The sequence below is a fragment of the Muntiacus reevesi genome, chromosome 10 (assembly GCF_963930625.1).
Source record: "Muntiacus reevesi chromosome 10, mMunRee1.1, whole genome shotgun sequence".
NCBI lineage: Eukaryota > Metazoa > Chordata > Mammalia > Artiodactyla > Cervidae > Muntiacus > Muntiacus reevesi.
The window spans coordinates 40,404,502-40,545,253 of record NC_089258.1 but is presented as its reverse complement, the minus strand read 5'-3'; the positions used below and the strand labels follow the sequence as shown (position 1 = coordinate 40,545,253).

The window sequence follows — 140,752 nt, the reverse complement described above, 5'->3', positions numbered from 1 at the left end:
GGAGCTGCAGCAGACCCTGGCCCAGAAGGACCAGGCCTTGGGCAAGCTGGAGCAGAGTCTGCGCCTGATGGAGGAGGCCTCCTACGACGGCACCTTCCTGTGGAAGATCACCAACGTCTCCCGGCGTTGTCATGAGTCGGCCTGCGGCAGGACTGTCAGCCTCTTCTCCCCAGGTAACTCCCCCGGGACGGCAAGCGGGGTGGGGAGGGGTACAGGCCCCTGCGGGGGAGGCAGGCCCCACGGGGCCCAGGAGGCAAGCAGAGGTACGGGGCGGTCCGCTCTGACAGCCGTGCTGCGTCCAGTTAGGCCCGAGTCCGTTCAGATGCCCGGCCCCGGCAGGCCCGTGGAGGTGGTAGGCTCCCCCCGCCCCGCAGTGTGGAGCAGGGGCTGTTACCAGGCTGGCCTTCTGCCTCCCTGAACGTCAGGTACATTCTTCAGCTAGGAACAAGTCATCTCAGTTGTTTGTGTGGATGTCGGTTGGGAAAGCGAGTGCGCTATGAACCCGTCTGTGCAGACTCGAGGCAAGTGGAGGATGGCTTTCATAGGAGACCCAGTGACCTGGAATCAGACAAGGAGAGTTCTAGATAAAAGCACAGGCATCTGTGTACAGTTGCGGGGAGCATGTGAGTGAGTATTGTGTAAATCAGGGCAGGTCTCACTCATTCCTGGGATCCCGGGGCCTGGCACAATGTCTTGGGTTAAGGGGGCAGTTACTCGGTTGACGTCTCGCTTCCTTAGCTGAGACCTGCTTCTGTAACGCTCTGCATGTTTGTCCTCAGACCTCTGCTTTTCCCCTTGCCTCCCTCGTGTGCATCTAAATTAAATGGGTGGGTTGTTAAGGAGGATTTCTGCAGAAGGCAGTTTTAACCCCCACTCACGTCTGCTCCAACCTCATGCCTTTCTTGTCTGTCAGCTCCTCTGACTCACCCACGGCCAACAGTGCTAGGATTAAGAGGGGACATGAGAGTCTGCCCCATCCCACAGGGCACGTGGGCCCCCAAGCCAGGCCCCTTGCCTCAGGAACCGGGGCAGCTCCTTCAAGGGGTGGCCTTGCCCTCTACACGCAAGTTTTGTATCCTGGCTGCTTTCCAAAGAGGGAAAAAGCAAGCAGTGTCTCTGGCTTCCGGTTCTACCAGAGCACAGAGGGCAGAGATGAGTCAGACCGTCAGCCTGTCCCTGCTCCACGCCTTCCTGCCCTGCACACCCTGTCCCTGCTCTGCCCCTCCCAGACGGCCCCCCATGGGGACAGCCGCTGGAGCCCACACTCAGACGGCCCTTTCAGCTGCCCAGGGCGAGAGCCCACAGGCCCTGCACCTAACCACCACCAGGGGATGGTTCACCCCAGGGGCCTGGGCCAGGGGTGGCCGGCAGAACTGTGAGCCGCCCCGCTCCCTCCCAGCCCCCAGGAGACCCCAGTCGCTTAGCCTGGGGCCGCAGGAAGAGCCGCGTGTTGGGACTTAGGAGGCCGGGCCCTTCACTCTGGCCCTGACCCCAGCTCGCTGTGACTGTGTGGGCCGGCCACTTCCCCTTGCTGGGCTCTGGCTCCTGACTGCAAGACACAGATCGGTTAAATCGGGAGTGGTGGGGCCAGCAGCGCCTCTGTCCCCTGTCAGAAACGTGAATTCTCAGTCCTCACCTGGCACTGCTGAGTCAGAAGCTCCAGGCCTGGGGCCTGGCAGTCTGCGATCCTGATGGCCCTTGACATCCAGCGGACCAGGTGTTCTCCAAGGTTTAATGCTGTATGTTCTCGTTTATTGTCGAGTTGCTAAGTCATGTCCAATTCTTTTGCAACCCCATGGACTGTAGCCCTCCAGGCTCCTCTGTCGGTAGGATTTCCCAGGCAAGAACACTGGAGAAGGCTGCCACGTCCTTCCCCAGGGGATCCCCCGACCCAGGGTTTGAAGCCAGTCTCCTGCCTTGCAGGCAGACTTTAGCACTGAGCCACCGGGGACGCCCCCTGATGCTCTGTGGTGGAGAAGCAGCTCCAATCCCAGATGTCACGGTCTGGGGCCACGACCCAGGCCAGCCCCAGTTCCCTCATCTGCAAAGTCTAGCACTTGCCAGCTGCCCTCGTGATGACTGTGGCTTCCCCGTTTCAGCTTTCTACACCGCCAAGTACGGATACAAGTTGTGCCTGCGGCTCTACCTGAACGGGGATGGGACGGGGAAGAGGACCCACCTGTCCCTCTTCATCGTGATCATGAGAGGGGAGTATGATGCTCTGCTGTCGTGGCCTTTCAGGAACAAGGTACGGGCGGGCCCGGGCAATGAGGGGCTGCTTCGGGTGGAGGAGACCTGGGTTTAGCAATGAACTCACCCGTGTGACCTCAGAGAGCCCTTCACCCTCTGTGTTATCAGTTTCCCCGCTTGTGAAACAAGAGCCTGAGTTCCCCTCTAGTAGCCAAGGCTGCTGCCTGCTTGAGTCCAGGAGCTGAAATGCCTGGGCCAGCAGCCCTGGGAGACGTGTAGAGATGGAGTTCACACAGCGGGTTGAATAAAGAAAACTTCCTATGGGAGGCACTATGGGTCTAGCCTGCAACAGCAGCACCTTCAGAAAAGGGGAGGGAGGCAGATACCACCGTATCCCTTTGAGAATGGCCGAAATCCTCAATGCTGACAGCACCAAGTGTCGGCAAGGATGTGGAGCAACAGGGGCCCTCGTGCGTTGCTGGTGGGAATATGAAACAGTGCGGCCACTTTGGATGAAGGTTTGTCAGTTTCTCACAAAACTAAACATACTCTTACCACGTGACCCAGAGATCACACTCCTTGGCATTTACTCAAATGAGCTGAAAACTTAAGTCCCCCCAAAACCCTGCAGACAGATATTGGTAGCACCTTTATTCATAACTGCCAAAACTCGGAAGCAGCCAAGATGTCCTTCAAGGTGAATGCATAGATAAACTGTGGTCCATCTAGACAATAGAGTACTATTTAGCACTCCAAAGAAATAAGCTAGGAAGCCATGAAAAGATACGGAGGAACCTTAAATGCATGTTTAAGTGAAAGAAGCCAATCTGAAGAAGCTACATACTGTATGATTCCAGTTACATGATTTTCTGCAAAAGGCAAACTGCGAAGACAGAAAATCAAAGGTTGCCAGAGGTTTCATGGATGAATAGGTAGAACGCAGAGGATTTAGGGCAGTGTAAATACCCGAGGGGCTTCCCTGTAGCTCAGATGGTCGAGAATCCACCTGCAATTCAGGAGACCCGGGTTCAGTTCCTGGGTTGGGAAGATCCCCTGGAGAAGGGCATGGCAACCCACTCCAGTATTCTTGCCTGGAGAATCCCATGGACGGAGGTACCTGAAGGGCCCCAGTCCGTGAGATCGCAAAGAGCTGGGCACGACTGAGCGACTAACACGACACTCCTAAATCCTCTGATATGATAATGACAGATTCCTGTCCTTATACATCTGTCCAGACCTATAGAATGTACAAAACCAGGCATGAACCTTAAAGTAAACTGGGGACTTTGGGTGAATATGATGCGTCAGCATAGGCTCATCAGTTGTAGACAATGTTCCTCTCGGGTGGAGGACGTTGATAGTATAGGAGGCAGTGTGGCGACACTTGGAAATCTCTGTAATTCTCCATTCAATTTTGCTGTGCACCTAAAACTGCTCTAAAAAATAACATTTGTTAAAAGTGTTTCTAAGGGCAGCCGGAGGTGGGGGTATGCAGGCATTCCCCGCAGGTGAACAGCAGCAGCGAGGGGCAGGGGGAGAGTGTGGACTCCAGGCCTGAGCTGGGGTGAAGGGTGGGGAGAGAGAGCTCGTGGGTGGGGGCGGGGCGCCACGGGGTCTGGGTATGAGTCAGTAGGTCGAAACCGGTTCCCATACGTTCAGGGGGAGTTTTAAAAATGTTAATGACTGGGCCTCACTACCGTAAATGCTGCGCCCTGGGCGCTGGGAATTTTCAGACCTTCCCAGGGAATTCTAAAGTGCAGCCGTGTTTGAGAACCATGGCGGCGGGTGTGATGGGTATTTCAGTGGTGTGGGCCGGAGCGGGGATTATATGTCACTTCAAGATCACCGGCTTCCTGGGGACAGACAGGGCCCCTGTGCAGAACAGAAGCTGGGTTCGTGTTTCAGGATGTGATGGACACCCGCTCAGTGGAAGGCCTGGCTGCTCTTACCCCTCTGCCTGTTGCAGAGGATCCAGCTGCGGTTGAAGGGTCAGACCTCTCCAAACAGGAAGGGGCACCTTGGCTTAAGGGGTCCAGCCTCCTTGTCAGGACTCATTCTTGCCTTTAGCCCCTAACAGCCAACCACAATTGACGGTGGCATCTGAACTCCCCCTTCCTGTCGGGTAGAACCTCTGAGCCCTGATCACAGAGCCCCCTGGAGCCTGCTCCCCACACCAGGTGCTTCTCCTTTCGGCTCTCCCCAGGAGCCACAAAAGCCAGGCTCTTGTTTCTTTCTCTGGCTCCTGCTCAGAGTGAGCTCAGGCTTTCCCAGTGGCACAGTGGTAAAGAATCCACCTTCAGTGCAGGAGATGTGGGTTCGATCCCTGGGTGGGGAAGATACGCTAGAAGGGAATGGCTCCCCACTCCAGTATTCTGGCCCAGAAAATCCCGTGGACCGAGGAGCCTGGCTGGCTGTCGTCCATGGAGTTGCAAAAGAGTCGGACACGACTGAGGAACTAAATAAAAGCCACAGCAGTGTGACCTCCGGGTCAGAGGGACCGCCTGGGTCAGACCCGGGCCTGAACTCCCCCCACGCTGCCCGCAGGTCACCTTCATGCTGCTGGACCAGAACAACCGTGAGCACGCCATCGACGCCTTCCGGCCCGACCTGAACTCAGCTTCCTTCCAGCGGCCCCAGAGTGAAACCAACGTGGCCAGCGGCTGCCCGCTCTTCTTCCCCCTCAACAAGCTGCAGTCGCCCAAGCACGCCTACGTGAAGGACGACACCATGTTCCTCAAGTGCATCGTGGAGACGAGCACTTAGGGCTGGCGGGGCCCAGCCGTCCACGCCCGGGTCCTCGGGGAGACCAGCTCGGAAGGGGGGTCAGCACGATGACCGCGGTCCTAGCTGCTTGTGCCCAGGACCCCAGGACACGATGATGGGCCGGGGCTGGCATCCCCTGAGCCTGGCTGACAGATTGGCCTTCAACTTAGCGGTGGGACCTTGGAGCGGACCCACAGAGGCGGAAGGTGCAGAGGGAGGTGGTGCACTCACCACGCAGAACTGGAGGCCGGAGAACCACCCAGCCCCGAACGTGGGATGGACTCTGGCCCAGAGAGGGAGGGTGTGGGGGCCCGGCTGGGGCGTGGACGCTGAGCTGGAGATGCGGGACCTCAGCCAAGGGCTCCGGAGATGAGGAGGCCTCTGCGGGTCACCATGGAGACCGTGCTTGCTGTCTTCCTGCTCGGGGGTCAGAACCGCAACCAGGGGTGGAAGGGACGGAGCCCAGTGCAATTCAGTCTGTCCCGGCCTGGACTGAGTTCCCCGGCACTGGAGGTGAACAAGCAACCTCAGAGGGCTACGCTTTGGGGAGGGCATCAAACGGGGGGTGGATTTGAAGACCTTCGCGGTTTCTTCCAAGCCCAGAGCGTCTCTAACGCTCGGCCCCCAGGCCGCTGAGGCCAAGGGCTGCAGCGTTCAGGAGCCCCCTGCCCTCCAGCGTCCTGACTCGCCTTCAGCGCCTTGAAGTGGGCGAGCTGGCCTGCATGGCTCTGTCCCCACTGGGCCTGGCAGCTGGCTTCCCCCCTATGCAGAGCCACACACAGGCCCTGCGTCCTGCGCCTCCCCCAGCCAAAGGCCCCTCCGCCTCCTCCCCGGGGAGGAGGTCTCTGAGCTCCCAGGAGCAGCCGCAAGGAGCGTGGAGAAGGATAGGGACCCACACTCCCCGTGCTGCCTGCCCGGGGGCCCCCCTCAGCCATGTTCAGAACCCCGTGTCACCCGCTGAACCAAAGTAACCACATCTCTATTTGACGGGCCAGGACCTCTGAGCCCCCCCGCAGACGCTGTCCTTTTGTGTGTATAAAGCCAAAGAAAGAACTGTTCTTTCATCTCTTTTGCAGTTTTCATGAAGGGTTGTGGGAGCTGGTGGTGACTTCTGAGGTCTGGGTGGGCCGGCTAGTTTTGCAGACAGCACCCAAGCTTCTCCTGCTTGGTCTTCTGTCTGTAATGGGGGAGCCGCCCCGCCTGCCTCACTCAGCATTCACTGACCTCAGAGGAGATGCTACACAGGAGAGGCTGGCAAGAGGCGGGGGCACCGCCGCCCGCCTGGTCGGGCCAGGGCTCACTTGTCTTCCCACCTTGGAGGTCGCTACACGACCTGCTACAGGACCCTGGCCCATCTTCCCAGAGCCCTGAGGCTTCACGTTGCCACGCAGAGCTCCAAGGCAGCCCGCCTCACCTCTCCCCACCAGCCTGGCCTGCAGCTTACTCTCCTGCTGAGGCTGAGTCACTCCTCAGACCCTCAGCGTTCTCATCTGTGAAATGGGTTAGCAGCCCCGCCTGCCGTCTCCAGCCCGGCGTTCCTGAGGCTGGCCCTCCCACGGGAGGTGAGTGGGCAGCACGGCCCAGTGGGCCGAGTGTGTCAGAACACCAAGACCCCAGCCCCCAGGGCGGACCTGGTATCCCATCTTGCCTCAGCCTCTTCACTTACAGGCACGAGAAGCACCCTGCCTGGCCCTGACCTGCCCACAGGGTTTTCACAAGGCTGAAATACGATGCCAGGGCTCTAGCGCTTCGCAGGCTAGCGGCATCTCGCCAGACACGACAGGCCACCAACACGTCAGGACTTCTTTTTCTCGTCCCCGCCGCTGACAACCTGTCATGAGGCTGACCTGCTTCCTTGATGTGTGTGGAAACAGGAGCGAGTGTTGGGAACACTTGTCTCAAGGCTGGTGTTCTGGCAGAGGAATAACCATCCCCACTCGCTCAGCTAATAAGGGCTTTGTGGGACAAGCACTCCTAGAGACAGCTATCACTCTGTCCCTTTCACCACTTGTGTCTGATGGGAGGAGACACACAGTCTCTTCAGACAGTGTGAGCCGCAGCCATTCTTTCGGCCGAGCTTTATTGAGACCTACTGTGCTGGACCCTGGCGGGTGGAGAAAGGTAAGGGATGCACTCTATCCTCACAGAACTCTTAGCTCTGTGGGCAAAACAGGTCCATAAGTAACTCATTGAAAGTGATACATAAGAGAAGCTCAGAGAAAGCGTGGGACGTCCAGACCCATTGGTTGAAGCAGGGAGGGCTTCCTGGAAGAGGTGGCATGTAAACTCAGCCTTTAAATATTTTGAGATGCAGAGGATAGGGATGTGGGGAAGAGTAAATGCCCAGAGATGGGATGCTGTCTTGCTTTCAGGTAATGTCTGGAAGGCAGAACCACAGAGGGAAAGGCAGGAAGGTGGGATGGGCTGGAGTGCAGAAGGCATCCAAGGTGGTCCCAACTGCCTGAAAGCATCAGCGCTGGGTGGGAGGGTCTCAAATCCCCTGCGTGGGACCCTTCAGGCTGTAGATGGCAGGACGAGACGATGATTTTAAACCTTTACTAATTTATCTTCCACCAAAGCCCTACATTAAATGCCCAAACACCTGAGGTCCTACCATTTACCGGTGGTTCAGGGGGAGGGGAGGCAAGACACAGGCGGATCCACTCTTTCATTGGCTCCTCATAAACCCCTGTGAGGCAGGCAGAGTTGAATATCCTTTTAGAAACTGGGAAACTGAGTCTGGAGAGACCAGGTGGCCTCCCTAAGGTCAGGTGGGAGCAAGGGAGGCCGTGGAATTAGGAAGAAGGAGTTTTTCCTTCTTCTAGACTGATGAGGAATTTCCGTTTCTTTTGTGTCTTCGGCCAAGATGAGGTCACATCTTCACGGGGAGCCTTGGGAGGTGACGGGTCCCTCTGCTCCCAGCCTGTGGGAACCACTCTGTCACCCCCACAGTGCCCGTGAGGAGGGGCGTGTGAGTACAACCGAGGGGACCTCACTCTCACGGGCAGCTCACAGGCCACCTCGGTGGCGTCTGCAGGGGATCTCGGACCACCCCGAGCCATAGGGACAGCCAATATCTCTGCCCTTAATTGTCCATTTCTAATGGCAAGAGACATGTACTCTGGTAGAAACACTGGATAACTACAAAAGTGATGTGCAAAAGGAAGTAAAAATAAAATCCGCCGTGAGCCCAGCGTCCAGAGAGTGCTACTGGGAACATTTTAGTAAGTGTCCTTTGTCGTTTTGAAACGGTACGTACACAGACACAGAGAGAGAGAGAGACTTATAAAAAGTGCGTTTAAACCATTCTAACTACAGCTTTACTCTCATTTTTCACTTTTCACCCCCTTATCACACCCATTCGTTGGCTCCTGTTTGTAGGCAAAGACACGGAAGCTAAGAAAAGGGAAGTGATGTGTTGAAGCCCCATCCGGGTCAGCGGTGGGGTCAGGATTCACTCTTCCGGTGTGAGTCACACTCAGATGGAGAAACCCAGGCCCCAAGAGGAGGAGGTCACGCAAGGTCACGTGACCGTGGGGCTCCTGGACCCTTCTCTGCCCGCCCAGGGAAGTCTCAGGAGGGGATCTGCCCTCTGGGTCTGGAGGGCTGGTGTGTCCAGGAGCCAGAGGGTGGGATGCTGGGCCCACCCGGGCAGCAGGAGAGAGAGACATCCTCTGCCTTCCAGCAGCTGTACCCCAGGAGAGCAGACAGGCCCCGCGCTGCCCCTCACTGGCCCCCGCTCCCTGCTGACCTCCAGAGCCGAGACCTGCTGAGCCTCGGTTTCCTCCTGCATGGAGGTGAAAATCCTGGCCTCGCAGGGTTGCTCTGAGGGTGCCGGGGTCCAGGAAGCCATTCACCTTGTATCCTGTGGGGTCCCAGTCTAGTAATAACAGAAACCGGAATCCCGGACAGTGATGGAGTGCCTGGCCGACTGATAGACCCCGAGCTGAGCACTCACAGGCGTCATTTCATGACACTTGCGTCAAAAACCCCACGAGGAGGTGGCATTATGATCATGCCTCTTCTATAGAGGAGGAAACCCAGGCTCTGGGGGGTAAAAATCACTCCCCCAAGGTCACATGAGGGCCGGAAGCCAGGACTTAGACCGAAATGCTAGATTCAGACCCTTAATCCCCTGATGCCATCAGCATAATATTGTGGAAACAGTACAGAAAGATGAGATGGCCTTTAATTCTGCACAGACTGAGGCTCATTTTTAAAGAACCGTGAAATGATGAGAACGCCCATTCACTGAGCACCTCCTTCACTTGCTCTACTTGCGAGCACCACCCTCATGTTGATAACTGGCCTGGGAGGAAGGCAGGCTTTCCTGAGCTGAGAGAGGTCAGGCGGCTTCCCCAAGGTCACACAACTAACAGGCAGACCTCTGTTTTATCCATGACTGACAGTCAGAGGTTTTATCTGTGACGGGGTCCTCTCCGGTGCCTTGGGAGCAGGAGAAGGTCAAATGGATGTGATGTCCCTTCTGGACCGACTGTCAGCCCTTCTCCTCTGGGGGAGATGCCCCTGCCTGCCGCGCCCAGCCTGGCAGGACCCCTTTGTGTGGGATTGACACAGACCACGGGGATGAAGGATGAAGTTAAGGGAGCCACTGGTGGGCCAGCGAGCCATTGCCAGCAGCTGGATCTCCTTTGCTGCCTCGGCGTCCGGGACTTGTGTGTTCATTTTGACCAAAGCCCATTTAGGTGGCACAGAGTTAGGGGACCCTTCCAGAGGGGCCGGGGTGTTACAGTCATCTGGGGTGATGACAGCTCTTCCTTTTCTGGCCCTTTCCTCAAGCGCTACCCACCTCAAGGCATTTTCCTCCTTAGAAAACCTGGGGTGTCTGGTGCTAAAGTCATCATCACCGTCCCAGCTGATCCTGGTAAGACCGGGAGGTCAAGGTCACCCAGTGGGTCAGGGGCTCAGCTGTGGTGGCCTGTGATTCCTCTCTGGTGCGAGGAGATCAGCTGAGCCATCATCCCTCCCTGTCCATTGTGCTCTCCTTCCTGCCAGTTTCTGGGTGGCCAGATCCATTCTTTTGGCAGTAGGGCTCCGGCTACCTTTGTGCAGATGAAAAGAAGTCGCTCAGAGAAGAGGGATTCCCTTGGGACAGCCCAAGCCCAGCCCCGGCGTCTTCTGCCACACACACCCCCACCTCTGCTGCACCCACTAACGTGTTGATGTCAATACTGCAGTCTCATTTTGGGGACAGCTGGCTTCTGTCCCTCACGAGCCCCATCGGTGCAGGAAGCCCAGGACCAGCGTTGGAGGGGAATCCACGTGGGACATGGGAATCTGGGACTGGACTGGGTGAGAAAAGCTTGTCTCCGCTGCTGCTGTGCCTCCTGGAGGGTGGCCTATCCCGTGGACATCTCCGGGGGCTGGCGTGGGGTTCTGAGAACACTCCCAACCCCCTAGACCATCGAGTGCCCAGTGTCCCGCCTGCCGGGGACTCCATACTCTGGCTGTGGGACCTCGGGCCAGTCACCTGCCGTCTCTGAGCTCACGTTCCCGTCCACACAGTGGATGGGTGGGTGCGGAAAGATACAAGGCTGACCGTGCGGGATCCTGGGACAAATAGACCGAAGCGGTCCTCCTCCCCCGGCGCAGGAGAAGCATGCACATGCCCAGGTCAGGGCGTGCAGGTCACTTCAGATCGCACCCCCAGCCTCACACCTGCGTGTGTTCGGTCAGGAGCAGGTGTTGGAGTCCAGCAGGCCAGTTCAAGTCCTGGCTCTGTCCCGTAGTAGCTGTGTGTCCTTGGGCAAGTCACTTAACTTCTCTGTGCCTCCATCCCCCCAAGGGTAAAAAGGAGATAAGAAATTCCTACCTCGTGGGGGTGTGGTGGGGATGGACGGAGCCCCGAGTGTGAGTAGCACCTAGCATGCCTGCTACAGCCACCGTCAAGGTCCTGACCCGCGGGCCCCAGGAGTCAAGGCTGGTATCTCTCCTCCCACCAGCCCTGGCTGTCTCCGGATCGCTGACGGACCTGGGGCCAGCCCCTTCCCCTCGTGGGGCCTGGGTGACCCCGCCTAGAAAATGACGCTCGGACTGTAAGAGGGCGGGAGCCACAGTGTCTTCACTCTGGGTCACAAGACGCAGAGCAGAGCTGGCACTGAGACAGCGGTGAACAGACCTTCCGCCGGCCAGGCGCCCTGCACCTCGGGGGCTGTTTCTGCAAAGTCCGGGGTCTCCAGCCCCCCAGGGGAGCGGGGAATGTTCACCCGCTACTGCCTCCAGCGAGGAACTTCACTAACCAGCGAGATGGGTTGCTGATATCTGGAGAGGTCGGTTCTCAGCTGCAGTCAGGAGTTTTCTTTTTCTTTCTTTATTTTTAAATGAAACAAAGATGAATATTCTTAATGATGAAAGGTACGATTCACAAAGAAACTAGACATTATAAACCATTAGACATCTAACAATAAAGAAACAAAGATACATGTAGCAAAAATCAGAAAAAACAAAAGGGAAAAGAAAAAAATACACACATATATATAATCATAGTGAGACATATTAACATTTCTCTGATAATTTAAATACAACACATTTATAATTATAGTAACTTATAGTAATCTTATATTCTACACAAATATATTTAAAATTGTGTAGCTCATACGTTGTTATTAGATTTCCATAGGACAGTTAGAAAAACTGGCAGAAAGATAAACGTTACCAAATTTCAAAAAGCAGAATTCTCGTTTTGTGTGACTCAGTTGTGCATATACACACATATTATTTTTGAAATTATTTCCCGTTACAGGTCATTACAAGATACTGACCACAGTCCCTGTGTCATGCGTAACCCCCTGTTGCTTGTTGCTTATCTGTTTTCATAAATTAGAAATCTAGCATTCTGTTCACTAGTCAGGCTTTTTCAGACCTCACCACTGATGCCGACACCCACTCCTCCTGACGCAGAGGCCTCCCTGCGGCTCCGCAGGACAGCCCTGCCCGCTGCCCGGCCCCCGGTTCAGGTTGGAGCCGGAAGGCTGGTGGGAGGAGAGAGCGGGCCGCAGATGGAGGCCCCCGCGTCCCTGCTTCACTCTGCCTCTCGCCAGCCCTGCCCACCTGTGCAGCTGGGAGCTGGAAGCGGGAATAGGTTGTCTTTCGGCTCCTGTGAAGACGGTGAAGGGAACCCCGGAATCCTCGGCTCAGGGGGCTGTGGGCATCTCGGGCCCTCCCACCCTCTGTGCAAGTGGACACGGGGGTGCCAAGAACGTGCAAAGGCTGCTCGGCCAGCAGGGGAGTGGGGCTCCTCCATCCCGTCCTGGGAGGGGGCTCCTTCATCCTGGCCCGGGAGGGGGCTCGCCCGGCCCCCTGCCCCAACCAGCGCACAGCACCCCCCCCTCCCGCCCCCGGAGGAGCAGAGCTTAGGGAGGGCCATGCCCGCAGGTGGTCACTTCTCGGGAGAGGGCTGTGGGCCCTTGTCAGCCAGCGGAAGGCCTGCCTCCTGCTTCTCTGAGGCTGGCTTCTAGAAGTGAGAACCGGGACGGACAAGCAGGACTGACGCCCTCCGAGGTGCCCAGAGCCTTGCAGGCCGGATAGGTAGAGGGAGCAGCCAGCCCAGCCCTGGAGGGAGACCATAAGCCCTGTGCCCAGGGGGCATCGTGACCTTCCTTTCCACAACCCTCTAGCTGCTCCCCGAGCATTTCACACCTGAGAGTGCCCTTCATCTTCACAAAGCCTGAAAACATGTCATTACTATTTGCATCTTATAGTTGAGGAAACTCAGATGGGGGCTGGGCAGAGAGCAATGTCCCACGGGATCTCCTCCCTGGCTCAGCTGCCAAATCATGGGGCGCTCTGGCAATCCTCCTCTCCACTCTGGGCCTCAGTTTTCCCATCTGCGAAATGAGACAGCTGAACCCAATGGCCTCTGAGGACCCTCCTAGTATTCAATTCTCCCACCACAGGGCAACAACCCCCAACAACCTGTCAAGTGAACGGCCCCCCTCACCTTTTACAGTTAAACAAGCACCTATGTCCCTCCCAGCTTGTTGCATTTTCCCAGGCACAGGTTATTATCAACCCCATTTTACATACAAGGAAAGTACACGCAACCAGGGACAGGAGGAGACTTGCCTGAGATCCCAGCAGGAGTTAGTGGCTAAAATGGAGTGTGAAGCTAAGAGGTCTAACTAGATTTCCCCCCGACTTCCCTAGAATTGTGCTGTCTAGCCTGGCAGCCACTGACACATGTGGCTGTAAAGTGTGTGTGGCTGGCTGAATAACGCCCTCCAAAGGTGCCACATCCTAATCCTTGGATCTGTGAGTATACCACTTTACATGGCAAAAGGGACTTTGCAGGTGTGATTAAGGATCTTGAGCTGAGATAGAGAAGGTTATTCTGGATTTTTGAGTGGGCTCAGTATCATCCCAAGGGTCCTCATGAGAAAGAGTTCAGAGGTTTAGAGTTGGAGAAGGCAAAGAGACAACTAAAGCAAAGAGAAACATGATGTGACAACAGAAGCAGAGTTTGGATTATAGATTTTGAAGATGGAGGAAGGGATGGATGGATGGGTGGGTGGGTGGATGGGTGGATGGATGGATGGATGGATGGATGGATGGATGGACAGATGGGTGGGTGGAAGGATGGACGGATGGGTGGGTGGAAGGAAGGAAGAATGGGTGGGTGGGTGGATGGGTGGATGGATGGATGGATGGGTAGATGGATGGATGGGTGGGTGAATAGATGATGGATGGATGGATGGGTGGGTGGGTGGATGGGTGGATGGATGGATGAATGGATGGATGGGTGGATGGACAGATGGGTGGGTGGATGGATGAATGGATGGATGGGTGGATGGACAGATGGGTGGGTGGAAGGATGGATGGATGGGTGGGTGGAAGGATGGATGAATGGGTGGGTGGAAGGAAGGAAGAATGGGTGGGTGGGTGGATGGATGGATGGATGGGTGGGTGGAAGGATGGATGAATGGGTGGGTGGAAGGAAGGAAGAATGGGTGGGTGGGTGGATGGGTGGATGGATGGATGGGTGGGTGGTTGGATGGATGGATGGGTGGGTGAATAGATGATGGATGGACGGATAGATGGATGGATGGGTGGGTGGGTGGATGGATGGATGGATGGGTAGATGGATGGATGGGTGGGTGGTTGGATGGATGGATGGGTGGGTGAATAGATGATGGATGGACGGATAGATGGATGGATGGGTGGGTGGGTGGATGGATGGATGGATGGATGGGTAGATGGATGGATGGGTGGGTGAATAGATGATGGATGGATGGATGGGTGGGTGGGTGGATGGGTGGATGGATGGATGAATGGATGGATGGGTGGATGGACAGATGGGTGGGTGGAAGGATGGATGGATGGGTGGGTGGAAGGATGGATGAATGGGTGGGTGGAAGGAAGGAAGAATGGGTGGGTGGGTGGATGGATGGGTGGATAGATGGATAGGTGAATGGGTGGGTGGGTGGATGGATGGGTAGGTGAATAGATGATGGATGGACAGATAGATGGATGGATGGGTGGGTGGGTGGATGGACGGATGGGTGGGTGGGTAGATGGATAGATGGATAGGTGAGTGGATGGGTGGATGGGTGAATGGGTGGGTGGGTGGATGGATGGATGGATGGATGGATGGGTGGGTGAATGGGTGGGTGAATGGGTGGGTGGATGGATGGATGGATGGATGGATGGGTGGGTGAATGGGTGGGTGGATGGATGGATGGATGGATGGATGGGTGGGTGAATGGGTGGGTGGATGGGTGAATGGGTGGGTGGGTGGGTGGGTGAAAGGCAGTCTGGAGAAGAAAAGGAACCAATTCTCCCCTGGACTCTCAGGAGGAAATAAAGCCCTTGACAACATCTTAGCTTTAGTCCCGCGAGACTCATTTCCAAACTTTTCTAACCTCCTGAACTGTAAGATAATGACTTTGTGCTGTTTCAAAGCATTAAGTGTTAATGTGTTACAACAGCAGTTGAAAACTAATATGGCACTTGACGAATGACAACTCCAAATTGAGACAAGACATGAGTCTAAAATACACACCATATTTCAAAGACTTGGTATGATAAAGACGATTTCATTGATTCCCTTAATATTTTTTATGTTGATGACATGTTGAAATGATCAACATTTCATTATATTAGATTAAATAAAATTTATTAAAATTAATTTCTCCTGTTCTTTGTTCAGTGTGGATATTAAGAAATTATACGTGCAGCTCACATGATACGTCTACTGAACATCCTACAAGACTTCACCTTGCCCTGGTGAAGGGGCAGGTCCTACTCCCCTGTTGCAGCTGGGGATGGGGCCTCACGCTGGGTAAGGGAATCACGCCCACCCACACACACCCACACTGCAGACTGAGGACCTTGGTGGTGGGCGTGAGTCCTGGCCCCCTCCCCACTCCTGTCTGCCTGGGCTGAGCCCGGCCTCTGGGCCAGCCCGTGTCCCTGCTTCCCTGCTAGACGTGACTTCTATTTTTAGCAGCTGTACTAGCTGCCTCTGCACAGCTGGCTCCAAGGCCTGCTGGGTGGGGGCCAGCCCCAGGCCTGCCCTCTCCCCGCCAATGGGGGTCTCAGGAGAAACCGACTCCCTGGCGCGGGGGCCTCTCAGAGCGCAGAAGCCAGCCTTGCAACATCTCCGGCACATAAATCCTATCTTCCTCTGCGTGTTTTCTGTGATGAGGCTGGGCTCAGCGGTCTCCCCGGGCTGGGAGAGGTCAGGGCAAGTCTGAGTGTTCCTCCCCAAGGCCAGAGCTGCCCAGGGAGGCGGGCAGTCACCAGCTCTCAGGGGGCCTTTCTCTGGAGTGTTTTCTACCTTGGAAAGTATTTTAAGCCAAGGAAAAGGAGAGGGAGGGAAGAAGGGAGGAAGCTGGATGAAGCTTAGCTCCAGGGTGTGCAGTTGACCTCTCCTGACGCAGCCGGTCCTGAGAGTGAAGGGACCAGCAGCCAGGGAAGGCAGCACGGCTGGAGACCCAGGCTGCCCTGCGGCTGGAGCTCGGCCCCCGGCCCCCAGAGCAGCCGGGCTCCCGTCTGCCTGTCTGCCCACCGCCCCCACTGCACCATCGGCTGCAGGGGCGTCAGAGGGCCATGGGCATAAGTGCCCAGCGCTGGGTCAGGCGCCAGGAGCCCTCCACGGTAAACACTTGCTACGGTTACTATTTCCCCAGGGCTCAGTGTCCAAACATCCCACAGCTCGTGAGGTCACTGCTCATCATCCCCATTCAACAGATGAAGAGACCGAGGCTGAGGGAGGTGAGGTCAGTCTTCAAAGTCACGGCTGGTGAGGGGCAGAACTAGGAAGCTTTTGGTAACAGCCTTAGCAAGGTGTAATTAAGATATCACTCATAATATACGGAATTTAGATAGATGGTGGCGATAACCCTATATGCAAAACAGAAAAAGAGACACAGAAGTACAGAACAGACTTTTGAACTCTGGGGGAGAACGTGAGGGTGGGATGTTTTGAAAGAACAGCATGTATACTATCTATGGTGAAACGGACCACCAGCCCAGGTGGGATGCATGAGTCAGGTGCTCGGGCCTGGTGCACTGGGAGGACCCTGAGGAGTCGGGTGGGGAGGGAGGTGGGAGGGGGAATCGGGATGGGGAATACGTGTAACTATATGGCTGATTCATGTCAATGTATGACAAAACCCACTGAAATGTTGTAAAGTGATTGGCCTCCAACTAATAAAATAATATTTAAAAAAAAAAAAAAAAAAAAAGATATCACTCATATAGCCTACCGGAGAAGGCAATGGCAACCCACTCCAGTGTTCTTGCCTGGAGAACCCCAGGGATGGGGGAGCCAGGAGGGCTGCGGTCTGTGGGGTCGCACAGAGTCAGATACGATCGAAGCGACTTAGCAGCAGCAGCGGCATATAGCATACAGTTCACCCATTTAAGCGTGCAATTCAATGGCATATCTTTTTTCTGTTTCTTTGGTTGAACCCTAACTGATACAGTTACACTCTAGAAGACTTGTTTTTAGTTTTAAATAATGTTCTATTCTCTAAACATAAATTTGTTTTTAAATGGACAAAATACATGATCCTTTAAAATAATATAAAGGTAGGGTGCATTTTATGAGAAATAAGTTATACTTCAATAAAACTATTCAAAATAATAATATAAATGTGATAGCTGCTCATTATTTTTATTCATTTTTTTCTCACTATTTTTAAATGGGAGAGACAAATAGAGAAAAGTGTCTCACTACTCAGAGGTAAATACTATTAACTTAATGGTGCATTTCTTGCCAGATACAGATAGATAAATATATACCAAATACACACACACACATGCACACACATCCACTCACAATCTTCACATTGGTAACTGCAGAAAATTCTGAAAGAGATAGGAACACCAGACCACCTGACCTGCCTCTTGAGAAACCTGTATGCAGGTCAGGAAGCAACAGTTAGAACTGGACATGGAACAACAGACTGGTTCCAAATAGGAAAAGGAGTACGTCAAAGCTGTATATTGTCACCCTGCTTATTTTACTTCTATGCAGAGTACATCATGAGAAACGCTGGGCTGGAGGAAGCATAAGCTGGAATCAAGATTGCCGGGAGAAATATCAATAACCTCAGATATGCAGATGACACTACCCTTATGACAGAAAATGAAGAACTAAAGAGCCTCTTGATGAAAGTAAAAGAGGAGAGTGAAAAAGTTGGCTTAAAGCTCAACATTCAGAAAATTAAGATCATGGCATCTGATCTCATCACTTCATGGGAAATAGATGGGGAAACAGTGGAAACAGTGTCAGACTTTATTTTGGGGGGGGCTCCAAAATCACTGCAGATGGTGATTGCAGCCATGAAATTAAAAGATGCTTACTCCTTGCAAGGAAAGTTATGACCAACCTAGATAGCATATTAAAAAGTAGAGACATTACTTTGCCAACAAAGGTCCATCTAGTAAAGGCTATGGTTTTTCCAGTGGTCATGTACGGATGTGAGAGTTGGACTATAAAGAAAGCTGAGTGCCAAAGAATTGATGCTTTTGAACTGTGGTATTGGAGAAGACTCTTGAGAGTCCCTTGGACTGCAAGGAGATCCAACCAGTCCATCCTAAAGGAGATCAGTCCTGGGTGTTCATTGGAAGGACTGATGCTGAAACTCAAAGTCCAATACTTGGGCCACCTGATGCGAAGAGTTGACTCATTTGAAAAGACCCTGACGCTGGGAAAGATTGAGCACAGGAGGAGAAGGGGAAGACAGAGGACGAGATGGTTGGATGGTAACACCGACTCAATGGACATGAGTTTGGGTAAACTCCGCAAGTTGGTGATGGACAGGGAGGCCTGGCGTGCTGCAGTTCTTGCGGTCACAAAGAGTTGGACACGACTGAGCGGCTGAACTGAACTGAAAGTGAAAGTTGCTCAGTCGTGTGCGACCCCATGGACTATACAGTCCATGGAATTCTCTAGGCAAGAATACTGGAGTGGGTAGCCTTTTCCTTCTCCAGCAGATCTTCCTGACTCAGGAATCAAACCGGAGTCTCCTGCATTGCAGGTAGATTCTTTACCAATTGAACTATCAGGGATCGCTTCTCAGCCTTTTGGCTAAGATCAAGTATGAACTATCAGGGAAGCAGCCATCTCCTAAGTGTCAGATAATTCAGCTTTTCCCCACTGTTATAAACAATCTCGACAACTCATTAATGATACCTCTGATTATAACCAGATGCTTTGAAGTGCTATACCTGGATCAAAGATGTGAATACTTTTAGGGTTCTAGATATACACTGAAAATTGTTTTCCAGAAATGATATGCTAATTTAAATTTTCCCAAGTAGTATATTGTATTGAGGTATATATATATCTCATCAAAGTGTTGCTATATGTGTTAATTTGCTAGATGCAAAATGACATTTTAAATTTAACACAATTGCCTTTGTATCTGGGAGGATAAACCTGTTTCATATGGTCAGTAACTATCTACATTTCATGTGAATTGTTCTATACATGCCTTGTTTCCAAATTTCTATGTACATGTTAGTATTTTTCTTATTAACTTATCACAAACATGGTAATAACTGTCATACTTATTGAATTTTTCTCACTTTGCCATTTGCTTTTCTGATTTCTTTCATGATTTGTAACACACTAAAGATTTTACTTTTTTAAATAGAGTTGTATTTCTTATTGTTTAAAATGTTCCCGTCCAAATAAGGTATATAGTTGGTTAACAATGTCACACTGCCTTCAATTCCTTTGTTTTGAAAGTGCATTATGGTTATGTAAGAGGTTATGATTAGGGAAAACTATGTGATGACATATATAAGAATTCTGTACTATTTTTGCAACATTATGTGAGGCTTAAATTTTTTTTTTTGGCTACCCCATGCAGCATATGAGATCTTAGTTCCCAGACCAGAAATGGAACCTTCACTCCTTGCAGTGGGAGTGCAGAGGCTTAACCACTGAGTCATCAGGAAAGTCCCTATGTGAGTCTTAAATTATTTCCAAACACAAGGTTAAAAATAATTAAGTTAAAAAAATGTTCATTTGGATTTTCATTTAAGGTTTATGGACTCATATTTTAACTCTTTCCTCCATCAGTAATTTATTTGGTATTAAGTGAGAAGTGAGACTGACTGAATTCTTTCCCAGAATTAAGAAATTGGCTGGCCAATTGTCTCAGCCTTGAGGTCGAATCATTCCTGCTTTACCTGGTGATTTGGGCACCCCCTTTGTTATACACTGAAGCCTGTAAATGATAAGGACTGTTTCTGGACCATTTTTGTTCTGATCCATTACCAGACCCATTGATAATGGATTCTGATGCATTATCCATTCCTTATAGCCTTACCATGCTGTTTTGATTATTACAGCTTCACAGTATATTTTAAAATGTGACATGATAGGTGTTAGTTTCCTTCACACTTCAAAGTAACCCTTTTTTATTACTCATATTTTTCAACATTTTAAAATTCTTATTCTTCCAGTTGGAACAAACACAATAAAAAAATATTTCAGAGATTTTTATGGGAGTCTCATGAAACTTGCAAATTACCCTGAGGAAAGCTGGCATCTTTACAACGTCCAGTTTCCATCCAAGACCACAGCAGGAATGGAGCTCCGTTTATTTATTTATTTATTTATTTATTTTTCTCAGAGAAGATTTGTGGCTGTCTTCTTATCAGCTTTTCACATTTCTTGTTAAGGTTAGTTATTTATGTGTTATGACTGACAGTTTTTTAAAATTATGTTTTCCAATTGGTAATGTTGGTATGTAGATGGTATAGATATACAGGACAGTGACTGTCTTTTATACCCAATCATCTTGCTGAATTTTCTTATTTATTCTAGTAGCTTTTTCAGTGAATTCTCTTGGTTTTCAAGATGGACAAAGATCCTCTTTAAATCAGCATAATTTGTCTCCTTTATAATGGCAGTAACACTCTATAGCCACACGGATCATTTGGTGGGTAAATATAAGAAAGTTACTGATTATCTTACTTCAGTTCCTTTATAAGGAAAAAAATGGAAATAATGCTAATATATAAAATAACTATCTATCTTGCTAAAGTGCTATGAGTTTTCAGTAAAATAAGATATTTACTCCAATTTCAGAGTCCTTAAGAAGTGGTAATCTTTTTCCTAAATCCTTGCTTCACATCTTACTGCAATGGCCAAAACTTTCAGATCAATGCTGAATAATGGTATTGGGTTTTATTCACTATCAAGTTCCTAATTTTGACTGGAGAGCTTCCAGGGTTTTAACCAAAGAGCCTGTTAATCAAGCACTCATGCCTCTAAAGCTGTTACATAAATGCAACACGAAAACCACAGACTCCTCTTCAAGGCAACCTTAAATCTGAAAGCTCAAAACCTCTAACAAGTCTGTTATTTATACATCAATAAAGTTGAAACAAGAAAAAATTTGTTAAGGTTGCTGGAGGTTTCTGTGCCTTGTTTTCTTAAGGCGTTAGTTCCTTCCTTCAGGGGTCTCAGGATCTGAGTGAAGACAAACCCCAGGAGGTCAGAGAGCCTTAAACCTGCAGAGGCGTTTCGCTCCCTCTGGAGGCGGGACAGAAAGGGCCCCTGGACCTGTAATTCTTCCACTGGCTTGCGGATCCTGACCAGCTCCTCGCTGGCTGTGAGACCCCGGCAAGTCCCATCACCAGCCCTGAGCGCCACCGTCCTCATGGGCAAAGCTGGGCCGCACAGTCCCCGCCAGCGGGGCCACGAGGGGCATCGGGGATGACACTTGGAAGTCCAGGCACACGGCAGAGTCCCCGAATCTTGGCTGAAGCTGAGTGTGCTGGGGGATTGTGTGCTGGGTTTACCGAAGAGGAAGAATCCCGCCAGCCCTCTGCCACGAGGCTGTTTATTAGGTGTTCACTCATCAGATCCTCCCAGCGTCTATGTTCCTGGCTCCGGGCTAGGCTCTGTGATCAGGGCCCCACACCCCGTGCAGGGCGGAGGGGAGACAGTACCTGAGCACCAATAAACGTGCCTCCCGCAGGCCGGGGCTGGCGAGGGCCTAAGGGGGAGCCGCTGATTGCCGAGGGCCGGCCGCCCGCACCCGCAACCGTATGGAAGGTATCGAGCGGCCGGAGCATTCCAGACGCGCGGTTCTGCTCTCCCAGGCGCCTTTCCCGGGACCTCACCAGGCCTTCTGCAGGCAGCCAGGGCCTCAGCGGCGGATAAGAGCGCCTCCCGCGTCTGCCTTCCGCGGGAGCTGCCAAGGCCGGCGGGGGAGGTGGAGCCGGGCGGGGCCGGGGTGTCCTTGATGCTCCATCTAGTCTCCTCCACAGCCCCGCCGGGGACTGGGGGGCGGCTGGAGGGAAGGGGCCGCTGGAGCCACAAGCCCTGGGTTGCTTTGTTGTAGAACTGAGTCGCCCCTACGAGCTGTAGCCCGCCGGGCTCCTCGGTCCGCGGGAGTCCCAGAATACTGGAGTGGGTTGCCATTTCCTTCTCTAGGGGATCTGCCCGCCCCAGGGATCGAACCCGAGTCTCCCGCATTGGCAGGTAGATTCTTTACCATCAGAGCCACCTGGGAAGCCCAGAAAAGTAATAGAAACATATCAAATAAAAGTTCCAGGGTAGTGCACAGGGAACTCTATTCAATATCCTGTGATAAACCCTAATGGAAAAGAATATCCAGATTTTCCTTTCATCTTCTTTTTCGTATTTCATATTTATATATATATATGTCACTTTATATGTCTGTAAGTGAGTCACTTTGCAGACATGTAACTGAGTTTCTTTGCTGCCCAGCAGTAATTAACACAACATTTTAAATCAACTATACTTCAGTTTTTAAAAATGAAATAAAAAAAAATCATAAAGTGGACATGTAGGGTGCCCCCAAGCTTTCTAAGCAGGTCTCCCTTAACTTGGTCTCCCTCCCCATCCTCGATAGAGTCAGGACTCTAGGGGTCCGGGACTGATTCTGGGCCTGTCACAGAACAGGGTCAGCTCATCCTTGGCCCTTGGGGCTTGGTTTAATGAATGACTGGGTGAGGGATGGCTGAGCGCCAGCTATGTCTGGCCTTGAGTCCCGGGCTCATCTCATTTCCCGGACAGATGGCCCCTGCTTTCAGCATGGTCCCTGTTTACAGAGGAGACACCTGAGGCTCAGAACTGGAATCCAGGCTCCACCCTCGCCTCCGCTCCAGAGGTCAGCAAGCTGCCCTGCGTCCGGACCAGGTTGAGGGCTTGTTAAAACAGGGTGCTCAGGGACCTCCTGGCAGTCCAGAGATTAGGACTCCATGCTTTCACTACCAGAGCTGAAGTTCGATCCCTGGTTGGGGAACTGAGGTCCCACAAGTCATTTAGCTGGGCCAAAACAAGGAAAAGGAGTGCTGGTCCACCCGGATTTTTTGTTGTTGTTGTTCAGTATTTCCGGAGTGGGGCCAGAGAATTCACATTTGTCACATGTTCCCTGTCAATGCCGATCCCCTTGGTCCAGGACACACCTTGGGAACCCCGCCTACACTGTGGCACCCCCTCTGAATAAACGTCTAATGATTAGGGAGACCTGACGCTCACCACTGGACTGTGTGGTGGGCGGCCACCCCTATACCGATCTTAGCAAGTTCTGTTCTGTCCCACCCTCGGGGGAATGCTCCCCAACACAGTGCTACATGCTGTCCTCTAAGTGGTCCTCCTGGACACCCGGGGACACAGACTTTCTAAAGGGAGGGTGCACCCACCAAGCAATTGTGATTGTTGATGATGAATTTTCTTCTGTAACTGAGCCCCGGGGGAGGGGATAGTCAGAGCCAAAAAGAGCTAGAAGGCTTGGAGGAAACTGCCCAAGGCTTTCAAAAAAAAGGATATACAGGAGTGGGGCGGGGGAGTTGAGTGATGGGGAAGGCAGGCCAGGGGCTGGGCATTCTAGGAAGAGGTGATGGGGCAGCTGCCGACTCGGAAAGGAAGCTACTGCGTCACCACTGAAACCAGGGATACCCTGGTCAGCAGAGAGCTGGGACAGAGAGTTGAGGAAATGGAGGGTTTCTCGGAAACTCCATTCTATTTCTCCATTTTATTTCCCCAGTGGATACTTGTGGCTTATTGTTCAGAGTCTGGCGGACTTGAGCAGGGCGGGAGTACCCCCACCCATGCTGCACACCTTTTTAATTAGGCTATTAAATAAAGACACAGGTACATGTAGGGGGGTATAATTAATCATCACAACTGCCATTTAGGGTGTCTACTATGTACCAGGCACTTTATATCCAAAACCTCAATCAGTCCTCCTAACGACTCCCAGAACGTGGGTGCTGAGATTGTCCCCTTTTTTCAGACAAGGAAACTGAGGCCGAGAGAGCTGAAAGAACTTAACCGAGGCCCTAGTCGCTGGGAAATGACAGGGCTCCCGTCTCACCACCTCCAAACCGTTGCTTTGCTCTCTGCTATCCTGCCCCGCATTTCCTGAACACCTGCTCCGGGCCGGGCCCTGGGTGGGACCGTAGATGAATCATTCAAGTAGTTATCAATTCAACAAGCTCTTTTTTTTTTTTTCTTGTGGAGCACCTACTCTTCTGTAAGGGCTTCTTTATTCATAGCATGCCTTATTCCAGAAAGCACTTAACATAACTTCTTGATATACAAGGGAATAAAGTTTTAGAGGCATGGTCATGAGATAAGGAACAAATGAAAACAGAAGCTGGGAAGGTCTGCGGAATCCAGGAGTGAGACAGGCGGACAAAGGGCAGCGCACGGGTCCTCTGCATGACCGGGGGGGTGGGGGGGGGACAGGCCCCAAATTGTCCTGAGCTTTCAAGCAGTCAAAATCAGATCCACGAGGTTCGGTGCTTGTGAGGCACCCAGGACTCAGGCGCTACGGTGAAGCCAGACCTTCCTGGGGCCCTGAGACCAGAGAGGCCTTCTCCTCGGGCGCTGGCCTGCGAAGCACACCGTGGACCCTCAGGATCCACGTCCCCAGACGGCGTCCTTGCTGCCCGCACAGTGCAGGCCCCGGGCGCTGTTTCCTCTGCCCGCCACCCCGGCCCGGGTCCCAGAGCACAGCGCAGGGCCGGATGGCGCCCTCCACCCTCCAGGTTAACCCCCGCGCAGCCTTTGTGGGAAACATTTGGAACACACTGGATGCCACTGGCTGCCCGCAGTCCTCAGGTAAGCGCCAATTTGGCCTGAGAAGTATACTTAAAAGATTTGGATTCGTTGTCCGCTTCAAATGGTTAGGAAAATTCACCTAAAAAGCCAGACTGGAGCAGTCTATTTAAAAAAAGGAGGGCGGGAATTTGGCTGCCCGGGGCCCACGTTCCCCACGGGTAAGAACTGGCTCAGGCTGAGTCTTCCAAGGAGCCCGGCTCGGTTCCCTGCAGGCCCTTTTCTTTGCAACGAGCCTGCCTGCTTTGCAAGTCTTCAGGAGCTTGCAGCCTGGTTTGGGGTGTGCTGAGTCGTGTTGGAAGCAGTCAGTAACGGGTTTACAGTGGGGGGTCCCAGGCCCGGCTTCTGGGACCTGAGTGCATGCAAGGGGCAGGCTCAGACACTCGGGCAGGCTCAGACACTCGGACAGGCGTCGAGGCACAGGGGTCTCTCCTGAGAAGCCGGAAGCCCGGGGGGCACGCCAGGGTGGTGTTGAGCGCCACCAATCCAGATAAAGTAATGAGTACTGTTCTTTCCAACACAACTTCTGGCAAGTACACTGGGGCGGGGAGTTCACGACCATGAACTTGGCAGGTGCCCAGAGCATAGCTCCTCCGGGTCGCCGGGGTTGGTCCTGAGGCAGGTGCTCTGGGTCACAGTGGTGCTGGCCAGGTGTCAGGGGCATGGCTCAAAGAGGAGCACTTCCCCGGGCCAGCCCTGGTGCCGGCTGGAGAGACGCTGAGGCAAGGAAGACGCCCGGGACAGAGAAGAGGGCGGAGGCAAGCCAGTGGATCGTCAGGGAAAGTGCGACATGTACTCTGGGACCCCCCAGATCATCCGGGGAAGTGCAGCATGTACTCTGGGACCCCCCAGATCATCCGGAGAAGTGCAGCATGTACTCTGGGACCCCCCAGAGGCCCCCTAAGCCAGTCTGGGGAGCTCAAACTCTCCACCACCCCATCCTCCAGAGGAGAGGCCTGGGCTGAGTTTGGGGAATAAATACCATCCAGCCACATAAAGAAGAAGGAGGAACATCACAGCCAGAGTGAGGGTACAATCCAAGGCTCTGAGAGGCCCCAGAGGGAGGCTGGGAGGAGACAGAGGGAAGGCGGTCTGGCACAGCCCAGACAAGCGTAGGAAGGATATGAGACAAGACCACGGTGGTGGGAAGAGGCCAGATCACAAAAGGCCTTGCACGCCAAGCTAAGAAGGGGGAACTTGGCCCCGAGGCTCGGAGGAACTTCTGCAGGGTTTTAAGTTCAGGCGACGTATGGATGAACAAATCCATAACGGACTGGGGTTATCAAGGAGGGCTTCCTGGAGGAGGTCAGACTTGAACTGAGGGAGGGGGAGGATTTAGAAAGCTGGCAGGGAAGGAGAGGTGTGCGTATTCTGATCAGCTTGTTACAGTTAAAAGCTTCAAAACCCTCCCTCCCCCATGGCCTTTGAAACCGTTTGAATCACAAGCTGCCTGTGTTTAAAGATGTGTTTGTCGGTTATTTGAAAGCTGTGGTTTCTCTTTAGCTGATTCTGGGCCCCATCCTTTGACTAGGAACCAGGAAGGAATGAAGAACGCATCCTCTTGCCCAGAGAGCTAGTTATTGAAATGCTATGGGCCTCACCAGGGTTTATGGCGTCACTGAGCTATATCCTCCGACAGCTCCTAATTTCTAACTGGTCAAAGTTTTCAGTACATTTTTATGGGCCGTCCCAAAGCCAGCTGGAAGCTTTTTTTCCATAAACTCTCCCTGAGACAAGTAGCCAGGTTTCACATATTAAAATTAAAACGTCAAAAGGTTGTTTAAAAAAATAAAATGCAGCTCAGCTCACACAACCCACATTGGAATCCAACAGCATCTGGCTGGTTTTTTCTGCAAAGCCGAGACTCAGGTCAGAAGATGATGTTAATCCCTCCATCACTTTATCCATTCACTTAACAAGCACTGGGGGTATTTATTGGGTACCAGGCTTGAGCAGGGCCCCAAGATCAGAAGATGTCTCAGGCACAATAACTCCATCCCTGGTGCCCGCTGGAGCTCAAAACACTCTGTCATTTACAAAGTGTTTTCATGTGTAATTTTGTACTGTTATTATTCCCCTTTTTTCAGAGGACGACATTGAGGCTTGTAGATGTTAGGTAACCTGCCCAGAGTCACAGTAATAGTAAGGGGTAGAACTTGACCTTGGGTCACGCACTGCAGGCTTCCCTGGAAACTCAGACGCCTGCCATGCGGGAGACCTGGGTTCAGTCCCTGGGTTGGAAGATCTCCTGGAGTAGGGCCAGGCAACCCACTCCAGTATTCTGGCCTGGAGCATCCGCACGGACAGAGAGCGACCGAGTGACTGAGCACAGCACATCCAGATTCAGAACCTACGCTCTGGCCACTCCACCCTGCCCCTTTTCAAGCAGCAACATCTAACAGTTGTTGGCTTAGGCTGAACGACAGCTCTAAGAGGTTTAGCTGCCACTTATAATCTGTCCAATATCTGCCCTCTTTTTAGAACCAGATTTCTCCTCTGAGGGAATTCCCCCATTGTGAGGACAGAAGAAGCTAGCACCCACCTCCCACTGCACCATCACGATATAAGCCTAGTGAAGTCCAGTGCCTCCCCACCATCTCCTGCCTGGACAGTGGATGTGAAATACACAACCTCTGCCAATCAAACATTCACTCCTGGGACTGACTCTTGAGTGAGTGATGCAATGACCCGTGGACGTCACAATCACCCTCAGTAAGGACCCCAGATCAGACTGTCTGCAGTATTCCCTTGGATGACTTTCTGCGGCTCTCAGACCTCTCAGCCCTTCAAGCTGACACCAAGCTTGCTCTTCCATGGGATTCCATTCCCATCTGGGTCCTTCTAGCCTGTTAAGGATCAAGAGTGTAAAGAAAGAGGCTAAGGGAAAACCCGTGGGAATGAAATGCTGAAGGTACGAGGGGCTGGAATACACAGAAGGGCAGAAGAGAGAGGAATAAGGGGACCCGAGTATGTGCCAGGAGACGCTCAGGAGATGGCCTGGGAGGGCCTGATCAGTGACCTGTTCTCAAGGCTCTGAAAGAGGGTTCATCAGTCAGGTTCTCCAGAAAAACAGAACTGCTGGGGGTAAATAGATATTGATGCACAGATGCATGGATATACATAGACACATGGTGTGCTGTGCTTAAACGCTCAGTCATGTCTGACTCTTTGTGATCTCATGGACTGCAGCCCACCAGGCTCCTCTGTCCATGGGCATTGTCCAGGCCAGAATACTGGAGTGGATTGCCATGCCCTCCTCCAGGGGATCTTCCCAACCCGTGGACTGAACCCAGGTCTCCTGCATTACAGGCAGATTTTCTTACCATCTGAGCCACGAGGGAAGCCCAAGAATACTGGAGTGGGTAGCCTATTCCCTCTCCAGCAGATCTTCCTGACTGAGGAATCAAACTGGGGTCTCCTGCATTGCAGGCGAATTCTTTACCAGCTGAGCCACCAGGGAAGCCCATATAGATACATACATATGTAGATACAAAGATAGATTCATAGATAGGCGATTGATCGATACATCTTGTTGTTTAGTCGCTAAGTTGTATCCGACTCTTATGTGACCCCATGGACCTGCCAGGCTCCTCTGTGCATGGGATTTTCCAGGCAAGAATACTGGAGTGGGTTGTCATGTCTTCCTCCAGGGGAATCTTCCCAACTCAGGGATCAAAACTGCATCTCCTGCATTGGCAGGCGGGTTATTTACCCCTGAGCCACCAGGGAAGCACAGATAGATACAGTGATAGATATAAAATAAATACGTATATACGATTTTTAAAATACCTTAACTTTAAGAAACTGGCTCACGGGATAGTGGGCCTGCCAAGCCTAGAATCCATCAGGCAGGCTGACAGACTCAAACGTAGGCAAGAGTTGATGCTGTGGTCTTGACACAGTATTCTTCTGCGGAAAACCCGTGTTTGCTCTTCAGGCCTCCAAAGGGTTAGATGAGGCCCCCCACACACTGTTAGGGTCATTTCCACTGACTTTTTTTTTTTTTAATGTATGAACACTTTGTAAAGTCTTTATTGAATTTGTTATAATATTGCTTTGATAAGCAATTTTTACAATTGCTTACAATATTGTTTTGGGTTTTCAGTCATGAAGCATGTCGAATCTTCACTTCCTGATCAGGGATTGAACCCACACCCGCTGCATTGGAAGGTGAAGCCTTAAGCACTGGATCACCAGGGAAGTGCCTTCCCTGACTTTGATGTTAACTGCACCTGCAAAACCCCTTTCCAGCCGCACCTTGACTCAAGTTTGATCACCTAATTGTGTGACAGAATTAACCCTCCTGTAAGGGTCATCCCAGGTTGGTACCTCCTGGGACTGTCAGAGAGGGATGACTGTGGACGGGACGGACCAGCAGTTGGAGTGAGAGACACTCAGGTTGGCATCGGGTCATCTGCTGGGTGCAGAAGAGGCCACGGCTCCTCGGACTTGCCAAGGGTTCCTTGCCAAAGCCGAGCCGGTGGTGAAGGGTTTATGCACAGGTGACTCCTGGCTCGAGCCTGTGTTCTCTCTGCTTCCCCTTCAGCCCACACAGACAGAGCCCCTCGCTGCAGAGTCCTGGCCCTGCGACTCCCTCTCCTGTCCCCCTGCCGCCCCCTACCCCCCGCCACTGGGCCACTTTATGTCCGGCTGCCTCAGCATCTCTGTTTCAGCTGCCTGTTCAAACAACCTGTGCCTGCCATTCCCACCAACCTAGGTGCCAGGGCCTCTTTCCTGGATGCCCTCTGCTCTGGATTCCCTCCCCCCTTTCTCTAGCTGCCCCCGCACCCCGGCCCCCAAAACACACCCCGGGCCTTTTGAAGCATCACAGGTGGGATCCAGACCCCAGTAGTCTGAACCGCATCAGAAATGAACAGCTCTTGGGCTTTGCTGGCGACTCAGTGGTAAAGAATCCACCCGCCATTGAAGGAGACACGAGTTTGAGCCCTGATCCGGGAAGATCCGATGTGCTGCGGAGCAACTAAGCCCGTGCTCTGGAGCCTGGGAGCCGCAACTACTGAGCCCAGAGCTACTGAAGCCTGTAAGCCGAGAGCCTCTGCTCCCCAGCGAGGGAGGGCACCTCAGTGAGAAGCCTGACCACGGCAACTGGAGAGCAGCCCGCACAGCAACGGAGACCCAGTACAGCCAAAAATAAAATAAATAAATACATTTTAAAGAGTCAGGTTTCTTTAAAAATTAAAGTGAAATGAACAGCTCTTGGCTCACAGGCTCCTTGCTGAGGGCGGCTCCCACACAAATTGGGCTCCATCCATGCGGCTCTGGCCCAGGTGTTTCCTGTCCATGGCAGGAGGTATCGGGATCTTGAACTGTAATCTTGAAAGGGGCAGCTGTAGAACACAGATCCAGGTGGTCCCCGCTTAGGCCCAAAGACTGGGGAGCAGAACAGATCGCAGAGTGAATGAGAGCTTCTTCCGAGAGCAGCAAAAGAGCAAAGATGCTCTTTAAACCACAGTAGACACACAGCCTCTCCAAGCTGACTGTCACCTAGACATGCCCCCACCCAGGCAGGGACGCCCTCAAAAATTTACAAGAATGTCGCATATCACAGAACACTCAACCAGAAGGGTTTGAAAATAAATTTTGGCAGTAGGAAAACTCGAGAAGACCGCTGGAGATCTGACAAAAGCAACAAGACATAAATCTCTTCAGCAGGGAGGCAGAAACTTTGACCAAATTATGGCTCATTGACTGATTTACCGCTTGACCCTAAACAAGTCTTTTCCTGGATGACCTTGAGCAAGCCTCACCTGCTCTCCCCATACCAATCTGCCTATCTGAACATGAGGAGTTGGGAACATGACTTGGAAAGTCCTTTCCAATTGTTGTGGAAAAAATAATTTTAAATTGTAAAACATTAATTTAGAAACTACAAAGTTACTAAAGTAACATCAAGGCAAAATTTACCCCTTCACAAGACTAATATTTAAGGAGTTATTTTGTTTTAGGCAATTATTTAAATATCACCCAAATGTCTATGAAATGGAGACTAGTTAAACTATAATAATCCATACAGTGGACTATAATCAGACAAATTTAACAGTATATACAGTGAAATGCATTGCAATAGTTTTAGTTCCTTTTTGCTTTTTGTTAATGATGCAGCTATCAACAAACTGATATAGAGACAGTGCCAAAATGTTTCTATAAAATGTTTCTATAAATTACAAAGTGAATAAAGGTGGGAGTAGAATAGTTTGCTATTACATTTGTAGTCACAAAAGCAAGTGTTTTTTTTAGATATATAGTTGACATAAAATTGTATTAGTTTCATGTGTACAATGTAATGGTTTGGCATTTGTATATATTGTGAAATGATCGACACAGTAAGTCTAGCTAACATCCATCTGCATGTGCGGTGCTCAGTCATGTCTGATCCTTTGGGACCCCATCAACTGCAGCCCGCCAGGCTCCTCTGTCCATGGAGATTCTCCAGGCAAGAGTACTGGAGTGGGTTGCCATGCCCTCCTCCAGGGGATCTTCCCAACCCAGGGATTGAACCCAGGTCTCCTGCATTGCAGGTGGATTCTTTACTGTCTGAGCCACCAGCGAACCCCAAGAATACTGTAGTGGGTAGCCTATCCCTTCTTCAGGGGAACTTCCCGACCCAGGAATCGAATCAGGATTTCCTGTATCGCAGGCAGATTTTTTACCTGCTGAGTTACCAGGGAAGCCCTATCCATCTGCATATATAGTTACAATTGTTTTTTTCAATACACAAAAAATCAGTTTTATTCCTATACATTAACAATAAACTATCCAAGCAGGAAATCAAGGAAACAATCCCAATTATGGCATCAAAAAGAATAAAATATTTTAAATCAAACTGTACCAGAGAAGTAAAATACTGGTATGTGGAAAACTACAAAATATTGCTGAGTGGAATGAAAGACGCATATGTATGGAAAGTCGTCCTGTGTTTATGTACTGGAAGAATTAATATTATCTAAATGTCTATACTACTCAAGGTGGTTATATTTTGCCTCCTTCATGAAATGCCCAGCAAGGGATTTGACTTCTGGGGACCGGGTCTTGTCTGTTTCCCATCTGCTCTTCCTGGAGCTGGGCGCTCAGCCACCGAGTTGATAGATTCACGGATTGCTTGATTCCAGAACAGATGCCTTGTAAATATTGGAATTCACTAATAAATGCACATCTGTGTTTTAATGTTCGATAATTTGAAAGATATCTTTACTCCCCCCACAGAAGGATCTGCTGTATAATGGCATAGATTAACAAGAGAACCGGCACCTAGCTTCGGACTAGAATTCTATGTGCTTGTCTATTTAGTTCTCTTTTATAATCACATTATTTGCATCACACGAATCAAAAGCTCAGACTGAATGTGATGTGCTATGCTACACGGCTTCAGTTGTGTCCGGCTCTTTGCGAGCCTACGGGCAATAGTCTGCCAGGTGCCTCCGTCTGTGGTAGTAATAGATGGACCTAATTCATAAAAAGAGAAGGAAATGGCAACCCACTCCAGTATTCTTGCCTGGGAAGTCCCACGGACACAGGCGTCTGGTGGGCTACAGCCCACGGGATTGCAAAGGGCTGGACACAGCTGAGTGGCTAAGCCAATTCGTGAAAAAAAAAAAAAAGACCAAACAACTCTTAAATAATAAATGCGGTGTTTCGTGGATCAAATCTTTATATAAGATCATTTGCAGAGAAAGAGTAGAAACTCTTTCTTCTAAACATTATGTTTTGACCAGTGAGAAACTCTAAAGCAGAAATTGGAGAAGTAACTTACTCAGGGTGAAGGAGAAACAAAGCTTAGAGTAAGTTCATAAAATCAAACACCTTTGTAGTCAGAGGCATCTTAGAGATCATTGGTATTTACTCAGGACTGACAGCTCCTTGTCCTTGTCAAGAGCCCATTTTGGTCTTTTTTTTTTCCTTTATTTTTATTAGTTGGAGGCTAATTACTTTACAATATTGTAGTGGTTTTGCCATACATTGATAGGAATCAGCCATGGATTTACGTGTGTTCCCCTTTTTAATTCAGCCTTATTGAGGTATATATCACCGAACCCCCTGAACCCCCCTCTCACCTCCCTCCCCATCTGTCCTTTTTTTATAATTTTTATATGAAAACATTCGTTTTAACAGTATTTTTATAGAAATAAAAATGAAAACACAATAAGAAGTAAAAATATAATGTTTTTATTGGAAAAAAAAAATTTCTGACAATACTAAGTGTCGGTTGGTTAGATATATTCACTGGAAGGACTGGTGCTAAAGTTCCAATACTTTGACCATCTGTTGAGAAGAGCCATCTCATTGGAAAAGGCCCTGATGCAGGGAAAGATTGAGGGCAGGGGGAGGAGAAGGGGTTGACTGAGGATGAGACGGTTGGATGGCATCACCGACTCAATGGACATGGGTCTGAGCAAGCTCTGGGAGGCAGTGAAGGATGGGAAGCCTGGCGTGCTGCAGACCACGGGGTCACAAAGAGTCGGACAGGCCTGAGCCACTGGACACCAACCAAGACTGCCGCAGTGGCCTGTCGATGTGTCTGTGCACCAGCCCCGTGGCTGGGTCTGGGCTTCCGAAAGCCAAAGACTGGGACTCATCCATCTTTACAGCACATCTCCCTCTGCCCCTGGGAATACTTGGCATGCTTGCCCCTCATGGGCTGCTGAACGTTGCAAATGTGAATAAAGCTGTTCTGGAACAGATAGGGAGACCAATCCAGAGAAGAGAAGGGACCCACCCCTGGTTCCACCACAAGCTTGGGAGGCGCGGGGTGGGGCCCCCAGGATCTGCTGCACCCCGGCCGAGGTGCTCCTGGGCTCACGGAGAGGACAGACCCTTGATGTCTCGTTGCCCCCACAAAGGCCCCAGGTAAAGCTGTTTCTGGCCTGGAGGCCAACTGAGGCCACCAGCACTTCCACAGGCCACAGTCTAGCCCTGTCAACTCTTTCTTTTTTTAAAAAAAAGAATTTAAATGGTGTTAACAATCATCCTTTCTACCATAATTTGAAAGCTCTCAGCACCTCCCTGCCGAGGCCATTATAAACTGACCCCCAAATTCAAGCAATAAAACTCAAACCCACCCTGCCGCCCACCCACTTCCAATGATGGAAACACCTGTATCTTAATTACTTCCAAAACTTTTATTAGAATCATAATTATTCAAATTCATGAAAAGCATTTTTCTTCTTTGTAAGGGCACTTCCATGCATGCTGAGTGGGCTAGTACTCAAATATTTCCAAACCAATCACGTCCTCTAGAATGAAGAGACTGTTGCACATCTAAAGTAGGTGAATTTATTTTATGTGAATTATTTGTTGTTGCTGTTCCGTCGTGTCTGACTCTTCGTGACCCCATGGACTGCAGCACGCCAGGCTTTCCTGTCCTTTCACCATCTCCTGGAGCTTGTTCAAACTCAAGTCCATTGAGTCGGTGATGTATACCTCAATAAGGCTGAATTAAAAAGTAAGACAGTGCAGGGACCTGACTGGTGATCCAGTGGTAAAGAATCTACCTACCAATGCAGGGGACGGGGTTCAATCCCTGATCCGAGAGCCGAGATCCCACAAGCCTTGGGGCATCTAAGCCTACGTGCCCCAAGCCCACACACCGCAACACAGGCTCAACGTAGCCAAAAGCGATAAATAAACTTAAAAATAAGACAGTGAACGGCACAAGTCACTTTCATTTTCTCCCTCGTCCTTTTTTTATATTTTCCGAGGTGTCCTTAATTGGAAGTGAAAACAGAAATGGCCAGCAGTTGGAAGAAGATTAATTTCCGCAAGGTGGGAGCCCTCTCCCTGACATTCTCGGCCTTGGCTGGTCTCCCCTGAGACACAGCCGAGGGTAAGAGGACGCCTCCCTGCGTGTGTGGCCTTGGGGCAGTCACCCCATCTCTCCAAGCCTCTGTTCCCTCCCCGGGGGACAGATCCAGGGCCTGCCATGCCTGCATCACCAAACTCATGTCAGGACTCTGGGAGCTCTGATGGCCCAGCACACGTGACAGGTTAGTGCTGAGACCAAACCTCCTTTGCTGTAATCTCTCTGCACATCCCGTCCTTAAAATTACCAAATATTCCAAGCACACAGAAAATAGAGGAAAAAAGTTTTGGAGTTGAGAAGAAGGATCAGTGCAAAGTACTACAGACAAGCCACCCAACTTTGCCACATCTTGACACCTTCCCATATATGTTGCAGATTTTTTTTTTCCCCTGAAAAATAGAACAGTACAGATTAAATCCTCTGTGTTCCTCTTTTTGATTTCATTCCCATCCCTCCCTACCCAGAGGTAACTGCTGTTCTAAATTTAGTATCTTTGATTTCCCATGCATGTTTTAACACTTACTATCTGACTGTATCCCTAAAAATACATATGTAGCATAGTTTTGAATTTTAAAAAAAAACTTTGTATCACACTATTCTACCACTTTTCCAGACTGTGTATCTATGTTGAGGCTATAGCCTGAGTTTCTTTTCCCTCCCAGTATATTATTCCATTGCACAAATAGATCACATCTATCTATCTGTTGATGGACAATTAATCAATTCCTCAGTTTTTACAACAACATGCTGAGTGAGGGGAGGGAAGTCACTGAATGGTAGATAAGAGCATCTTCAACTTTATTAGAATTTGCCAAACTTCTCCAGAGAAGCTGTACACTTTCGCTTCTCCATCAAGATGGTACAGGGTTCCCAGGGAGCCACATCCTCACCCCTTTTGTCCCTTTCCCCACACTGAGACTGCTGACCGCTTGCCAGTTTGGTGGACGCAAAACGGTGTCTCACGGCTTTTGGCATTTGCATCTCTCCCATGACCAGTGAAGCTGAACATCTTTTCATATTTTTGGCCACCGAGGTTTCCTCTTTTGTGAATTGCCTGTTGATACCCTTAACCCATTTTTAAAAAGTGATTATTTGTTTCTTTCGTTTGTCCACACTTTCAACCTACTTCTGCCAGATCCTCCCAAAGCGGACTGTTTCATGGCCCTTCTCTGCTCTAACCTCCCTGCAGCTCTCTCTAGAATATGCACAGCTGACCACCTTGCTCAGTGGCCCTGAATCTCCTGTGGGCTGAAAACCAAACTCAGCCCAGGACACTCAGCTCCTCCTCCTCCAGGCTTGACCTGTGTACCCTGAACTCCACCCCAAAGGACACCCAACTCGCTCAGTCCCAGGCCTCCAGCACACACCACGCCCCCAGCCTGGAATGCCTCCCTCCTATCTCCACATTCCATCTGAATGCCACCTTTTCTGCAATCCTCTCTTCTCAACTCAAAGCTAGATTTGCCTCTGAATCACAGGTGAAACTATACCTTTCTAGTGGCATTTATTTCTCCTTTTGTCGCGTTTAAACAACTTTGCATTTTGCTCACTACTTTTTCATTTACAAAGCACAGCTCTTTACAGTGCTCTTTGGGCCTCATCTCTGCAGTGGTCCTGTGGGGCAGGGTAGTCATTCACCCTCTTTGAACAGACAGCGAATGTGGATTCCCAGGGCACTGGTTCACCCGGCATCTCCCTTTGGCTCAGAGACAGAGCTGGACTTGAAGCCAGGACGCCTCCAAATCCACACGCAGCTCCACGCACCACGCCGCTCACGTTTCTAGCCCTATGCTGTTGCTGCCTGGGCCAACCCCGGACTCCCCCTTGAGACTGCGAGTCCCACTGCCCCCAGTTCTAGTCTCCCTCCTGCGGGAGGAGGGGGCACTCAGTGAGTAGTGATTGCTTGGCAACGTTACAGTGATCACTTATTGCACACCTGCTGGCTGCTGCGGGCTTTGCATACATGAACCCCAACCGTCCCAACAACTCTAGACGAGGAGACTGGAGTTTGAGCTGAAGCGCTTTGCTCAGGGTCCCACAGACCCCTAGTGGAGCTGGCGACTGTAATCTCTGCCTTATGCACAACAAAGGTAGACCCAGCCAGCCAGAGAGACCGCACCCCAAGGCCCAGTCCCCCGAAAGTGGGTCCGGATGCGGACATTTCTGCACATCCTCCCAGGGCCAGGGCCGATAATGACTGGAGCCATGCCCCTGGCCTCAATCCGCTATTCCTACGACTCTGTATGCGCTTTCACCGTGTGCCACTTATTCAAATGTTGTGTGTGTGTGTGTGTGTGTGTGTGTGTGTGTGTGTGTGTTGGGGGTGTGTTGCGCTTCTCCGCGTCGCCTTTTGTGCAGTCTGTTGTTGGTCTGCAGTTTCTCTGGTGCGTCTGTGTTACTGGGTCGTGACTCTATGCCTGTCCGCTTCATGTGTCTGTTTTGTTGTGTGTCTGCGCTGTGTACCCGCTTGCGTGTCTGTGTCTAGACTATTCACCGTGTGCTGCGTTGTGCAGATCATGTGTGTTCAGCTTGCGTTTGTGCCGTGCGTGTGTCTCCACGCGGGCCTTCTCCGCTGAAAGCGCAGGACGTTTGTGTGTTTCTGTCGTGCGAGTCCCGTTCGGGTTGTTCCAGGTCCGTCTGGGCAGCGCGTCCCGGCGCCTCCGCACCTCCCCGCCGTGTGCCCAGCCAGCTGACGCCTGCGCCCGGCGCGCAGAGCTGGGGCTCCCCGACAAGTGTGTGCCGGCCCCGGGCGCCGCGCGCGCCTCCGCCGGGCGGCCGAGCGGGGCCCCGCGTCCGTGTGCGCCCGGCGCGCGGTGGCGGAGGATGCGCGCCCGCGAGGCGGGGCGGGGGCCGGGGCGCGGCGCGGGGGCGGCCCGGGGGCGGGGGCGGGCGAGCCGGCGGCGGGCGGTGCGGCGGGGCCCCGCGGCCGCGGGCTCCAATGGCGAGGCCGGCGCGGCCCCCGCTAATTACATAAGCGGGACGTCAATAATTCGCGGGAAAACGCGAAAAAGATGGCGCCCCGCGCCCGGGGGGCCCCTTCCTGAGCGCCCCGGCCCCTCCCTCCTCCTCCTCCGCCCCCCCTCCCCGCGGCGCCCCCGCCCCGCCCCGCCCCCGCCGAGACCCCGACCCCGGCCCCGCGGGCGGACACTCGGCCGGGCAGCCGCGGGCCGAGCGCAGCCGCCTCCACCGCCGATGCGCCTGGTGGCCAGACTCCAAGTGGGACCGGCGGACACGCAGCCTCGCGGTAAGTCCAGCGCTGCGGGCGGCCGGCCCGGGCCGGGGGCTCCTCGCCACTCTCGCCTCTGCCTGCAGTCATCCCGCTTTTGGAAGTTTCCCTGGACTCTGGCGGGTCAAACGCCGTGGGGCGGGGAGGGGTTTTGGAGTCCTGGGAGATGCACGCCTGGGGGCGGGGGTGGTGGAGAGGGGTGAACGGTGTCCGCGGGGCGGCAGGAGCCCCGCCCGGGTCCCCGAGCCTTTGGGGGGGGCGTGTGTGACAGGTCGCTCTTCCCGTGCCCCAAATCTTTACTTTTCCTGTTTGGTGGGGGGACGGGCCTGGAGACCGACGGGGCCGTTTGGGATTTTGCTCACGTCCGAAGTCAGGCTGCAGCAGGATGGGGATGGGGGGAGGCCTGGCGTCGGAGCGATTGAAGATCGGAGCGCTTGAACCCGAAGGGGGGTCCTTCTGCAAGCGTTTTCCCCTCCCGAACACCCTTTTTAAAAAGCCAACGGCCGCCCTGGGAGAGGCCCCGGCGCATGAATCATCCTCGCTTCCTGCCCCCGCCCGGCCCCGCGCTCCGGGTGCCGCGGATTTGAACTGGACGCCGACGAGAACCCGCAAACAGGCATTTCTTTGCAGATGGGTTTGAATCAGCCAATCACAGCCCGCGGGGGCCCGCTCCGGGAGGATGGAGGCGCGGGTGGAGGGGGGGCCCGCCACCCGAGGGCCCCCGCCCGGTCAGGGAGGGGGGCGCGGCGACTGGGCCTGCTCCCAACGGCGCGGTGGGGGAGGAAGTGTCAGTTTGTGAACCTGCCGCGGGCCCGGGCCAGGCCCGGCGGTGCAGGACCTTGCCGCGCCCGGCAGCCAGGTGGCAGGGAGAAGGCAGAGATTTGGACCGCACACCCTGCCCAGCGCCCGTGCGCTGTGCCCTGGAGAGGAGGGAAGGGGGGGGGCGCGGTGGAGGGAAGAGGATGCGGCCGCGCCACCATCTGGAGAGTGAAGACCCCAGCAATGCCCTGCGTGCCCCGGGGCCCTTGACACGCACACACATGTGCTCCGTTTCCTATACTCACCGCCACGAGGCTGTGGACATCAAACATCGGCTCACAGGAGCACACGCGCACTCACACGGAAAAAACACACACGCCTGTCTGCCTGTAATCTACAGGTAATCTTAACACCAGGCGCCCAGGAGGGGGCTGGAATAGCGGGTGCGGGGAACAGAGGGCTATGCTTTGGTTTAGCGGAGAGGACTGGAGCCAGGCGAGCCCAGATTGAGGAGGAGGGGGCCTTGGGGTGGGGGCTGTGAATGCCACTGAAGACTTTGGGGAGCCACAGAAGGTTTCTGGGAGAAGAAGAAGATGGGAATTGTTGACCCTGGGGAGGAGTCTGGTGGGGAGGCAGGAAGACAGGGAGTGGCCTATTTTGCGCTTTGCCTCGGTGGTACCATTCTGCACCCCAGGTACTCAGCGGCTGAGTGAGCATGAAACAGTCACTGAATGAATGAATGAATGATGGCCCAGGCAAAATGAGGCCTGAACTCAGACCAGGCCAGGGAGATGGACAAGAGGAAGCCAGAAATCACTGTGCTTGAAGTTGGCTGGTTGTGGCAACTCGTTGGTTGGAGAAGTCAAAGATGCTGGGGTGTTCTGGGGACCAGAGTAGTGCCGTTAGCAGGAAGTGGGGAAGCAGCGCAGTGGGTTTCATAGAATGGTGAGAGACAGATGTAGAGGGGTTGGCATGGTGATGACTTCACTGCTTGGAGCCAATTTGCATCTGAGTAAAAGCATAAGTGAGTTTAAATGTCCCAGCATTGGTTTCCATTAAATCATCCCATAATTGAGAACAGAAAAGGAGATTATAGAAGACACAGCTGGCCAAGTCTATACCAGTTCATAAACCACCAGGAGTTTTGCTTTCTAGGTGAGTTTTCTCTGGGTAGCTCTCAGGAGGGGGCAGGGGTCTGAAGACCTCCCACTGCTCTCCTGGAGAAGGCCCTCCACTCAGAGAACACGGGGCATATTTGCTTTAGGGATAAAACCTCTGGCTCCAAAGCCAGGGGGTATGGTTCAGATCCCCCCACACACACCTGGGCAGGGGGATTTTGCTCTGCGTTTGGTTGAAAGAGCCGTTCTCTGTACAAGGCTTCGTGGTAGGGGTGGGGCAAGTGCAGGACTTAGAATCAGCTCACCTGGTTATGGACCATGGCTCTGCCTCTGACCCCAGAGCCACTTCCCCTTGCCAGACGTCAGTTTCCTGACCTGTAAAATGGGAATAACAGTGACAGCCTCGCAGGTTGTCACGAGAATCCAGTGAAATGATAAAAGCATCTGGCACAGCGCAGGTTACATGCATGGTTGCTGGCTTTCCTTTCTCCCCTCTCTCCTGAAGTAAGGAGCAAAATCCCGATCCTTTCTCTTCCAGTGTCAGTGGAAGCTGATGGAGAATCGAGCTCTGGACCCAGGGACTCGGGACTCCTATGGTGCCACCAGCCATCTCCCTAACAAGGGGGCCCTGGCAAAAGCCAAGAACAACTTCAAAGACCTGATGTCCAAGCTGACGGAGGGCCAGTATGTGCTGTGCCGGTGGACAGATGGACTGTATTATCTTGGGAAGATCAAGAGGGTAAAGCCTTCCTCCCTGGCCCCAGTTCCCCAGGCTCAGCATCTCTCTACGCAGACCAGGGGTGGAGGATGGGAGATTGCTGGCAGATTCCTGCCATGCCCTCCTGCTCCAGACCTGAAAGTGGAATGAGGTGGAGCCTGCAAAAGCAGGTGCCATCCTTAGGGCTATCATCTTTAGACAAGTGCTCTGTGAGCCTACAAAACAAAACAAAATCAGGCTGGAGAGATCACAGGTGATCATTTGGCCTCCGTATTCCCACCAGGTTGCTGTCGCCTAGCCCCTCGCTGCTCAACCCCAGGGAGTGGGCGAGCACAACCTTCAGGACTGCCAGTCTCCTTCTGGCCTGGCTCTCCTTTTTGGAGCACAAAGTGACTCTTTGTGACCCCATGGGCTATTCCAGTCCATGGAACTCTCTAGGCCAGAATACTGGAGTGGGTAGCCTTTCCCTCCGCCAGGGGCTCTTCCCAAGCCAGGGATCGAACCCAGGTCTCCCGCATTGCAGGTGGATTCTTGGAGCACAAGGAGGGAGTCTAATCTCTCTGCCCTGTGAGGGCAGAGATGGGAGAGGAAGACCCTGTTCAAGCGGCTTTTCCCCAGCTGCTGTCTCACACTGCTCCTCCCTCTCTCTGCTCCAGGTCAGCAGTTCTAAGCAGAGCTGCCTGGTAACTTTTGAAGATAATTCCAAATACTGGGTCTTATGGAAGGACATACAGCATGGTGAGTATTCCTGTGATCTCAGGCACCCCTGCCCCACCCCAGGTCCAGGCTCCTCTCCTGCCTCCGTTTTTTATCCTTCTCTCCTTCTGTCTCTTCTGGCATCTGGCCTTGTCCTTGGAGATTACCAGTTGTACATTTACATGAAAACTCATTTATGACATCTGTCATCCTCCTGAGTATTCATACCTCATGAGGGAGGCAGGCAGATGGAGAAAGCAGCTTGAGGAGGGGTGGGAGAGCAGGGTTGTGTTCCCGGCTGCCCAAAGCTCTGGGTCACTCTGGGGCTACGAACAGAAGGGGCCCGGGCAGTCGGAATTGAAACCTTTCAATGTAAGCACAGTGTCCTCTTATCAGCATGTTAAAAGAACTAGGAGGCGGCGCTCTCCACGGGGGAAAGACCCAACAAGCCTGGAGCAGGCAGGGTGATGATGGACGTAGCAGGATGGAGCTGGGCCCGTTTCCAGGGCTGAAAGGGGGCTAGGTTGGGTATCATCCCTGCCCTCAGAGGGCTGACACTGTCTTACAGAGATGACAAACTGGGGGCATTCTTGCCACCATTCTCCCCTGCTATGTACATGACAGACATCACTGATCAATCACAACACTCATTTTCAACATGGAGTGCCAGGCAGCCACTCCCAATGAGTTACCATGTGAGAACGGAGCTTTTTGCCGTTTATGCTCTAACAGGAGGACTGACGTGGTGGTGTGTGAGGAAGAGGCAGGTTTTGGGGCCCGACATTCCTTGGACCAGGCTTCCCCAGTGGCTCAGCAGTAAAGATTCCACTTGCAGTGCAGAAGACACAGGCCACATGAGTTTGATCCCTAGGTCAGGACGATCCCCTGGAGAAGGGAATGGCAACCTGCTCCAGTATTCTTGCCTGGGAAATCCCATGGACAGAGGAGCCTGGAGGGCTACAGTCCATGGGGTCTCAGAGTCAGACACGACTGAGCAACTACACCACCACCAGCGCTGTTGAGTTACAGGAAGTCAGTTTCTGAAGAATCTGTTACCATAAGAGATGATTTCAGGAGCTTGCCAAGCAAAGACCACAAGATCCAGCCAGTTAGAAGAGTGTCCAGGTTGCCTTGTTTTCCACGATGTTGTGGCTAATGCAGACTGATGCTTCTCCAGGCCCTTGAAGCATCAAGGGCTAAATGTACTATTTAGCCTTAAATGTACTATTTCCAGATCCAAAACTATGAGGGTCTCCTGTCCTGGGCTGCTCCTCACGGAGGACAAGGGCCCTCTACATTCAGCCGGGATGAGAGCACAAGGCCAAAGTCGCTGCAGGTACCGATCTGGCTTCATGAAGCCAGTGGAGACTTACTGAGACCCACGGTCCTCTTGGTACTCTTGAGAAATATGACTGCTGTCAACTGGCAAATGGTCGTTTAGTATCTAATAAGTAGTAGAGGAATGGAAAGTAACACAATTACAATAATAAGCCGACCTATTTTTATTTCCTTTTCTAATCATATGAATGTGATTTTACATGAATTCCTGAGATTCAAACTTTTCATTTTTTAAGTAACTGCTTTATTTTCCTGGGATCATATTCAGGAATAAGAGGTAAGAGGCCATTTATTCAGCAAACATGTCTTGAACATGTGTGATGCGCCACACCCGTGTGAGGTCCTGAGGACACAGATGAACAGATACCTTTCCTGTCCTTACCGAACGTTCCGTCTGCTGAGGGAAATGAGACTGAAACACACATGAAAACGTACTTACTTTTTTCATTCAAACCCTTCACACACAAACACATGTTTATTCTTCAGTAACATCAGACTTCAAAGAAAAAAAGAGAGGGAACCTGTAGATTAAAAGCCATTGAACAAACTTAAAATTATTATGGACCGTTGAGACAATTAGAAATGTGAACACTGAATTTGTTGATGATATTGAGAAATTATTTTTAATATTTGGGTTCCATAGAGGCACTAGTTCTTTTTTTTTCTTTAAGAGAGCAGTAGTCTTTCAGAGACGCCTACTGAAATATTTATGGAAAATGATTGGGTATTGGGGCTTGACTCACAATAAAACAGGAGGGGTGGTGGGTGGGAATATAGTCAAAACAAGACTGTCTGTGAGCTTGTGACTGTCGATAAGAACACGGAGTTTCACTATAACATTTTATTATTATGCCATAATAAAAAATGTTTAAAAGCTATTTAACATAAAAAACTTTAACAGATCAAGTTAAATTAAGCAGGAGAGGCAGCATGGTATTGTCAAAAGAACAAATGATTTGGGGGACTTCCCTGGTGGTCCAGTGGCTAAGACTCCGTGCCCCCAACGCAGGGGGCCCAGGTTCAATCCCTGCTTGGGGAAGTAGATCTGACATGCCTCAACTAGAAGAGAAACCTCGCCACAATGAGTATTAAAAGATCCTACATGCTGCAACTAAGACCCTGCGTATCCAAATGAATAAATACTAAAAAAAAAAAAAAAAAAAGACAGCGGATTATTTGGGACTTCCCTAGTGGTCCAGTGGTTAACACTCTGGTCTTCCAATGCAGGGGGTGTGGGTTCAATTCCTGGCTGGGGAACTAAGATCCTGCATGCCTTGAGGTGTGGCCAAAACAAAACAAAAATCAAACGAGTTGATGTCAAACAGCAGTGGATTTGAATCCCCCTTCTCCTGCTTTCCAGCTGAGCAAGGGACTTCACCTCTCTGAACCACAGTTTTCCCCACCTTTAGAATGGGGTACTGGTCACAGGCAGCTCAGAGTGGTTGGAGAGGGTCAGTGAGTCAGCCTCCCGGGCCCAGCACTCAGACCCAGAGGCTCGGCGCCTGGACTCTGGTTTTAGGAGCGGTCATTCCCATGAACCCCAGCTGACCACTCGGGGCCCCTTTCTTTCAGCTGGTGTTCCAGGGGAGGAGCCCAAGTGCAACATCTGCCTGGGGAAGACATCAGGGCCCCTGAACGAGATCCTCATCTGTGGGAAGTGCGGCCTGGGTGAGTGTGACCAGACCCGGGGGTCCCCGTCCCCCGCTGGCTCGGGAACCACTCCACCTCCAATCCCCGGGGCCTCAGCTGGCTTCCTGTTTCTCTTGGCGGGGTAGAGTGACGAGGGGCCAGTCTCTGGGAGTGGGGGCCCAGGGAGGTGATCCTGGGGGAGAGCTGCGGCTTCTGGAAAGGGAGAGAAGTGAGGCCCTTTGGAGCCCCAAGGGGTGGAGAGGATGGGTGGCAGAGGTGGAGCGCAGAGGCTGAAGTCAGACCTTGCGTGCTTCCTGCACTGGGCCCATGCTGGCTTTGAGTGGCCTGCTCGGACCCCATCTTGGCGGCTGTGCCAGCCAGTAAGTACCCCGGCAGCTGGCAGGCACGTGGCTCCTAGCACTCACTGCTCCCTCTGGGCACTCGCCGCCCTCCTTTGCCGCCCTCCTAGGTTACCACCAGCAGTGCCACATCCCCATAGCGGGCAGTGCCGACCGGCCCCTGCTCACACCTTGGTTCTGCCGACGCTGCATCTTCGCGCTGGCTGTGCGGGTGAGCCCTCCATCCTTCCCGCCTTGCCCGCCCCTCCGCCCCGCCCTGCAGTCTGGAAGCCCAGAGACTCTGGACTCAGGCATGACTCCTGGTAACAGCACCTGGCTTTGGAGGCAGACCGCGGCTGCCGCTTACCGGCTGTATGCCCTTGGCCCGGTTCCTTAGCCTCCCTGAGCCTGTTTGCTCCGCTGCTAAATGGATACAGGCTTGGTGTCCGGCGTAGGAGGCCCCCAACACATAGGGCTTTGCTAATAACAGAAAAATCCATTTAAGCGCCCACTGTCCATATATATTGGCTCTTGTGACTTATTGGTGTGCTTATTCCTGTTAATACTACTGAAAATGCAGATCCGTGGGGATAGGGAGAGGGTGGATCTGAGATTGATGAGAAAAGGCTCCGTGCCTTTCTGACTACATTGGAAAGGCTTGTCCCACCTGGTCCGGCATTAACCTGGATAGCCTTGATGGGGACCCACGTGTGGCCCAACCGGGACCCCCGGCGGGTGACTCGGGCCCTCATCTCCCCGCAGAAAGGCGGCGCGCTAAAGAAGGGCGCCATCGCCAGGACGCTGCAGGCCGTGAAGATGGTGCTGTCCTACCAGCCGGAGGAGCTCGAGTGGGACTCCCCGCACCGCACCAACCAGCAGCAATGCTACTGCTACTGCGGCGGGCCTGGAGAGTAAGGCCGCGGGGCGGGGCGGGGCCTCCGGTGGGCGGGGCCTTCCCGGTGGGCGTGGTCTTCCCTCCCGGTGGGCGTGGTCTTCCGGTGGGCGGGGCTCCAGGGAGGCAGGGGCGCGGCTGGCTGGGGTAGCGAGACCCCAAGTTCTGCTGACCACCACTGGGGGTCTGAAGGCCGTGCTCGCGACCTAGCTGGGTGATTTGGGCAAATCACCTGAAGTGCTTCATCTCTCAAGTGAGATTAATCACCTTGGCCCCATCACCCTCTGTGGGTGTTGCGGGGCCTTTGGGATAACAGGTGGAGACAGAGAGAGCTTTGCACCACTGAGGCGGTGGTTCTCAATGCTTACCGCGCAGTTGCTCAGGTGACTGTCAGACATGCATCTCCCAGGGGCTGCCCCAAAGACTGGGTAGACCTGGAACAGGCCCAGGAATCTCCTGCATTTTATCCCAGAGTCCAGGTGATTCTGATGCAGGGGACCATGGACCACACCTGTCAAGGTGTGAACCTATCCTTGTTAATTAAGAAAATACCTTTTTTTGGTTTTCATTCTTATTCAGTGAGTAGTTGTTGAATGGTTGTTACAGGATGGATACAGCCTCAGGTGAGGGGCTCACAGGAGCCTTTATTTTCCCATGAAACGGCCTGGGCAAACCTTTCCCCATCAGTGGTGTTTGGGAAGCAGTGTGTGGGGCACAGACCTGAGAAGGGGGCTCCAGTGTGTAACAAAGAGCGTGGGCTCTGAAGTCAGGGAGGCGAGGATCTGAGTCACTCTCCACCCCTTGCCTCCTGAGTGACCTTGAACAGGTCACTCTGTAAACAGATGTGAACAGGTCACATCTGTAAAATGGGAACAGAGGCCCGTGTTTGGGCCTCTCCCCAGTTGGTGAGAGCAAATGATACCATGTTACGTCCTGCCGCTCGGGCCTCCCCGGCCCAGCCCAGGGCTCGATAGCTGTGAGTTCTCTTCCCTCTCCCCCGCTGGAGGGCAAGTTTGTGCTGGGGAAGGTTGCTGAGGCCGATTCCTGGCCGGGCGTGCGGGCCTGGCTGACCCTAGCGCCTCTGACTCTCCAGGTGGTACCTGCGGATGCTGCAGTGTTACCGCTGCAGGCAGTGGTTCCACGAGGCCTGCACCCAGTGTCTCAACGAGCCCATGATGTTCGGGGACCGGTAGGTGCTTGTCTGCTCCGACTCAGCCTCGGGGTTGTGGCGGGGGCGGGGGCAGAAGCCGCAGCAACTCCTTCAGATTGCCTGCCAGACCCCAGACCCCTGGGCTCCGGGACAGCATAGCCTACTGTCTACAGAGGCTGCTCAGGGTTGGGAGGTCTTCCCAGCAGAGGGACCGCCTGGACCACATCCCCAGTCTCCACTGACGTGCGGGGACCTCAGACAAAGCCCTGCCTTCCCCAAGCCCCAGTCTCTTGAAGGGTCTGGGAAGCAGGAGGGCCACAGGCCTGCCCCACCCCTGCCCAGGATTGTTGGAGGAGCCACAGGGGGGATGGATGACTTGATTTGGCCTCTAACAAGGGGGCTAAGCTACTGGCAGGCGTGTGTGTGTCAAACCAGATATTGTGTGTGTCTTGGTTGGTGTCTCGTGTGGTTTGTGATTGAAGCAGGTGCACGTGCGTGTGTCTCTCAGGCAGAGGGGAAGAGGAGGCCCCTGCAGCCCAGCCTTGTTCAGCTCCCTCTGAGCTCAGCCACAGTCCAGGGCAAAGCTGTTTGGGGAAGGGTTTGAGGTAGAGGTTGGAAGGGGTGGGGGAACAGCTCCTGGTCCCTGTTCTGTGCCATCTTTGTCCCCTCCTCGGAGGGAATGAGGACGGTGCTAACCATGGACAGCAGGTGGGGGGCGAGGATGCGGACTCGGGTGGGCGGCAGAGCCCCTCCCACCCCTGGGCCCCTTTTCTCCCCCGACAGGTTCTACCTGTTCTTCTGTTCCGTGTGCAACCAGGGCCCCGAGTACATCGAGAGGCTGCCCCTGCGATGGTGAGAGGGTGGGGCTTGGCACAGGCCCCCTCCTGGCCCCTCTCCGCTTCTCCCCTCCCGCGTCTCCCCAGGAACAACCCTGCCTCCAGCCCCCAGATCCCATCCTTGCCCCTGCCCTTCAGCCTGGAGCCAGGGCGCTGCAAGCCTGGCTTCCCAGGCTGCCGCCTCACCCGGCCCCACCTCCGCACACCCTTGCCCAGGGTCGATGTGGTTCACCTGGCTCTCTACAACCTGGGCGTGCAGAGCAAGAAGAAGTACTTCGACTTTGAGGAGATTCTGGCCTTCGTTAACCATCACTGGGAGCTCCTGCAGCTTGGCAAGGTATGCACGGCCGCGGGACGTGAGGATGGCAAGAATCCTTTCCGCAGTGGGGTGCCCTGCGTCCAGAGGGGTGAAGGCTGTGCCCGGGGTCACACAGGGCAGAACCAGGGTCTGGGTCTCTGAGCACAGCTCTTCGGGAACACTGCCTGTCCGTGAGGGCTGCTGAGTAGAGACCAAGGTTGAGTCTTTGAACTGCTGTATCCTTGAGTCCAGGCTCCTGAGCCTGGGCCCTGCAAGGGGCTTCCTGACCCAGGCTTTGGTAGTAGGTGGCTTAGGGCCTCACCGACTCAGCTGTAGGGAGCTGGGGGTCAAGTCTGGCTGGAGAAGTTCTCTCTGCAGTGACCCACTCCAAATTCCCTGGCTAGGATGGAAAGTGAAGTGGGCCTGCCCCCTGCTGGCCGTACTCTGAATAGCAGCGTATTCAGGGGTATTCACCAGGGGTCCGGGGAGCTGGGAGTCTCGCAGTGAAGTAACAGACCAGAGACTCCCAGGATTTCAGAGGTGGAGAGCCACTCGCTGATGACCGCACAGCTTTGGAGCTGAGCCAGGGCCTCCCCAACCACTTCCCCGGCAGGGCCAGCCTTCCCTGACACCCTCAGACCCTCTCCACCACACCCAGAGGGAGGCGTCTTCTCCACTGACTGCCCTGAATCCTTTCGTGAAACAGGGATTTTTTTTTTAAGTAATCTTTATTCTTGGCAGAAGTTTCTCGTGTAATAACATCTTCATTTACAGTGTTTGATAATTTATAAATGATGTACATATTATTAATGTCAAGCCCTAAAAGATAGGTAGAGCTGATATTTGTTTAACAAGTTTTTTTTATGACTTATATATATAAAAAAATCCTACATGCTCCTGGTAGAAAATTTTCAAAGTACCAGAAAGTATAAGAACGTGTACCTAAAACCATCCATATGCCTGCATCACACCACTCAGAGACATCTACTAACGCACACATGTTTTTCTTTTTACATGAGATTATACAGTATTTGCATTTTTTAATTGAAGTAGAGTTGATTTAAAATACTGTATTAGTTTCAGATACATACAGCAAAGTGACTCAGTTATGATTTATGTATATATTTCCGGATTATTTTCCATTTTAGGTTGTTACAAGGTATTGAATATAGTTCCCTGCACTGTACAGTAAATCCTTGTTGCTTATCTATTTTATATATAGTAATATGTGTCTGTTAATCCAACATCCCTAATTTATCCCTCCCTGCATCCTTTTCCTCTTTGGGAACCGTAAGTTTGTATGCATGCCTGCTAAGTCGTGCAGTTGTGTCTGACTCTTTGCCACCCTATGTACTGTAGCCCACCAGACTTTTCTGTCCATGGGATTCTCCAGGCAAGGATACTGGAGAGGGCTGCCATGCCCTTCTCCAGGGGATCTCCCTGACCCAGGGATGGAACTCTCGTGTCTCCTGCGTTGGCAGGAGGTTTCTTTACCAGTAGGGCCACCTGGGAAGCCCAGCCTTAAGTTTGTGGGAATGTAAATTGGTGCGGTCACTATGGAAAACAGCATGGAGTTTCCTTTAAAAACTAAAAGCAGAGCTACCCTATGGTCCAGCAACCCCACTCCTGGGCATATATTCAGAAAAGATGAAAACTCTAAGTTTAAAAGATACATGAACCCCAGTGGTCATAGCAGTACTGTTTACAATGGCCGAGACACAGAAACAGCCCAGGTGCCCACCAGTGGATGATTGGTGTAAGAAGACGTGTAAATATGAAAAAGAATGAAAATGTTACCCTTTGCAGTGCAACATGAATGGAGCTAGAGAATGTCCTACCAAGTGAAGTTAGACGGGCAGAGAGAGACAAATACGTCACTTATATGTAGCATCTAAAAAATAAATAGACCTGTACTTAAAACAGACTCATGGTATGTACAAATTTAAGTCGGTTTTTTTTCAGTTTACGTTATATCGTAAATACTTTTCCATATCATAAGGTTTTATCAACATTTTTCATGGCTGCATGGGTTTCCTCCGTAGTTTACTTACTTGTTTCCGTCCTGCTGGGCATATAGTTTTTTTCCCCCCATTTTTCATATTTGCCCATCATTAGGAACATGCTGCAGTGAACTTTTTTGTATATAAAACTTTGTTCGTGTGTCCTGTCCGTACGATAGGATCCAGGAAGCACCATTACTGGGTCAAGAGCAGGGACATCTTTAAAGCTCTTGATACATTTACGGCAGGAGTTATTCTCATTTACAGATGGGGATGTGAGGTCAGAGAGGTGAAAAGACGTGTCTGAGATCATGGAACAAGTCAGTGGTCCTCACCCGGAGGACTCTGAGCATCCGAGGGCTGAGGGGAAGGAGGGGACAGGGACTGAGGCCGTCTCGGAGGCCACGTGCCGGGTCTGACTGTCTGCTCCCCCGTAGCTCACCAGCACCCCTGTGACGGACCGAGGACCACACCTCCTCAATGCACTGAACAGTTACAAGAGCCGGTGCGTACGCGGAAGGGACGGAGTGCTGGCGTGGGGGCGGGCAGGCGGGCACGATGGGCTGGATTTCAGGCGTCTTCCTGCCTCGTTGCCTTTGTACCAGCTGTGCTCCCCTCTGGTCTCCCTCTGCTTCTCTGTGACTGTATCACGCATCCCTCAGGATCCAGGGAGCACTCAGCTTCTTTGGGACGCCTCCCCTGATCACGGCAGCAGCCTGACCCTTTTTGCTGCTGGGTCCCGCTCCATAGGGGGCTGCCCGCGTGCTCTAGCCGTCTGGGCTTCTGGGCCAGGCCCGGAGGCCTGATGCATCAGCTCGGGTGGGCTGCAGCCGCCTAACTGTCTCCAGCCTGTGTCTTCCCATCTGGACTGTTGAGTTCTTCTTGGGACACACGTGTCCCCACCACAGGGAGTGCCCAGGCCCCTCAGCTCGGCAGCCTGGGCCCCGTATGATCAGATCCTGCCCACACCTTCCGCCACGGACCCTGTGGTGCTTTGCGCTGGGTGCCAGCCGCTCTGGACCCTCTGCTTCCCTCCCCAGTGATTGCTCACACTCTCCACCCCAGATGCCCCTCAGTCCCTTTCATTCATCTGCTGCATCAGCGACTGTCCGCCGAGCTGTGTCAGCCCTGTGTAGGTGCTGAGGCCACGGGGAATAAGACGCGGTCCCTGACTGCTGTGAGGTCTCCCCAGGCCTCGCTAGAGAGGGTTATCCACTCTGTCCTCCGTCTTCTCCTGCTCTGGGGCCCAGACACAGCCCTACCCACGCTTGAGCGCATGGGGCCTCCTGCCGTCTGGTGGACAGTCTCCTGGGGGTAGGACTGCAGTGAGGCCCCTCTGAGGCCCCCAGGCAGCTCAGCCAGTGACACAAGGGTGAAGGAGCTCTCCAGATCACAGGGCCATGGCCCCTGTGTTTCCACCATAAGGGTCCCCTGGGAGCGGGGTGAGGCCGTCCTGCAGGCAGAGGCCTCCGGGGGCTGGTTGAGGCAGAGAAGTAAGGGGGGTGGAGCGCGACGCACGAGATGCGGAAGGACGGGGGGAGCCGCCTGAGCCCCCATCCCACAGGCTTTGCAGACTCGGGGTCTCCATGGGCCGCTCTGGATTTTAGCTCTGGGTCCGGGGAGGCGGAGAGGGAGGTTTTTAACACTTGGCTCTCCTCCCCAGGAGGATGGACGGACAGGCTCCAGAGCTTTCTCCTCTCCCTGCCCACCCCCAGGTTCCTCTGCGGCAAGGAGATCAAGAAGAAGAAGTGCATCTTCCGCCTGCGCATCCGCGTCCCGCCCAACCCGCCTGGGAAGCTGCTGCCCGACAAGGGCCTGGCGCCCCCCGAGCTCGGCGCCGCCTCCGAGCTGCGCAAGAGAGGGAAGAGCAAGCCCAGGTCAGTGCCCGGGGCCCCAGGGTGGGGCCGCGGCCGGCTCCAGCGCCGGCCCCTCCGGCGGGCTGTGCGGTGACGTCCGCGGGAGCAAGGCAGGCCTCCGGCCACTTGGTCCCAGCCGAGGCGCCCTCGTGGGCCCTGCTGCCTCCACCAGAGCCCCTCGATGGCCTTGCTCGGAGGGGAAGCCGGCACCCAGGCCTGCTGGCTTAGGGCCAAGGCAGCGAGGCGAAGGGCAGGGAGGGTGGGGAAGGGGTCCCTAGCGCTCCCGGCTTCTTCCCGGGGGGCGCTAGTGGTAAAGAACCTGCCTGCCAGCGCAGGAGACTTAAAAGAGGCGGGTTCGATCCCTGGGTTGGGAAAGATCCCCTGGAGGAGGGCATGGCAACCCAGTCCAGTTTGCTTGCCTGGAGAATCCCCACGGACAGAGGAGCCTGGCGGGCTACGGTCCGTGAAGTCACAGAGTCGGACATGACTGCAGTGACTTAGCAGCGGCAGCGCTCCCGGCTGAGCCCAGCCCCGCTTCCTGGGCATTGGGGCGGGGCGGGGGGCAGAGCCCAGCCCCCCTTCCTGGGCATTGGGGCGGGGCGGGGGGCAGAGCTCCTGGATGCCTGGGTGAGGAGAGGTGCCACCACACCCGCCTCCACCTTGCAGACCTGCGGCCCCAGAGGACCCCCCCCCCTTCCCCAGGGCTCCCCGGGAAGGACAGCCATCCCCACGGTGTGACCCCACCCCTCCCCCGGGGCCGCCCCTCCCGGGTCTTCGGGCTCTGACCGGGCCACCCCCTCCTGTTTCTGTCTCCACAGTCTGTTGCCGCATGAGTTCCAGCAGCAGAAAAGGCGAGTGTATAGAAGAAAAAGATCAAAGTTTTTGCTGGAAGATGCTATTCCCAGTGTTAGTGTCTCGTTTTCTCGCTCTCCACTTGCACACCAGGGTCCACACCCACTGGGCGTCTCGGCACAGAAAACCGGGTCTCCCAGACCCGGGGACTCCCCACGTCCCAGACAGAGAACCGGTTCCTCTGGCAGCTGGTCCCACGAGGAGGGGGTTCTCCTGAGCACCTGGAGCGGGGCTGGGCCAGGGCGGGTCGTAGCCGTGCCCCAGACTGAAGCCCGGGAGGGCAGTGACTGCTGAGGTCACACCCCAGGCGGTGGCGGAGCCGGGCCCAGAACCGGGCTCTGGAGCACTCTTGCATCCACTCTGGAGCCCTCGCCGTGGGCAGTAATGTGAGCAATGCCTCACGTCTCCCCTGGACCGTTTATAAGGCGCTTTCATAATCCTCGGGCTTCCCTGGCGGCTCAGCTGGTAAAGAATCCGCCTGCCATGCGGGAGCCCTGGGTTCGATCCCTGGGTTGGGAAGATCCCCTGGAGAAGGGAAAGGCTACCCGCTCCAGTATTCTGGCCTGGAGAACTCCACGGACTGTGGTTCGTGGAGTCACAGAGAGTCGGCCACGACTGAGCGACTTTCACAGTCCTCATTCCCTTCTGCCGTGCTGACACCTCTGGGAGTCAAGCTCGGGAGGGCCCGTTACCCACCTCTGCAGTGGGGGTAACCGAAGCCCAGAGATGGGCCGGCCGGACAGTCAGCTAGAGACAGCCAGGACTGGCACCGGCGTGCCCTGCCTCCCCGGGCAGGACTGGAGAGAGGCAGTGCCAGGCGGGGGAGAAGGGTGCCGGGGGAGGGGGCGTGCTGCGCACCGGCTGACCCCCGCCTCCTGTGTCCACAGAGCGACTTTACCTCGGCCTGGAGCACCAACCACCACCTGGCCAGCATCTTTGACTTTACGCTGGACGAGATCCAGAGTTTAAAAAGGTAACAGTGAGGGGCCCGGCAGAGACGGGAGTAGAACCGAGCAGGGAGACAGACGCCCCCTATTTCCCCAGCCCTGCAGGGGGTGACACAGAGAGCCTCGGAGGATGGGGACGCTCCTGGGGTCACTGAGTTAAAGGGTCTGCACTGCAGAAGGCTGCCTGAAGGGCCTTTCTGCATCAGGGCATTCAGCCTGACACCTCACCCCCCGCAACCCCAGAGGCCTGCGGGGCTCCCGGGGCTAGCCCCCCACGCCCAGCCCTCCCTACTCCTGCACCCTCTCCCACTCCCCCCTGCTTCACACCTGGCACCAGACTGGCTGTGCTCACCCACATTCACGGTCCTCCGGGGAGCCATCCCTGACCCTCCAGGGGCGCTGGCGGATGCTCTCTGCTCCACGGCACCTCGTCCTTGGTGCCCCTGTGGGTGGGACCACATCCAGTGGTTTTATTCTCCTGACTATTGACGGTCATCTCGGGCTCTCCTGTAGGCATGGAGGAGGGGGCAAGGGCTTCTTCGGTCACTCAGGCCTGGGCCCCAGCCCCTATTTGCCAGCAGCCAGCTGTGTGACGTTGGCGAAGTTCTCTGACCTCTCTGAGCCTCCTCCCCGGCCGCTGCGTGGCTGCTGGGAGACTCAGAGCCCTTTTTATCGTCTCTTGTCGCCACAGTGCTGTGTCGTCGACCGGGGAGGGGGTCAGGGAAGGCCTCTGTGACCGCTGGGGCTTTGAAGGCTTGGTGGGCAGGCAGTGGACGGGGGAGGAGGTGCGCCCACCGCCATGGTGGCTGGCGGCTCGGCGGGAAGGGGCTCGGCCGAGACGATGGGTGCTGGGCAGAGGGGCCAGAGACGCCCGGGAAAGTCCTGGGGCGCTGAGGGCTGGCGGCGGGCTCACTGCTTCCTCCCTCAGCGCCAGCTCGGGCCAGACCTTCTTCTCGGACGTGGACTCCACCGATGCCGCCAGCACATCTGGCTCCGCTTCCACCAGCCTCTCCTACGACTCCAGGTTAGCTTGCCAGCGCCGTAGACTCGTTCCGCCTCCCCCCGCTCCCACCTGTGACGGGGGGCTCTCTGCTCCTGAATGTCGGGACCTGGCCGCCTGTCCGTGTGGGCGTCGGGCTCTGAGATACGCTGCTTCTCCTGCTCCTCTGCCCCTGCTGCCGCGTGTGTGACGCCTCTTGCCGGGCAGTTTCAGGTCCGGCTTCTGTCATTCTCGGGCTCTTGGCCGCCACGTGCCAGGGTTTTGTGAGGTCTGTGCCTCTGCCTGCAAGGTCCCCAGCCTTGGATCTAGGCTGTCTGAACCTAGAGTCTGTCTGCTGGGGGTCTCTCTTTAAGGAAAGGAGCCTGACAGAGAGGGGAAATGGTTTCCTGCAAAGTGTAAGGACTGTGAGAGGGGACAGAAGTCCCCAGGAGCCTCACGAAGGGTACTGTGTGCTTCACCACGGCAGGCCCTCAGCAGCAAAGGCAGGGGGGTGCTGCAAAGTGCACGGACCAGCTCTCAACCGAAGCTCCTCTAACTGTATTTGGGGCTCTCGTGGCTCTTGCAAGCGAGGAATTAAAAGCGTCATGCCGATCGGAGTACGTCTTGTCTCCAAACACCTCTGGGTGTCATTCTCTGCTCCTGCCTCTGTGTTTTACCTCTCCTGTTTCTTAGGTTCTCACTAGTGCCTGGATCAGGGTTTCTAAGTGTCTGTGAACGTGCACCTCCTCCTTATTCTCTCTCCCCTCTGCCCTGTGGGGTGGGGGCGGGTGGTGTGGCGGAGACACGTTTGTTTCTTGGACTCGGGCAGCGCTGAGCTCCTCAGTGTGAGAGTGAGGCTCTGGAGACGCATGCAGCTAGGCTTGGGTCCCGGCTCCGCCACGCCCAGCTGGCACTGTCCCCCTCGGGGGCCTCCTCGGGGCTGCCGAGAGGATTCAGCGAGCTCAGTGGGGCCCAGTGGGGCCTGGGGCCGGCAGAGCTCAGGGATGGGGCCTGGGGGGGATGACCCCATCTCATTCCCACCCTCCCCGCTCGCCCCTCCCCACACAGACGGACGGTGGGCAGCCGCAAGAGGAAGCTGGCAGCCAAAGCGTACGTGCCGCTGCGGGCCAAGCGCCGGGCAGCCGAGCCGGGCGGATGCTGCGCCTCGGACAGCAGCGCGGAGGGGGCCTCGGGCCCTGAGCGGCCGGACGAGGGCGTCGACAGCCACACGTTTGAGAGCATCAGCGAGGATGACTCGTCCTTGTCCCACCTCAAGTCGTCCATCACCAGCTATTTTGGCGCGGCTGGGCGGCTAGCCTGCGGGGAGAAGTACCAGGTGCTGGCCCGCAGGGTCACGCCGGAGGGCAAGGTTCAGTACCTGGTGGAGTGGGAAGGGGCCACCCCCTACTGAGCACCCCCGAGGAGGCCCGGGGCCCTGGAGACCAAAGGAGGGGCGGCGGAAGCCACAGGCTGCAGGAGGGAGGGAAGCAAGAGAGTCGAGGGCCCGCCGAGCCCCGCCTGCCCGCCTCCGCCTCTGCTGTCCCGCCTGCTCGGGGCCCTCAGGCTCGCCGCCCCTTCGCCCGTGCCTCTGAGGCCCCGCTGGCTACTGCCGTGTCTCCACGTGCTCCTTCCAGCTGTTCACCTGTCCCTCTGAGTTAGCGTCCCTCCTGGCTCCGCGGAGGCCTGAGTCTGTGCCCAGTGTGTCCGCTTCCCTTTCCCCTTTTGGGTGCGCGCATTTGCACACCCAGCCCTCCCCTGGACACCCTTCACACCTGACCCATCCTGGGGACCACGCCAGGAGGACAGAAGTCTTTGAGAAAGACGGGGTGAAGGTGGGTAAGAATAGGCCTTGTGGAGCGCCTCTCCCCGTTCCCACCCCTCCTCCTGTGCTGGGGAGGCGGTGGTGAGGGTGGGAGAACGCCTCTGGGAAGCCTGCAGGGCAGAGACCCTGCAACTCAGGATCTGAGGAGGAGTAGGCTGGGTCTCTGCTTCAGAAGGCAGAGGGTGCAGGCTGCAGTGCTGGCTCCTGAGACCCCTGTTTTCCCTTCTTGGGTCACATTTCCTCTCTCTTGCCGTGGAGCGGGCGCTGGCCTTGCAGACAGGAGGCATGAGGAGAGGCAGCCGGGTCCTGCTTGCTGCATCTCAGACTGTCTCCTCCGCCTCCTGCGACAGCCCAAGGGCGCGTGCACATGCACACACGGGAGCATCCATCTATGTGTGTGCTCTTGCCTCCGGGCTCACATGGGTCCCAGCCTCCAGGTGTACACACACCACACACACACACACACACACACACACAGCCACACCTTCCTCAGGTGCCAGCCTGGCTCCTGTCCTTGCCTTTTCCTGGGCCCTCTTACGGGCGCCACGTGCTGCATCGAAATGTGAAAGTCCAGCTCGGAGCCGAGAGGGAAGCACGGGGGACTCACACCTTCTTCCATACCCCCTGCCCAGCTCTGAAACTGACAATCACTTTTGAGGGCAGGTTGGGATTTTTTCTTTTTTTTAAGGGCCTGAGTCATTACGTCCCCTCAAAAAAAGGGAAGCTTTTGTCAGTGGGAGTACAGAGTTCTTAGAACCGACATTAAAACTCAGACCTGTCTGAAGGGAGATCAAAAGTGGGAGGGGAAGGAGACCCCTCATTTTCGCTGCTTCCGGAGGCATTAGAAACTGACTCACTTGATTGGAAAGAAGTGCCTTGACTGGGGCGAGGGGTGCACCAGATGGGGGCCAGGCTTGCCAGCTGCTGCTGCGGCCTCCGGCTTGGCTGGGTTTTGGAGGCTGCCAGCTGCAAGGCGAAGGGGGATGAACAGTGAGGGGGCAGCTGCAGGCCTGGAGCCGGTCTTTCCATTATTAGGCCACCCCCCATCTGTGGGCCCTTGGTGTTGGGGGCGCTGAGCGCGCTCAGAGGCCCCTTGCCTCAGACCCCAGCCCCAGCCCAGCCGTGCCTTTCAAGGGGGCCCTCACCTGCCGTGTGCAGCCTTCCCACTTCCTGTTTCCCAGCGAGGTCCAGGCAGGGACGGCTGGCTGGGCCCAGTTTGCTCCCGTCTTCGCCCCCGCTGCTGACACTGACGCTCCCTAACGGGGAGGGGGGGCAGAGGAAGGGCAGCTGAGAAGCCAGCCCCCCCGCTCCGCCAGGGTGTGGGACCCAGAGCCAGTCCCTGGCTTCCCACCTGGCCCCAGAGCACAGCCACCTCCCAGTTCTGCCCCCAGGCTTCTGAGAAGGCGCGGGACGAACGCGGCCTGTCGGCGCCCCTTCGCCTCTCCTCAAGCTCCAGGGGCTCTGGCCTGGAAGAGGGGCAGGAGGGAGACAGGGCCTTCCCCACTGGGAGCTCAGCGTGAGGCCTGGCAAGGCCACCCTGACTCCACGCCCCAGCGTTTCATTCCTACCTGGCGATAGCTGCATTACTGCCAACTGACCTTATAACCCTGTGCACCTTCAGAAAGATTTATGGTTTTGAATTGCTGCTTTTAATAACATTTGTTATATTAAAATTATAATTAATGTGTCTGATTTACAATTTAAAGGCTCCCTCTGAAAAACGACCTATCATTGCCCTAGTATCAGGAAGGCGACGGGGAACGGCGGGGCCCCATCCCCTCTCTGATCGCCCTGCCACTCCTGCACCAGCCACCATGTTCTCTTCGCGGTGATCTTACCTTTATCACCGGGACAGAGGACCTCTTTTCTGCTCTGATGACCCTGCCCGTGGGGACAGGAGACAGTAGCCAAGAGCCACAGGGGTCCAAGCTGGGGCCGGGACTTAGACCTTGACCCCGTGAGGATGCTTGGGGCCCGTGTTGTAGAGCCTCATTCAGAGCTTGGAGGTGCACGGCTAGGAATCCAAGGCGCATTCCCGGCCCCTCTGCCAGCTTCCTTTGCTTCAGTCCCCATCCTGCCCCCCGCCCCCCACCCGCTTCACCTGCCCGGGAAGAATCCCTGCTGGTGTTCAGCCCGCTAGATGCTGCAGGAACCACCTCATAAACATGACAGATCACCACCTTAAATAAACCTCTGTAAGTGAGGAGTAGTCTGCAGAGAGAAAAAGAGGGGAAGGGATAGGAAAAAGCTACAGGCAGGTGAAGGCCATGGGCCTAATTGAACTCTATTTCCAGAGTTAGTGTGGCCTGTTACACCCGAGTGTTAATGGCTGACCTTAAAAACTGCTGGCCAATTCTCTACTGTTTGACCTACCAGGGAAGCCCTCGTTAACTACAGCTCCCACTTTTTCCCACCACTCCTCCTGCGACCTTACAACTGCTCTTGGAGCAAACCACAGTTGAAGCCGGGGCGGGGCAGCGGCTCATTCTGGTGAGTCAGTGGCATAGAGTGAGAGATGGCCCCGAGACTCGGGCTCTAGCCCAGGCCGCAGTGAAGAGCCCTGGGGACCCCGAGGCCGCTGGTTCTCCCCAGGCTGGAGGCTGCCTGCTTCTGCGTGGTTTAGGTGAGTGTTTACAAACTCACAACACACATTTGTCTGCCTTCAGAATTTTGGAGCAAGAAATTAGAATTCTCACAAATTCCTAAATCATAACTTACTCTTAAAATACGTCAAACATTCTTCATACTTTTCCTGTTATTACAGAAATCTGAAAAAAAAATCTGTTTAACAAATAGGATTATTAAACTTAGTAGTATTTACAAAGAACTGCAGTCTCCAGGGAATATTTAAGCCCTGGAAAACACCAGAGAATGTTATTGGATAGTATTCAAATAATGTTAACATTCAAATAGCCTAACAAGGTTAAGAGTACAGACGAGTGTCAGAATTGCCAAATTAAGAATTTATTTTACTTCCAAAACTTATTTCCTAGAATACCACTCACAGGATTTGTATAAAGCATACTACATGTATACATTTATCTTATTTGCAGGAATAACTCAGGGTCTGCAGCGGACAGGGCTAGACAAACCCAGGCAAAAGTAGGTGGAAACCACTTCTCTTCTGCACTCCTGTCCTGGTTGGGTAACTGTACGCTCAACTCCGTATAAGCAACCGTTTCTTGCTCTAGTTTTTTTTTTTTTTTGACGGAGATAGCTTCCTTCAAACCAGTAGCACCTTTATGCTTTTAAGCTTCAGTATTCGTGGATACTTTTTTAACACTTCTTCTCATTTCCTCAACGGAATCTCCCAGGGTTCTGGAGTCAAAAACCATGTTTCCTGAGAAGTACCGGGAAGGCACTCCCAGGTGGAGAACCCTCATGTCCAGCCCCAGCTCCCACAGCATCATCGAGGAGGACGGTGTGGTAGAGTTGGGCAAACTCCTAACAATCATTAAGTACCTCTCAATCTGTTCCCTCATCTATGGAATGAAGATATTATCACTAACCTCCAGCTCTGTGGGGAGAGGTAAACCGCACAATATACCAAGCTACCACGCTGTTAAGGTGGACATTTTAGGGATGAACAGCTCTTCCTTAGAGATGGCTGTAGCAGGTTCTCTGGCCTACAGAGATCTATCCAGCCTCTTTAAGAGAGACCGTAAGAGCATCAGATTTAGAGCCAGAGACTTGGTTTCAAAGCCTGGTTCTGCCACTTACTTTAAGCATCTCTACTCTCCAATCTCGGGTTTCCACTGGAAAATGCAGGTAACCTGGGTTACAAGGGTAAATGTCGGCCTAGGACGGCACCTGCAGAGAGCTGCGTTCCGTCCTGCATTTCCTGTGGTCAGCTGTGACACCGAGGCAAAGGCAGGCCACCAGGGAGCAGCTTTCAAAGCACACTCAGCACAGAAAGTGAACCAGTGCCAGCCAGGGACGGGAAACCTCCTCTGGAATTAATCCCACTTTAAGGAAGTTCACGGAAAAAAATAATTGGATTTTGCCAACCTGGTAAATGAGAAAGTAACTGTGGAAAGTAGAGAAGCTTTAGTTATTTGAATCCTTGAAACATCAATTTGGGAAATACATGCCGAACCGCGTGCAGGAGGCCAAGCAGCTCTGAGCATGCCCCTCCCCTCGAGCAGCGCACAGTCTAGAGGGCGGAGGCCGACCGTGACGCGCAGAGAGAGCAGGACGGCAGGGCAGGGCAGAGCCCTCCGCCTGGACGCCAGGCCTGCAGAGGGGCAGTCAGACTTCTCGGGCGCCCGTGCAGAGCGTGCTCAGGCGGAGGCGGTGGCTGGAAAAGGTAACAGCCTGGCACACCAGAGCCACCACAGGTGGAAGGTGGCGATGGAAAAGTGAGCAGGGGCAAGGCTCCGAAGAGCCCTGAGGCGGGGTCACCCTGTGGCAGAACCATGAGGCAGCCTAGGTCAGGCCCTCCCCGCACCCCCGCGGCTCCTCCACCAGCCCCACGGAGCAGGGTTAGGAGGGCAGCAGACGGAAGGAGCAGCCTTGGCTGTCCCCTCTGTAACAGGAGCCGCCCCTTTTCTGGACCTCAGGGCAGTTCAATTCCTTTTAGTCATCTATAACACTGGCTTTATAGATTCCACCAGGTCCTTGCTTGGCCTGACTGGCCCAGCATTCTCTTCCAGCCTCAGGGGTCTTGGACCTTACAAAATCTGTAAGACTGGCTTACAAACTTGTAACAACAAAAACTTAGCTCAATACATAAAAATTAGTAATAAAAGCACGGCTGCACTGGTCGCAGCATGAGGCGCCCTCAGGCTCCTCCGGCGAACCCCTGGGGTTCTGTGGAGCCAGTCTGGAAAACACTGACCCTGCAGTTTCCCTGGGTTCTTCCCACTTTAGGACGCTCGTCTCAGTGCTCACGTGGGAAGGTCGGTATGGTGGGCTCAGAACCCCTGTCTCTGCTGAGCAAGGCACCGCAGCTTTCTGACGTCTGTCACCTTCGGGCGAGGAGAGTCAAGACCAGCTCTCAGTCCTTGAGGCTGTGTCTGAGCCCTCCCCTCCCCAGCCCTCCCTGCACCCAGGGAACCCGTTCCCAGGCCCACTTCCTCAGGACTCAGGAATAACAAACACTACCTTCAGCTAGAGGAAATAATCCTGCTTGTCCCTGACATTCCACCATTAGCGATTCATCCTTTTGGATAGAGTGCTTCCAACTCCCCTAGAAGGTGACCTTCACCCCCACACACTTCTGGGTGACAGGTCATCAGGTCATTCCTCATCAGAAGCAGGACAGTAATAACATACTTGGCACTCAATTTAGGCTCAGTGAACCTACAGAAGACCAGCCTCACCCTCACTGCGACCTTGCCACTCCTGGCCACCTTTATGCATGAGGCACTCAGAGACAAGTTCCACTGGGTCCTTGCTTAGCCTGACTGGCCCAGCATCCTCTTCCAGCCTCAGGGGTCTTGGACCTTCACCCTCCACAAGTTACTTAGGTCCTCTGTGCTGATAAAAGCATGGAATCCAGAGATGCGAGGAGGCAGACAGAAGCCGCCCTTCGGCCAGAGAACAGGTAATGATGGCTAGGGCACCCAGCAGGAGGCACAGAAGGCCCCACTCACTCCTCCAAGGCCTCCTCCAGCCACCGTAAATAGTGCGCATCTCCTTGGTCCATGGGAAGACTGAAGAGCTCTGGGATTTCAAAAGGATGCACCGACCTTTGGGAAGAAAGCAGAGTCCCGTGAGTGGCATGTAAGCCCATGCCATAAAACCCAACTGGCCAGCCTCCCTTGAGGCCCTCCGCAGTCGGCCTGCAGCCCACCTGTCTGGCCCCACGGCCCACCACTCCTAAGCCTATGGCCCATCTGTCACCAAGTATAAATTAGGCCAGATGGCATTAGAGTCTCACAGACATGGGTTCAAATTCTAAGTCTGCCACTTACTAGCCATGTAAGCATGGACATATCTCTTCATTTCGCTGAAGCCCCCACAAAAGGGGGGTGAAAATAGTACTGGATTGCTGAGGATTAAATGAGGCGAGGTATATAAGGCACTTAGCTGCTAGTGACTGGCACTGTATACGTTCGGTAAATGTCAGCTGCTGTCTTTATTACTGTCCACTTATCACTGTGCCTTCCCCAAACAACCCCCTTCCCCTGTACCTCTGTATTGTCTTCACCCAGAAGTCCTCCCTACTCCTGCCGATAAATCGAAAGCCTCTATACTCCTCAAGGCTCATTTCAACCAATGGCCTTTCCCCAGGGACCTTCCTTGACCATCCAGACGCACAGCCGTCTCTCCCTTCTCCCCGTCTCTCTCACCCAGCCCTGAGCACACGAGCTCTCTCCACTTTGCAAGCTGAAAAAGCAGAAGACACTGGGCCTCAGGCCCACCTGTCTGCCAGGGCAACAATCCTCTGCTCTCCTGACTTCAGGCACAGAGAACTTCTCATGAGAGAGGCTGCTTACTAAATCACACGTGCACGCACAGTTGCTTGATAGGAGTAGGCTGCGTAATTTTATCTGGTGCCTGAGAAGAACGAATTTTCCTAATTTATTTCATGTACACCTAGACCAGTGGTTCTCCAAGTGGTTCTAGGTTCTTCCCTAGACCTCTGGGGAACTTTCAAGCCTCTTTCAGGAGGTCCAAGAGGCCAAAACTATTTTCACAACAATACTCATTTGTTATTTATCTTTTTACTATGTTGACGTTTGCACTCATGGTGCACAAGCAATGACGGGTAAAACTGGTCACGCCTTAGCATCATCAGGACGGCAGCACCACGCTGGGCTGGCCGCCCCTGTATTCTTCACCACCGCATGCGCACATGCATTGTTTTTAAACTCAAATTCACCTAAGAACATCTCTGATAATGTGGCAAAAATTACTATTTTTATTAAAGTCCGACCCTTGAGTGTCTTTTTAATATTCTGTGTGACAAAATGGGAAGTATACATAAAGTACTTCTGCTATCATACCTAAGCTCAGTCTTGTCTTAAATTTGTCTGACTGAGTCACAAGCTAAACTAGACCTTTTTTCCACAGTATACCATTTTTACTTTCAAGCTTGAGTAGCCATCATTTGTCTGTCAATTTCACAAATTAAGGTGACTCAGATTTGAGTATTAGGTACACATTGTCTCAAATATGAACAAATATTTGGCCCATCACTCAAATGACAATTTACATCATTTATTGCCAATCAAAAAATTCATTACAAAAAAATTTGTTTTGGGGTAGAGGAGGGAAGGACTGGGAGTCTGGAATTAGCAGAGGTAAGCTATTATACACAGGACGGGTAAATAGCAAGGTCCTACTCTCTAGCACAAGGAGCTCCATTCAGTGTCTGGTGATAAACCATCATGGAAAAGAACATGAAAAAGAATATATGTATGCATAACTGAGTTATTCTGCCGTATAGCAGAAACCACACATTGTGTAACATTGTACAGTCATAAAACACTGTAAATCAGAAAAAAATTCATGTTTTAAGCAAAGGCAGAAGTTTGGAAAAATTGACTACATCACCATGAACTTGAAAGTGTCTCAGTACTTAACAGATGCTTTTGAGGAGATCCAGCTCTCTTATTAAGCCAGATTTTGCAAAAGTGTAGAAAGATGCCATTCTTCTCACTTTTTTGATTTTTGGAAAATATGGTTACTTCCCATGAGAAGGCATCAGCAGCATACTGCGTTACTGCGCACCCTTCAGGGCAGATACTGCGCTTTATACAGACTGGCGGCTTGTGGCGACCCCGCACTGAACGCGTCTGCTGACACCACCTTCACTCTCTGTGTTCCTGTGTTGTGTTTCGCTAATTGTCGCAGAATTCCAAACGTTTCCATGATTATTATATTTCTTATGGTCATCTGACATTGGTGATCTTTGATATTACTATTTTTTGTTTTTTATTTTTAAATTAACGTATGTACTTTGTTTTTTGTTTTTTTTAGACAAAACGCTACTGTTAGCACACTTATACTGCAAGGTAGGGTAAACATGTAACTTTCATATGTACTGGGAAATCAAGAAGTGACATCACTCGCTTCACTGTGGTGGTCTGGAACCAAACCTGCAATATCTCCAAGGTATGCCTGTATTTACTTCCATTCATATGTTATTATTCTATTACTGTTATTTTCAATGAACTAAAAATATATATCTTAAAAATTTCTCAGCTTTAATTTCTAATACAGTAACCTTTGATAGAACCCACATAAGTGAACCTCTTTTGGGTCCTAAATAATTTTTAAAAGTGTAAAGGGATCCTGAGACCAAAATTTTGAGAACCACTGGTTTGAAACTAATAACTCGTTTTACAGGAACTTCCTGGTGGTCCAGTGGCTGAGACTCTGTGCTTCTAATGCAGGGGCCTGGTTTCCATCCTGGTCAGGGAAACAGACCTCACAGGCCTCAACGGAAGATTCCGCACGCTGCAATGAAGACCTGGTGAAGTGAGTGAAAGCTGCTCAGTCCTATCTGACTCTTTGCGACCCCATGGACTATACAGTCCATGGAATTCTCCAGGCCAGAACACTGGAGTGGGTAGCCTTTCCCTTCTGCAGGGGATCTTCCAAACCCAGGGACTGAACCTAAGTCTCCTACATTGAGGGCGGATTCTTTACCAGCTGAGCCACCTGGGAAGCCCAAGAATACTGGAGTGGGTAGCCTATCCCTTCTCTAGCGGATCTTCCCGACCCAGGAGTTGAACTGGGGTCTCCTGCATTACAGGCAGATTCTTTACTAACTGAGGTATCAGGGAAGCCCTAATATCAGGAAGACCATATCAGGGAACACTTGGTGCAGACAAATAAATAAACATTTAAAAAAATGAACTAATTAAAAAAAAAACACCACTAACTCATTTTATAGATAGACAGTCTATGGGACAGGGTCATAGCCAAGGTCACATGGGAGGCTGGTGACTTGGCTCAAGGTCACCTACTTTTCAAGCTCACTCACTTAGTTACCAACAGGTCCCTGGCTGGGAGGAAATGATGCTATTACCTGATGTAGCTGGAAAGCACATGGATCTTGGAAGTCTTTGTCTTTATTAACTGTGAAAGAAAAAAAAAAAATCACTGGTTTAGGATCTCAGCTCCAGCTACACAGCCCTCCATTCCTCTGGCTTTTTAGGAAACAGCACTCCTCCAGGTCTCCAGGCCCAGTCACTAACTTACAAAAGGACACGGGGCATCCTGTGTGGGGCAAGAACCTCAGTCAGCTGATCTTTGCTAATATTTAATTCGAACTTTGCTCTCACTCTTTTCCCGATTAAGGCCCCATCCCCCCAGCCTCACTCACCAACAGGACCTCAGTGGCTTCTTCTATTTCTCCATTCCAATAGTACCTGGAGAAAAGAACAACAAAAAAAGAAATAGCGTGCTTACAAGGTGTGCTGCGCTTAGCCACTCAGTCGTGACTCTGCGACCCCATGGACTGTAGCCCACCAGGCTCCTCTGTCCATGGCATTCTCCAGGCAAGAACACTGCAGTGGGTTGCCATGCCCTCCTCCAGGGGATCTTCCCACTCCAGGAATTGAACCAGGGTCTCCTGTATTGCAGGCAGATTCTTTACCAGCTGAGTTACCGGGGAAGTCCACTTACAAGATGAGCTCAGTGAAATAAACCTGGCCCAATCTGCTGACTTACTAAGGTGGAAACTTTAAAATCTTTCCAAGCTCATATGAAAAAGCCTGGAGTTGGCCAAGGCCCTGTAGCTCATCTAGTGTAAACATTCTAATGCATGCTTCCAGCACCTGAGTTAACTTTCCTGGAAGTAAGAGACTCACTGTCTCTTGAAGAAGTCCATCTACCTTAACGGTTTTCACATGAAATGGTTTTTCTTATGATGTGCCAACATTTGCCACCCAATTGTTTCCCCCAACTTCTGTGATAGCCCTGCAGAAACTCCTATGTTTCCCCTCTCCAGTTCATTCAGTGCGCACCCCGTACTCCTGGCTTCCACGCACCCCCCATCCTCTGGGCTGGTGCTTCTTTTATCACTGACTCTCAAAGCTGAGTGCCCACCAAGCGATAAATGGAAAAGCACAGGACTTATTCAGGGGAGAAGCGAGCCTTGTAAAATACGGTAGCAGGTCTGAAAATTCAAAACAGAGTCAGTGACATGTTCAGAAAAAGAGTAAGAGAACAGCGTTGTGGGAGGGAGAGAAATTCGGCCTGAGAATATCTGTGCTGACAAGTCTAAGGTGGCTCCGGCCCCTGGCCTCACCCCGCACAGCTGCGGTGAAAGGGTGAACTACAAGGAAGGACGAACATGAGGAGAACGGCAGGCTGAAATTCCACTCTAGCTTCCAGGCACTAGCTCCCAGACTGGCTTTATGTGAATCACTTAATGTGACCTCTTAAAAATTCAGAGACTCAAGCCCTATCCTCAGGGAGACTAAACAGATCCAGGATGGAGCGCAGGCAGCTGAAGTGCGGCCAGACGTGGCAGCCAGAGCGACAGGTGATGGGGGCAGCACTTCCCTGCTCTCACCTTGAGAACGGGCATCGCTCCCTCCCTCACCAAGGCAGGGAGGAGGTGAGGAACAGGCTGACCAGAGAGTTAACCCTGCCCGGGTAGCAGCGGGATGCCGAGAGACTGTTTTTTTATCATTTTATTTATTTTTAACTGAAGGATAATTGCTTCACAGTATTGTGTTGGTTTCTGCCATACATCCGCGTAAATAAGCCATGGGTGCTTTATGTCCCCTCCCTCCCTCTTGAACCTCTCTCCTGCCTCCCACCCATGTTGAAATATTTTGATGAGGGAAATGGTATAGGCCTGGCTTAAGTAAAAGAGCTGATAAAATGAAAGGCAGACAATACACAGAAACAGCCTGTCACATATGCCAAACTCAAAGTTTTTCAGAGAATCCAAAAGCAATAGGAATTATAATCTCTGATATCCTTAGCTGGCTTACTCAGACTGGCTTACCCAGTCTGACTTCTTTGCTAACAGCAAGCTAACTGATTGACTGATTTAAACAAAGAATGAGGAAACAAGATTCACTGTTCCTAAACTGTAGATTTTTTTTCTGCCTTCTCTAAACATAGCCTGTTTTTGCTTTTGCTGAATGGCATAAACCCACTGGTTGATTTCCTCTGAAAACAGATCAACAGTGAAGTACTGGTTAAGTAAATGCCTTTGAGTTGTTCTTTCAGTTTCCCATTAGCTCAGTGCCCGAATTTCCACCAGGCAGGACCTGACGGAGCACGCTCACACCCTCCACTGGCCATAGCAGAACTCACAGTGAGGAGGCCCTCGGCAGGATGTTCACAGAGGCAGCCAGCTTCTTATCCAGGATGGCCCTAAAGCAGAGAGGGCACGCCGGTTACCGGGGCAAGTGTCCAGCATCTGAAGGGACGGAACAGCATACAGGAGTTCCTGGGAATTTCCCAGGAAACCTTAGTCTAAACAGATAACCATTAAGAGTGCCCCTCCCGAGCCAAACCAATATGTCCCATAACTCCTACACACAAACCCTCTGCAGACAGAACTGTTTACAAGTCCTTCCCTGAGTGGGAAAAGTAGGGAAGCAGCTATGCGAAGGCTGCTTCAGGGACAGGCCCAGTCAGCCTGGGGAATGGGAATCTGTCGGCACCGGAAGGAGAGCAAAGACCGGGATTCCAGTCCAGCCCTGCAGCAGGACGGCTGTGTGACCTCATGCGAGCTCCTCCTTTCGTTCCAGAAATCAGCATTTGAGCAGCTATCCAAGACAGGCACGACCGCCTCCCTCAACTCAACTCTCTTGCTGTACCAGAGGGCTCCTTCAGTCGATGGGTTCCACCCCTTTTCACCACCAAATACTCCTTTTGTGATGTCAGCTTCTTTTCCTCTTCTCTCTTGGGTAGGTACTAGGCTTTCACATGGTATCTACAGGTTGGAAGTGTCTGATGACCACATGGAGCTGATACAACTCGAAGGAAAAGCAAGAAAAGAGAAAAAAGGCATCCTGTCCTGTGACTGGCAACAGGGGCTCTTTACACTTCTAACTTTTGTGACGCTTCCTACCACAGTCCTAAGTGCACCATCACCGCCTTTGCAGACCTCTAAGCACCGGGTTTTTTTTCTGACAGACCACAGACTGGAATTCTCGCTCTGACAGTCTGATCCTATGCGAGGCCTGGTGAACACAGTGAAATGTGCCTGAACCAGTACAAAGTGTCACAGGAACAGAAGCACCACCACGTCGTTGATGCAGGGACGTGTCCCCAAGGATCAAACCTTAAGCCCTGGGAATCAGGCAGGCCCGGACAAACCTGTCTCAGGTCTGCCATCAGCCACGGAGGCCTGTCTCAGTTCTCTAAAGAGTGTGGCCCCTGCCAAATACAACGCGTCTGAGCCCTGCTTACTGATCCCACCTTTCCTTGACCGCTGCCAAGAGAACTGACCTACTTTCTCTTCTCCCAGGTTCCCGGCTGAACAATGTTCTATTTAAGGTTCCACATTAATGTGGTATTATCACCACCCTCATGCCCTTGGAAGGTTCCAGGTGGTAAATAAATCCCTGACTCTAAGGAGAGGCACACGGCCCAAACCTGTTTAAGCAACTTCTACAAGTCTTGCTCACTCAATCAAGTCATCTGCTGAGAAATTACATTTCACTGGTTCTAAATGTGACATGCAAACAGGGAGTGAGTTAAGCCTTTAGGAAAAAATGCTCCCTTGCTTCAGGGCCTCCAACCGCTTTGGCAGTGTGAGCTCCTCAGCGACTAATCACTGCAGCTTGTACTTGGGAAAAAGACTGTAAAGTTCTGGAGGACTGTGTTATTCAAAATGCTCCTGTGGCGAAAAAGAGAGAAAACAAATGTACCAGCTGATGGGTAAAACACACACCGAAGTCCAGCGGTGAGTCACGGGGCGGGGGGAGCTCAAGCCCCCGCGCTCGTCTGAGTGAAGCGGAAGGAAGGCAGACCTCCGAGGGTCTCCAGAGACTGTGGGGTCGCAGGCTAGAGGCTCACGGACCAGACACATGGTCTGGCTCTCACAGCATTTAAAAAGTCTTGACTTTGTTACCAGTATTTACAATCAGGGTACTTTACATTCAGAAATGCACATTACCTAGCTTTTCACCAAAAATGAATCTTAGAACATTTTGGACCTGTAGTCCTACAAGGTCACATTCAGCTAGAGCTGAGCAGGGGCTACGACCTCTAGGCATGACAGGGGCTTCTCGGATCAATCGGTTCCCACTCTCCTGCCTCCCAACACCTGGGACGCATAAGGGTTGCTAACCACTGCCATTCTTCATCGTGACACCCCAGCCCACTTCGCTCAGGCTGAAGTGGCCTGCCTTTTGCTATTTGTGCCTGTGACCCGGGTCTAATCCCCTTTCCTTATGTCAGAGGCCAAGGCCCAGAGAGAGAAGACTTGTCTAAGGTCATATGTGGTGTTTTCAGCAAAGAGGACACTAGAATCCAGGTCTACTAGTTCCACATTCAGGTTTTCACCCTAGCCCCAACAAGAGATTTTTTCCAGTTTAGAGGATGTCTGTCAATAAAGAGCTCTAGGAACATTACCAGGAGCCAGAATGGAGCTGAACCAGAGCTGAGAGGCAGCTCTAAGGCAGAGAAGAGCGGGTCCCAGACTAGAGCCAAGAGGCCTGGTCCCAGCACCAGCCCCGGAGGCGGCGCTGCCGTACCTGCCAGCCAACATCTGTGGGGCCCTCCCTACCACGTACCTACGTACTCTCTCCTGTAAACCTTGGAAACGAAATCTATTTGCCTCTCTCCTATCCCAAATGAATCATTAGTGAACGGAACAGCTGAAGGGAGACTCCACTTGAGACTGCCAGTTCAGCTGGTGGGCTCCTCACACACTGCAACCTCCCTTTCACACGGCATGTCAGAGACAACAGGAAACGCCGCTTACCTAGCCCCGCCGGAGCAGAGGAAGAGCGCGGTACGCACTGGCGACCAGAAGGAAGCCCTGAGACATGCATGGGAGCGTGTCAGGGGACTTCCTTGTTTAAGAGCCTTTGAATCTTTTAAAAACTGGTAGTGATCTGGTTTACTTGGCCTCCAGCAACTTGGAGAATTTTGAAGATTATAAAATTATATTGTTTCATTAACATAGTCAAAGTCTGAATCATACAGCTTGACCCTTCTGAAAATATTTCTTGAAGCGATAAATCCTTCCTAGGACCTGATTTGGACTGCAGAGCGTCCACCTGCCTGCCCCGCACGCAGTGCAAACAGTGCTGCCTGAGGGCAGCCCCTGCAGCTGCTTCTGCACGTCCCGTCAGCATCACTGGGACGATGAGAGAGGAGAGCACCTGAAGAAAGCCAAACGCCGTGAGAAACTAAAATTCAGCAGTGAAGAAGAATTTACTTGAGAAAGACGAATCACTAGGACGATCAAAACCAAGATTTTAAAATAAGTACAATTATGTATATTTGAAAATTGCTAAAAGTAGATCTTACGAGTTCTTACCACACACAAAAAAGTAACTGAGATGATGGATGTTTTAACTAACCTTACTGTTATAATCATTTTGCAATATATACATATATAAAATCATCATGTTGTATATCTTAAACTTACACAATGTTATATGACAATTATATCTCAATAAAGTGCAAAAAATTAAACATAAAAAGTATAATTACTATCTGCAGAAAGATAAGATTATTGCATCAATAAAACAAGATCAGACAATTACAAAACAAGAGCACTTGGTTACTAAAAACAATTCAAAACCTTGAAAAGGAAACTATAGAATTCAGTCTAAATAAAACTATAAAGTCAGTCACAGAAAACGAATTCAACATCCAGGAAAAGGACGCAGAAAGAAGAGAGAGTATATTTAAAAAGTTAACAACTAAACATTAAGATACGCTCCTAAAAACTAGCAGAGAGAAAATGTGTTACCTACAAAGGAATGAGATCCATGGCTACTTTTCAACAGCAACCCTGGATGCAAGACGGCAGAGACATCTCCAAGCTGAAACCAATCCATTCCCCTCAACTGGCCTTTCCACTATTCAGAATCCAGGCCTTAGAGCTCTTTTCCTCCCAGTACCCAACACCTCACAGGTGTCACCTGAAGTTGCTCCTGACAGGACCCAGAGTGGCTGATCCAGGGGTCCAGTGAGTTCAGCACAGGCCCTGGGTATACCAGAAGCACAGAACGGATTTCAATTCCTAGCTGCTAAAAGCTGAGGTCATATTTCTGGAGTAATCACATGCTCATTCAGACAAAAGCTGTTCTCCAAAAGCAATGTTAATAAGGAAAAAAATAGACATTCTGTTTAGGGGCAGGAAAGACGTAATCAAATCCAAAGTTAACCTGTGACCATCAATTTGGCAGCTGTGTGCCCCCAAAGACCAGATTCAACACCTAAAACACTATAACCAACACCAAACTTCAAGAATGCGGAATTGCAGAGCAAGAAGAGGAGCTGGAAGTCAAGTGTATTAGCCCTCAGCCCCACTAACCCTCTTCAGAGCCGCCGTTATAAAGAAGGGGCAACTTCCCTAGCAGCTCAGTGGTCAGGACCCAACTCTTTCACCGCTGTGGCGCTGGACTCAACCACCATTCTGGCAACCAAGACACCACAAGCTGCTCGGTGCAGCCAAAAAAACAAAAAAGGAGTGAGGGGGAGGGGTGGGAATCAGATACAACATTAATTGTGCATCTGTTACATCTGAGTCCCTGGAGTAAGGACTGAACAGATATCGTATCATTTAATCCTCTCAACAACAATAATTCAAAAAACTAAGATTGAGAGAAGGGGAGCAACTTGCCCGAGGTCACAGTCAGCAAGAGACCGAGCCAGGATTTCAGCTCTGTTCTTGACTCTCTCCACCACTGCTTTCAGTAACTCGCCAGACGCCTGGAACGGTCTCCTCCTCCTCCGCCTGTCATGGTCCACATCTCTGGGACTGAGCAAAGACTATCTCCAGAAGTAGAGAGCTGGGTCAGGAATTAGAACTGTTAAATGCTCAACCTGCAGGCTTCCATCTGAGCAAGGCGCCTAGCTCTCTGGGTCTCAGGCCTCTTATCTGCCCCCTGGCACCACTCAACATCTTCAGGCCCAGAAACAGGATCCATCTGAGTGTCATCACGCGTGCCTCTCGAGTCGCCGCCATGAGGCAGCTGTGCAGTCCCTCATGGACAGACGGGGTCGTCAAAAGCAAGAGTGAGTCCCGAAGCCCCTCTGGAGGAGACTCCCGAGCCCTTGGGGCAGCACCTCAGCCCCTTCCCCGTACCTGGCAATATCTCTGGCAATCTGCTCGTTGGGACAGTTGACAAAAACAATGGAGTACGTGCCGGACACATAGCTGCCAGTGACAACGGAAAGGAGCTGCAGGCTGAGGGTCCTGAGCACGGGGTATGTCAGGAGAGAGGCTGTCAGGATCTACACAGGGGGAAAGGAAAGCACAGATCAGCAGAGGCGTGACCAGCTCTCCACCTGCAAAAGCTCAAGCAGACTGGAACCAACGCTGGGCAACATGCTTTTATCCCCATTTCCACCCACAAAGTAATTCCTAGGATCAGTATTGAGCTTCAGTGCTTAACGTTGTCATGCCTAGATTATTTTCCTCTGCATTTTGCAAATGGTTAAAAAAAAAAAAAAAAAAGGCTTAAAAATCAAGACACTTGCTCAAAATCACACAGCTTTGGGAATGCCCTGGTGATCCAGTGGTCAGGATTCAGCGCATTCACTTCCAGGGCCTAGGTTCAATCCCTGGTTGGGGAACTAAGACCCCCGTGAGACCAAAAAGCTAGGTGGCATGGCCACAAAAAAAAAAAAAAAAAAAAAAAGATCACACAGCTTTTAATTGGTGAAGCCAAGAACAGAAGTGGAGCCTGGATAACTTGAGATCCATTTTCCCACTGCAAAAACCTGCTACCACAGGTACAGGCCAGGCGCCGTGGGGGGGCCAGTGGAAAAGGAGGTCTGATGCTAAAGCAATGGGACCTACGCTACTATGGCAGACCACCGGCGGTGGGGGAGGTCCAACAGGGAGGCTCCACCTGTTGGGGGCGGGAAAGGCTTTGAAGAGAAGGTACCATCCCAGTTGGAACTGAAATAATAGGACTGAAAAAGAAGGTAAGGTTAACATGTGCAAACTCAAGAGGTATCTGGGGACAGATGAATTATCTAGACTGCATGGATCTTAGTCAATGGGCATGAAATTGGGAGGAAAATGAGTCTGGCTAGAACTATAAAGGGTCAGGCTAAGGAATGTGGGGTTTGTACTCAGGTGATAGGGTGCTTTTGGAGGTTTCTTAAGTAGAAGAGTAATAACATCATCAGGCTGAGCAGAGTAATGGGAAGGAAGATGGGGAGTGATCAGAGATAGGCTAGTCAAAGGCCATTACAATGTTGCAGGAAGAAGACATTAAGATCCTGAGGTAAGAAAATGACACTGATAACAGGAAAGGAAAAGACAGTCAAGATACAATTTTTTCTTGCTATTTTAATGATAAAACATCTAAAATAAGAAGAAATAAAAAGAACTGAAGGACATCTTCCAGGGTTCTTTGCTTGGGGGAAACAGAAGAGTCATTAATAGAGATGGAGGCAACTTGCAAGGAGCCCCACTGTGACTCAGGCAAGACGGAACAAGAACACGTTTCTCCTGCCTGCCAGTCCGGGGCTCATGTCTCGTCAAACAAACCTCTGTCCTCCCACTCCTACGTTACCGCCTGGCCCTGCCTGGCTCCTACATCTTGGCAGGGCCTGAGTAGTGTTTTTATGTCTTTAGCTTTAGTCTGGGGTGGGCCGCTCATTCCTTCCCATGACCTTCCCCAAAACCTCCAGTCCAACATACTAGCCCTCTGAACTAAACCAGTGACCGCACAACAACAACCTGGGTTTTCTAGGAAGTTGTTAGTGACAACTCAATTAGATTATACAGGATATAACAAAGGCACTAAACAGCAGGATCTAAAACCTAGTGTTAGTACAGCTCTCTGCAGTCTTCAACAAGTCACTTCCTCTCTTCTATACATGTTACCTAGAAATTGGAGCTTGCAATGTTTGTGCTGCCTACCTCAAAGTTGCCATGGGTTCAAACAAGAGAGGAAAAACAGTTTTTGACCACTAATCCAATAAGGAAAGGAACCACACTTTGCTCATCACTGTGTCCCCAGAAGAGTTCATGGCATACAGCAGGTTCTCAAGAAATAACCTGCAGACTGGTGAATTCATACACCAGCAAGATGCTGAGATGGAGACTAAACAGTCTTGTGAAGTAAGTAGGGCTTCTGGGTCACCCACAGAGCTTTTGGCAGAGAATCGGACATACTAGAACACTCTAAGGGGTGTCAGATACACGACTCTAAGGTGTCTTTCAGCAGACTCTAAACAAAAGGAGCAATGGTCTGTCCCCTAACCAAAGAAGTCATTCCTAGGAGAGATCTAGGGCATTTCAGCCAACATTATATTTATTACTGTAAGTTTATAATATTTTCATATTTATATCTTTACTTCTTTTCATCAGTGGAACACAGAGCTCACAGGATTAAATATAAACTCACCTAAAATGCACTGAAACTCCTGTGCACTCAGAGGTAGTCTGGGCACTTGGGTATTACCTAAGACAGTCCTTCCTTTAACAGATAGGGTAACTGAGGCAGTCCTCTGACTGAACCAAGATTAAATCCAAACTCCTGCCTCCCATTCTGGGCTCTCTGAACTGTAAGGAGCATGAGTAGGGAGTGACACAGTGGGGTCATTTCAGCTTCACTTAATCCAGTGGCTCTCAGCTTGAAGCAATTTTGCCCCTGTCCCAGGGGACATCTGGGCACATATAGGGACAATTTTAATGTCATGACTGGGGAGGAAATGCCATTGGTAGAGGCCAGGGTGGCTGTTAAACATCCTTCTACTGTACCATTGATCACACTGAAATACAGTAGTTTACATACATCATCCTCATTGGATGTGAGCTGATTCATTTCTGTATCCTCAGCACTTTACAAGCCCTGATAAGAGGTATGGACTTGAGAAGTGTCTGTGGACCATATCAACAAAGAATCAGAAGATATGAAAGGTCAGTTTGGAAACAAAGGTGGACTATAGTACATTAGAAAGTGATATTACATGCAAAATACACATATCAACGTATTTCCTAATAGAAACATTATATTTATTACTGTAAGTTTATAACATTTTCATATTTATATCTTTACATCTTTTCTAATTTTATATTGTTTTAAAATATTTTATGTACCCTTTCAATTACTTCATTCTGCCTTTTTCCTTTTTTGGTACTGGAGTATCTGCCTAACCTTTAAGAGGTTATGGTTTTGTTTAGTTTTCTTTAATTTCATGGCCACACCCCAAGGCATTCGGGACCTTAGTTCCCCAACCAGGGATCACACCCAACTCCCTGGCACAGGAATGTGGAGCCCTAACCACTGGACTGTTGGGGAAGTCCTTAAGAGTTTATGATTGACTTTACAATTTGTGTTAAGGCAGAAGGGGCCTCAGAAACCACCTAGTGTTTCTAAATTTATAACATACCTAGTTTTAAGGAATTTGTAAATACTCCTGAAATTAACATTGTGCTTATCTATCTATACACTTTCCTTGGGTGCAAATCCAGAATTTTCACACACACATCCCCCAAGAAAATCTATAGTTCCCAAAATGTTAAGCATCACTGATGTGTGCCAGTTAATTAAGGGCCAGAGAGGGGAAGAACTTGCCAGAAAGGTGAGCAGCAGAGCTGGGCTAGACCCCTGGGCTTCGACAGTCCTTTCCACCGCCCCAAGAGCAGCTGCCCCCAAGAGCAGCCAGCACCAGCACCACTAACAGGTCCTCTGCAGCCACATCAGAAGATACTTCAGAGACGAGACAACCAAGCCCCCAGAACAATGAGATGGTAACCGCACTGGGAAGAGGACAAGAAACTAGCACGGGGCCCTTAGGTGAGAACGCACCAGCAGACACCTTCACCACCCCACCGTCCTGGGCCGTGAAACAGCCCGGTCACCACTCCTCAAAGGCAGGGCAGAAAGGGGTGCTGCTAAGCTTCAGAATCACACCACGATCTCCAGGACACTGGGTGGCACCTCCAGGGATTTCACCATCCACCCCCTACCTGCCTGCCCCCAGCTCAAAATCCCAGGAGTATACAACACAAACGCCCCTCCTTCCCTCAGTCCCCAGGCTGGAGGCTTAGAGGCGAGAGGCTTCACAGCGCTGTACTGTGGGACACTCACCAAGAGGCATATCAGGAGAGAGGGCCGTGCGCAGCCTGGCAGAGGGCACCGGGAGCCCAGCCTGTCCATGGCGTCGCTGGTGACTAAGCCAGCACAGGCCATGGGGACTGCAGCCTGAGGGCGAGCCGCTGGCGGACGGGTGGGCTTGAAGGCCTGAGCCCCCTCTCCTCTACCCACCTGCTGCCCGCCCCACTGCCGGCCAGGTCCCAGCCAGGCTGGCCGGAAGGAGAGGCTGCAGGGGGCGGGGAAAGAGGAACTCATTTTTCACGGGGCAGCTCTCTAAAAACATATAACCCAAATACCCTGTGCAAACCAACCCCTGCAAAAATAAAAACACTAATTTTTCCTCCCCATTCTCACACATACCAAAAACCATAAAATCCCCTGAGGTGTACAGATTAAAGCTTCTTAGATATATAAAACCTTCAGAAACCACAGCCCAGAAACACAAATACACAAAACTCTTCCACTGAGGCCCATCCCACCAAAAAAATAAAAACAAACCCAAGTAAATGAGGCCCACACATGGCTGACTTCGTGTCCCCCCACAGGATCTCCCTTCTAATCCTCCCCGGTTTAAAACACTCCTGCTGCTGACTGCTCTCCCTGTAAACTCACCCCTCTTTCAAGGCCAGCTGGTCTGTGCAGCCTTTACCAAGGTTAATCCCAAGGTCCCATTCCCCCCAAGGCACTCTGTCCACACTTCTGAGGCAGCATTTAACGTCAGCGGCTAAAACAAACTCAAAAGCAGCAAGCTAATGACTGACTGTTGCCCTTTGGGGATGCAGAGTCCACGGCTGTCAGGGTTTCCAATTTTTTAATCCAGCTTCTTAATGTGAAATTTCTTAATTTTTACATGATCACACTGCTGGTAAGACCCTAAGTAAATTTTAAGCCAAGGAAAACTACTCTTTATCTTGACTGTAGTAGTGATTACACAAACATTAAAAAATTCAACAGACTGCACACTTAAATTGGTAAGTTGTATTCTATGTAAATAGTAGCTCTAGCAAAGCGGGTGGGGGAAAGCTGAAAACCAATTAGGAATTGTTTTAACCTGGGCAGACAAAACACACCTGATCCCCAAGCTGGTGGGCAAGCTGCCAGCTCACAGCTTCTGTGTCTGACTGCCTGTTTACCTGCCTGCCTTGCTCCTCAGGACTGTTGTTCTTAAAAGGCCTGATAACACTTTCTAGCCAAGCCCTAGTCCTATCATTTATGACGGCTGTATAACTCAGGCAAATTACTTAACCTCTCTGAGCTTTGGGGGCTTTTTTTTTTTGGTAAAGAAAGAGCTAACACCTCTTTCATAGGTCCAAATACCTGTTTCATAGGTCCAAAGTGAAGATTAACAAAAGATTAATGTAAGAGTGTTATAAAATGTGAGACCATGTCAGCATTTCAAGAGCAGTCTCATGCCACTACCAAACAAGGTTAACTCAAAATCTCCAGTTGTGATCGAAGAACTTAGTATGAAAAAAAAACAGGGTTAGAAAAAATGAGGCTGAGTGGTCCTTAAAAAACCCTTTATAGTCAAAGTCCACTAAAATAAACAAGACTGTGATCTTTTAAATCCGTTATATGAATAGGAAAAGTCAGTTAATGACCATTTTACCTTAGATCCTGAGATGATGTCCCAGAATTTAGCACAGCTTCCTGCACAGATTATGTTCAATAAATATTTGTTGAATGACTAAATGATAAAGATGTGTGACCGGCGATAATAAGGATGGTCAGGATGAAGGTGACGGGGCAAAGGATGGCAAGGGATGAACTGCTATCTGGAAGAAACCACCTCTGGATTCTCTTCTTCCTTCAACTCAGGCACCTCTGCTCTCTTCAGAGTCAATTCCAAGGTCAGATTCCAAACGTCCAATTCTGCATTTATGGCCGTGGCAGATCCTTCAGCTCTAGTAAGAGCCTCAGTGCCACCACCTGAGATCACAGGCTCTTCTTCTGGGGGCATCTTCCCTTCTCTCTCTTTCCTCCTCCTTACTGGATTCAGAGGGGAACTCAGACTTCAGAGTCAGATTCTGTACCCCTCTTTCATCCACAATATTGTTTGTATCTTCCTTCTCTTTCTTCAGCTCCTCTACTTTATTTTGAAGGTTCGTTTTGCACCTCTTCTGTAAGTATACAGCAATTTATTGAAGTCTCTTTTAAAGGCCAAACCTCGATCCAGGAAAGAATCCATATGAGTCACAGCACAGATGAGGTCTGACACCTGGTGTAGGACAGCATTGTTTCCTTAGGTTCATCTTAATCTCTGGTTCCAAAGATCTGCCTTCTCCCTCTCAAGGTACAGACGTGTATCTATCATCTCAAGACACAGACTCTCTGTTACTGCCAAAGCTTGAAACTTAAGTTTCATATTGATGAATTTAAAGCCCATCCAATTTGCAGACTGATTTTTTTTCAGCTTCTTCTTTAGCTCCAGGGAAACATGCATCATCATTCATAACATCATAGCAAAGCTTCCACCAAGCTTTATCAAGAGCATCTGGTTTTTCTTATCATCCGTCACCTCTTCTATTACTACCAAAGCAACAGCAGTGTCGAATTGTTGCCATGTTTCTTTTAAAGTGAGCAAAGCGTTTTTGTTTTTTTTCCAATACCATGGGCAAAGTGGTCAAACGTATGCTTGGTGTAATACCCCATGAATGCTTCAATTATACTCTGATCCAAAGGCTAAAGATAGCTACTGCGTTCCAGACAGAGAAACGTAGGAACAACGTGGGGATGAGCAAGGAATAATGAGTCTGGGTGACTGGGATCACTATTAGCTATACTCTGAAGGCAAGATTTGGGGAAGTTAAATAATTCCAGGTTCAAAGAATAAAACCATTATGGAACTAATCCAAAATGAGGGTAGCTATTAACGATAAGGTTAGTGATCGCCAGAAAAACGAGAAAGCATTTTATATCTTTTTTCATAAAACAAGTGGAATTTGGGGTCTTCATAAAGCAACAACGGGTTATTCATTTTGTCACCTGCAGCAAAGGCACAAAATCTAAGGGAAATCTGTCCTTAGCATTCTGAGTTTCCCGGATTTCTGTCTTTTCCCCCAAAAGTACACAAAGGCAAGCACTTCCAAAGCAGAGTCATTTCCTTGATGGTGAAGACCTACTGAGCTTAAAGCCTCTAGCTCTGATCAGTTTCTAGAGTTGCTTGGAATACGTGGGTGGTGACTGAGCATTTAACGCATCTTCCATCAAACTCGAGTTTCGCAGTCTATAGTAATTTCTAAACTTCTCAAACCATCCCTTGCTCGCATGAAACTCATCTGGGTTTTCCTTGCCAGTTGCATGTTCCATCAGTTGCATGTAAACCTGCTTGGCCTGACTGCGGAGAGCCTTCAGCGACAGAGATCGCCAGCTCGCGCCCCCCTCCCCCCGCCGCCGCCAATCCTAGACCCAAAAGATTAACTGAAGTTTCCATTTTCTCGACGTTTCCATCCTTGGGAATGCACAGCACCTAGGAGCAGACGCGCGAAAAACTCTCCATGCTGGCCCCGACGGCCTTCTCGTTTTGCTTAAGGGTGTGCACGGCCCCACGTCGGTGTTACTCACGCCTTCTTCCAGCTTCTCGAGAACGTTCATCTTCCAGAGGCCTGACCCTTCGCCTCCTCTAACACAGGTCTGGCCCGGGGGCAGGACGTTCACCGCCTCCACCTCGCCCCGGCGGCCTAAGCCTCCACCACGGCTTGGTTTTAGAGCCAGGGGGCCGACGGCAAGGCCGTTTAACCTTCGGCTGGTGCTCATTCTCACCACCCCGCTCGCCGGACACTGACCCAGCCTTCGCGCTCACTGCGCCAGCAGCAAACAGACCAGAGACGCGGGCGGCTGAGCGGCACCCACGACAACGCCCGGCTGAGACCCCGCAACTGCCAGCGACCCCAGCGAGCCCGGGTATCGCGAGGCTTGGCAGCTCCCGAACGAGCGCGGCCCGCAGCTGAGCAACGCTATTGGTGCTGCCGGGCGATTGGGCTCAGCCAAATCTCACGGAAGGGAGGCTGCGCCGGGCAGATCTCGCGAGGCTCGGAGGAGCGCGCCGCGAGCCCGGAGCGGGGAGGGCTGACTGGAGAACCCCGGCGGGAGGGGCATCATGGCGGCCCAGGCCCTGGCGCTGCTGAGGGAGGTGTCGCGGCTGGAGGCGCCGCTGGAGGAGCTGCGCGCCCTGCAGTCGCTGCTGCAGTCGGTGCCGCTCAGCGAGCTCCGCGAGCAAGCGGCGGAACTGCGCCTCGGCCCGCTCTTCTCCCTGCTCAACGAGAACCATCGGTGAGCGGACCCTGCAGCTTGAGCGGGGGAGAATGACACCGCCAAGGATGGAGCCGGGGACGGGGGTGGTGACGGGGGAGGCTTCTCCCAGTCTCAGTGAAGGCTGAATACAGATGAAATTTCAGAGAGGAAGGAGCCAGGGCTGAGAGGCAGGAGACGGGGCTCAAGCCCAGGCTCTGAGGTGTGCCCCTGGCCGTCGTTTGTACTCGTCGCCTTCATCCTTGAAATAGCTAGCGGGCGGCAGGCAAGGTTTGAGGAAGGCTCCTCAAACACGTATCCAAGTCCTTGACTTTTTCGCTCCTCTTTAGAAGAGGTCCTGTCCTGGCGGTTTGGTAGGCTCGGTCGATATTTTAAATTCACATACCCTTTATCCAATAATTCGCGTTACAGAAATTTAACGTTCAGGTATACTCACACACAAAATGTACTGTATCTACAGGTTTATTCATGACAGAAATTGACAGCGAAAACCAAACAAAAGCAAACGACCTGAATATCTATTGAAAGGAGATTCTTAAATTATAACATGTGACTACTCAATTTTTAGCTGTATGTATCTCTATATATGGACATAGATCTCTAATGTATGTTGCTGAATGAAAAAATTGTTGGAGTTTATAATTACATTATATGTAATTTTCAGAAAATAATCAGAACCCTCCCACACCCACATGAACACTGGCCAATGTAACATTAGAAATATGTGAAAGGTACATCACAAGTTATTAATATGGAAATGGAACTTAGAATGGTAGGATGGAATTTTACTTTTCATTTTATGTGCATGTGTAGTGTTTGATTTTTAAATGCTTTGTATTTGATCATCTGATAACCTAAAAGACTTTTAAAATGTTTGTGATCCAGAAATTTAAAAGTGACCTTCTTTCTTGAAAAGATAATGAATCACTGAATCAAGACTGGATGATTTCAGAGGACTTTTTTGGCTCTGACCTTCTAAGACTCCTCTCTTTTTCATATGTGTTATCCCTTCATTAATTCTGTTAGTCAACATTATTTAGACCTGCTTATTAAATCCCTCTTATATGTCCATTTTATTTTAGGCCCTCATTTTCTGGCTTTTGCTAGACCTGTTGCATTAGTTTGATTTCTCATTATCCCTGAGTTTTTCTTCCCACATTTCACCCACAGTGAACTTCTCAGGTTGTTTGACTCCCAGCTTTTCCGTGGTTTCCCAGTGCCTTCGGTGTAAAAGTCAGACTTGTCAGTCTGGCATTTGGACCCTTACAGTTTATTTTCACCCTGCTTTTCCAGCCTCATCTTTTTTCTCCACGCTACACATTTCATCTGCTCCAGCTACCACGTGGTGCCAATTACTTTTCCTTAAGCATGACTTGGCACTTTTCTAACTTTGTTTATGCCAGTCCTTCTAACTGAAATACCTTCTTTCCTTCTCTCCAAATCTATCCATCTTTTCAAGGCCCAGATGAAGTGCCTTCCCCTCCAAAAAGTCTTTCTTGGTCACTGTAGTTGTGAGTGACAGATCTCATATCTCCTTAAGGACATTATGTTTATTTCTCTTAATGATACTTGACACTTTAGCCTTACGTTGTAATTTCATCTGTGTTTCGTTCTAGTTTGTAAATTCTTTGAAGACAGGGGCTATGTTTTCTTCATCTCTGCATCCCTCCTAGGGTGCCGCACATAATATGATATATGCCAAATAAAAGATGCGTAAATTTTAGACAGCCCAACTCGTCCAACCACTTTACATTCTAAATGAAGAGACTTTCAGTGGTCATACCTTAAGTTAACACCAGGGATGCAAATGGGACTGAAATGAAGGAGAGCTTGAAGAATAAGGTCTTCAGGGGAGGTAGTTTGCTGAAAGAAGGAGCAGTACTCTAGAAAAGAGTGTCAGTGGGAATTTAAAGACAGAGTAGTAGATACCTACTGCAATTTGTGGGAATAATTTTTCTCAGCACACTAGGCTTCCCTGTCCATCATCAACTCCCTGGGGCTTGCTCCGACTCATGTCCATCAAGTTGGTGATGCCATCCAACCATCTCATCCTCTGTCGTCCCCTTCCCCTCCTGCCCTCAATCTTTCCCAGCATCAGGGTGTTTTCCAGTGAGTCAGTTCTTCCCATCAGGTGGCCAAAAGATTGGACTTCAGCATCAGTCCTTCCAATGAATATTCAGGACTGATTTCCTTTAGGATGGACTGGTTGGATCTCCTTGCAATCCAAGGGACTCTCAAGAGTCTCCTCCAACACCACAGTTCAAATACATCAGTTCTTCAGTGCTCAGATTTTTTTATAGTCCAACTCTCACATCCATACATGACTACTGGAAAAACCATGAACTTTTGTCAGCAAACTAATGTCTCTGCTTTTTAATATGCTGTCTAGGTTTGTCACAGCTTTTCTTCCAAGGAGCAAGTGTCTTAATTTCATGGCTGCAGTCACCATCTGCAGTGATTTTGGAGCCCAAGAAAATAAAGTCTGTCTCTGTTTCCATTGTTTCCCCATCTGTTGGCCATGAAGTGATAGAACTGGATGCCATGATCTTAGTTTCTTGAATGTTGAGTTTCAAGCCAACCTTTTCACTCTCCTCTTTCACTTTCATCAACAGGTTTTTTAGTTCCTCTTCACTTTCTGCCATAAGGGTAGTGTCATCTGCATATCTGAGATTATTGATATTTCTCCCATCAATCTTGATTCCAGCTTGTGCTTCATCCAGCCTGGCATTTCTCATGATGTACTCTGCATATACTCATCTCATACTCTAGCAAAGTAATGCTCAAAATTCTCCAAGCCAGGCTTCAACAGTACGTGAACCATGAACTTCCAGGTGTTCAAGCTGCATTTAGAAAAGACAGAGGAACCAGAGATCAAATTGCCAGCATCTGCTGGATTATCGAAAAAACAAGAGAGTTCCAGAAAAGCATCTATTTGTGCCTTATTGACTATGCCAAAGCCTTTGACTGTGGGGATCAAAACAAACTGTGAAAAATTCTTAAAGAGACGGGAATACCAGAACACCTGACCTGCCTCCTGAGAAATCTGTATGCAGATCAAGAGGCAACAGTTAGAACTGGACATGGAACAACAGACTGGTTCCAAATAGAAAAAAGAGTACATCAAAGCTGTATATTGTCATCCTGCTTATTTAACTTGTATGCAGAGTACATCATGTGAAATGCCAGATGGGATGAAGCACGAGCTGGAATCAAGATTGCCGGGAGAAATATCAATAACCTTGATATGCAGATGATACCACCCTTATGGCAGAAAGTGAAGAAGAACTAAAGAACCTCTTGATAAAAGTGAAAGAGGAGAGTGAAAAAGCTGGCTTAAAGCACCACATTCAGAAAACTAAGATTCATAGCATCCAGTCCCATCACTTCATGGCAAATAGATGGGGAAACAGTGGAAACAGTGACAGACTATTTTGGGGGGCTCCAAAATCACTGTAAATGGTGACTGTAGCTATGAAATTAACAGACCCTTGCTCTTGGAAGAAAAACTGACCAACCTAGACAGCATATTAAAAAGCAGAGACATTACTTTGCCAACAAAGGTCCGTCTAGTCAAGGCTGTGGTTTTTCCGGTAGTCATGTATGGATGTGAGAGTTGGACTGTAAAGAAAGCTGAGTGCCAAAGAATTGATGCTTTTGAACTGTGGTGTTGGAGAAGATTCTTGAGAGACCCTTGGACTACAAGGAGATCCAACTGGTCCATCCTAAAGGAAATCAGTCCTGAATATTCATTGGAAGGACTGATGCTGAAGCTGAAACTCAAATACTTTGGCCACTTGATGCAAAGAACTGACTCACTGGAAAACACCCTAATGCTGGGAAAGATTGAAGGCGGGAGAAGAAGCAGATGACAGAGGATGAGATGGTTGGATGGCATCACCGACTCAATGGACACGAGTTTGAGTCAGCTCCGGGAGTTGGTGATAGACAGGGACACCTGGTGTGCTGTAGTCCATGGGGTCGCAAAGAGTCAGACATTACTGAGCAACTGAATTGAACTCTGCATATAAGTAAAATAAGCAGGGTGACAATATACAGCCTTGTCATACTCCTTTCCCAATTTTGAATGAGTCACTTGTTCCATGTCTGGTTCTAACTGACCACAGGTAAGGTGACCTGGTATTCCCATCTCTTTAAGAATTTTCCATAGCTTGTTGTGATCCACACTGGCAGAGGTTTAATCTTAGAAACTTATAGCCATTAGCAGTCACTCTCTATTTCCCCCTCTCATCCCTCCTCCAGCCCCTGGCAAGCAGGGTCTGTGAACATTGGTGTACGGTCTTTGTGTGGACATACATTTTGACTTTTCTTGAGAATAAAAAATTAACTACTCTCTTGGGCTTGATTGTGCAAAGTGCAGTCGCGAAGTTAAAAGGATTTGTTCATTTGCTTCGAATTGCTGTGTGTTGCTGTGCTCAGTCATGACTGACTCTGCGACCCCAAGGACTCTAGCCCTCTAGGCTCCTCTGTCCATGGAATTTTTCAGGCATGAAAATTGGAGCAGGTTGCCTTTCCACTCTGCAGGGGATCTTCCCGACCCAGGGCTTGATGCAGCCCATGCATTGGCAGGCAGATTCTGTGCCGCCTGTGGAGCTGTGCATTGCTGTATTGCTCAATCCCCTTCTACAAAGGCACAGTTTACCTGTATACTCCTGTTAGTAGTATGAGTGCCCATTTATTTGTACGGCCTATTAAGAGACACGGAAATTACTTGTGAAACACCTCTATCTGCATCTCGTAGTCATCAAGTTCTGCTTAACTTGCCTCCTTAATAGCTCTTGAATCTTTTCCCTCTTCTCCTTTCTCACTGTTACTTCCTCGTTTTTGCTCCTTTATCACCTCTCACCATCAAATAACTTCTAACTGAAAGTTCTTTCTCTAAAACTGATGCAGTGATTTCTACAAGTCAGGTCTCATTGTGTTCCTTTTCTGCTTTAAAACCACTTAATGGCTTTCCATTGCTTTCTAGGAAAAGGCTAAATTCCATAGCAGGACATAAAAGACCTATCCACATCCAGCTTCTGTGCATCTTTCCTGTTTCATTTTTTGTCATTCATCCTTCTCCCCACTTCTCTCCCACCCCATTGTACCAAGCGACCTGTGGTTCCTTGAATGCATAACGCTGTCTCATTCCTATGTGTGTTCCTTTGTGCTCATACCACCTTTGCCTGGAACACTTCTCTTAGATAGCTACCATGTTTTCGTAAAGTTTCATTTAGGTGTTACCTTCTGGGAGGCATTCCCTGAACCCCATCTTCTTTTCTGAGCTCCCTCAGCTTCCAGCCCTAACCTGTAGCCTTTATCTACCTGGATTATAGTTGCCTTTCTATTTTTCTGTGTCTTCCATTAAATGAGCTCCTTGAGATCAGAGACTATATCTTATCCTTAGAGAGTATATATATATATATGTATATATATATACATATATATATATATATCTCCCTAGCACTGACATGGTACATAATAGATACTTAGTAAATGTTGAATAAATTAGTAGAAGTGGTCTTTCAAAGGTAAGTCTCTGTGTGGAGGAGAGCCTCTTTAAGCTTGGTGTCAGATATTAAGGTTGTTCAGTTCAATTGCTCAGTCGTGTCCTACTCTTTGCGACTGCATAAGTAGCATGGACTGCAGCACGCCAGGCCTCCCTGTCCATCACCGTCTCCTGGAGCTTGCTCAAACTCATGTCTATCGAGTTGGTGATGCCATCCAACCATCTCATCCTCTGTCATCCCCTTCTCCTCCCACCTGCAATCTTTCCCAGTATCAGGGTGTTTTCCAGTGAGTCAGCTCTTCGCATCAAGTGGCCAAAGGTTTGGAGCTTCAGCATCAGTCCTTCCAGTGAATATTCAGGACTGATTTCCTTTAGAATTAGGTTGTTACTTCCTACCTGGTAGGACAGGAATTGATGAGATCTATGGTGTCTCCTTTAGGGAACAGACTACTTTGTGTGTATCCATCCTGGAGAGATTGCTGCAAGCTTTGGAGCCAGTTCATGTGGCCCGGAACCTCAGGGTTGACCTGCAGAGGGGACTGACTCACCCTAATGATTCTGTAAAAATCCTCACTCTGTCCCAGGTATGAATATTTTACTAGCATGTAAGGGAATCAATGTTTAGTGACCATCCGCCCTGGGCCAGGCTCTGTACTGGGTGCCAGAGACAGAGAGGTGAAGAAAATGCATGCTCTCTGTGTCTATAAGAATTATCTAGTCTAGTGTGTGTAGCTAATTATAGCTGGGGAATGCAAGCTGAAGTAAGAAATTCCAATAAGTACCATCTGAACCAGTTTTTCGTCAAATACCGAGTTGCTTTTGTCAGACATTTTACCGTATGATGTTACTATATGGTAAAATGCCTGATACAAAAGCTATTAAATAAGGCCTGTTTCTTCCCTCCAAGGAGCCCCAAGTCTAGAAAAAAAGATTGCCATGGTAAGTCGTATAGTGGCTTGAACGATGTACTATTATAAAGGTCACTACACCAACAAATTGGCAGTCACTCTTACCAGCCTGGTAACCAAACGTGCTGCTGTTCGGGTGAAGAGCTGCTGCTGAGGATTATCGTGAAGGGACACAAGCTGAGCAGTTAGTTATCCAAGAGATGTTCAATTACTGTTTTTTCTTTTCTCCTCTAAAGTATTTTTTTTTTTTTTCGGTTTAAATTTTATTCTGGATCTTCACAGTCAATGTTATCATTGTATTAAGGTGTTCAGGGCTCGCCTTGGATACAATATTTCTTTTGAAAATGAGTTTTCTTTTTATTTTGTGGTCTTTTAAATGTTGCACCGACTATGCTTCATGCATTGTTATATCTTCATTTGGTTAATGTAATGTCTAGTTCATTTCCAATAAATACATTGCTGCCTGGCGTGGGTGCGTGCGAGTGCCTGTCCGTGTGCCTGGCTGTCGCTCGTCTGCTCTCTCAGGAAGGTCCTGTGCTGGGCCCGCGGCGTGGGGGCAGGGCGGGCCTCGGTAGGGCGAAAGGGCGGGGCTGACGCGCTCCGGTGGGTTTGGGCACCGGGCAGGATGGGCGCCTGGGGCCCCGGCTGGGCTGCCCCTAAGCCCGCAGGAGGCTCCGGGGACCACGGCCCCGGGCCGAAGCCTCCTCTAAAGTATTTATTCAAGAAAAGGGGAAGGTGTCAAGTTATCCATTAACCATTTACTTGCAAAACTCTGGTTTTACCTATTTAAGTTTAATTTAATCTTTATTATGATCCTGCAGCTAAGTACTGTATTCCTATTTTACAGACAAAAAGTTAGGCTCAAAGAAGTTAATCTGCTGTCACAATTAACCCCTGAAAGTTGACAGAAGCTGGATCTGTACTGTGTTCACTCACTGGGGTGTCTCAAGCCTTAACTCACCTGTTTTGTTTTTTTCTTTCAAAAATGTGACGGTGCCACCTGTGTGTTGACTTTAGTGAATCTGAGTCATTTGGAACTTCTGATGACTCACGGCTACAGCCAGTAACTCCTGAAATAACAGCATGAAGGAAATCTGACTGTCATGTGCTTCCATGTTGCCCTGCCTTGGATGAGTACTTCTGTTTGTTTTTTTCCTTTCAGGTTGGAAGGATTGTTGAAAATTCTGATGCTGTTACTGAGATTCTGAATAATGCTGAATTACTGAAACAAATTGTTTATTGTATTGGTGGAGAGAATCTGTCTGTAGCTAAAACGGTGAGTCAGCTACAACCATCACCTAAACATGCCATGACAGTGTCCTAAAAAATAGAGAAAGGCCTTCTGGACTGAGAGGTGAAGGTTTAGAATTAATGGTTTGTGTAATAGAGTTTGCAACCTCATATCAATGGGATCAAATAAATAAGTGGTTGTCAAAAAAAAAAAATGCTAGTAAACCCCAGTTATTTTCTAGAATACACATGTCTAAATTATCCATCATGGAGCTTACTTAAGTTGTTTGGGTTGCTTGATAAGAAACTGTTTCTATTTTCTATTGGAAATACAGTGTATCTTTTCCAATTATAAGTAATTATTCCTAAAATGTAGTGAATGCTCTCTGGATAAGGTGCATTCCATACACTAATTTTCGCTTCAATCTTAGGAAGTAGAAAATGCAGTTTGGCATTTTGACTACTTAAGAGATATTTTCTTTCCTCATAAGGCCATTAAATCCCTGTCAAGAATATCACTGACCCAAGCTGGACTGGAGGCTTTATTTGAAAGTAATCTGCTGGATGATTTGAAAAGTGTCATGAAAACAAATGACGTTGTTCGGTATAGAGTGTATGAGGTAAGACTAAAAGCATACTGTCTGGACCTGTAATTCAGAATGTAGTAGGGCTTCCATGAAAAGGCAAGATGACTCATTTGACATGTATTTATTGAGTGTATAGTCTATGTTAGGCTCTATACTGGTCGCTAGCAATGTAGAGATGAACTCCCAGCCTAGTGTGTGAGACAGTCGTATAAAAAATATTTACACTGCCTGCAGTGTTGGAGACCTGGGTTCTGTCCCTGGGTTGGGAAGATCCCCTGGAGAAGGGAAAGGCTACCCACTCCAATATTCTGGCCTGGAGAATTCCATGGACTATAGTTCATGGGTCACAAAGAGTTGGACACAACTGAGCGTCTTTCACTTTCACTAAGGACTATTGATATAATAGAGGAGATACCATTGAAATTACTCTTTGAAAAAATTAGTGTAGTAGTGATAGTAAGAAGAAGCTTTCTACTGAGCAGGATTTAGCAGATGCTAAATCCTCTCATCTATATTGTCTTAAATTCTCACAGTAAACCCTATAGTTCATTATCATTAATCTCACTATTAACAGAGTCATTTACCCAAGACCACGCAGTTAGTAGACTGTGTATTCAAAATGAACCTTCTATAGTCTAATTCCCTCTTCAGAACAATGTCTTACTTTGCATGTCTTAACATGTAAAAATCTTGGTTTTCCTTCTGTTTATATAGCCATTTCTTCTTGGTGTCCTGAGTCCTTAACCTCTATTGAACTTTTAATTGTTGGGGTTTGTGAAGGCAAGCTAGGCCATGCTCATGTTCAAAACAGACCCCTGATTCTCTATACCCCTAATGAAAAACAGCAGCAACAAATCGACCCTGTCTCAGCCCACACAGCTGGATGTTGGACCTCCTGCTCATTCTCTGAGGCCATCTCCTCCCTACCACGTATCCATTCAGTCATCACACTGCGTCAGTTTTTCTCAGACTCATGCACTTCTCTTCTCTGCTGTAGCTGCCACAGCCCTCGTCTCGAGCTGTCGGTGTCTCGCACCTGGAGCACTGGATTTCCATCCAGACACGTCTGCCAGTTTGTCACTGCTAGTCTGTTGCCACATGTAGTCAGAGCGATCTTTTAAAAGTCAAAGTCTGATGCTGTCATTCTTCTGCTTAAAATCCTTGGTGTCCTTGGTCTCTCATAAGCCCTCAGAACATACTTGTTGATTGAGTAAGTGAATTACTGGCGGATCGAATACGTGAATGAATGAACGATTTTTATAATCTGTTTGTTGTTGTCGACGGGCTTTTGTCCCAATTATGCTTTCTTTTTGAAAAAGTCAAGATATGCCCAGGTATATGGAGTGTTTCTGTGCCAGAGTAATTTCTTACCTGTTCAACAAAGTTGTCCTACTTGTGGAGACAAATTATGGATTTTTAAAAATTCAGTTATATTAAGTACATATGTAATTTGTACCAGTACATAGTATACCTCCTGGCCCTGCATTTAACTTAAAATGCCATCTAACTAGTTTGGTGCTCTTTTCACCTTTCTCCTTTTTCTGTTCTTTTCTCTCAGCTAATTGTGGAGATTTCTTCTGTGTCTCCAGAATCTTTGAACTACTGTACCACCAGTGGGTTGGTAACCCAGCTCCTCCGAGAACTGACTGGTGAGGATGTGCTGGTCAGGTATGTTGATGGAGAAAGTTCTTAAAGCAAAATGTCCTCTTCTGGAGAGCCAGGAGACAACCTCAGGACTTAGCATGATCTCCCCTGCCTGGATCCTACTCTCAGGTGGCAGTCTCCTGACGGATGTATGTCGTGAAGAAGGGGCATTTAGGACTGGACTCACCTTACATGACCACAACATTCTGGAAGTTAGCAAAGCCCTTCATGGCAGTTTAGCTCCTTTTGAATAACTGTTCCCTGTCCTTAGGCAAGTGTGTGCTTTAGAAGTTGCCAGTCACGTGGTAACTGTCATTTTGTATTGCTTAACATGTTAGCGTGCACATGATATGTGTGTGTGTTTGTGCGTGCGCACACATGTATGCGTGTTGTTTAGTTGCTAAGTTCTGTCTGATTCTTTTGTGACCCCATGGACTATAGCCTTCCAGGCTCCTCTGTCCATGGAATTTCCCAGGCAAGAACACGGGAGTGGGTTGCCATTTCCTTCTCCAGGTGATCTTCCCGACCCAGGGATGGAACCTGAGTCTCCTGCATTGACAGGTGAATTCTTTACCACTGAGCCACCAGGGAAAGTAAAGTGAAAGTCACTCAGTTGTGTCTGACTCTTGGTAACCCCATGGACTGTGGTCCGCTAGGCTTCTCTGTCCATTGAATTCTCCAGACAAGAATACTGGAATGGGTAGCCACATCTTTCTCCAGGGATCTCCCCAACCCAGGGATGGAACCCAGGTTTTTTGCATTGCAGGTGGGTTCTTTACTGTCCAAGTCACCAGGGAAGCCCATGTGCAGAGATAGAGATAGAGATAGATATTATAGATATAGATAGATATAGATTAGATACAGATATAGCGATAGAGATAGATATAGATTAGATATAGCTACAGATATAGAGATAGATATTATAGATATAGATAGATATAGGTTAGATACAGATATAGATTAGATACAGATATAGATATAGAGATAGATATTATAGATATAGATAGATATAGATTAGAGATATAGAGATATAGATAGGTATTATAGATATAGATTAGATACAGATATATAGAGATATAGATAAAGAGATATAGATAGAGATAGATATAGAGATATTAGATATAGATAATGTTTTCTTTTGTCCATGCTGTGCAGCTTATGGAATCTTAGTTCCCTGACCAGGGATTGAACCCAGGCCCTAGGCTATGAAGGCGCTGACTCTTAACTACTGAACTACCAGAGAATTCCCAACATGCATATCTTTGGATGTTGTTAAATAATAGCACTACAGCATGACAGACTAAAGCTTGGACTCTTGAAAATGAGTGAGAGACTTGGTTTGCATGCATCTTTACTACTTAGTAGCTGTTTGACCTTAGACAGATTATTGTAACCTTTCTACACCTGAGTTTTCCTCATCTCCTTGATGACAACAACATGTATGCCAGCAAATTTGTAAAACTCAGCAGTGGCCACAGGACTGGAAAAGGTCAGTTTTCATTCCAATCCCAAAGAAAGGCAATGCCAAAGAATGCTCAAACTACCACGCAGTTGCACTCACACGCATCTCACATGCTAGTAAAGTAATGCTTAAAATTCTTCAAGCCAGGCTTCAGCAATACTGGTTTCAGAAAAGGCAGAGGAACCAGAGATCAAATTGCCAACATCCGCTGGATCATCGAAAAAGCAAGAGAGTTCCAGAAAAACATCTATTTCTGCTTTATTGACTGTGGCAAAGCCTTTGACTGTGTGGATCACAATAAACTGTGGAAAATTCTGAAAGAGATGGGAATACCAGACCACCTGACCTGCCTCTTGAGAAATCTGTATGCAGGTCAGGAAGCAACAGTTAGAACTGGACATGGAACAACAGACTGGTTCCAAATAGGAAAAGGAGTACGTCAAGGCTGTATATTGTCACCCTGCTTATTTTACTTCTATGCAGAGTACATCATGAGAAACGCTGGGCTGGATGGAGCACAAGCTGGAATCAAGATTGCCGGGAGAAATATCAATAACCTCAGATACGCAGATGACACCAACCTCATGGCAGAAAGTGAAGAAGAACTAAAGAGCCTCTTGATGAAAGTGAAAGAGGAGTAGTGAAAAAGTTGGCTTAAAACTCAGCATTCAGAAAACTAAGATCATGGCATCCGGTCCCATCACTTCATGGCAAATAGATGGGGAAACAGTGGAAACTGCCTGACTTTATTTGTTTGGGCTCCAAAATCACTGCAAATGGTGACTGCAGCCATGAAATTAAAAGACGCTTACTGCTTGGAAGGAAAGTTATGACCAACCTAGACAGCATAATAAAAAGCAGAGATATTACTTTGCCATCAAAGGTCCATCTAGTCAAGGCTATGGCTTTTCCAGTAGTCATGTATGCATGTGAGAGTTGGACTGTAAAGAAAGCTGAGCACCGAAGAATTGATGCTTTTGAACTGTGGTGTTGGAGAAGTCTCTTGAGAGTCCATTGAACTTCAAGGAGATCCAACCAGTCCATCCTAAGGGAGATCAGTCCTGGGTGTTCATTGGAAGGACTGATGTTGAAGCTGAAACTCCAGTACTTTGGCCACCTGATGTGAAGAGCTGACTCATTTGAAAAGACCCTGATGCTGGGAAAGATTGAGGGTAGGAGGAGAAGGGGACGACAGAGGATGAGATGGTTGGATGGCATCACCGACTCAATGAACATGAGTTTGGGTGGACTCCAGGAGTTGATGATAGACAGGGAGGCCTGGCGTGCTACAGTCCATGGGGTTGCAAAGAGTCGGACACGACTGAGCAACTAAATTGAACTGAACTTGATGACAACTCTGTAAATGTTGTCATTTAGAATATTAAATGTGAATGACAGCTCTGAAAATAAGGATTAAGTGAATTAACCACAGAGACCAGGACAAAGGCTGATACAGGCTCTATACTGAGAAGTGTTCATTTCAGTCTCTCCTCCCAGCGCCCTACTCCTCCCTGAGTCCCCTTTGATATCTGCCAAGTGTTTCCTTGGGTATTCCACAGTTTACCAACACCTCCTCACTCTTAAACACTTGGTTTGTTTCAAGTGTTTTGCTATTATAAGAGCACTATAGTTACCTTTGTGTACACAGGACTTTGTTTTCCTTTTCTTAAATGATTTTCTGATTGTCCTCTGTTCTTTAAATGTGACTGAATTTGTTAAACTCACATGTATAAACCAGTCCTCAGTTAATGCTGTCTCAAAGCATTGGAGTTACATTGTTTCAGAGCTTTCATAGTAAGGAAGTTATTTTGTTACATTTCTTTAACTTAGTATCAGAGTTAGTGACATAGGAAAAAAACTTGCAAATAGTTAATATACCTTAGGGTCAACTATAAAAATACTTGTTTTAGTTAATAGAGGAAATTTGTTCATGGTTAGGCTTTAAATGATACCAATGAATTATTTTTTAAATATGTGGTAGAGGTAATTGTGTTAAAAAATAGTCACATCTGACATTTCAAAATAAAACAGGTTTAAAAACTCTTTGTGAAGGGGTAGTGTTATAATGGAAACGGCGAACAGCTGTGCACCTCAAATCAGAAGATCACAGTTTAAGTCATAACTGCCATGGAAAAACAGTATGATTATGATTCTGGACAAGTTACAGTTTTCTCATCCTTGTGTCCTCATCTGAAAAGGAGAACCAGGATTATTGACCTTTCACATTTGGTGGGAAGAATTAAATAACCTGTATGAAAACAGTTTATAACCTGTCAATTATATGCAAAACCTTGGCATTTCAGAGCCACCTGTATAGAAATGGTGACATCGCTGGCCTATACTCATCATGGACGACAGTACCTTGCTCAAGAAGGAGTCATCGATCAGATTTCTAATATAATTGTTGGGGCAGATGCAGATCCTTTCTCTAGCTTCTATTTGCCAGGTAAGAAATACTTGTGGAATTGACAGCATGTGTTTTGATTCAGAATTAATCTTTGACACCAGAGGCCAAGAATTGTTTTCTTTAGAGTCAGTTTCCTGGAGATGATGCCCACAGGCCCTTAATGAAGTGGAATCTATTGCTCTGGGAGCCATGTGCTGTTGATTCTGATTTTCTAGATTTGGTATTTAGAGCATTAGGATGTTTCCCTTGACCCTCAGCCAAAAGAGTCATAAATAAAACTACTAGAATGACATTTGCAGTATATTTCACAGATTGTCAAAGCTTCAGTTGAAATCTTTAATATAGAATTGTTCTAGTCATTCTATTCTAGGACATGGCTAGTAACTTTTTCTTTAGCACTTTCAGAAATTGAAGGTTTATTTTAGAGAGCCTTGCTTATTTCATTGATGAACATCTCTGTTTAAAATTTTCTTCCTGAAAATGACTCCAAACTTGCCTTCCTATGATTACATGGGTCCTAGTTCTCTCTTCTTCTTTTTACCTATGACAGTGCTTCAGTGTTCAGGCTCAGAACAGTTGATACTCTGGGGTTTCTGTTCCCTCGGGACCACACAGATCCTTCAGCATCTTCTTGTGGTCTGTCTGATTTCTGGGTGACACAGTACCATAACCTTTCTCCCCTTTCTGGCCTGAAGGTTAATACTGTCCCATGAAAATGTGGGGCCCACAGTTTGTGTTGTCTTGTTTCTCTACTAGAATATGTTCTTCTAAATATCTTCAGGGTTTGTGAAGTTCTTTGGAAACCTGGCTATCATGGATAGTCCTCAACAGATCTGTGAGCGTTATCCTATCTTTGTGGAAAAGGTCTTTGAAATGACAGAAAGTCAAGACCCCACCATGATTGGCATAGCAGTGGACACAATTGGAATTCTGGGATCCAATGTTGAAGGAAAACAAGTTTTACAGAAAACAGGTTGGTGTGACTTGTTTTGGTTTTCCTTAAGGCGCTTTCTGTTTGTTTGTTTCTTAAATAAGAATTCATTATGTAAGTTCATTTGCCTTTATGTTTAACTTCATTGTAGAAGCTGCTTTTATAGGACAGTCTTCTTACCGTGACCTGCGACCAATCCCTAAAAAGTCTCATAATTATTACTGAATTTTTTTTTTAACTTGGCTGGATCAAACACTGTTCCCCTTCTACATCTTCTTAAACAGTATTCATGATACAGAGACCATAGTCTGGAGTCAGAAAGACCTGGCTTTATGTCCAAGTTCTAACACTGACTTAGCTTTTTGAGCTTCTCGTACTCACTTCAGTGCTCTCGGCTTCATTTCCCTCATATATAAAAACAGCAGAACAACTGTTAATATTTCTCAGGGTTGTTGTTCATAGTTAATGAGAAGACACATTTGTTTTATATTTATATGTCAAGGAAGGTAAACAAAGTATGTTACAAGATTTTATGCCAAGAGTGATACTTGCATGGCACATCCATGAGTATCTTGCAAGTACTATGAATTCCACGCACAAAAAATAATGCACAGCACTGTTAAAACCCTCGTGAAATAGATGTTGAAAATTATTAATGTATGTGCTGTTCTGTTTCGTCACGAGTATCCATGTTCTATGTCCTTTTCTATTTGCTTGTACCCATAACATATAATCCTGTTCCAGTAGTGCAAAGAACACACTATTGTCACTCTCATTTTGCAGATAAAGTAGCTGAAACTCAGAGAAGTTAAGAAAATTTTTTAAGATCGTTCAGATTGTGGTGGGGCAGCTGCTACTCAAATCCAGGTCCACTGATCCCAGATCTCTACACTTTAACTTGCATATGTTGTATTGCATATGAAATCTCATTGTTCATTTAATACCCATTAGGATGGCTATTGTGTTTTCTTTTTCTTTTAAACAAAATAATGAGTGTTGACAAAATAACGAGGATGTGAAAAATGGGAATGCTTGTGCACATCTGGTGGGAATATAAAATGGTACAGCTGCTGTGGAAGCATTATGGTGGTTCCTCAGAAAAATTACACATAGAATTACCATATGATCCAGCAATTCCACTTCTAGGTATATACACCCAAAAGAATTGAAAGCAGGGACTTAAATAGATACACCTGTGTTCATTAATAATAGCATTATTCATAATAACCAAAAAGGGTAGAAACAAGTCATTGATGAATGAATGGATAAACAAAATCTGGTCTATATACATTCAAAGGAATATTATTCGGTCTTTAAAAGGAATGTAATTCCGACACATGCTACAGCATGGGGAAACCTTGAAGATAGAGTGCTAAGTGAAATAAGCCAACACAAAAAGACAAATTCTGTATGATTCCACTTACACAGCATGCCTGGAATAGTCAGATTCACAGAGACAGAAAGTGGTTACCAGGGGACATGGGGCAGGGGGAAAGGGAAGTTGTTATTTAATGAGTGCAGTTTGAGATGATAAAAAAGATCTAGAGGTGGATGGGGTAATGGTTGCACAACAATGTGAATGTATCCTTTTAAAAATGGATAAAGTGATACATTTTATGTTACATGTATTTTACCACAATAAAATGTATCTTGTTTTTCTTCAAAGGAACTCGCTTTGAACGCTTGCTCATGAGAATAGGATATCAAGCAAAGAATGCCTCAACAGAGCTCAAAATTAGATGTTTGGATGCATTGTCATCTCTTTTTTATTTACTGGTAAGTGGTTTGAGAAATTAACAAAAGGCAGTAGGATATTTGGGGAGAATAAATCTGTATAATGCTAGTTAGCTTACTCCAAATTTCGAGCAAATAAATGCCATCTTTCTCACTCTTAGTGAAAGAAGATAGCCTTCATTATATGACTAGTGACATTTTTAAGTTAAAGTGGAATCATAGAGTATTAGAGCTGGAGAGGACCCTAGAGATTGCTTAATCAGCCCCATCAAAACAAAATAAAAAAGCAAGCCAAAACAAATCTGGGGAAGTCAGGGCTGCGTTTGGGGAAGAGTGCTCCCGACTTGGCAGACCACACAGCTGGTTAGTGGCAGGGCGTGATCAGAACCCAGGTTTCCTCGCTTCCTAATGTCTTGAGATTTTCCTTTTGTGTCATGTAGCCTGAGCAGCAGACTGACGACCTCCTGAGGATGACAGAGTCCTGGTTTTCTTCTTTATCTCGGGACCCACTGGAGCTCTTCCGTGGCATCAGTAGTCAGCCCTTTCCTGAGCTGCACTGTGCCGCCTTGAAAGTGTTCACGGTAGGCATCCTCTTCTTTGCCACTGGCCCTTCTGGGACTCTGCCCCTTCAACACTCGAGTACTTAGAGTGAGCCCGTAAGTGTCTGCCCTCTGCTGTTAGTGTGGACTAATGAGGGAGAGAAATGTGTGAGCAGATTGTTTCAGTGAAAGCTGTTAGGCGCTGTGGCGGATGTTTGGGGGTGCTCAGGGATCGCAGAATTAACTGCAGATTCCTTATCTGCCATCAGGCGAGCCCTTACTGCCCCAGCCCTGGTCTTCACGAAGCCTGACGTCCTGCCGTTCCCTTTTGGTCCTGATGCTCTGGCACACGAGGCTGCTCTCGCATCTCTGGGCCCTCGTGTCCTGATGCTGTAGCACACGAGGCTGCTCTCGCATCTCTGGGCCCTCGTGTCCTGATGCTGTAGCACACGAGGCTGCTCTCGCGTCTCTGGGCCCTCATGCATTCTCTGCAGGCAGCGCCCTTCCCGGACTCTGCTTGTTGATGTCTGTGTATTCTTCCAAGGGCTAGCTCATTGATCTTTTCAGCAAGTTTCGCCCAAACTCATAAGGTTGACTTCAGCAGTGCTGACTTTCCTAATTTGCATTTCCAAATTTATTCAGCAAATATTTATTGAGCTTCTGTGTTAGGTCCGGGGATGTAACAGTGAACAGAATGACAAAGAGCTTCCTTTCATGTAGCTCCCTGTCTGTGGAGGGACCCAGGCAGTAAATATCATTACATAGTTAATTGTATAGTTATAGATGTGGTGAGGATTATGCCTCTGTGTTTTATTTATTACACTTGTTGAAAATGTTCATTTGTTGACCTGTTAACAGAATTTATTGAAAAATAGGAACCGTATCTGATTTAATTTTGTAGCTTCAGCACTGACTGTGGTTCCCTCGGTTGGTGGAAATGTAGTAGTATGCTCTTTAGTAATCTTAACAACAGGATCTCAGGCAGTATGCTTGGCCTGGAGAGGGAAGGAGAAGGAGAGGAGCCGGCCAGGCAGGGAAGGCTTCCTCCAGGATGTGGTACAGTCTGCGTCTTAAAGGACACAGAGGACCTGCCAACAAAGAATGCAGTGTTTAGACTGTTTCACCCTTGTTAGTAGCCACTGTGATAGGCATTTTGGCTCTTGCACTGGTATTCTTATTTTAGTTGCTAAGCCGTGTTTGACTCTTTTGTGACCCCATGGACTGTAACTCGGCAGGCTCCTCTGTGCATGGGATTTCCCAGGCAAGAATACTAGAGTGGGTTGCCATTCCCTTCTCCAGGGGATCTTCCCAACCCAGGGATCTAACCCACATCTCCTCCATTGACGGGCTGATTCTTTACCACTGAGCCACCTGGGAAGCCCATTCTCTTTATTACTTTATTTTTCCTACTCTTCTACCTTATGCTTCACTTACTCAGCCACAGTTGTAGAAATAATGTTTGGTTTACTGGTTGGGGCAGCTGTTGTTATTTCAAACCCCCCATCCTCAGATATTGTTAAATAGGCTGATGTTTCTGACACTTAAGATTTGTTACGATGCAGAGTCTCAGCCAGTGGTGCTGGGATTCAGCCTGAGATCGTCAGTTTCTAACAAGCTCCCAGGCGATGCCGATGCTGATAGTCTGCGGAGCACATCTTGAAGGAGACAGGCTGTCAACTTGATTTTTCCTTGTTAAAATATAGTAGTGAGGTTTTTAAAAACATTTTTTATCATAAAAGTTGCTTATTCATTACTTTTAAATATGGAAGCGATTGAGAACTAGCGAGTCTCTAAAGCACTTGGTCACACCTGTGTGGCATGGTTCCGCAGTGCAGGTGTCAGTGCTGGTATTGGGTTCATCTGTGCGCTGGTAACATATTCAGACGCACAGGCACGCCTTGCTACCTCAGCCCAGTTCCCTTCCCCTTCCTCACTTTCTCCATGTTTTCACTGTCATGACTTCAAGGTTTACAAGCGCATGTGTGATTTCATACTTTTACTGCTTGTGCATGTATCCTTAAAATACAGTATTTGAAATATTCTTGAACTTTACAAGTGTTATCATGCTCTTCATATCATTCTGCAATTTGCTTTTTCTCTTTAGCATTATGTTTTTAAGATTTGTCTAGACTGAAAGAGGCAGTTGGAAAGTCATTAGTATTTCATTGTGTAGCCAGAATGTGTCCTTCTCCAGCAGATGAAGATTTAGATAACATCTATCACAAACGATGCTGCAATGAACATTTTCGAAAGTACGCTCTTGTGCACGTGAACGAGTTTCTCTAGGGAAGTGTTTTCTTCTCTAGTCTTTAATTTTCCATCGCTGTAAGTGTGCCATGTGTGTGATTTGGATCGACTTTTTTCATATAGCAGATTCACCTGTTCTTTATAAACATTATTCTTAATATTTACTTAATTTTTTATTGCTATATACCATAATTTACTAACCCATCTTCCCACTATAAGGGATTTATAGTGTATCTTTCACACTGTAATGAGCATCTTTGTATACAAAACTTTAAAAAATATTCTGAGTATTTTAAGTTAGAGTTTTAAGAGGAATTTACTTAGGTTAAAAGTAACAATTTTAATGTTTAATTTTTTTCTAAGGTTTGTGCCATTCCATTAACACACCTAACTTCTTAAGACTCAGAGGAATTGTGTTCTTTTCCCCCTTCCATTTCAGGCTATTGCAAACCAACCCTGGGCTCAGAAACTTATGTTTAACAGTCCAGGTTTTGTAGAATATGTGATGGATCGGTCTGTAGAGCATGACAAAGCTTCAAAGGATGCGAAGTATGAACTGGTGAAAGCACTTGCCAATTCCAAGACAATTGCAGAAATCTTTGGGAACCCAAATTACCTGAGGCTCAGAACTTACCTGAGCGAAGGTCCATACTACGTGAAGCCTATTTCCACAACAGCAGTGGAAGGGGCGGAATGACTCCCGGAGCCCAGCCCGCTCACTGACCGAGGGAGCAGAATGACCCCAAGAGCCCAGCCCGCTCACCGAGGGAGCAGAATGACTCCCAGAGCCCAGCCCGCCCACTGACCGAGATTTCTCCTGAGGCGCTCGACTCCGCCTGCATTCCTCAACAGAGACCAGCCCGCCCCCGCCAGGATTATCATGGAGTGTGTAATGTAATTTTATCACCAATGTGCTGTCTTTCTGCATTGAAACTCAGTGTAAAACCAGGAAAGGAGGCAAACTTCGTCATAACTGAACCAGATGTTTCTCAGATTGCTTTTACTGCCTTAATCTCTGCAAGAAGATGAAAGTTCTATTGTCCTCCCAAAGAAATTTCATGGACTTACTCTCTGTCTTATTTTAAAATCCACTTTAACGAAAATGGAACCAAATTGTTCATGAATTATTTTCATCCCCGCCCCCTCACCTTTTTTGGGGTTTTTTTTGGGGGGGGAGGGAGGGTCCTTTTCTCCCTTCTGATTCTACTTTCAAAGTCTTGGATATTCAATATTCTTTGAAAAACAAGTAATATGCAATCTTAAAATTATGTTCCCTATACTAAGAATAAATACTTTTAATAAGATGTCTTGATTTTTTTGTTATTATTATTCCTTTGAAAATCAGAAAATAAATCCTATAAAGATGTTTCCAGTGTTCCTTGATGCCCGTTTTGCTGTTTGTCAGAGCATTTTACTCTGTCCTGGTTTTGGGTGGGAGGAAGTGATAACATGCTGAACTGGAAGGGTCCCCAAACTGTCGTCTTAGTTATCAGTGGTCATCGTCGTTGAGAGCTTTAATTCTTGAGATCCAAGTCAATATTGAGTTGATCAGAGAGAGGGAAATTGACTCCTAATAATCAGGGTCAGAATGGAAGGCTCCCTTTGCCCAAACCAGGATACCATCTCACTGATTAACAGAGGATGCACTTGTTTTTCATTGACAACAAATGTTCCCACCTGTTTTCCAGTGTCCTGCTCTCTAAACGGCAAAGCAATCACCAATCCAGAGGTTTTTACATGAATGTGTTATCAGTGTGATGGTTCAGAGTGTAGAAATAGGTTTCTTTCAAGCCATGGTGACATAGATAAACCAGCCCTGCTCTGTTACAAAATGATTCTCAAGTGACTGGAATTTTCTTGTCCCCAGATTAGCTATCTGTCTTTCACTATCTCTGGTATCCCTGAGTTCTGTTTGTCCGTGTTCCCATACTGGCCATTTTCCTACTGCTAATACCACTAAATTTCTGTTTTAAGCCACCTAGTTTGTTGTATTCTGTTAGGCACCTCTAGGAAACTAATAGAGTATATGGTGGTGGTTGTTTAGTCATTAAGTCATGTCCAACTCTGCAACCCTGTGGACTGCCAGGCTCCTCTGTCCGTGGGATTTCCCAGGCAAGAATACTGGAGTGGGTTGCTATTTCCTTCTTTAGGGATTCTCCCCAACCCAGGATCAAACCCATGTCTCCTGCATTGGCAGGCAGATTCTGTATCACTGAACCATGCAGGGAAGCCCAATAGAGTATCTGCATAAGAGGAGATGCATATTTGTTGCATCCCTTTTGTAAAACACTGCTTAATTAGGACCTGATGGAAACTGTTTAACCAAAAGAGAGCCAAGTCTTCATAGTAGTGAAATTTACGTTAATATATACTAGGTAGCTAAAACTTTTAAATGTGATTCCACCATCCAGATTACTAAAAGTCTTCCTGCTTACAGACAAGATGAACATTTTTAAAAATTCCTTATTTACTGTTTCTCTTTAATTCTGAGCATCCTAAAAAGTCAGTCACTGCTGTGATCACTGAGTCATGAGAGTTCCATAGAATGTGATTTTTAGAAACCCATTAATTATAAAAGAGAAACAAGACTTCTGAGTCATAATTCAATGTTATGTCCTCTCTTTTCTAGACAGAAGGTTTTATTTTGAAGAGAATCGTGTTAACACCGATTTAAATTTCTTAAAATGAGATCTCAATTTAGTGTAGTACATCAGAGCAATAAGACACTTTGCAACTTGCCAAGTACAATTAAAGATTCAGAGAAACTACATAAAAAACACAAGGAAGGAGGGACATTTTCTGTAACAAGGTTGGAGGTAATTTTAAAAGAACACACTCTGAAGAAAAACAAAGAAACCCTAGTCATCATAAGACATGGCATTATTTTTTATGGTACCCATGTGAAAGCGTTTAAAGCTGTCAAGATACGTCAGAAGTTTGCAGGAGACAAGCCCGTAATAGGTTTCAAGCAGCGTACATTCTTTTCCACTGTTAATTTCCTTCCATGCCAGGGGCATTTCAGCATCTGTAGGTTCTGAGGATGTGAAAATGAACTTATAGCAACATCTGTTGTATCTGATGTGCCTTTTCCCAGAAAACCTTGAACTGTGGATGGGTATAAGGCCAATGGACTTCGCACAAATCCCTACAAACACATCAGCACGCACTATAATGGGTACTTCTTTGAAAACTACATACATCATCCGAGCCACATTTTGGGACATAACAAAGGCCTCCCTGCTGCAGTAATCTGGGTAGTACTCTTCTGGGTACTCACTGAAAGGGACAAATTCTTGGCTATCAGGGTCTCTGTTGGGTGTATCCCGATGGATAACTCTTCCAACGTAGATATCTTCAAGGTGTTTTTTCAGATTGAGAAGATAGTCCACCAAGCTTGGTATATTGACAAACATCTCTTCATCAACCTTTAGGATAAACAGGGCATTAGGGCAGAAAGTCACAGCCCACTGCATCATGGTGATGATCTTCAGAGTCTGGTTCTCAGAACTGTCCAAGAAGATGCCTTCAATTATGTCATTATTCTTTTGGGACTCTTTGTCTATGTCTTGCTGAGTGGCCACCAAAACAGGCATTCCCAAAGCAAATAGTGTGAGAATGGGGTGCCCTCGGACACTGGTCACATTACCCCAGGTTTTCCTGATGAGATCCCGCCTTGTTCCATTTTCTGGGCTACTGAATATAAGAGAGAGCAAAAATATGCTCTTTCCTTTACACACCTCCGACTGGCTCAGGATGTAGTATTTGGAAAGATTGCTTCTCAAGGGTTCCGTGTTCAATTTTCTTGCCTTATCCTTAATTTCAAGAACTTTCATATCTACATAAGGCAAAGCATGCAGGAAATATTCTTCCACAAAATCAGCCCCAAAAAGCAAGGCATGAAATAGAATAACATTAAACAGGATGAAACACCACTGATGGGTCCGAAGTCTGCAGAAAGTCGCCTAAACGAAAGAACATACATTCATTGAAGCTTCATCCCCATTTCTGTGTACATGCTCCCGGAATACTATGTGTACACCTGAAAGCACTTAACAGTACACTATTTTTAAGTGTTTATTGCTAGTGTTTCTGTTACCTGTCTCTCTCACTAGATCTTGGTCCCCTGGACATCATGCCTCTCTCTTCTCCAGTACTACTGAGACCAGTATTTAGCACAAAGTGGAAACTGAACAAAATGTTGTCTGTTTTCTTGCTTGGATGAAACCCTTACTATGTTCAAGGCACCTGTGTTAGGCACTGGGGAAACAGAGGAATCAGACATAGACACATGACTATAAAGTAACAATTGGTATCATCATGCTAAAAACTCACAGGAAAATATCTGATGGTCCTCTCTGGAACCAGTGTGCTTGGGTCAGTTTCTTCTCTGATTCCAAAGGTCCAGGGCTGTTTGTCAATGGAGTGGCAGCTTTTGTTGACCACTGCACAGTGGCTACTATCAAACATTTACATTCTTCTAGTGAGAGTTTTCAATTTAATACTGTATTCTGACATTAGCTGTTTTGACAGTGTCCCCTAATCTTTCTGAAATGTCTTTCAATATGGGCAGATTCCTGCTATCTGCACAGCACCTTTTCAGAGATCTGGGACATATCTGATGCCAAGCTTATTCCATCGCATTAAAGGAGATGGAAACTTTCCATCTGGAAGAACACATACAATATAGTACTGCAATATAACAGAGCCAGCGACATTAGAAGAATTAAGTCTCTGTTCATCGGAGCTTCAATCAATAAAGACTCCCATAGTGACACTTAATGTCTTATTGAGCACTGGCTGTGAGCCAGGCCCTGTGCTAAACATTTTATATGCCTTAACTCTTTTCAGTCTTGCTAATATCCCTTTGAGATAGGTTATCTTCAGACTTAAGCTGAGCACCCATGTGGTTTTGCCCAGGATCATTTAGTGAGTAAGAAGAGGGTGAGGTAGGGCCATGATATGAGCTCAAATCTGTCAGTTTCAAAGCTCACTCTTAACCACTAGAGACTCCTGAAGTCCATCTTTTACTTTCCCATGTCTATTTAATAAGAAAAAAACAACAAAGCAAAACAAATTCCCACAATTATAATCTGAACTCCTTTCCATTTTTTTTTTTAGTTCACCTGATGATTTACACAAAGAAGAAACTTCAGCCTACTCAAAGCTTATTCTAGTAGATATAAAGTGCTACAAAGATTATAAGAAACTTACCTGCATGTTGTCTGTGAACAATTTGGGGGTTTTGGAAATTATTGAGTCCAGATGCCAAGGTTTGTCCAAATGTATCTCAGGATTACTCAGTCTAACAGCAATTGAAGCACAGTGCCTTGTGCCTGAGACCTTCAGGATAAGGTTTCTTGTCAATCAACCTGAGCTTTTGTCCCAGAATACCTGCTGGCTCTATAGGAGAGCAAGTGCCGATCATGTTACAGCTAGAGTGAATCCAGAACAAAGAATAGATAGCAAACCTCTTCAAATGCTTCCAACTTTGTGTACCTCTTGAAACTGACCCCTTGTCTTTATATGGAGTTCCTGGTGAAGTATGTGTGGGAGTTGAAAGAACAGTTCACACATATCGTGTCTCCATAGCATCATCACAGAGTGTATCTCAAGAAACTAAACAGAGTAGTTTCTGCTCCCTGGTACATACGCGTGTGAGAAATGCGTTAAACATCAAGAGATACTTGTCATCCCTGGTGGGTGCATTTTTTTCTACCCAAAGAAACTTATGGTGTAGTTTGATACATGTCTCATCAGGAAGGATTTTGAATTCCTAGTATAGGCCATGTTAAGATTGTTCTTAATTATATGTCATCCATCTACCTCTCCCAGGCAACTTTATCTCAAAATAGAAAACAACCTGTAATCCATTTTAGCCTGAACTGGAAAAACCAAGCATTTGATGTTTGCAATTTTTATATTGTCTCTATGTGTAGAAATTACTCCAAATACCATTTGATCAGCAAGTTTATTAAAGAAAGAAACAACATCCAGCGTATTTTTATGTTCCTGTCACAAGCAGTTGCACTGAACCTTCTGTTCCTATGCCAGGCTATATTTCATGTTTCTCTTTTCGCATATTGATCTTCCTGCCTGCCCTTCAAAGCAGTTTTTGTAGTTATTTGCCTAGGAATAATTCATTGCATTTTAAAGCTAGCTATGTTTTCTCAACAATCATTGTGGATTCTTGGAGATTTTTTACAAAGTGGGGAATATATATCCTTAAAAAATGCAAATGAGAATTTTTACACATACAAAATTGAATGATTACATAGGTCTTGGATTTCATTAAATACAAATTCCATTTTGCAATTTTCTTTTCATTTTTTAATAAGCCATAAATTTTGCTCCTGGGTAGTCTCTGGACTTAAACTGAGACAATTTGGTTTCTTTGTCCATGAGAGATTCAAACAATATTATCTCTGGGCCAGCTCCATCTAGAATTTTCACTTTGATTCAGCAAACTCTTACAGTACTAGGGCTGAGATCATTTGCTGCAAATAGAAGTGCCTGGTTTTCTTGATTACCTTAGCACTGCCTTCTCTTTCATAAAGCTCACCCAATCTGACATATGAACCTATGTCTTCCTAAATTTTCCTGTGATACCATCAGAAGTCACCCTCTGGCCTAGAAGTTCTCAGTCTTCCTGTTGTCTACCAAACCAAACCCGCTCTCTTAAGACCTGACTTTCTGAGCTCCATACTTAGTTCCCGCCACAGAGAATCAACTTTCTATTTCCCAGGTGTTCGGTGCCCTCGATGTTCTCCGGACGCGTGGAGCCTTCGCTCTCTGCTCTACCACTAACCGCACGTACGACTCTCTGTCATATGAATTGTTCTTTGGACAAGTCTCTCATATTGCCGCTCTCCTCGGAAAGTGAGCATAATAAGAAAAAGTGTGAGTCGGTGGTGCAAGATCAGATTGGGTGACGGACATCAGTTCGCTGGACAATTTCTGTATACCTCCTGGAAGCAAACCTCGGTCCCGGTGCCACAAAACTAAAGGGTCCTGCGCATGCTCCGTTCCCCTCTACGCGCCTCTGCCCGCCCACTTCCGCTTCACGGCGGGGCCGGAAGTGCAGCCGCGTCCGCTGGGCGCCGCGGGTGGAGGGGCGCGCGGAGATGACGCAGGCAGCACCGGAAGCCGCTCCCCTGTGAGGCTGCGGACCCAGAGCGGCGGCCGCCGGTCCAGGTCTGTGTTCTAGGCGGGGCCGGGTCGCGGAGGGGGCTGTTTGGGGCCCGCGCCTCTGCTGACCCGTCGCGCCTCGGGCTGTTTGCCTTTCTCTCCCTGCAGGCGCCATGGCTGCGGAGCGGACCTGGCCGCTGCGAGGCTCTGGCGGCCCGAGCGCGCCTAGTTGGTGTGAGCCCGGCGCGAGGTCCCGGGCCCCGGGGCGCTCGCTCAGGTCAGTGCCGCGCGGAACACGGCTCCGGGAGTAGGGGACCTGGGAGCGGCGAACGGGTTGAAGGGATCTGGAGTTGATTTAGAGATGGGAGAACTGAGTGACTGCCTCCTGGAGCCTCAGTTTCCTTAGCTGCGAAATGAGTTAACCGTGATGTCCCAGGGCTGTTAATGAGTTTAAAGGATGAAGCAGTGTGGAGAGGTGGTTTATGAAGTACAAAACGCTGTACTAATGTGCGGGACTGCGCCATAATTGTGGGTATGCCATGGAAACAGGTGTGTATGTGGAGTGCTGCTTGCAATAAAGATAGCAGGGTAAATGCTAAATAATGGTGGTAGCCAGCATTTCTTGTAGGCTTCCACTGTGCGGATACTGTGCTAAACGTTTTATGTGCATTATCCCGTTTATTCTTTGTAAAAACCGCTTGTAGATAATGCTGTTAGTGGTTACCTTTTACCAGTGAGGAAGTTGGGCTTGAGATAGGTGAAGTGATTTGCCCAGGGTTACCCAGCAACAAGTCGGGTTGCAAAGCCCTGTTTGTATTCTTTCAAAGCTTTTAAAAATTCATCTTAAAACCGAAGGTGGATATAAACAGGTCAGGTATTCATACTGGTTTAAATTCATAAAGGGACCTTCACTCCTATTCCTCAACCGTCCAGTATTCTCTGGAAACAATCGGTATTAACCAGCTTCTTGAGTATGCAAAAGATATTTTATGTATATGTAAGTTTATTTAGATAAGCTCAGAGCCTCTATTCTCTTTAACCCTGGTTATGCTTGATAAGAAAAAAGAGGGAAGAAGAAGCCTCCCTCCCAAAGATAGCAGATGTCTTGTTTTCTGTCTTGATTAGGCCAGGTCCTGAGAGAGGAGAGGTAAACGGCATTCATCATGTTTAGTCAAGAATGTTCTATCTTTAGTAAGACCTGGAAGTATAAGCTTTGTTTTGCTTTTTTGAGAAGGATGGGGTCTGGGCAAGATGTTGTGCCTGCTCCTTCCTGTGAGACCCAGGGAAAGTCTCTCCACTTTGGAGAACATAAATTTCTTCATTTTTTAAGGGCAGTTCTCACACCCTCCACAAGGTCGTGAAAATCATGTGAGGTAACATCTATGAGTAGTACTCTAGTGTTTCCAAACCAGTACAAAGATGAGAGTTACCTGAGGGAACGTAGGGAGTTAATAGCAGAACCAGAGACCAAGCCCAGACCCCCATCTCCCAGTTTAGGAATCTTCACATCTGTCTGTTTCAGAGCTTTGTGATTGTTAATACTGAGGGCAGAGGGGCAAGTTCTATGTTGAGTCTGAAGTTGGGGTCGGGGGGGAAGAATGAGACACTGTGGAGTGTGGAGAGGGTGGAAAGAGAGTGCCTCTCCTGGGAAATCAGCCTCCTGTCAGTAACTGCCCTTAATTACAAAATTAAGTTCCCAGTAAGTTTGAGCAGTTGAGGTTTTTCTTTTTTTCCTGTACATTTTAATCCATTTTAAGAGAAACGGGGGTGGGGGCGCGGAATGGACAAAAACAAGAAACTGGTAATATCCTAGGGTTGAAAGGGATGTTACTGGAGCTTTCCTGCCAGGTACTCATAGTAATAAAACTAACAAAAAGTGCCATTTGAGTTTCCCTGCTGGGCTGCGTTCTGAGCGGGTCCCTACTGCTTGTGCCTCGCACAGCCCTCGAGGTGAGCTCGCTTCCATTTTACAGACAGAACTAAAGTTCAGAAGTTAGTTGAGTATGTCCATGATCACACAGAGAGTGGCTGAATCTGTGGAAGATTTGATTGACTTCAAAACAGTTTCCTTTACCTCAATCCGCATCTATAACTAGCTGTCCTTGACCATTCCCAGTAATGGGAAGCTCACCACCCTGGAGGCAGCTGTTCCATTATTGGAAAGCTCTGATGTTTTAGAAGCTCCTCCTTCAGTTGAATTGAAATCTCACTTCCTGAAGTATTCCCTGTGGGGCCTTGTGCTGCCAGTACATGGTATTTCTAGAGGCTTTCTAAGACTTCAGTTTAGACCTATGACCTTAAGAAAGTTCTCTCCAGAGTCAGTTCATTTTTTAGAGAAACAAAAGCTGATTTTTTTTTAATAGTGCATTCTGCAAAGCTAATGGGTCCTATTTTATTTTAAAAAGATGCCTTTTTCATGATAGTGAGAGATGAAGAACTGGATAAGACCTTCCTGTAAAGGGTTCAGTAGCTTAAAGGGCAATCTTTAAGAGTTGGAAGAACAATTCTTGTTAGGAGAATGTGTAAATCTCAGAAATGCCTACGTTTTTAAAGGTGCTCAATAGCAAACTCATCCCATAATCTCTCTGGTGTCTTGGGTCCATTGATTGGGTGTGCTGTGTGATGTCTCTTAGTTATTTGGTAATGATACTGTTTTCATGGGTATTATAAGTAACAGTTCACTGTACGCAAATGTCACTATTCCTAAGATGCGTATGTGGCACACTTCGTGTGTGTGGCCTGGCCGATGTGATACAAGAAGCCCCTCGCCCCACTTCTTCATGGTAAAAAATGATTCCTGGGCACATGTTTTGGTTATATTTTTAATTGGCCAGGATTAATTAGCTATTGGCGACATTCTATGAATGTCTACAGAAACTTTTTTCTTATCTTGCTGTGAATGATTTTTTTTAAGTAAAACTTTTCCAGAAATATTACAGATAAAAGGTGGTTGGGATTCAGAAAAAGGAGGCTTGTTAATCTTGTTGGTGGCTTTTTTTTTTTTTGCTGTGCCAAGCAACTTGTGGGACCTTAGTTCCCTGACCAGGGATCAAACCCAGGCCCTCTGGCAGTGAACGTGCAGAGTCCTAACCACTGGGCAACCAAGAAATTCCCAGGACACTTGTTATCTTGTGTTAAGTTCATACAACTTGCCGTGAACTCATTAGTTTTCGGCAGCCAAGTAAATCCTTAAATTAATAAATCCTACCTAGCCCAAACCCTGAGACTTAAAGTCCATTGACTATTTGATAACATTAGATACATTAATCACCAGATGATGTGATTGTTTAGAAGTGGTTTGTTTGCTTTAACTGCTTTTTGTCTGATAACAAATGTTCCTGCCAAATTTGATATTGGGAAATTAATGAAAATGATCTTTACATCCCTTAATATTAATGAAGTTGGACAGTGAGATCTGACTATTTGTGTAAACCTGGTAAATGATCATGGCATCTGGTCCCATCACTTCATGGCAAATAGATGGGGAAACAGTGGAAACAGTGATTTTATTTTCTTGGGCTCCAAAATCACTGCACATAGTGACTGCAGCCATGAAATTAAAAGACACTTGCTCCTTGGAAGAAAAGCTATGACAAACCTAAACAGTATATTAAAAAGCAGAGACGTTACTTTGCCGACAAAGGTCTGTCTAGTCAAAACTCTGGTTTTTCCAGTAGCCATGTATGGATGTGAGAGTTTGCCCATAAAGAAAACTGAGCGCTGAAGAATTCATACTTTTGAACTGTGGTTTTGGAGAAGACTCTTGAGAATCTCTTGGACTGCAGGGAGATCCAGCCAGTCAATCTTAAAGGACAACAGTCTCGAATATTCATTGGAAGGACTGATGCTGAAGCTGAAGCTCCACTCCTTTGGCCACCTGAAGTGAAGAACTGACTCATTGGAAAAGACCCTGATGCTGGGAAAGATTAAAGGCAGGAGGAGAAGGGGACGACAGAGGATGAGATGGTTGGATGGCTTCATCAACTCAATGGACATGAGATCGAGCAAGCTCCGGAAGTTGGTGATGGACAGGGAAGCCTGGTGTGCTTCTGTCCATGGGGTTGCAAAGAATCGGACACAACTAAGCGACCGAACTGAACTGATAAATGAATTTATTTTCCTCTTTCACTTTAATTTGGACATTAGGTTTTTAAATTAGTATGACAATATGATGGGAAACTAGTCAGATTATAAGGAAAGTTTGTTTTTTAATCATTGAAATGCTTGAACACATGAAAATCTAATTTAAAAAGAAACCCCATGTACCTGTTGCCCAGCACTAATATCTGTCAACATGGCTGATCTTGGAACAGGTGGTTTTCACAGATTTGCTTTACTTTTCTTCTCTTCCCATTAGTTTAGTCCCCATTGTTAAGAGTGGGTAGACACCTTGACATCGTATGGATTGATGGATACTTGTATTTTGGTGGGGGTGGGGGGTCCAGTTAGCCTTAAAGGGGAAGATGGTATAATCAGATGGACTCAGGGCTCCCAGATCTTATCACCAGGTTGTGATTCTCCTAATGGTAACTGGCTTCAGAGAGAGAGAGACAGCTTAGTGTGTCTGGAAGAGTCCTGATCTTGAGAGCACTGGCTTCCAGCCTGTTCTGTTGCTATTTTCATAGCCCTGTTAGCTGTAGGCAAACCACTCACCTTCTCTGACCTGCAACTTGCTCATGTGCAAAGTGAAGGAGATGGTACCTTTCTTGGTGCGTCTTGTAAGCATCACGATGACTAATTTGTCTTATTTGTGCACACCTCCAGGACCTTCATGGCTCTTGGGGACACATGAGGTTAAGAGTTGTCTCCAGCTCATATTAACCTTGTTAAAACAGACCGTGTAAGGCCAGATAAGGCTTTTGGAAATTCATGTTCTAACAGGCAGTGCCGTAAAGGAAGTGGAAGAACCTGAGCCAGATAACTTATTGTATCTGGTTATTTTTCTTCCCCAAACCTTTTTGCCTAAACATCTATTGCAAAAGCCAGTAGTCAGTTCTGTGATTCCTACAGCAGGTCAGGTTATATGTAGCCTGATAACTGATGTCTCAAGTAACCGCTCTAGAGACTTACTTTTTGGGTGTCACATCCTTGTGCTTATTTTTGTGATTTTTGTGCCCAAGTAGAGTGTATTTAAGAAAATGGTATCATGATGATTTTGATAAGGGTTCTATTATACGGAATGCACTGTTTCATAAAGAATGAATACTTTGTAAATCTTTTACTGTGAAGATGCATGTAGCATGTGATAGACTTCAGAAGGAGCAAGTCACACACACCAAAATTAGTTTCACTGAGTTATGTTTTGGAGGTCATGATTTGTTAAAGTATGTTTTTTCAAATGTGTTTTCTTTTGTGCGCATGGAAATTATTTCAGATAAATACAATCTATTAACTGTAAAGTTGTAATGTAACTAAGCTCTAAAGTTGTAACAGTTTTTTGCACTAATTTTTAATACTTCATTTGTTAGCAGTCTTGCTTGAATGGTCTTTTTGAGCAGAACTAATACAATATTTTGATGTGCCACAGGTAAATTTTTCCATAACCTTATGGAGAGAAAGGACTTTGAGACATGGCTTGATAACATTTCTGTTACATTTCTTTCTCTGACGGACTTGCAGAAAAATGAAACTCTGGATCACCTGATTAGTCTGAGTGGGGCAGTCCAGCTCAGACACCTCTCCAATAACCTGGAGACTCTGCTCAAGCGGGACTTCCTCAAACTCCTTCCCCTGGAGCTCAGTTTTTATTTGTTAAAATGGCTCGACCCTCAGACTTTACTCACGTGCTGCCTCGTCTCTAAACAGTGGAATAAGGTGATAAGTGCCTGTACAGAGGTGTGGCAGACCGCCTGTAAAAATTTGGGCTGGCAGATAGATGATTCTGTTCAGGACGCTTTGCACTGGAAGAAGGTTTATTTGAAGGCTATTTTGAGAATGAAGCAACTGGAGGACCATGAAGCCTTTGAGACCTCATCTTTAATTGGACACAGTGCCAGAGTGTATGCACTTTACTACAAAGATGGACTTCTGTGTACAGGTAAGAGAGCCTGGACCTTTTTTTTTTTTTAACGTTTTGTGGAGTGTAATCTTAGAGACAGAACAAAATACTCCTCAGGCTTCAGAATGGCAGTTGTTAATTATCTGAGATATCTATGATGGCATTATCCCTCCGTCCCTGACTGGTTCCTCCTCTCCCCACCACCACCCCTTTATCCTTTTTCACTCTGAGAAGACAATTATTTTTATAAAATTTTATGAGAAGAAATCTCCAGACATTCTTATAAATGTGAGATGAGTCTGAAAGCTCTGTTTTTCTATAGTTTTCTTCCATAAACAGTCCTTCATGTTGGTTAATTTTTTTTTTTTTCTATCAGCACTGATTTTGGGAAAAAAACAGAAAATTTGCTGTCTAGTCCTAGGAAATAATTCATTTTGAAAGGATTATGAAACCTCTCTGTGTTTGTTTCCTTGTATTTAAAATATGCAAAGGGAGCTGTTTCTCTTGCTCTAAGATCCTGTGGTTCTTAGAAGAATTTAGAAGAGTTTGGGCATGGGAATGAAAATAGTTGGATATTTTAAAACTCAGCAAGCAGGGAGGGCTTCCCTGGTTGCTCAGTGGCAAAGAATTCGCCTGCCAATGCAGGAGATGTGGGTTTGATCTCTGAGTCGAGAAGATCCCCTAGAGAAGCAAATGGCAACCCACCTCAGTTTTCTTGCCTGGGAAGTCCCATGAACAGAGGAGACTGGCAGGCTATAGTCCATTGGATCATGAAAAAGTCAGACACGACTTAGCGACTAAACAACAATAACAATAAGTAAAGTAACTTTTTATTATAAATGTAATGATTAAAGTTAGAATTATGTGCATCTTCCAGTTATAATGGGCATCTGTTTCTACATATGATTATATAGTGAGTGCCCATGTTTCAGGCAGTACATGTTGATAGGTGTTGTGTATAATGACTAAGCAAAGTTTAGAATGGCTCGAGGTTCTAGATCATCTTATCAGTGATCTTAATGCTATTTGCTTCCATCATATATAATATACAGTATTGGGCTTCCCAGGTGGTGCAGTGTTAAAGAAGCTGCCTGCCACTGCAGGAGACACAAGTTTGATCCCTGGGTCAGGAAGATTCCCTGGAGTAGGAAGTGGCAACCCACTCCAGTGTTCTTGCCTGGAAATTTCCATGGACAGAGGAGCCTGGCGGGCTGCCATCTGTGGGATCACGAGGGGTCAGAAGCGACTTAGCGACTGAGCACATTGCCGCCGCGCGGGGACGCCCTGTGCTGCTTGCTCAGGATGATTTCTGACATACTCCTGAGTGTTGACCTGAACTGCGTGGTTGTCATACACTGTTCCTTTGTGTAAATAGATCATCGTCATTTAGCCATTTCCATACTAGTGCATATTCAGGTTGTTTCTGTTTTTATGGATATTTTTGTCTGCATTGTTTTTTCCCTTTGGATTATTCATTTGAGGCAGAAGCCTTAGAGCAGAATCACCAGATCCAGAAGTATGAATGAATTTATAGCGCCTCTTAGTGTCCTTTCCAGATGTATTGAATTGGTGCTATGCCCACAGCGACGTCTAAGGTGAACCTGCTTCTCCCTCAGAGTCCTGCCATACTCAGTTTAATATTTTTAATGGTGAAGAGAGGTATGATTTCTCAAGACTGTCTTAAAGTTGAATTTCTTTATTCATTGAGGTTGTCCATTTTCTTAATGCGGTGACATTCTCTGAAATGCTCAACACTTTGTCAGTTTTATAAAATAAACATTTAAGGTATTTCATGGTTTTGTTTGTCATCCTGAGATTACTCCATGCTCATGTTATTTTCCCTGTCGTATTAAAAGCCTGATTATTGGAACAACATCATCTGTTCTTCTATACCTTGATCTACTTTCCCACCTGTGGTGATGACTTTTCAATATTCTTTTTGCCTCATAATCACTGGCAGGTTTTTGGTTTTTTTTTTAAGATTAAGGTGCCATATTGCCTTTGAACTTGGCCCTTACTCACACTTGGGTCAATACTGGCCGTTGTCTCATTTTCAGAACTAGCTCCAGCTTTTTTAATTTTTATTTTTAATGTCTTGTTAAACTTTGCTTTTGAAATGCAATAAAACCTCAGTTACTTGGCACAGAAGTGAATGGAATATATTCACTGAATTCCCTAATTACCTGGGCAGTTAATATCTACAAATGACTGTGGACACAGCCCTGCATTTTAAGATTATTCTCCAGGTGAGTCTATATGCTATCTTATTTTTAGTATGATTAAATTCACTGACTTTGATTATGGAAAATTGTGCTGTTGAAAATGATTCAAAGCATTTATTTAAAGCAGCATTCTTGGGACTGTTACTAGCAAGAAATATTTGTTAATAGAACTAAACATGTGTTTGTATCACCTCTTCACTTAAGAGCTTGTCTTTTCACTGTTGTTGAATTGGGAAATTCTGAATTTGGCAATAAACTTAGTGACTCTCAGATTAGCCCTTAAGCAAGCAGTGAAACAGTTTTACCAAAAGGGTTAATAATGCTAAAAATTAGCGTGGTATAGATTGTATGATTGTATGAGATTGTATATGTGTGTTCAGAACTTAAGAAATTCTGCTCATTTCTGAAATGGTGAGAGAGGAACCTACTGTGTTTGGTGCTGTTCAGTAGATATTTATTTATAAAATATGCCGACTGCGTGACAGGCAGCGTGAGCACGCGTGGCTGAATCAGGATTGTTCTTTCCTCCAAGAACGTGCACACTGTGATCAGGAAGGTAGCCTGACTGAGGCTCACTGCGGACCTTCGAGCCTGATCTCGACTCTAGTTCCGTGTGAGCCTTAGTTCCATGTGAGCTGTGGCTGATGAGAAAACACCGCCATGGGGAGTTGCTGCTCTCCTGTAGGAGATATTTCTCTTGTGCAGTTCAGGCTCAGAATTGTCAGATCTGACTTTCCAGGAGAAGCCCCAGGTCTAGCTTTTTGAGAAATAGCCTCATTTTTTAAAAAGTATTACTTTTCTAAGTATTATTCAGATTTTTAAAATATTGTGGTTGGGTCATATTCAACCTATAAATGGCTATATTGTGACCTCTGACTTGCAGGCAAACAAGAAAAACAAGAGCTATAAAGGAGGTATGATCAGATGATGTATTTAACTAGTTTTGTTGTGGTGAATATTTCACAGTATATACAGATATCAAATCATTGCATTATACATCTGGAATTAATACAATGTTGTCTATCAGTTATATCTTAATTAAAAGAGAGACCAACCAAAAAAATGATGTAGTTGAATTGTATGAGGAATATGTAGTTGTTCAAAAGAAAGGAATGGTTTCTTTTGAGAAAGTAGAGAGTGTTTATGTTGGGTCTTGAAGAATACATGCATTTTGGAGATTTGAGATACACAGTCAGGGTTTTCCAACAGGAAGAGAAGCATTCTAAAGACATGGAAAGGTGCGAGCGTGGAGGAGGAAATGTCGACATCTTAGAACATAAGTGGGGGCTCTCAGACTCTTAGAGTATAATCTGAAGAAATAGGTTTGGGCTGGAATGCCATGAACATGCTTTTGGGCTGTTTTCTATGAACTCTGAGTGATTTTTGAGCAGAAAAAGAGTCCGGTTCAGGACCTTCCACTTCAAAGAAACTACTGTTTCTTGTTTCTGTCAGACTTGGGTCCTCTTTTTACAAGATTTTACAATATCCTCCTATCATGAATTAAAAGTCATGGAAGCAACTTGTCTATACATACACATTTTAAAAATTGATAGCCAAAGTCTGACCCAGAGGAGAAATAAGAGAATTGTGATTTAAAGTAACAGTGAACACGTGCCCAGCCGTGGCTGTTGTGGAAGGTGGTGATCAGGTGTCCGCGCCTGTGTGCACTGTCGTGAGCATGGCCCCTGTGGATACAGAAGGTGGTCCTTGCGCCCCAGATGCCATCCACAGCTTGATCTTACCAAGTGATGAAAAGCCCTTAGCAGAGTCCCCAGGAAAGGACATCTTTCCTCAGTTTATCTGATAGTTACACTCATAGAGAATTAAGCACACAGTTAACCTGCTAATATGCTTTGTAAAACAGCAAAAGTTAGGCTTAGGTAACTAAGAATTAGCTTCACACTTAGGAGTGTCTGGCAGGACCTTCAAGGATGTCATGCAGATACAAGATGACTCTCTGTGCACCGCAGACAGTGCAGTGTGTCCAGCATCCCTGGTCTCTGCCGAGTAGGGGCCAGTAATGGCCTCTCACTGTGACAGTGGAGCCACCCACCATTTCTAAAGTGTTCCCCCAGAAGGTATTAATTCTTCTCATACCCTTTAACAGACAGATCTCGAGCTTCCAGATTAAATTACTAGTCCGTTGCAGTTTATATGAGTTTAGATAGGTCTAGATACAGGATACTAAGGGTAGAGATTTCTGAAAGTAGCAGTTGAATGGAAGAGTAGCTATTGAAATAGAAGTGACAGGATTTGGCAGTGAATTGGGAGTGTGGCAAGGAATAGGGATATTTCAAAAATGACTGCAGTCTTCTAGCTGCATGTACAAATGCTAAGATAGTACTAGTAAAAGAGTAGAAACTGAGAATAAATTCAAGTGGATAGATGGAGTTCAGTGTGGGATGAAGTGAATCTCATTGGATGTGTAAGTGGAGAGTCCCATAATATTTGGAAATGCAGGGTAAGAGCTTTCAAGAGTGCTCAGGCCTGGAGAGAATGGTTTAGGAGTTAGTCACATCATAGCTGTGGCTGCAAGTGAAATTTTAAAAGGAGATGGAGAGGAAAAAGAATGCATAGAGTGTAGGGTGGATCCTTTTGAGTGTGTACTCAGAGAATGGGGAGAGGTAAAGAGACAGGGTAATAAACAGTTTTGAAAAGGAGAATGAAAGTTGCCTGTCTTAAAGAGGCGGTAGTAAATGTTTATTCAGTTGGTAACAGAGTCAAATGACTCAGATGGTTTGAGAGCTGAGATCTGATTCTACCAGTTAAATATTTAAACTTAGCTTGATAAGATAGCTTACTCTATTTGCGTTACAGCTCATTTTTCTGCTTACCTTTTTTTATATCAAAGATTGTTTTCATCCTGTTTTCTGAATTGAGAGGGCTTTTTTTCCCCTTTCATGTAATGAAAAATAGTCTACGTTTATTTAGTTCACTTTCCTCTCTACACAGTATCATTGGTGACCTCTTTGAAAACATGCTGGGCTCGTCAGCACAGCGAATGAGAGTCTATGAAGAACGTTGACACAAGCAGAAGGGGAGAGGATGATGGCTCCTAAAGGCTTAGCAGCTGAAGCTAGGCTTCTGCCTTGTCAAACAGTGCAGCCCAACCTGATTGTTTTCTGATGTTTATTATGGTGTAAAATTGAATGGCCTCATGTTTTCCTGTATAACGTTAGATAATCTCCCCCCCCCTTTTTTTTAACAAATTGTGGGAAAATAGAAGATTGACCATTTTAACCATTTTAAATGCACAGTTCAGTGCCATCAAGTGCACTCATGTTGCACAGACATCACCGTCTGTCTCCAGAACTTTTTCCATCTTCTCAAACTGAAACCGTATTGGTTAATCACTGACACCCTATCCCCTCCTCCCACAGCCCCAGGCAACCATCACGCTGCTTTCTCTAAGTGTGAGCACTCTGGGTGCCTCACGGGTGGGCTCTGAGCAGTATTTGTTCTTTTGTGACTGGCTTAAGGTCACTTAGCACATGGTCTCCATGGTTCGCCCATGTTGTTGCCTGGGTCAGAATTTCCTTCCTTTTTGAGGCTGAAGAGTAACCCTTTGACGTATAGGCCACGTTTTGTGTATCCTCCCACCTAGTTGATGAGTGGCCTTCCTGCTTCCAGCTTTGCTCCCCTTCAAATCTCCTCCTGTGATGCTGCCACAGAGGTCTTTCAGAAATGCAGATGAGGTCATAGTTAAACATCCTCACCACCCCGTTTGCCATCCTGACCTTTCCCACTACTTCCCAGTCATACTGAACTGTTGCCAGCATCCCTGTTTGAGGCAGTGCATTTGACAAGCATTGTCAATAATTCCTAGATAGTTTTCATTGATAGAATGGGTTCAAGGAGTTCTTTATGAATCGACACTAATGCGTGTTCACATATTTAATAGGTAATTAAATAGTTGTATTCCAGGGATTGGTAAACCACAGACCCCAGGGGCCAGATCCAGCAGAGTGGAGTAATTGCCCCAGAGAGTGTGTGGCTCCAGGAGCCTATTATATTTACTGTCCAGTCTTCTGCAGAAAAAGTGTGGCTGAGCTCTGGCACGTACTGTTTATATTTTATTTTTTTGATTGGGGGAGAGGGTGCTGATGACTGTATTCATCCTTTAGATTTCAACTTGTTAATATTGAAAAAAAATTTTTAATTTTGTATTTATTTTTGGTGGTGCCATGTGGCATGCAAGGCCTTAGTTCCGTGACCAGTGATGGAACCTGTGCCGCTGGCGTTGGGAGCTCGGAGTCTTAACCACTGGACCACCAGGGAAGTCCCAAGTTTGGGTATTTTTTAAGCCATGAAATTCCTTCTTCAGACAGTGCTACACCAAGGCCTGGCTTCACAGCACCCCAGAGTGTATGGGGTGGGGCCAGGCATGCCTTCTCCTAAGGCGTGTTTGTGGAACACCTTGATGTTGAGGAGCACAGCCGTAAACTCAGCGGAACTCCATCTGGGGTGCTTTCTCCCCTCATCCCCTCCTCGTATCTGCTGTGGGCTTTTGTGCCGCCCACCACTTTACTGAGCTGTCACTGCTTGTTTGGCCTTCTTGTCTTCCTTGGAAGACCAAGCGCCACAAGAGCAGGATCCCTGCCTGACCCAGAAGTTCCCCAAATGTGGGTTGAATGAATGAAGGCGAGCCTGTGAAACACTGGCAGTGAATCAGAACCAAGCTCAGTTAGCACCAAGCATAGTTTCTTTTCCTGCTTTAGCTTCCTAGAAATGCAGCCACAGAATGCTGGCTCTGCTGAAACTCTGAGAGGCCCTTACAGGTTGTTGGACCTGCGCTGTCCACTGTGCTGGCTGCTCGGCCGCTCGGCACACCTGACTTGGGAGCACCTGAAGTACAGCGCGCTCAAACCGAGGTGTGAGATAGGAAGGGAGACTTAGACTGTAAACCGCTCCATTAATACATTTCTATATTGATTACATGAGCTGATGATGGTTTTTTTGGCATACTGAGTTAAAAATTAAATTATTTCCCCTTTTTTGTACTTTTTAAAGTAAATATTAGAAAAATTTACATTGCGTACATGGCTTGTCCTATCTTTCTATTGGATAGTATTGTTCTTAGATCATTGGTTCTCAATGCATTGCTAATAAGTTCACCTGGCAAGTTTTTATAATTATTTCTCCTGCCTCGGATGTTCTGAGTTAGAATCTCTCAAGATGAGGCCTAGCGTGGATGTCTTGATAAAGCTCTCCAGTTGATTCTGATGCCTCATATGCCATTGAGAACCACCAGCCAAGTCTCACCTTTCATTTTATAGAAAGGAAACTGAATCCCTAATTAGTAAAATAACAGCAAATAGAGTCTTCATTTCAGTATGCTCTCATAGGGTTTTCCAGGGGTGAAATTTCTGCTCTGCTCTTTCATAACTGATAGCTATTTTTCCATTGTCTGAAACAGTGGCTCTTGATCAGTCCTTAAAGGTGGAATTGTGGCTGGCTTTATTTAGTCATTTAAGCTTTTTGAAAACTGATCAGTTGGTGCTTTTCCAAGATACCATGTCTTTATTACAGGAATTACATTTATGTATCTTCAAAATGACTTTGTCAATTCTTAATATTTTATAAAGGCAAATTGTGAAACATGAATTAGTCACTAGGATTTTAAATGCAGTTTCCCCAGTGTCTCAGTGGTAAAGAATCTATCTGCAATGCAGGAGACACGGGTTCGATCCCTGGGTCTGGAAGGTTCCCCGGAGGAGGAAATGGCAACCCACTCCAGTTTTCTTGCCTGGGAAATCCCATGGACAGAGGAGCCTGGCGGGCTACAGTCCACGGGGCCACAAAGAGTCAGACATGACTTGGTTACTAACCAGTAATACTGTGAATTGTTACACAGTTTTCATCAGAGGCAGAAGTAAAACCTGCCTTTTATCCTGCATAATCTTAAGAGACTTTACAAGCCCTTTGCTGAATTGTTGTAAATGTGTGGGAATAGTTTATGTCTTACTTTCTTTGAAGTTCTTTCACATTTCGGGATGGCTCAAGAAATTAGTGGTTAGCCTTTGTAGAAGTTAACCAGTGATCAGGGCTTGTCTTTGACTTGCCTTAGAGTGGAACATGTTCCAGCCTACAGCTTTACTATTTCAGCATTCTCTGTTTGTTCAGTTGTTGGATAATGGACAGGCAGGCAAGTGTACACATGCAGTGATAGGTGATACCCATCATTTTAAGCTTAAGTCAGAGAGCTCATGATAGCCAGAGATTTAGGGAAATTTACAAGTGGAAACACCATGGGATGTTCCAGTCTGACATGGCTCTGTAACCTGGAGCGTTTAGGGAAAAGGACTAACCCAAGGCTTGGAGTCAGTCCCAGGGCTGCTGACACTGTTTTGGCGATGCAGAGCAGGCTGTGTTCCTCTCTCTCGCTTTAGTTTCCCCCAGCTATTAAGTGGGAGTGCTGGAGGAGGTTAAGGTTCTCCTTTAAGGATGCCATCTTTGGGGACTGATTCCACCTCTTTAGTGTTTGTCTTCTTACTAACCTCCCTGTTTTTCTCTTGAAGGGTCAGATGACTTGTCTGCAAAACTGTGGGATGTGAGCACAGGGCAATGTGTTTATGGCATCCAGACGCACACTTGTGCTGCAGTGAAGTTTGATGAGCAGAAGCTTGTGACGGGCTCCTTTGACAACACCGTGGCCTGCTGGGAGTGGAGCTCCGGAGCCAGGACCCAGCACTTCCGGGGGCACACGGGGGCGGGTGGGTCGCCTCTCTTCACGGCTTTCCCAGTTCCTTTAGCCACGTTGCTTAAAGCCAGGGGCCAAGAATGTGATCCCTCTTTTGTTTTGTTTTGTTTAATTTAATCTGTCTTTTCCCCCTACTTCTTTTCCAGTCAGTACAGTTAATCTCTTTATTCAGGTTATTCTTACTTAACAATTTTACCTTGAATTTTGCTTCTCCTTGACCCATTTTTTTAACTCATAATGCCCTTATACCCTTAGGCTAGGAGAGGCAGTTCTTTTCTCCTGCTTCATTTATTTCCAGTTTGCACAGTTGGCCCACTTTGTTTTGATCAAATTCCATACCTCCAAATTGAATAAATGTAAATTTAGTCCACTTTATTTGTAGAATTAGGACTGGAAATCCTTAGGAGTGACTATACAGATTACATCAAATTGGAGCTTGGTTGGTAATACTCTCACTGCTGAGGGACAAGATGAAAAGGAGATACCTCAATATTTCCTAATAAGGTTGCAGCAGCCTTAGTTTGTAAAACTGGTCATTTGAACGAAGCCTTTTGATCAGAGCGTCTCCTCTGCTTCATTGTATCCTGGAGCTTTGTGCAGAAATCATGTGAGCTAGTTCCCTTCTCCTCTGCCTCCCCTCCCCACCCCCCACCCACATCACCCACTGCATTAGCCTCTGAGAGCCACAGTCTGTGCTCTTGAGCATCACATTTATGAGCGCCTTCCTGGACACCCTAAACAGGTTGAGTTTCTCTGCTATAGGTTTCCCAGTAACCTGTGTAACACGCATCATACAAGTGAGTATGGTAACTGGTTCCCCCACCCACCTGTCAGCTCTAGAAGGACAGGGATCCCACCTGTCTTATTCACCCTTAGGTCCTGAGTTCCTTGCATGGTGTTCAGTAATTCTTTAAATTTAGCTGTTTTATGGCCAAAAAAAAAAAAACCCCAATAAACCCCACCGAATCTGCACACCCCCCCCATTTTGTCTGTCTTTATGTACATTCTTCTTCAGTCTGCTGCCACTTGTTTGTATCATTAATATTTGAAGATACATGATTTAATATGGAGCTTATGTATCAAACTGAGTGTAACATTCCACAGTGTCAAGGATTGCACCTGTTTCAGCTGATTTTACACTTGGTCAGCTTTGAGAACCCAGTTCTATGAAATTTCCTCCTTAATGTTCCCAAGACACTGCTGTGGCTTTTCCCAACTCCATGCCTTTGCTGTTCCTTCTACCTGCAGTTTTCTCTTTCTTTTCTTGATAAACTCTACTCATCCTTTAGGGCCCACCTCCAATATCGCCTCCTCCCTGAAGTCCTCCCTGATACCCCTGGGCAGAGTTAGTCTTTCTCCTTGGTGTTTCCCTAGCAAGAGGTAAACATTTACTTTTTTTTTGGACTTCCTTCTCCACCCCTCACTTAGAGTTCCTTAAAGAAAAGAACAGTGTCTTCATCTCTGGGTCCCTGGTGTCTGTTTAGAGCTTGACAGGCATTTAAAAACAAGTACTTGTTATACTCAGGCACTGTTTTAGGTGCCAGGGATATAGGTCTGAAGAAAATCAGACAGTTTGAGAGAATGGCTCAGTCTGAACTTAAGATCTTTGCTTTGTTTTTCTCATTATACTGGCTTTACTTGAGTATGAATACTCCTGACATTTTATCTTACTGCAATAAATAGTACAAATCTCAGTAGGTCCACCTATGTTCAGTGCTGCTTCTCAGTCCTGAGAAGAAATGCCAGGATCTCCTACACTTGTTTGCCTCTGACTCTGAAGCTAGAACAAGAGGAAGAGATTGTATATTACAGGAACTTTCCATCGTTAGGATAATCTATAATAAGAATTTTGAAATGGGTATTTTTTTTTAAGCAAAAAATTGCTAGTCGAGAAAGCACCCTTCTTACAGTAGTTCTGGTTAGGAAATCGCACACTTGGGCAGCCAGGAAGAGTAAGTGTTACTGAGCTCTGTTATAGAAGACCCGCAGGCAGAGGCGCGTCTAACTCCGTGTGTGTTGTGTACGCCAGTGTTCAGTGTCGACTACAGTGACGAGCTGGACCTCTTGGTGAGCGGCTCTGCGGACTTCACCGTGAAGGTATGGGCTCTATCTGCTGGGACATGCCTGAACACTCTCACCGGGCACACAGAATGGGTCACCAAGGTAGGAGGACTCACTGATGTTGACATCACGCTTGCCGAGGGTGGGGAAGCTGGGGGCGGGTGGGAGGATGGTACACGCTGACTCGTAAGTGGTAGATGAGTCATAAAGTGGAATAGCTGCAACCCCGAGCCATGGTGACGTACAGCAGTGACCAGCATGTGAAAGACGCTCAGTAAATTAGTGAACGAATGGCTATGGACATGGGAAGATGCTCACAATATATCAGGTGGATAGAGGGAGGGAATAAAACAGGTTATATCAAAAGCTACCTAGAGTATGATGATAGTTTCTGGATGTGTTTCTGCACTGATATGTTGAAGGTATTTCTTGTGAAGTTGTGAGTACTTTTTTCCCTTTAGGATAAGCATGTTTCTTTTTAAATCAGAAAAGCATTTTCATTTTGAAAAAGAAAGCGCTTGCTGGAAGTGGAACAGAGAGAAGAGTGCAGACTCTTTATTTTTTTTTTTTTTTTTTTTTTTTAAATATTATTTTATTAGTTGGAGGCCAATCACTTTACAACATTTCAGTGGGTTTTGTCATACATTGGCATGAATCAGCCATATAGTTACACGTATTCCCCATCCCGATCCCCCCTCCCACCTCCCTCCCCACCCGAATCCTCAGGGTCCTCCCAGTGCACCAGTCCCGAGCACCTGACTCATGTATCCCACCTGGGCTGGTGGTCCGTTTCACCATAGATAGTATACATGCTGTTCTTTCAAAACATCCCACCCTCACGTTCTCCCCCAGAGTTCAAAAGGAGTGCAGACTCTTTAAAAGGATGTTGTGCTGGTTTCTAGCCACTTTTATTCAACATGTAACTGGAAGTTGTAGCCAGAGCAGAAAAAGAAAAAAAGGCATCCATGTTGAAAAGGAAGAGATAGAACTCTCAGTATTTGCAAATGTGTGATATTTTGATGATGCCATAAGAAATCTGTTAGAACTAAAACATGTAAAATTGCAAGATATAAAATCTGTATAAAAGTCTGTTGCATTTCTCTACACTGATAAAGAACTGTCAGAAAAAGAAGTAAAGAAAAAACAGTCCCATATACAGTTGCATCAAAAAGAATGAAATAACCTAGGAATAAATTTAATCAGTATATGACAGGAAGACCTGTGTATTGAAAACCATGAGACATTAGTGAAGGAAATTGAAGTAGACAAATGAATGGAGAGTTGTTTCATGCTCACAGATTTGAACAATCAAATGTCCATACTTTCCAAAGCAACCTATAGATTCAGTGCAGTCTGCATCAAAACTCCAATGGTATGTTTCGAGGAAATAAGACACATAATCCTGAAATTTGTATGGAACCACACACACACAAAAAACCTTGAAAAAGCACAAAGCTGCAGGCATCATGCTTTCAAACTGTGTGACAGATACAGTAATTAAAGCAATGTGATGTTAGCAAAACAGATGCTTAGATCAATGGAACAGAATTAAGAGCCCAGAAATAAACCCTTGTGTCTGTGGTCAATTCATTTACGACACAGGAGCCAAGAATATATGGTGGCGGATGAACAGTCTCTTCCATAAATGTTGTTGGGAAAACTGAACAGCCACGTCAAAAGGATGAAACTGAACCACTGTCTTAGACCGCACATGGAAATTAACTCAAAATTGATTGAAGACTTAACATACCTGAAATCATAAAACTCCTAGAAGAAAACAGTGAACATCTTGAGATAGGTTTTGGCAGTGATTTCTTGAATCTGGCAACAAAGAAGAAAGAATAAACAAAGAAACAAGAATAAAGTGGGCCTGCATCATACTAAATAAAAAGCTTCTGCACAGCACAAGAAACTGTCAACAAAATTAAGAGGCAACCTACTGAATGGGAGAAAATATTTACAAATCATAGGTCATGGGCTAGTGTCCAAAATAGATAAATCACACAACTTAAGAGCAAAAAACTAAACAATCTAATTAAAAAATGGGCAGATCTGACCAGACATTTTCCCAAAGAAGGTGTATAGATGAAAACAGCAACTAAGAAATAAATGAGAAGATGTTCAACAAAATCATCAGGGAAATGCAGCTGTAAATCGGAACCACAATGAGATATCACCTCATACCAGTTAGAATGGCTATTACCAAAAAGACAAGAAATAGCACATTGTTGGTGAGGTTGTGGAGAGAAAAGGAACTTTGTTCACTTTTAGGGGAATGTAAATTGGTGCAGCCACTGTGAAAAACAGTTTGGAGGTTCCTCAAAAAATGAAAAATAAAACTTCTACATGATCCACCGATTCCCCTTCTGGGTATCTATCCAAAGAAATTGAAAACTCAGAAAGATGCATACATCCCCGTGTTCATTACAGTATTATCTACAATAGTCAAGATACAGAAACAACCAGAGTGTTCATTGATGGGTGGATAGATGTATATGTATATTGAAATATTCTTTAACCATAAAGAAGTGAAATGTTAACGATTTATGATGATATGGATGGACCTCAAGGACATTATGCTAAGTGAAATAAGTCAAAGAAAGGCAAATACCATACAATCTCGTGAAAGTGGACTGTACGGAAGGTGAGGGGGAGCCAAGTTCATAGATAGAACAGATTGGTGGTTGTCAGAAGCAGAGGGTGGGATGTGGTGAGTGGGAGAAATGGGTAAACTCGTTTTTTGCTTTTTTAATGTGAAGAAAGAGCAGGAAGGAGGGAGGATGAAGAAAATCTTGGAAGAAATGAAACAAAAGTTTACAGCATCTTTTAAAGAACATTGTGATATCTTCTAAAGAAAAGAATTGCTGTAAATATCAAAAGCCGTGTTAATGGAAATGCCCTGGAGAAACACTGTTCTTGAGCCTATCGTGCTGTTCTGTGAGGCGCTGAGTATATAGGAGTGAGCAAAACAAACCCAGGCCTAACACGAGTGTTAGTTTAGTAGGAGAAGTAGTTATTAACCAGTAATCTCACAGATAAATACATAATCACAAATTGTATTAAGTGCTAATGAAGTGTAGTGTTCTCTGAGAAAGTCTAGGAAGCTGTCTGATTTAGTTTGATTGAAGGAAAGCTTTCAGAAAAGGTGCCAGATGTGAAGAATGAATTGGAGGTAGCTGCGTAAAGAGTCAGGAGTGTTTCAGAGGGTGCGGTGTGTGCACAGGCCCTGGGGTGGGAAAGAACCCAGAATGTTCGATAGCCTGATGCCCCGGAAGGGCGGCGGAGCAGAGCTGCGGGTGGGGGAGGTGTGGGAGCGGGGGCCGTCCAGTGTGCTTTACTGGACCTTACTAAGGATTTTGTATGATTCTAAGTGTAGTAGCAAGCAGCTGATGAGTTCTGAGCAAGAGTCTGGTGTGATTCATGTTTTAAGAAAGTAACTGCTGAGTGAATAAATGGATTCGAGTGGGGCACACATGGGGCACAGGTGGATGCTCGGCGGCCAGTTAGACCTTGGCAGTAGTCCAAGCAGAAGAGACCCCCGGCTTGGGCGTGGACGGCACTAGGGAAGGAGACGGGCACATCAGAGGCTGTGTCTTTGCAGTAAAGCCAGCTGAACTTACGGGGAACCAAAGAGAAGGATTAGTGGCTTTTAGACTGGGTGGGGTGGGTGATTGTGTGAGAAGACCAGTAATACCACTGAACTGTACACTAAAAAATGGTTAAGATTCTACATTTTATGTTCTGTGTATTTTACCACAGTTAAAAAAAACCAAAAACTGGAAAGAAAAATCTGTACTGGGCACATTCTGTTTTAAATAGAAAAGTTATGTAAGACAATTTGGTGTTAGTTAAAAAACACTGGATTTGGGGCTAGGACCTGACTGTAATGTCTTAGACAAGTGACTCTTCCCTTCAGGGCCTGAGTTTCATCATCTGCTCATTGTTCTTGTGAATATTAAATGAGGTGATGGGGCAGCTCCCCACAAGTTTCATTTGTATCTGCAACCCAGGCTTCTGAGTGAGTGAGCCTGGCCTTCCTTCTCACTTTAAGCTGATTTAATGGTAAAATACCCAGAACCTAGTGTTTACAGATTATCCCAAGTGCTCATGGGATTTTAGCTTCTATTACATTTATTTTCATTGTTTTATTTCATTTTCAGTGCGATTATCTGAGATAATAGGTGCCCCAACCCCCGTTTTTAAAGATGAGGAAACAGAGATGAAGAATTCAGATGGTCCCTCCCAAGGTTGCAAAGTCAGCATATGACAGATTCTGGTCACAAGTAGAATGTCTTTTCTCCTTATGACGCACGTACTTATGAAAACAGGTCATTTGTACCTATTATGTATATGGATTTTTTTCTTTCCTATTCTTTATCATTTTATGATTTTAAAAATCAGTCCTAATGTTTGCTTCCAGACCAAAGCTAAGAGGAAATGCTGCCAATATTAGACACTTTTAGATCCTGCTGGTAGCCTAGAGAATCTCGTTATAATAAAACTCTTAGTAAAGGTTAACTTGAGTTACAGTTAATGTAGAGTTATAGATTACCCACATACCATATCGTTTTGAGCTTTTTTTCATATTTTACTTAAGAGGGATGTATATAGTACTAAAAGGGTCTTTCTATAACATGGGTATGTATTATTTCTAGGTGGTCTTGCAGAAGTGCAAAGTCAAGTCTCTCTTGCACAGCCCTGGAGACTACATCCTCTTAAGTGCAGACAAATATGAGATCAAGGTGAGGTTTTTTTTTCCCTCGTTTAATTTGCTTCATGAAAGAGTGTGGCACAGGGAAATATTTCAAGGGAGGTAGGAATGTCTTCAGTCTAAGCCTTCTTAAACCTGTTGGAAAGAGACTTAATTCATTTTCTCCATGTTCTAGGCAGTTTCTAACTCTGATTTATAAATGAAGGGGGGAAAAATCCACAGAAATTTATCTTCAGTGCATTCTTACAGTTTTCTTAAGATATACATCTCTTACCCTTCTCCATTCTTAGATCTGAAGTATGAAAACATAAACATTTATTTGTATAATAATAAAAGCAATTTGCAAGAAGTTTACAGAGCACTCTGACATATACTTTCATTGCATCTTCTAAAACATTCCATGTGGTAGGCACTAACTGTCTTCGTGGCAGGAACTCGGGTTCAGAAGAGGCTGAATATTTTACCTGAGATTACACAGCACGTAGGTACCAAGTAAGAATTTGAACCCGTGTCTCAGCAGTCAGCCTGTGGTCTCCAGTTTACTCCACTTTGTTTGTGACTTAAGCAAACACAGGCCACATCGTTTAAAAAACAGGTTTTTCTATGGTGATGTGATCTATCATCTTTCCTAATTTTCCTTTATCTGTAGATTTGGCCAATTGGGAGAGAAATTAACTGTAAGTGCTTAAAGACGTTGTCTGTCTCTGAGGATAGAAGTATCTGCCTGCAGCCAAGACTTCATTTTGATGGCAAATACATTGTCTGTAGTTCGGCACTGGGCCTCTACCAGTGGGATTTCGCCAGTTATGATATTCTCAGGTAATATTTCCTTGGGCCTTTACCGTTAACAGTCTGTCGCAGTTTAATAATAAAGACAAAACAGTATTTGGATAAACTAGTTAATAACTTGCTTTGGGGAAATGTTTACTCACATTTCTGTGCTAAATCTCACACGAAAGTATTTTAAAGGCAGTAACTAAATTAGAAAGAGTTATATGTTGGAATGTAGAGACTCTAGCTTCTAATTCCTCTTCTGATGTGCTGTCTGCTCAGTCACATCTGACTCTGAGACCCCATGGACCATAGCCCACCAGGCTCCTCTGTCCATGGAATTCTCCAGGCAGGAATACTGGAGTGGGTTGTCATTTCCTCCTCTAAGGGATCTTCCCAACCCAGGGATCAAACCCAAGTCTCTTGAGTCTTCTGCATTGTCAGGTGGATTCTTTGTCACTGCACCACCGGACAAGCCCAATCCCACTTCTTAACTGAGTTAATTTCCCCTTTCAGAATGTTTGGATTCTCCTGCCAGTTTTTCTGGAAAATGAAGAGTTTGGATGGAAAGATCTATCACATTTCCTCTAGTTGTAATATTTTAAGTTCTACTTCCTGGTCATTTGAAACTGTGCATTGAGGGATCAAGTGACCTTCTGTTGACTAGTAGAAAGACAGAGGTACTTAGAGAAGGTTACAGCTAACAGGCTTTCTCTCCAACAAAATAGAGGCCTATAGACAGTTTTGTGATTCACTGCATACCATAGACCCCTCTTGGAGATGGCAGTATCTGGTAGCATATTGGAGGCTGCTAGAAGCCAGTGCTTTGTGGTGTTTAAGAGAACTTACTTTGGTGATAAATAAACCTTGCTTTAAGACCTAGTTCTGTTTTTTATGAACTGGGTGATTTTATGTAAGTTTTTTAACCCTCTGTGCCTGAATTGTCTCACCTGTAGAGATTAAATTAATTGCCTCTAATGAGGATCGGTCCTAAATTAAATCAGTCCTGAATATTAATTGGAAGGACTGATGCTGAAGGTCAAGCTCAAGCTCCAGTACTTTGGCAACATGATAGAAAGAACTGACTCATTGGAACAGACCCTGATGCTGGGAAATACTGAAGACGGGAAGAGAAGGGGACGACAGAGGATGAGGTGGTTGGATGGCATCACCGACTCAGTGGACATGAGTTTGAGTAAACTCCAGGAGTGGGTGATGGACAGGGAAGCCTGGCGTGCTGCAGTCCATGGGTCGCAAAGAGTCGGACACGACTGAGCGACCAAACTGAATGAGGATCTAGCTCAGGACCTGACAGTCTGTATCATCAATACGTCTGAGAAGTCCTGCTGCATAAAGACACCTGTGACTTCACACCGTGCCTGGTGCCCTTGCTTGGAGGAGTGCTTGTTGACAGCTCACAGAATTAGTGTTCCATAGTGTGCTTCAGAAGGGACTGCCTGGAGGCATAAACTGAACATTTTATCTTCATTGTTTTTATGTGTGACTGTTTAGAGGTCAACTCGGATCTGATCCTGCTAGCCAGCAGCTGACAACCCGTCTTTGGTTGTAAAGTTACAGCCTCATTATTGTCTTCCTGGAGTCAGACATACACTACTACTGTTTTTCTTTTTTTTTTTTCTCAGATCTGCATTTCTAACCATTTAGATTTCCAAGCTATCAGAATAGTTTCTAGAAATAATTGGTAACTGCATGCAGACAAAACAGACTAGAACAGATCCTAGAAAACATTAGTCCAAGCTCTTCATTTTACAGGTTGGGGAACTGAAGCTGAGAGAGGTTAGGGGCCTGGCCAAACATCCCACAGCTCACCCTAGCCCAGCACCCACCTCCCCCTCCATCCGTCCATCCATCCATGGCTGGATCATCCGGCAGACATATGGGTAGCAGCAAGCCAGAGAGAAGGAACTTTGAAAGAACTTGATTCTTTGCAAAGTAAGAAATTCAAGTACGGTTGCCCATGGGTTTTGCACCCACGGATTCAACCAACTGAGGATGGAAAATTTTTTAAAATTTTCAGAAAGTTCCAAAAAGCAAAATTTTGAATTTGCCGTGCATCAGCAGCTATTTTCATAGTGTTTACATTGTCTTAGGTACAAGTAACCTGGAGATGATTTGAGCACATGGGAGGATGTGTATAGGTTATATGCGGATACGGCACCATTCTGCGCAAAGGACTTGAGCAGCCATGCATTTTGGTGTCTGAGTGGGCTCCGCAGCCACTTTCCCCCAGATAGGACTGTAGTCACCCTGGGAAAACCAGATCTTTGCTAGCTTACTAATGCTTTTGTTTGAATTAAAGTTTGGAAGAGAGGGGTGCTGAGGCAGGGTGGAAGAACGGTGTCGTAATCTTTTTAATGCTTAGAGTCTGTAAAGGTTTCATTTGATCCTACGCCTGCTTTTCTCCTGTGTGCCTCTTACTCAGAATGGCAGGTGAAGTCCAAATTCCAGATGAGAAGTTTTTGCTCTTTGGATATGCTAGCTGTAACCAATAAACTTGCACAATTGTTTGCTGCTTGCAAGTGCTAAGTTCAGATTTTTTTTTTTTTGAAAAGGGGATATTTTATCTCTTACTTCCCCCCTCTTCCTCACATGAATAAAACAATGTCTCTTCAAGGGGTTGAACAGTTATGTGACTCTGGCCTTAGTTGCCAGTGCTCGGTTGTGCTCCTTACGCTTTGATGCTAACTGAAAAGACAGAAACAGCAACAGCAGCGTGTTGCTCTGTGACAGCTAGGATGCGGTGTGTTGCTCTGTGAAAGCTAGGATGCGGTGCGGTGTGTTGAGCGAGGTTATCTCGGCGTGGCAGGCAGCGGCGCGCAGGTTCACGGGTGCAGACTGCACTGCAGGGACGTCTGTTTGCAGTCCTAAAGTAATCACAGTCCAGGGTGCTGTGAGCCTGTCAAGACCTGTGTTCAGTCCTGCAGCGTGTTTGCGCTTGAGTCTTTGAAATCAGTTTAGAGCTTCCCTAGTACCTCAGCTGGCAAAGAATCCGCCTGCAATGCAGGAGACTCTGGTTCAATTTTCTGGGTCGGGAAGATCCCCTGGAGAAGGGCTAGGCTACCCACTCCAGGATTCTTGGGCTTCCCTTGTGGCTCAGCTGGTTAAGAACCCGTCTGCAATGCGGAAGGCCTGGGTTTGATCCCTGGGTTGGGAAGATGGCTACCCACTCCAGTATCCTGGCCTGCAGAATTCCATGGACTGTATGGTCCATGGGGTTGCAAAGAGTCCCACACGATTGAGTGACTTTCACTTTCATCCTTCCCAGCCTCAAGTCTGATCCCCTAGCCACACAGTTTTCTAAGTTTCTGGTCATTTTCCGCTTGTGTCAGTGATGTGGGACCTACTAGACTCTCCTGCTTTCCTCAGTCCTCTGTGACTCTGTCTTGTAGGAATCTGTGTTTCCCGTGCTCACTGCACCACTGCTGTAGTCGTTAGCAGATACTTACTTATCTAAGCTGTGTGTTAGGCACCGTGATGTACGCTGGGAACCAGCAGAAGTAGTTACCAAACTTGTGGACATGACGGACCAGGGAAGCCTGACATTAAACAGCTGACTACATGCAGATGTTTTAATGGTTGGGAGAAGAGCAACGTGGAATGGGGTACTCTGAGACCTAGTCTGAGAAGTAAAGGAGAGCTTTGAGGAGGAGGGTCAGGCCAGGCTGTAAAAGGTGAGGAGATGCATGTAGCTGAGGGTGCAGGTGTGCGGGGAGGAACATGGCCCGAGCATGCAGCCTGCTGAGAGGCCCTGAGCCCCCGGGGAGCCCGGTGCGCTGGGGTGATGGAAAGAAGGCCGGTGTGGCGGACGGGAGTGCAGTGGAGAGCCAGGGAGGGGTTCAGAGTTTGAGTCAGGTGTAACAGCTGTAAATTGAAGTGTGAGGTTAAATGATTGACCGCGTCCAAGAGCGGAGTGGGGAGACCAGCTGAAAACCCTGGGCAGAAGTGCGGGCAGCAGGTGATGTTCTAGATCAGAACTGTGGTGGTTCAGGTCGTAGTGAAAACCTCAAAGGGAAATTGAGGTAAAACCAATAGACCTCGGTGGTTGGATTTATGGTTTTAGGGTTGGATGGCTGCCACGTCTCCTGCCTTGAGTGGTTGGGTGAGTGAGCAAGCAGGGAGACGAAGAGAAACCGGCCTGGCTACGGAGTTTAGTTTTGGACCTGACGAGGGTGAGGGACGGGTCTTTGTCTTCGTGCTGAGTCCCCCTCCCTTCCTGGTCCCAGACTGGAGTCCGGTTCTGTGTCCTGCTCTTCCCCTCTGAGCTCTCTGCTGCTGGGCCCCTCACGTGGGGCCTCTCACACGTCCTCGCTCTTGAAAGGCGAGGGTTGTGGGGGTCTTCTCCCCGCCTCCAGCTCTTGCTCTCCAGCTGTCCCTCGGTGGCCCTGGTTTCCAGGCCCTGTCCCCTCTGCTGACATCTTGCACACCCTAGTTGGTGGTGTCCTTGTTAGGATGTAGAGCTAACTGGGCTGTCACCTGGGCTCAAGCATACAGTCACTGCAGAATTTGTGTATCTCTGTCCTGTCGCTCTTCTCACCGGCTTCTGGAGAGAACAGTGATTGTTCCCCTTACGGAGCGTGCAGAGGCTGAGAGCTACTCCGTGTTCCTCCTCAGCAGGGTCTCTCCCCGCCGTGCCTTTGTCATCAGAGTTTTGTGACCTGCCAGCCTGAGAAGCTTAAAGCCGTCCTCCCTACTCTCCCAGTTTTCTGTAACTTACTATGAATCTGTTGTTATTAAATGTTTCCGAATTATTTGGGAAACTTTATGTTTTCAGCCTCTAGACTGTTTTGAGCGGAACCTGTGCTTGCCACCTGCAGAGCGGAGCAGCACCAAATCCCTTGATTTTCCGTCCTCTTTCTGGGCGTGGGGGGCTCCCCTCGGCCAGTGCAGTCCGCGCCGCACACCTGCGTGCCTGCGTCTCTGGTCATGGAGGGCTGGCCGTGCTGCGCCGCTGTAGCTGAGGGACTCGAGCATCCTCAGATTCTGGTATCTGAGGGGCTCAGGAAGCAAGGGATGATACATAGCAGTTTTTACCCAGCGGTAAGAATTGAGTGTCAGACTCTTCTCTGACTAGTAACTAGCTAGTTGTAAATTCTTAGCCAAAGTATTTACCCTGGCTGGTCTTTAGTTTTCACATCTTAGAAATGAAAATATTAAATGACATAATCTGAAAGATCCTTTCCAGCTTAGATGGGCATTTTATGCTTTTATAAATGCTCATTTCCTTATATGCATGTGTTATGTTATTATGAAGGGTTCTTTTCCCACACCTTTTTTCCAAAATAGGGTGAGCTTTATGTCCTCATATTTTCCTTTTTATAAGAAAGTTTCATTTAGTTTTAAATTTGCTTGAATTTTGTATTGGTTTTTTTCTTTGACTGCACTGCTCACGGGATGGAGGATCTTACTTCCCCGACTGAGTATCGAACCTGCGCCACCTGCTGTGGCGTCGTGGAGCCCTCACCGTTGGACCACCAGAAAATTCCCTGTATTGGTTTTCAGTGTCTCCAGAAAAGATTACATGAACTGTGCATAAACAGATGCACAGTTGCCTTCACGCCTGGTTCACGTGTCTTAACTCTCATCCTTGTAGGGTCATCAAGACTCCTGAGATAGCAAACCTGGCCTTGCTTGGCTTTGGAGATATCTTTGCCCTGCTGTTTGACAACCGCTACCTGTATATCCTGGACTTGCGGACAGAGAGCCTGATTAGCCGCTGGCCTCTCCCCGAGTATAGGAAGTCCAAGAGGGGCTCCAGCTTCCTGGCAGGTGAAGCGTCCTGGCTGAATGGACTGGACGGGCACAACGACTCGGGCCTGGTCTTCGCCACCAGCATGCCCGACCACAGCATCCACCTGGTGCTGTGGAAGCAGCACGGCTGACCTCGGGCGCCGGGGCTGCGGCTCCGGCGTGCGGCCCCTGGCCGCCACCTGCATGAACCAAAGTTCTCACCTCATGGCATCATCGCGCAGCGCACAATCATGTATCTGTTTGCCGGGGCCAGGGCTCGGGGCGGGGGGCTCGTCTTGTGGACACACGCCGCAGCGCGCTGACGGGGCGCACCGTCGGCTTCATGTGTTCTTAGTTTGTGGGTCAGTGTGAGAGGCTGCGTCTGGGGTTCATCATTTATTTGTCCTTAGTTATGTGGGTCCGTGTGAGAGGCTGCATCTGGGGTTCATCTTTCTTGAATATTGGTTTTAAGTACAGAAATTTAAATGGCTCATTAATCTGCTAATTGGTTGCCTATAAAAACACAGTCTATTATTAAAGCTTTTTACCATTGCCTTTTTCTCTTTTGAAATTGAAGCAAAGGTGCTATGATGTTGTTACAGCAACTTTTCTCACATGGGGCTTAGCTTTTATAACGACCCGTGTTATAAAGACCACCAAGTTCTGTGACATTCATGCTCTCCACTAAATACCAGTTCTAAAGACAATGTGTCTTCAGTGCAAATCCAGTTCTCTAGATTGACGGTTTGTGACACGTTTTAAGCCCTCATTCTTGTCAGAGCCAAGGTCGGCCGTGTCCGAGATGCACGAAGTTCTGTAGTCTTTGTTTCTGTGGGACAAGCTGGCTGGGTCAGCTGCCACCTCCATGACCGCGTAGAGGGGACACGGTTCAGTGGAAGGCGCCAAACTGGCAGACTGAAGCCTGGCTCTGTTCCCTAGGAGCCCCACAGCCCAGGAGTGCAGTTCTCTGGCCCCGTTTTCTCTGTCTCTATAGCTAGTTGTTAGGCTGTCATTTGATTTCTGGGATTCTTTCTGGTCCTGTGTCTGCTGAGCTGTGCAAGAGTTGATGCTTCAGTTTTGTCCGATTGCTAATTTGTTGTTTCTTGGCATGATGATCTTGGAGATCGTCTATAAATGAAACCACTGATACAAAGTTGTAAGGAAATCAAACATGCAAAAAAAAGAATGGATAAAAGGGAATGTGGAAAATGTTAACATAGTCTGCTTTAAAAACTGTATGCAGTTGGTGGAAGAAGTGCTGAGAGGAATTGGGGTTCTCTGGATAGGCAGGGTGTGCCAGCTCAGAGAGAGAGATCCCTGACCCTGACGCTCCTTCCTCTGCTGTCTCTCTCTTGATGGGTAGCCTCAGGCAGGCTGACTTTCTGTTGAAAATGAAGGACTTGCGCTAGATTGGGGTTTGCAAACTCACGGGCCCGGGGAGCCATGCAGAGAGCATAGGTGAGTGCAGCCCTCTGGGCAGGATGGAGCTGTACCAGGGGAAGCTCCTCTGACGGGGCGGTTTCAGAGCCCTGAGTGCCAGGCGGGAGGAAGCCCAGCGTCGCGCAGGCCTTCTGATGTGTCAGGTGGAGCTAGGCCTCCAGCATTGTGTTTGTAACTCCCTAATTTTAAAAATGTGGACAATGACTTGGAGATAATGTGAAATGCAGTGGGCTAATAAATGAAGCGAGTCTGCAGGCTGCCAGTTCACATTCCCCACCTTCTCATTCCTGCAGAGTAGACGAGGCTGTGATTCGACACTGGCGGTGTTTTAATGTAATTGTCACAAACACTAGGGAGAAAGTCTAGGGAACAAGTGTTGGGAAGAATTCAAGAGTTCCCAGTTGTGTGACAGAGAAGTGAGGGGGGGCGTTTCAGTCACGGACCTCCAGGAAAGTAATAGAAGATGAATTTAAGAGCTGGAGCCTGAGTGGGAGGCCCTGCCTGGGAATATGAGGGATTCTGTCTTCTTGTTAACTTTGATATTAACCCATTTTTCAGGGAGGAAAAGGGTTGCTGGCAGAGCTGAGAATGATTCAAAGTACAGGGGGCCACCACACTCCCAAATCCTATCACCCTAGAGCCTGACAACAGACCTCCGAATGCCGCCAAGTCAGGGTTTATGAGAACTGACGGTTGCTCCCAAGGATGGATTTAGGTAATATCCATTCCAAGACTCTGAGGAAATCAGGTGAAAGAACAAGATCTTCATACCCCAAATCCATCTCACATTGATTTCTGTGGGTGAGCGCTGCTTGGTCCTTTTAAGAAATGGGACTAGGTTCAAAGCTGGAATCTATTTCTCAGGAACCTAAGGAGGCTTTGGGCCACAGTGAGGGGAAATGACTTTTCTCATTTTCATCCACCTGGAACATGAAACTGAGATCACAGATCTAATGATCATCCGTAGTCCCACCTCACCTTCCGACATACATACAATTGCTTTAAAGACCACGCGATTATATAGTCATCTGTGGGGGAAACTTTGAAATGACAGACCTAAACCTTGTATGGCACGTCTCCTTTCAGTTTTCAGCGGTGAATACCAAAGTTATCATCGAGGTGGTGCAGCTGATTTTGACCGCAGTGCTCGGAGTCCTGCCTTCATCCCTCTTTGTATAGTGTTGCGGTCCATAGAGTCAGAGCCATGGTTTTTCCAGTAGTCATGTACAGATGTGAAAGTTGGACCATAAATAAGGCTGAGCACCAAAGAACTGATGCTTTTGAATTGTGGTGATGGAGAAGACTCTTGAAGTCCCTTGGATAGCCAGGAGATCGATCAATCCTAAAGGAAATCAACCCTGAATATTCACTGGAAGGACTGATGCTGAAGCTGAGGCTCCAATACTTTGACCACCTGATGCAAAGAGGCAGCTCATTAAGAGAAGACCCTGATGTTGAGAAAGATTGAAGGCAAAAGGAGAAGGGGGCTGAAGAGATAGTTTGATAGCATCACTGTCTCAGTGGACATGAATTTGAGCAAACTCTGGGAGATAGTGGAGGACAGAGGAGGAGCCTGGCGTGCAGCAGTCCATGGCGTGGCAAAGAGTTGGACACGACTTAGTGACTAAACAACAACAGCTTCTATAAAAATGGAAAACCGACCCATCCTTTGGAAAAGAATAAAGCGAGGTGGGGAGTTGATGAGCGCAGTGGACAGGGGTAACTCAGGCTCCTTTCACAGAGTTGGGGGCGCTCTTTCCCGGACACTGACTTCTGCTTCCGTAGCTCAGAGGCTAGGGATTTGCCTTTGCCTCTTGTTTTGTGAGTATTCTCATTTCTGAAAAATTCTTAGGTCATGAACAGATAGACTCCATCTTTCTTCCCGAGCATTGGATTTCTCTGGTAACCCTGGTGTGGTAGAAGGTGGGGTGGCTGTCAGCTCAGGTCTCTGGAGGGACTCATAAGAACTTGGGGCTCTGGGGAGAGAATGAGGTCCGAGAGAGCTGAGGGGGTGTGAGGTTTCAGGAGACTTGGTTCCCATTCCAAAGGAAGCTGGTTCCCCCCAGCAAACCCCATTATTTGAAGAATATAATAAGTGATGTCAACAGCTGGGTTTCACCTGACATCTTAGACCTATCGGAGAAGTAGGAAGAAAGACTTCCTCCAGGGGAGGGGCTTGACTTTGAACAAGTCCCCAGGAAGTACACATGTTTGAGTAGCTTTTAAGTGGAGGAAAGGGAGGGTTGCTATTCGGTTTTAAGGTGTGCACTTTCTTTTTCCTAGTTCAAAGTTACTCTGTTCTGGCCATTGGAAATGCTCAGGAAAACATGAGTGAGGATCACGTGATCGTGCTAGTATTTGCTCTCGGGAGAATGTTTAGTGCTCTGCATTTGTAAAACATCTTAGGGAGAAAAGAGGTACTTTTGCAAACAGTATTATGTTAGCCATGAAGGAATCGTTTCTGTCAGGTGAGGCGTTTCAGCTGAACCGAAGCGGCTAAGGAGAGGAGCCCAGCTAGATGCGTTGCTTTGGCCAAACCCAGCCAACCCCTGAAGCTGTGGTGGTTGCCCCAACTTCTGGGTGCCTAGAGATGGGTCTCCCCACGCCTCGCTTCTGGCTCTCCAGGCCTCCTCGTCTGGGCCTCTGCCGGGCCCTGGCCTCCGAACCGCTCGCCGTTGCCTGTGGGGAAGCTGCCCTGGGAGGCAGCCTGCGCCGGGGCGCTCTCCGCTTTTCGTCAGGGCCGCAGGGTTGCCAGCGTAGGGGAGGGGCCCCAGGTCCGCCCCCGACACAGCCTTCCTACCTGCCTATGCTGGTGCTTGCCAAGGTTTGAGGTGACCAAGACCCTCTCGAGAACTCTGCAGTCCCTGGATAGTGTCTGACAGACAGGCCGGGTTAGCACTCCTGACAGAAGTGCCTGCCGGCCGCCTCTGTGTCCTGATCTGCGGCTCCCTGCGTTTACTCTAGGAAGTGGAATTTCTTTCAGGATAAACCATCAGATGGATTGCAGGTACCTTTGTACCACTCCCTTCAGCCTGATGAGGCTGAGTGACCGTGCTCAGTGCAAAAAGGTGTTTTGCTATCAAGTCGTTTCCGTGTGTATCCAGTCTCGCCCAGTTGCTTAAAACTTGTATTACAGTCTTGACTAGTGTGAACATACTTAATGATTGCAGCTTAAGAAACCCAGCTAACTTCTACTCTTCATGAATGTACTCAAATAAAAATGTTTTTGCATATTTAAATCTGCCCAATTATTAATTCAGAGGGTAAAAGCTCACTGCTGTTGGTGTCCATATACTGACATTGTGAACAGACACATTTCATTCATTTAGACTTAGTTCTCTTGATGAGAATGCTCAGGTTAAAACAGGCTGTTCTCACCAATCCAACACCTATGGCACCGTGGAACTTCTGTTTCACTTATTTGATGTATGTTGTGATCTCGGGGGAGTGAGGTGAAGTTTATATTGGCACTCTCTGGGGTTGGGTGGGCAGGGGAGAAGGGATTGCTTAAGCAAATAGTAGAGTGACTGTGAAATAAGATGTCTCTATAAGATGAGAAGTTATTTTCATGTGTCACAGAAGCATTCTTCCACCTGTGAGTGATTGTCCTAACTAGAGATCATTTATCTCCATACATGAAAGCAGGTTCCCTTGATCAGGCAACATTTAGTTTGGCCAAGCCCAAGTTATTGTTTGTACTTGAAAGAAATAAAGCTGCATTTCCTTAAAAATTATATTCTGCAATGAAGGCTACTTTCTTGGGTTTTTTTTTCCCCCAGCCAATTCCAAGGAAACTTTTCAAAAGCAAGTGTTTTTGAAATGAACTGTTCCTCGAATGATCTAAAGCGACTGATCTGTTCCTGTTTCTGTATGTTCTAGAATGTAAGTCTAACAATGTAATGATTTCTAAATGAGGTCCAAGAGTGGAAATAAATTCAAAAGCAAAATGCAAGGAAGCATTTTGGTGACCTTCGTGAATAGGTGGAAATGGGGAGGAAAATGTCTTGATGCAGAGTCCAGAGCTTGGCCTCGTCTCTGACTGCTTTGAGGCAGCTGGAGGATCGGCACATCCCCAGCTTGGTTCATCCTCCCTACTGATGTCACTGCGCAGGGCTCGTCATCACACGTGACCTGTACCTTTGCTCTCCAGCAGGGCCTTGTGGGGCCAATGGTCCTGCTTCACAGGTGAGAAGCTGAGGCTTGGAAGGGGGGCTGGTGGCCCGGAGGATGAGTAAGTGGTGAGAATGAGGCCTGCTCGTCAGCGTGCACGGGCACGGGCTTCTCCTCCCTGGCCTTGTTTCTCCTGCTGTTCTCTCCCGCCTTCAGTCCAGGCCTGGACCACTGCCTGGCCCCTCACCATCGTGTGCGCCTCCCGAGCCACCGTGGACTCTGCTGCTAGGGCATCTCCCCAGCCTCTCCTTCGAGCACATGTCTCTGTCCAACAGCCTCATTGTCGTACCATCGCTAAGTCACGTCCGACTCATTTTGCAGGACACCACCCCCAACCACCACCAGGCTCCTCTGTCCGTGGCATTCTCCAGGCAAGAAGACTGGAGTGGGTTGCC

The 140,752-nt window shown here is 48.1% G+C and overlaps 6 protein-coding genes across 20 annotated transcripts in view; 4 read left to right on the top strand and 2 right to left on the bottom strand.

Annotated features, from left to right (window-relative positions):
* Positions 1-8,130, top strand: part of TRAF1 (TNF receptor associated factor 1) — a 25,225-nt gene extending 17,095 nt beyond the window's left edge. For all 9 annotated transcript variants that reach the window (XM_065946356.1, XM_065946354.1, XM_065946357.1 and 6 more), the window contains 3 exons: positions 1-173; positions 2,100-2,248; positions 4,735-8,130. The exon at positions 1-173 is cut by the window's left edge and continues 5 nt beyond it. In XM_065946356.1, the coding sequence (XP_065802428.1) occupies positions 1-173; positions 2,100-2,248; positions 4,735-4,953 (541 nt within the window). In that variant the 3' untranslated portion in view covers positions 4,954-8,130. The remainder of the gene's footprint in view (positions 174-2,099; positions 2,249-4,734) is intronic.
* A 29,334-nt stretch (positions 8,131-37,464) lies between these two features.
* On the top strand, positions 37,465-57,505 carry PHF19 (PHD finger protein 19). 2 transcript variants are annotated; one of them, XM_065901564.1, is made up of 15 exons: positions 37,465-37,590; positions 39,988-40,188; positions 40,824-40,905; positions 43,774-43,869; positions 44,300-44,400; positions 44,931-45,079; positions 46,154-46,249; positions 46,994-47,062; positions 47,263-47,383; positions 49,782-49,849; positions 51,060-51,221; positions 52,019-52,106; positions 52,940-53,025; positions 53,928-54,023; positions 55,047-57,505. In XM_065901564.1, exons 2-15 carry the CDS (start codon positions 40,003-40,005, stop codon positions 55,387-55,389), a joined length of 1,743 nt encoding a protein of 580 aa, XP_065757636.1. In that variant the 5' UTR covers positions 37,465-37,590; positions 39,988-40,002; the 3' UTR covers positions 55,390-57,505. The 2 variants fall into 2 exon arrangements, with proteins under 2 accessions (XP_065757636.1, XP_065757637.1); XM_065901565.1 differs by lacking the exon at positions 37,465-37,590 and adding an exon at positions 38,540-38,731.
* A 1,237-nt stretch (positions 57,506-58,742) lies between these two features.
* On the bottom strand, positions 58,743-76,559 carry LOC136143875 (protein CutA homolog). 4 transcript variants are annotated; one of them, XM_065901568.1, is made up of 6 exons: positions 75,957-76,554; positions 71,990-72,138; positions 67,027-67,086; positions 65,078-65,123; positions 64,781-64,830; positions 58,743-61,490 (listed from the first exon to the last, which is right to left on the bottom strand). In XM_065901568.1, exons 1-6 carry the CDS (start codon positions 76,215-76,217, stop codon positions 61,391-61,393), a joined length of 666 nt encoding a protein of 221 aa, XP_065757640.1. In that variant the 5' UTR covers positions 76,218-76,554; the 3' UTR covers positions 58,743-61,390. The 4 variants fall into 4 exon arrangements, with proteins under 4 accessions (XP_065757640.1, XP_065757642.1, XP_065757639.1 ...); XM_065901567.1 differs by lacking the exon at positions 58,743-61,490 and adding an exon at positions 61,497-64,219 and having other exon boundaries at positions 75,957-76,559; XM_065901570.1 differs by lacking the exon at positions 67,027-67,086 and having other exon boundaries at positions 75,957-76,558.
* A 3,412-nt stretch (positions 76,560-79,971) lies between these two features.
* PSMD5 (proteasome 26S subunit, non-ATPase 5) lies at positions 79,972-100,713 on the top strand. Its single transcript, XM_065901566.1, has 10 exons — positions 79,972-80,234; positions 86,162-86,306; positions 87,793-87,906; positions 88,352-88,480; positions 90,006-90,115; positions 93,857-93,999; positions 94,742-94,933; positions 96,558-96,667; positions 97,066-97,206; positions 99,851-100,713. Exons 1-10 carry the CDS (start codon positions 80,062-80,064, stop codon positions 100,106-100,108), a joined length of 1,515 nt encoding a protein of 504 aa, XP_065757638.1. The 5' UTR covers positions 79,972-80,061; the 3' UTR covers positions 100,109-100,713.
* Positions 100,714-102,210: 1,497 nt separating this feature from the next.
* B3GALT9 (beta-1,3-galactosyltransferase 9) lies at positions 102,211-104,804 on the bottom strand. The gene is made up of 2 exons (XM_065901485.1): positions 104,623-104,804; positions 102,211-103,373 (listed from the first exon to the last, which is right to left on the bottom strand). The coding sequence occupies exons 1-2, from the start codon at positions 104,626-104,628 to the stop codon at positions 102,270-102,272; spliced, it is 1,110 nt and encodes a 369-aa protein (XP_065757557.1). The 5' UTR covers positions 104,629-104,804; the 3' UTR covers positions 102,211-102,269.
* A 1,741-nt stretch (positions 104,805-106,545) lies between these two features.
* FBXW2 (F-box and WD repeat domain containing 2) lies at positions 106,546-139,921 on the top strand. 3 transcript variants are annotated; one of them, XM_065947362.1, is made up of 8 exons: positions 106,546-106,602; positions 106,705-106,813; positions 112,064-112,573; positions 121,275-121,469; positions 123,486-123,619; positions 128,173-128,259; positions 128,878-129,047; positions 134,611-139,921. In XM_065947362.1, exons 3-8 carry the CDS (start codon positions 112,084-112,086, stop codon positions 134,897-134,899), a joined length of 1,365 nt encoding a protein of 454 aa, XP_065803434.1. In that variant the 5' UTR covers positions 106,546-106,602; positions 106,705-106,813; positions 112,064-112,083; the 3' UTR covers positions 134,900-139,921. The 3 variants fall into 3 exon arrangements, with proteins under 3 accessions (XP_065803434.1, XP_065803433.1, XP_065803435.1); XM_065947361.1 differs by lacking the exons at positions 106,546-106,602; positions 106,705-106,813 and adding an exon at positions 106,835-107,085; XM_065947363.1 differs by lacking the exons at positions 106,546-106,602; positions 106,705-106,813 and adding an exon at positions 106,837-107,085 and having other exon boundaries at positions 112,156-112,573.
* Positions 139,922-140,752: the final 831 nt, after the last annotated feature.

What these genes read in the sequence shown, in the direction of transcription:
- PHF19 (XM_065901564.1), top strand. Translation starts at nt 40,003, where the DNA reads ATGGAGAATCGAGCTCTGGACCCAGGGACTCGGGACTCCTATGGTGCC. An exon ending in TGGAAGATGCTATTCCCAGT is followed by an intron (nt 52,107 to 52,939) that starts GTTAGTGTCTCG and finishes CTGTGTCCACAG; the next exon opens with AGCGACTTTACCTCGGCCTG. An exon ending in AGCCTCTCCTACGACTCCAG is followed by an intron (nt 54,024 to 55,046) that starts GTTAGCTTGCCA and finishes CTCCCCACACAG; the next exon opens with ACGGACGGTGGGCAGCCGCA.
- LOC136143875 (XM_065901567.1), bottom strand. Translation starts at nt 76,217, where the DNA reads ATGAGTTCCTCTTTCCCCGCCCCCTGCAGCCTCTCCTTCCGGCCAGCC. An exon ending in ATTGCCAGAGATATTGCCAG is followed by an intron (nt 67,087 to 71,989) that starts GTACGGGGAAGG and finishes TCTCTGCTTTAG; the next exon opens with GGCCATCCTGGATAAGAAGC. An exon ending in CTGCCGAGGGCCTCCTCACT is followed by an intron (nt 65,124 to 67,026) that starts GTGAGTTCTGCT and finishes TCTTTTCTCCAG; the next exon opens with GTACTATTGGAATGGAGAAA.
- PSMD5 (XM_065901566.1), top strand. Translation starts at nt 80,062, where the DNA reads ATGGCGGCCCAGGCCCTGGCGCTGCTGAGGGAGGTGTCGCGGCTGGAG. An exon ending in ATCTGTCTGTAGCTAAAACG is followed by an intron (nt 87,907 to 88,351) that starts GTGAGTCAGCTA and finishes TTTCCTCATAAG; the next exon opens with GCCATTAAATCCCTGTCAAG. An exon ending in TTCGGTATAGAGTGTATGAG is followed by an intron (nt 88,481 to 90,005) that starts GTAAGACTAAAA and finishes CTTTTCTCTCAG; the next exon opens with CTAATTGTGGAGATTTCTTC.
- FBXW2 (XM_065947361.1), top strand. An exon ending in ACACAGAATGGGTCACCAAG is followed by an intron (nt 123,620 to 128,172) that starts GTAGGAGGACTC and finishes TATTATTTCTAG; the next exon opens with GTGGTCTTGCAGAAGTGCAA. An exon ending in GCCAGTTATGATATTCTCAG is followed by an intron (nt 129,048 to 134,610) that starts GTAATATTTCCT and finishes TCATCCTTGTAG; the next exon opens with GGTCATCAAGACTCCTGAGA.